Source organism: Natator depressus, chromosome 6, assembly GCF_965152275.1.
Source record: "Natator depressus isolate rNatDep1 chromosome 6, rNatDep2.hap1, whole genome shotgun sequence".
In the NCBI taxonomy this organism is placed as follows: Eukaryota; Metazoa; Chordata; order Testudines; family Cheloniidae; genus Natator; species Natator depressus.
The window spans coordinates 19,832,946-19,954,841 of record NC_134239.1 but is presented as its reverse complement, the minus strand read 5'-3'; the positions used below and the strand labels follow the sequence as shown (position 1 = coordinate 19,954,841).

Sequence of the window (121,896 nt, the reverse complement as noted above, 5' to 3'; positions counted from 1 at the left end):
TCTCAATCAGCTGAATCAAGGGAGAGCACCACTTCTTCAGCCCTAAACCCCATGGAGGAAGTATTTAGGCCCTTTGCTGGCACACCCATGCCACCAATGAGATTGCCCTGCGATGACACATTTAGGTTATTGGACAGTGGAAACATACAGGTGGAAGATGTCCTGGATGCCTTGGACCTTCCACTACTAGAATCAGAGATGCAGAGGCCTATGCCAGTAGCCAAGGGATCCTCAAAAGAACCCTCACCATCCCTTGCCCAAGAAGATGTCCCCCACTGTCCCTGCAATGCCCACTCTCAATAGGTGGGACAGTAAGCCGCTTAACTCATGATGCACCTTGGGTGGCTAGTGAAGAACCAATACACTTAGTTCACAGGCTTGTGGAAGCCATAGTGGGTTTCCTGAGGCCCTTTGGGGGAAACTAATGAATTTGGTATAATATCGAGTGTGATTTGTCAGGATGACAAATTCTTGGCTGAGGGGAGGATGTAAGCAGAGTTTGAATGAGCTCTCCCCTGACATCTAGTGGTGAGCTGTGTGGAAAAAGACTTCAGGAGCTGATCTTGTTTGCATGGACACACCCACCCTGCCTAGGTGCTCAGCATGATGCGATTGCTTGCCCAAATGATCACTTGTGGCTGATGTTGGATCCCCAGTCTCCTTGTTATATGGGCAGGAGTAATAAAGGGTTGTTAACCTTGTTGTGTGAACCGAGGGCAGCAGAACTGCACCTGGCATACCCCGCTGGAGGGATTCACCCTCAACTGAACGGCACTCGCTAGGCGGGGGACATGGGTTCCAAAGCCCAATGAGTTGAGAGAGGGTGGGGGACAGGTACTTGTGGTGTGGGCCCTGTTTAAGGGTTCTAGACACCATTTGACTATTTCTTTCTCCATGGTATAATAAAAGAGCTAATTTAGATTCAATTGAGAGTATTATTACATGCTGCAGAGCTACTTTGGGACAGTGTCTCTATTGCAAGAGATTATCCAGTGTGCACCAGCAGTGTGGCTCCCCCACTAACAGCTGAAATCACTGAGAGCTGTCTTAAGTGGGGGGCCCTGAAGACATCTTGGTGAGTGGGTGACTGGTGGAGAGGTGCAGCAAGTGGCCAGCAGGGCGGTTGGTGGTGAGGCGTGGCAAGCAGCCAGCAGGGTGGCTGGTGGTGTGGGCCAGAGCAGAGCCCTGCAGAGAGGCGTGGTAATCGGCCGTTGGGGTGATGACCGAGTGCCTGAGCAGTGGAGCGTGTAAGGTGCCGTCTTACTCCCCCTGCCCGTGCAGGGCCAGAAAGATTAATAAAGCCACAAAAGAAGGGTGTGGCAGAACTGGGAATTGAACCCAGGTTTCCTGAGTTCAGTACCTCCAGTTCAGTGCCTTAGTCATAAGACCATCCCTGTCCAGGGTATAATACTGTGTAATGCAGATATAGCCTGCATTCTAATTAGTGCCATTCTTAACCCCACTAATCATTCGGAAGAACAGAATTTATTTTACTGAAAAATGGCAGCAAATAGGCCTGCTGTAATTTAAGGAAATTAAACTGAACATTGCATAGCATAAAAAGAAACTCTATCAGGACAACATCTATATGAGGGAGACAGAGAGAGGAATTAAATAAAAGACATTCAAAGTTTTAAAAATAAATTATATGCAGGATCATGAATAAATGATTCAGGAAATACACTTAAATTAAATAGTATATTATAATGTCCTTTTAAACGTAATTTAAAGTTCAGAGCAGAGGGAGGGAACCTCTGTTATTTTTGTGAGGAGTGGACTTAACACAGCGTTTGTCATAGGAATACATTGTGTTTGGATATTTGTGTGGTTTTTGTGAAAATGAGGTTTCAGCATTTATTTGAAACACATGATATTCAACGTTAAATACCTAAATGTATTGAGAAGTCTGCTTAACTTGCTGAATAAGGAAAGTCTGCAGACAGGAAGAAAGACATTATAGTAACAGGTTTCAGAGTAGCAGCCGTGTTAGTCTGTATTCGCAAAAAGAAAAGGAGTACTTGTGGCACCTTAGAGACTAACAAATTTATTTGAGCATAAGCTTTCGTGAGCTACAGCTCACTTCATTGGATGCATTCAGTGGAATTTTCCACTGAATGCATCCGATGAAGTGAGCTGTAGCTCACAAAAGCTCATGCTCAAATAAATTGGTTAGTCTCTAAGGTGCCACAAGTACTTCTTTTCTTTTTATTATAGTAATAGAAATTGTCAGACCAGACCAAAGTTTCAACTAGTCTGGTACTTTTTCTCTGCAGTTGCCAACACTATAAGTTTCAGAAGAAAGTGTAAAATCCCCATGTTGTTGAAGCTTAATCATAATAAAGGTACAATACTATACCATGGAGGGAATGCCTTCATGTCCTCAGCCAATGATCAGTTTATGAAATTAAGTATTTAAGTATTAATTACTGTAGTTTTCATGTTACTAGTATAATTGCTGATATTTCAAAACTCTAAATATTTGCATATTTAAAATATTTGCATGATTTGATAAGACTAGTTTCCCCTCTGATTCGGTAATTTAAATGCTTTATGTCTAAATAAAATAGATTACATTCTGTTCTCAGATTCATCAGTGTAAATCCATTGAAGTCAGTGGAGTTACATTGATTCACGTGAGAGGAGAATTAGGCTCAATATCCAGTGTCTGTATATAGACTGATAAAGTATGGATTGGAACTCTACTGTACAATACTGCAGTGAAATATCCTATTAGTGCAGTGCAACTGGATATGATGCAAAAACAAGCATCCTGACAAAGTCTTTTTGAAGAATTTTTGCTTCTGAGGGTTTGTCTACATGGTGCAGCAATGCCCACTAACGGGGTGCGAATTTTAAAGAGCACCAACATGCTGTGTACTAACTGGCCTCTGTAGACCCTGGTAGCGCACACTAAATGCTCCCTAGTGCATGTTACTGTAGTGCTATGGAATCAGTAACTATGTTCACATGCAGTAGGAAACATTTAGTGCACACCAGCAGAGTCTTTGTGGGCCAGTTAGTGTGCAGCATGCAGTGTGCTTTAGAATTCACAACCCTCTAGCATGCATTATCAAGCTGTGTAGACAAACCCTGTGATAAATTAAGCTATTAAGATGTTAATTTCAAACACTGATTCTAGAAATTGCTCAAAATACAGAATGCTGTAGCATGTAAATTACCTATACGCAGTAGGAGCTATTGATTGTCATAAATAAGTTCTGAAGCATACACTACCTCTTATGTTTTATTTGCGTTTTTATACATATGGTTCACAACAAAGTTATATTAAATAAAAACAATGACATTTGAAATACCTGGAAAGAAGATTTAGGCTTCCATCTAGCAAAGCACTTAACTTGCTTAATTTTATTCATGTGAATAGTCCTTGTTGAAGGTGATGGGATTACCCAGGTGATTAAATTTAAGCCCGTATTTAAATGCTTTGCTGGACCAGGGACATAGTGGAAGAATACTATAAGAAATAGGAAAAAACAAATGAAATAAAAACACTGCTCTGTCATATCAAACTCCAGTATAGAGCAGTGTGGAAGTGTTTTTAGAACATTAGTATTTGTGATAACATATAAAACTTGGAAATAAATTGATTAAATATTTATTGTGTGAATAAAGATGGACCTAAGTGAGGATGCAAAAATGTGAACACCTTCAAAATACAGTTATCTGCAGGTAGACTGAATATTGACAGGTACAGTATATATAGACCCAAACCAAATATTCACAAAACTCCCACAAAAATGGGCAGTGAATGTTTAATCCCTTTTAAAGTAGTGAAGCTCTACTTATTATAATTGGAAGAGCAGGTGTGGGGATAGGGTCTAGAGAAAACTTTGAGGCCTTGATTTTCAGCTGCGCCTCCATCCAATCTCCATTTCTGCAGGTGTTTTTGGGCACCCGTAGTGAACTGCATATATAAATATCAATCATTCACATCTAACTACCAGATTTGAGGGAGCAAAATTGCAACTGCAAAAATGAAAGGCCATATCTAAAAATCTTGGGTTTAATATTTAATTTTTTCCCCAAACTGGAAAAGTAGAGAAAACACCAAAAGATGTATATTACAAGTTATAAAGTAGCTCTCTACTCTTCTGATTTTAATAAGTACTTTCATAGTACTAAAAGGGGCCTAATCCTAAAATAGGCCTCTTTTGGGGCTTAATCCTAAAATCATTGACTTCGATACCTTACTTAGGTAAACTCCCCTCAAAACCATGTAAATTATTTGGATTTCAATGGCAGTTTTGTTTGGGTAAAGATTTCAGAATCTGGCCCAAAGCAATGATGTTGTTTTATGCAAAATTCTTTAACATAAGTAAAATATTCTAGGTGACTCTGAAATGTTTTGGTCCTGATTCTGATCTCACTTAAACCCTGTAATTCAGAATCAACTGAGTTAAAGTCAATGGAGTTAAGTCAGTGTGAGATCAAAATCAGCCCACCGAGTAATAATAGTACTCAGAATACAGTGATGCGCAATAAAGTGAACACTCATTAGTTTTAGAATACATTGTACATTACTCAACTGTCAGCCCTTTGGACTTAAATTCTGAATGTAGAATTTGTGATAAGCATCTCCCAAACTCTTCCAAGATCATTTGTTCTGCTAGACAAAGAGAGTAAGCTTCTTTTTCTGCCTCTTCAGCTTGTGCCAGGAGACAAGCACACGTTGCTTCAACCACTTCCCAGGATATACATGTAGTAGGTTGCCTGTCAGGAAAAAAAACACAATATAAAATACTTGAATAGTAAACACTCAATATATGAAAGGCAAATTACACTCTACTAAACTTACTGAAACTGAAAATACATAGTGCTGAGTCACGGTAGTTGCATAGTTACTAGATAGCATATTCCTGTGGGACATCTTAGTCCTCTACTTGTAACAGCTCTAGAAGCCAACAAGCTGCTTCTGAATCCTCCTAATTAATCACATGTAAGATAGTTTTCAGAGTAGCAGCTGTGTTAGTCTGTATTCGCAAAAAGAAAAGGAGTACTTGTGGCACCTTAGAGACAAACAAATTTATTTGAGCATAAGCTTTTGTGAGCTACAGCTCACTTCATCGGATGCAAATGAGCTGTAGCTCACGAAAGCTTATGCTCAAATAAATTTGTTAGTCTCTAAGGTGCCACAAGTACTCCTTTTCTTTTTATGTAAGATAGTGTTCACACTAAGGGATAAGTGCATCCAAGTGCTGCATACATAGTACAAGTTGGGAAAGATGGTGCAATGAATTTCTTTCCTCTTTTGTAAGAAACAGTAAGATTCCCACCTTTACAGTCAAGGAACATGATCTACCATCTAAGAGGCCTAGTCAGGCACCATGGTATTTGTTGCAGGAAGCAACACACATTAGCTGGAAACATACTCTGCTCATTTTTAAGCAAAAAGCAGTGAGTGTCCTCTCCTGGCACTCAGAGCCATCTTGCTTCAAGTCAACAGGATGACTCTTGTAACCACCATATGGTTGCCATCATTCCACTCCCCCTGCAGCATGACTCAAGCAACTAATGGCAGGACTTAGTACTAACTAACTAATTAACCAACCTCACAAGTACATGCACAAACAGCAAGCCTACAAAAACTATTTAAATTAATCAAAATAAGTCACCAGTCAGTTTTTAAAACAGAATTAATAATATGATTTTTTTAAAATTATATATGAAGGTTAAAAATCAAAAAGCCGTGGTTGATGCAGTGAAAAATTCATCTTGCATAGAAGCTTCTGGGCCTGATGCAAGGTCCATTGAAGTCAATGGAGAGACTCCTATAGATTTCAATGGACTTTGGATCCTTATTAAGTTTTATTACGTTTATTAGGATGGTCCCTAGGGTCCACAAAAGAATGGGGTCCTGTTGGGCTGGGCACTGTTAAGAGTAGTAGACAGTCCCTGCCCCATATAGCTTACAATCTACATGGGCAAGACAGACAACAAGTAGAGGGGAAAGGGGTATAACATACAAGCAGGGTGAACAACGTGATCACCTGCAAACATTGTGTAAATGACATTTTAAAAAAATTCTTTGGCCACGATTTTGTTAAGAGGGGATTAGCTAAATCGAAAGACAAATGAAGGGAGAAGGGATGCTAAAAATGAGTGGGACGGGGAAGAGAGAAGAGTGGGGGAAGGATCAGGTCCTCAATCAGTAAAAAAGTAATTGCAGTTTGGTAAGTAGGTGTAATATTTATAAACCCTAAACGATGCACAGTGTATTCCTAACGGGTTTGTCTTAAATGACCTTTCTAAGCCTATAAATCCAAAATTATGTGTGGATCCACAGATATCTGTTATACAAATCATTAGTCAATATTAGTCACTATTTTTTAGATAACCCAGTGATGGGCACTTCAGAAAAATCTAAAATAACATGGACAGATAGATGGACTTCATTTTGTTAATGCCAAATATTCACCTGTCTCGTCTAGATTTTGATAACATATCAAATGTAGATGTTGAAACAAGGATGTTTCCTTCATTATTTCTAATCTCTGTGTAGTTTGGCATGTTCATTAGTGTTTTTCGATCTGGGCTTTCTTCATAATTTTTGCAACCAATGCATTTGCAAATAGAGGAACACATAATTTTTGCCTGGAAAAAACAAAATACTTTGATTTAAACAAACACTAAAATCATAAATTACTAAACATACATAAGAGTATCCATTGGAGCCGTGCTACCACAGACTCACCCTGACTGTTCCAGTCCTGGAGACTCCCAGAGGGAGACTAGAGAAAAGTCAACAGAGCAAGGGGCTATTATCAGCTTTTCCAAGTATTCTCTGTGGGGCCACAGAGGGGAATGATTGGGATGTGTATGCCTCGAACCCTGCACATGGCCCACCCACTCCTTCCCTCTAGCCTGCCTAGTCTCCTTCAGCTCCCCCAGCATGGACTCCAGACATCTGGAGGACTTTGCTGGATCAGATGGGAGGGCAATGACACAGAAGCAACTGAGCCACCCTTCCACACGGACAGGAAAAATCTGCACTTGGGGCCTGATCCAAAAGTCCAATGAAGCCAATGGGAAACTGTCCTCTGCCTTCAAATACTTTTGGATCGGGGTGGGGCAAGGCCCTTCAGGGACTACACAACAACTGAGAACTGGTGGAGCGTAGTTGTGCTTTGCTCCTCCCAACACAGCCTTTCCCCATCCCCTACACTGGAGCAAGGAGTGCAGTTGGCATAGGAGCTGGCTGAGAGCTCCTCCACCCCCATAGGGAAATCCTCAGCTGGTGACCCACAGCCAGATCAGGGAAAAGGATCTGTCCCCCTAAGTTGAATAAGATTTAGAACGAACAATCTGAGGGGGGAAAAGACAAATATTTATTTTTAGTGTCTAACATTATTTATGCAAAAACAGCTGGATCAGAACATATCCATTTTCATTAAGAACATGATTAATGCTAGGAAAGCTCACTTGACTAACCTCAAAGCACTCACAATAATTCTTAAGGCACCCTGAGCGCTTGCAATTACATCCTTTGTTGTGGCGAGGTTTAATATCCCCCAGTTTCCCTTTCCCAATCTTTGGTAGGAAAGCTTCTGGGTTTCTATCAAGACAAGCCTAGAACAAAAAGCATTGGCATGCGAGACATTCACAGAAATTTTCTTTATGTAAAATACAAGATCAACTGTGCTTATGAAAAAAAAAGTACTTGCCTGTAATTCTTATTCTCTGAGGTATGTGCAATAGACCCACACCTCTGAGTCTGGATATCTAGTGTAAAGTAAGTGGGAATTCCTATAACTCAAAATTCTGAGCTGACAGGGCTCAGCCAAGGGTACCATGTGCTGTCCCTCTTATGGTAAACTCTAGTGACTCCTACTCTCCAGCTCACTTAGGATTAGTCTGGTACATGGCACATTATTCTTAAATAATCTTAATATAATATGGCTCAATCACGAAATGCTACAGCTCACTCATTGTGCAAACTGAAGCCACTGTCACCAGAAATATAACATTCCATGTAAGAAACTTGAAGTCACTGGTATTTATCTGAGGAGGTTTCATCAGATTTATAAATATCATACTGAGGGTCTGATCTAAAGCCCTTTTGTTGAAGACAATGGGAGTCTTTCAGTTGACTTCAATAGGTTTTCAATCAGGCCTTAAGATTTCATGACACCAAGGACTTCTAAAAGGCAGGCTTTAAATGTAACAAGCCCCTCATGAATCGGAGGAAAAGGGACAGCAGAGAAACTGGTCTGCCTTCAGCATGGTGATACACACAACTGAAACAGGACCCAGAGGTGAAAGTAAGCCGGTACGCCCCGGTACGGCGTACCGGCAAGAGCTGGTGCGCCGTACCAGGGTGGATTGGCTTCCCTGGGTGCAATTTAAAGGGCCTGTGGCTCCCAGCAGCGGCTGGAGCCCCTGGCCCTTTAAATTGCTGCCAGAGCCCCGCTGCCGGAGCCGGGGCGGAGATTTAAAGGACCCGGGGCGGTAGCAGCGGCTGAGCCCTGGGCCCTTTAAATCGTCCCCGGAGCCCCACCGCCGCTTCCCCAGGGCTCTGGCAGGCTCTGGGGACGATTTAAAGGGCCCGGGGCAGCAGTGGCGGCTGGAGCCCCGTCCCTGGAGCCCTGCTACCGGAGCCCTGGGGAAGCGGAGGTGGGGCTCCAGAGACGATTTAAAGGGCCCAGGGCTCCAGCCGCCGCTACCACCCCGGGCCCTTTAAACCGCTGCCAGAGCCCCCGGCTGCCGCTGTTACCGCAGGGAGGGGGAAGGAGGCACTTGCCGGTACAGGGTGCGCTGGGGCTGGCTCTGACCCCCCTCAGCCCCGCCCCTTCTGGGAGCCAGAGCCGGCCCCAGCCCAGCCCCGTACCGGTAAGTCCCTAGACTTACTTTCATCCCTGCAGTAACCAAATATACTCTCCCAGATATACTCTCCACGATGCAATCTGAAGTAGCAAGGAGAACTTCAGGCACCTGCTTGGAGAGTCCAAACCTCTCCAGCTTTACCATCCAAAGAGCCATGCTGACACAGAAAGAAATCCAAGGGTATGATGCAATGAAGTGCCATGGTTTTGTGTGATCAGATGTGACAAAACTCTCAGTCTGATGAGATCAGCATCAGCTACTACCACTATTCACAGTGCTTAGAACTATATTGGGGAATTCCTGACAGTTGCACTCTAGGAGCACAGACCAAGTAATACAGAGTTATTACAACGCACCTACCTTTGGAAAATAGATTTCTTTTATGTTCAAATTTTACAAAAATTAGCTAGATAATATAATTCTGTCATAACAACCGAGATAGATATACTATATTGCTTCTTGCATAGCAATTAGCCCTCTATTTTTCACTCTTTTATTCCCCTCAAAGGTTAATCAAAGGCTCCAAATATGGAGGTAATCTTCCTTCCAAGACAGCAGGTTCAACATGGCTGCCATTGAAGAGCCTTTATATTACTGCATGAGTCATACAGAAAGAGTAACAAAAGGGCCCTGTGAAATGCCCATTCCTCTCATGTTGAGGTCTGTCAGACTGGATAGCAACTTGGATATCAGTTTCTTCTGTTTGATTTTGAGACATTACACATTTTTTCTTCCAAGTGAAAATCTTTTCTTAAATTAAATTCTGATATGCTCCACTTCCCTCCAATTTTTTCGAGGACATACCTCACAGTTCAGCTAAAATAATGCTGATTATGATCCAAAAGGGTCAAAAGTCCTATGAAGTGAATGAAAATTTTTAACTGCAATGACTTTTTTTTATTTAAAAACAATATACGGACTATACGCCACTTACTCTATCTAGGTTTTAAATCGGATTATTTTAAATTACAGAATTTTTGAAGCCGAACCAAAACCAACAAAAACACTTGTATATTTTTTCCTGTCTGAACTAGATACATATTATACTTTTATTACCTTAATAGCTTTAAACCGCTCAGTTTCATGAAGTGGATTGTTGTAACAATTATTACAGTTGCAGTTGTTGCAAAAATCACCATTGGCAAAGCAATCGCAATATCTGTGATTAACAAAGCAAATATATATACAAATTTAGAATTTTTCATCATTCTCCTTTTTCAAGAAAGAATTTCTGGTAACCAAACAAGAAACATATATGTCTCACACACACACTATATCTGATGCTTACTTCTCTCTCACACATTTTATAATCTATGCCAAAACCATAATGACATAATGAAATTCTATCAGCATCTGTATATCTCTCTCTCTATATATATATCATAGAATCATAGAATATCAGGGTTAGAAGGGACCTCAGGAGGTCATCTAATCCAACCCCCTGCTCAAAGCAGGACCAATCCCCAATTAAATCATCCCAGCCAGGGCTTTGTCAAGCCTGACCTTAAAAACTTCTAAGGCAGGAGATTCTACCACCTCCCTAGGTAACGCATTCCAGTGTTTCACCACCCTCCTAGTGAAAAAGTTTTTCCTAATATCCAACCTAAACCTCCCCCACTGCAACTTGAGACCATTACTCCTTGTCCTGTCATCTTCTACCACTGAGAATAGTCTAGAACCATCCTCTTTGGAACCACCTCTCAGGTAGTTGAAAGCAGCTATCAAATCCCCCCTTGTTCTTCTCTTCTGCAGACTAAACAATCCCAGTTCCCTCAGCCTCTCCTCATAAGTCATGTGTTCCAGACCCCTAATCATTTTTGTTGTCCTTCGCTGGATTCTCTCCAATTTTTCCACATCCTTCTTGTAGTGTGGGGCCCAAAACTGGACACAGTACTCCAGATGAGGCCTCACCAATTTCGAATAGAGGGGAACGATCACGTCCCTCGATCTGCTGGCTATGCCCCTACTTATACATCCCAAAATGCCATTGGCCTTCTTGGCAACAAGGGCACACTGTTGACTCATATCCAGCTTCTCGTCCACTGTCACCCCTAGGTCCTTTTCCGCAGAACTGCTGCCTAGCCATTCGGTCCCCAGTCTGTAGCGGTGCATTGGATTCTTCCGTCCTAAGTGCAGGACCCTGCACTTATCCTTGTTGAAGCTCATCAGATTTCTCTTGGCCCAATCCTCCAATTTGTCTAGGTCCCTCTGTATCCTATCCCTATCTGCCACCGTATCTACCACTCCTCCTAGTTTAGTATCATCCGCAAATTTGCTGAGAGTGCAATCCACACCATCCTCCAGATCATTTATGAAGATATTGAACAAAACCGGCCCCAGGACCGACCCTTGGGGCACTCCACTTGATACCGGCTGCCATCTAGACACGGAGCCATTGATCACTACCCTTTGAGCCCGACAATCTAGCCAACTTTCTATCCACCTTATAGTCCATTCATCCAGCCCATACTTCTTTAACTTGCTGGCACGAATACTGTGGGAGACAGTGTCAAAAGCTTTGCTAAAGTCAAGAAACAATACATCCACTGCTTTCCCTTCATCCACAGAAACAGTAATCTCATCATAGAAGGCGATTAGATTAGTCAGGCATGACCTTCCCTTGGTGAATCCATGCTGACTGTTCCTGATGTATATATATACATGGTGAGGAGTGAGCCTCAAGTATACAGAAGTTGATACAATTTCATAATGTTTTTGCCACATATTATAATCAATATTATTTAGTTTCAGGTTTTATTCTTCAAAATTCTGGACCATATGTAGTCATGTACACTTCTGGGCCAGATCCACGGGTGGTGTAAACAGGCCTAGCTACAATGACCACAATGGGGTTACACTAATTTACATCCACTAAGGATCTGACTCTCTCTGGTTTTAACCCAACATACTAATTGTATATTTTGGGACATAGATGCATTCTATTTCGTGTTTTCTAAGCTTTGCCTTTTCCAGAATAAACTTAGCTCATATTTCATAATAAATGCTAGTTTGTAAGTTACTTACAATTTCAAACACTGAGATTTGGTACAGTTACATGGTTTTTTAGATTTTGTATCCCATGAACTAAGAGGCAATCTATAAAGTTTAAAAAAGAAAAGAAATTAAATGATACTTGAATGTAAAAACTTATTAAAATAAATTATGATTCTTTTTCCCCCAAACCACAAATCCTGACTTTTTAGCATCAGGTATCAGTATTATTTAAAGATGATTTGCAAATACAGCATAATTAAGAAAGATTTATTAGCTATAGAATTATATGGTGAATTCCCCATAGTTAGATTTAGAGTCGTCAGCATATAAATTAACGTTTAAAACTGATATATTTTATTTTTTCAGGTCCCCAAAGTCCAAATCACTGACTCCAAGTGATGCCTAGCATGCGCTATGCTTGTAACATCACATCAACTATGGAGTCTGCCGGAACATACAGCAGGCAAATCGGACGGTTTAGGAGACGTCAGATAAACACAGATTTTTTTTAAAGCATATTATGTAGGTTCTCTCAATTTTTTTTAATGTAGCATGAAATAAAGGAATGTCAAATTCTTGAAATATTTCAGAGTTGAAAGAAAGGAAAGGACCCCAGATGTAACTGGGCCTATGGAAAGGTGATGGGGAGAGAGGAAAATCTGCTTTTTATTTGAAGTTTTCAGCTGGGGTTTTACTGAAGAGTTAGAGTATGGGATAAATCTGCAGCACTACAGAGAGTTTTGCAAAGAGTTTGGAGTGCAGAAGGGAGAAGATATATGTACTGATCCAAAAAATCCAAAACTAAAACAAGGTTTGTTTCATGGCTTTTCTCAAGGAAAATCATGCCTCACCAATTAGAATTCTTTGAAGGGGTCAACAACTATATGAACAAGGGTTCTCCAGTGGATATAGCGTACTTGGACTTTCAGAAAGCCTTTGACAAGGTCCCTCACAAAAGGCTCTTAAGTAAAGTAAGCCATTATGGGATAAGAGGGAAGGTCCTCTCATGGATCAGTAACTGGTTAAAAGACGGGAAACAAAGGGTAGGAATTAATGGTCAGTTTTAAGAATGGAGAAAGGTAAATAGTGGTCATCAAGGGATCTGTACTGGATCCAGTGCTGTTCAAACATATTCATCAATGATCTGGAAAAAGTGGTGTACAGTGAGGTGGCAAAATTTACAGATGATACAAAATTACTCAAGATACTTAAGTCCAAAGCAGACTGAGAAGAGTTACAAAGGGATATCATAAAACTGGATGACTGGACATCAAAATGGCAGATGAAATTCAATGTTATGAATGCAAAGTAATCCACATTAGAAAACATAAGCCCAACTATACATGCAAAATGATAAATTCTAAATTAGCTGTTACCACTCAAAAAAGAGATCTTGGAGTCTTTGTGGATAGTTCTCTCAAAACATCCGCTCAATGTGTAGCAGCAGTCAAAAAAGCGAACAGAATGTTGGGAATCAATGGGACCAATACAGCATGGAGAGTATGACAATCAGTTGTTGAAATTAAGTGCTCTAAGCAGAGCTGTACAGAGGAAGCCACCATTTGCAGGGTGCAACTGTGATGTCCTGGCCCTTTAAATGTTTGAGCATAACCCCCCACCCCCCAGTGCAAAGCCTCACTTTTGTGTTAGTTTCAGTTTTCCTGCTGAACAATAAAGCTACCATCACATCAGTCAGCTGTGCTTTTATCAGCTCCCATTGTGTCTATCTCCTTCTGTGTTGGGTTCTAATAGAACATATTAGTGATGAGGAATTTTTATCCCATGAGTGTCTAGTGCTCCCTTTGCCTGAAGAAGACAATCATTATCATCAACATCATCATCAAAAGGAAAAAAGTTCATCTAGACTCAGAGGCACAAGATGACAATCTGCTGCTTTTTGCTGCTGGGACTGTGAGAGCCAGCTAGCTAGAGAGGGAGAAGTAGGCAAATAAAACTGAACAAAAGATAAAGGGTTCTACAATTACTGCTGGAGTTGTGAAAACAAAGCAGTGAGGCAGAAGCAAGCAGAGAGGGAGCCCAAGTGCAACCACAGGAAGAATTCTGCATTCTGCAGTGTAGACACAGCCAGAAGAGGCAGATTAAGTGCAGCTAGTGCACAGTAAAAAGGAAAAAAAAGTTTCACGTGGGAAAGAAGACCTTCAGGAAATGTGAAGTCCAACAGGAGAGCAGAGAAATGGCAACTTTTCTGGGCAATGTTGGTGAGTTTGATGAAAACCAGAAATCATGGGTAGCATACCTTGAACGCTTTGAGGAATTTCTTGCTTGCAACTCCATTTCAGACATACAAAGAGTTTCAATCTTGCTGACAATGATGGGTTCAAAGGCATATGGACTGCTGTGTGACCTACTGTCTCCAACCGTGCCCTGAACTGCCACGTCTGCCACAATTCCTGCAACAATGCAGGAATATTTTTTCCTACCCCACTGATGAAGCAGAATAATATTGGTTCCATCAGTTACATCAGAGAAGTGGAGAGTCAGAAGTATAATTTATTGCTGCTCTCAGGATGTTGTCAGAACACTGTCAGTTCCAACAAACATTAAGTGATGCCCACATGACCAATCTGTCTCTGGATTATGCAATGACCAGATCTGGAAAAAGTTACTGACTGTATCAGCCCTTTCACATGCAAAAAGGCTGTTGAGATAGCAATTGTCATGGAGACCGCAGAGAAGGATTTGCTGAAATTTAATGTGAATCAAGAAGTTCCCCTCCTGCACTGGCGAGACAAAGGACCACGGGAACTTAAGGAACTTCTGTGTGGCTGTTATGCATAAACCACATGTGCTGAGAAGGAATGCTGGGCACGCCAGCTTATCTTCAAGAAGTGCAAAAAGAAAGGACACATTGCTGTGACCTGTCACACAGTTCAATGACCACCAACACAGAGTAGCCATACATCTAAGAAGACACCTATCGAGACTGAACCTAAGAAAGGATGGAAGTCGGGAATTCATCATATGGAAAAAGACAAGAGTTCTTGTGACACTGATCAAGACCTAGCACTACATCTGTTATCAGAAGCTGGAGTAAAAGATGCTATCTTGGTCACATTCTTGATCGAGGGAGCTCCTACAAGAATGCAGCTTGATACTGGAGCTGCCATCTCACTGAGTTCTGCATCTACCTATCACCAGATGTTGTCACAAGTTCCTCTGGAACAGTGGTTCTCAACCAGAGGTTTGGGGCCCCCTGGGGGGTCGTGAGCAGGTTTCAGGGGGTCTGCCAAAATTAACCAGAGAGCAGGGCTGGTGTTAGACTCACTGGGGTCTGCGGCTGAAGCATAAGCCTGAGCCCCACTACCCAGACTGAAGCCGAAGCCCAAGTAATTTAGCTTTGCAGGGCCCCTTGTGGTGTGGGGCCCCGGGCAATTGCCCTGCTTGCTACACCCTAATGCCGGACCTAGCTTTTAATCTACTGGATATGCAGAAAAACAACTGTTGTGGCACAGGTGCGCCATGGAGATTTTATAGCATGTAGGGGGGCCTCAGAAAGAAAAAGGCTGAGAACCCCTGCTCTGGAAGACACCTCCATGGTTTTGAAGACTTATACTGGAGAAAAGTTAGTCCCCAAAGGGATACTCCAGGTGAAAGTTCACCTTCATGGACAATCAGTTGTTTTACCCTTGTATGTGATTGAAGGAAAGTATCCACCATTCTCTGCCAGATCTTGAACTGAGAAGCTCAAGGTGAATTGGGTTAAGATCAAGGTGATAAGAAAAGCATCTTGAAATCAAGAAACACTGGGCAGAAACTCCAAAATTTTTGAAAAGGAAGTTGGACAGATGAGCAACAGGTCAGTGAAGCTCACTGTTAAGTCTTTAAGGTGTTTCATGTTAGCCACATAAATGATAATGTACATTCATTAGGGAAGTTTTTTAAAATAGGGTGGGGAAATGTGATGTCCTGTCCCTTTAAATGTTGGAGCACTCCTCCCTCCCCAGTGCAAAGCTTTGCTTTCCTGTTAGTTTCAGTTTTGCTGAAGAACAATAAAGCTACCACCACAGCAATCTGCTGTGTTTCTATTAGTTCCCTCTGTGTCAATCTCCTTCTCTGTTGTGTCCAACTGTCACTGCAACAACAACTTTTATTGGTCCCACAAAACTCAGGAACTATGTTACATATTTTTGAGCATCATCTTGAATCTAACAATTTACATATTTACAGACAAACAGCATTATTGTAACAGAAATGCTTTCTTTACTGGGAGAGAGAGGAAAAGACATATTAAGAACAACAGTATCAGTGCTTGAAGTGAACTCTCCAAAACGAGAAGAAATATTACAACTGTACAAAATAACTTGACACTGAAATTAGTAACAAATTAAAGGTTTTGTGTTTCTTACCCAACTAAAGTCATTTTTGTTGGCCCTTGAAGATTTACTTCTGATTGGAATGTGACACTGCTAGCTACTGATTGTAAGGATCCATTCTCAAGCTGTTCAAAATAATAAGCAAAAATTCTGTTTGTGCTAAGTTTTAATAAAGACAAATCATTTCTGTTACTATGAGAATGAGACAGAGAACAGTGGACTGGTTTAATCAGGTAGAAGTTACTAATAAAACTAACGGAGGCACAGATCTTGGGAAAATATGTAGTCACATTCTTTAGAAAGGTTCAATATGCCAGGACCCTTGTCCTCATTATTACAGAGAACTAGCGGTAAGTTTAATTTTTGCTGTTCAGCACTGGCACAATATTTTCATGCTGCTGTCTAGTCTGGGTCCAATCTCTTTTTAATTCCGGCAGTCAGTAGCCACTGGCCACTGCCACTGATGTTTTCCATTGAGTTTAAATGTAATAAACCCTTTGACTGGCCCCAGAGCATGTGAAATTTAAAGAGAGAACAACCATTAGGACCTTTTTTGGAGAGGATCAGAGAAAGAAAGGCTGGGGCTCTGTTGGGAGGTTATACAGATAGAAGGAGAAAACAGGGGACCGTTGGGAAGAAGAGGATGGGAAGGAATTTAGAAATAGAGGATACAGAAAGATATGGCAAACAAAACTGAAAATTTCTTTACACCACATTTCCAGTGTGTTTCACCCCTGACCTGCAGACACCATCTTTAGGGATAAGAGAAAACTTCAGGCGCCTTACTCCATTCAGCGCTTGGGGTTTCTCTTCTCTCTTCTTTGATATAGACACTTATCCACTAGGAATTCGACTGAGCCACAAATTCATCTGACACATTTCATGCAAATTAATATAATTCAAATCGCATGTCATCAGGTAATAACTCCCAGTCACTATTGATTTGAACTCTATTTGTACTGACAGGCTAGAAATCCAGGGCTTTCTATCTTCTTATCAGGCTTCTGTACCATTGTTTTATTTAAACTAACACACTGTTCTAACAACTACCCTAGTGATAATAAATAAATAACAAGGATAACAACCTGAATACTTATAAAGATTAATAACAATGAACATTTCAAGTCTTAAACCCTGGTGGGTAGAGGAGAGGGAAATCCTACTGAAGTACAACGGAGGATGCTTGCCAGAGTGCTTACAATGGCAGAAAAAATTAATGCCCAGCATATGTATTATGCATTGGGTTGTGATTGCTCCACTTCAAATTTTGACATTTTAAACAAACACTCATACATGCACACAGAAGGCAAAAGTGAATTTTAATTCCAAAACCATTTCATATTTTATATATGGTGGGAATTTCTTCCAGTTATGGCTCAATCCCCCAAGGTGCTGACCACCTTCAACTCTGACAGATTTGAATGGGAGTTGAAGGATAATTGGCACCTCACAAGTGTGACTTTTCAGACTACTATGCTTAGCTCATGTTCTCTTTTCAAAGCTTCTGGATGAAGTGTTTCCTCCTTTCCAGGCAAAAATCAGGAAGTTGTGATTTCATTTACAAACAGAAACAAGTCTCTAACTCCTTGTCTGTATGGTGACACAGTCTGGACTACAGGTGTGTGATTTGTAGAGCACACTAAACTGTTGATCTCTGACTACCCTGTGTAAACTCTGCTGACATGAACTAAAAGGTACCTAGTTCGCATTGATGTAGTCCTGTTTCAGACAGGACTATGTTAACTCAGAGTAGATAATTTTTAGATCATGCAAGCCAGAAGGGTCGTCACAGGGCAGTTAGAGTGGAACATTTCAAAAAGCTCTACAAATCACACACTCATAGTCCAGATTGTGGCACTGTGTAGACAAACCCTGAAACAGTTTCCAATCATAATAGCTCATATATGAACACCAAATTTAAGATCTTGATACTGTAATAATTACATTCTTTCTAAAAGGTATGTTCTTAATACTGGGTCCACCTTCATTCTTCCAAAAATGATATTGAAATCACAGGCCTCTATATATCTAACTTTATTGTACACTGGATGCAGACCTAGCCAAGCGTTATACAATAACATGTACATAACAGCTAGAAATTCTGATTTAAAGGGTCTTTCCCTAATTTACAATGTATTGCTTACTTCCCTAAGTCAAATAAATATCCCATTTTATGAATAAATGAGAAGCTTTAAGCGAAGGAATGACAGTATATTTACTTTTTTCTTCTTCTTCTTTTTTTTTTTTTAAAGGCTTCCTCACCTGTTGTTCATTGAGATCCACTTTACCTGGAATTGGTAAAAATTGTCCCAGCAGAGTTGTCATAGGGTTAGGCACATCTGATAAGAAAAAGTTTATATGAAGTTAATTGGATTGCTCATAGGTCATAAAGTTAAGCACACGCGCAAGTGTTTTCAGGATCAAAGCCTACACTTGTGGGAACAGGTGTGCCATTTAGCATCTTTAAACCTTTCTTTTATTAAAGAAAAAGACATTTCCTGAGTTTATCTTCCACCTCCACCTCTTTGTCACAGATTAGCTTGGAACCAAACCCATGCTTCCCCTACAATAAATATTGTTAATGGAGGGCCCAGAAGATAGCTCTCCAGAAACATTTCTTTTAACTTTGCAAAAGGGTTGCATTTTGGAATTAAATGCTAAACAATTGCACACAGCCACCAAAGGCCATCACCATTTTGTCAACAAGTAAGTTGACCATTGGAGGCCTTTACTCTTTGACATTAAATGCATCAGAATAGGTTTAAAAATACTCCAGATGCAAATTTTATAGCCTAAAATACCTTTACAAATAAGTAACTGACAGAAACTTCCATTGCATTTATTTTGGATTCTTATTTTACAACTTTCAAAGTCAAAAGAATGCACTTGGAGCAGAAGTATTTGCCTATGAACAAAAATTACTGCTAGAAAAATAAGGAGGAGGCCATAGCCCTAGAGAGAGTTTCTTTACATAGGTCCTAATTCAGCAATGCACTCAAGCACATGCTTAACTTGAAGTACGTGAACAGTCCCACTCACTTTAATTCATATTAATCCTCCACACCAGTTTGAAAAAAAAAAGGAATATTAGGCTATATGAGATTGGCAAGATGAATCTTGCTTTCTGAAATTAATTTACAGATGCCTTCTTGCAGATGTTGTAAGAAAAAATCGAGCTCAGAAAAAAGCTCAAATTGGAAATTTCTGGAGTCCATCACCCTGGGACTTTAATGGACTTAATTTCTGGTTTTTCTAATACTGGGCCTCCCATTGCCCTCTGTTCCATACTATGAAGGTGAATAAAATGGAAGAAAGTCTGGTCAAATGGGAGATAAAGACATATGGTTGTTCTCTGATATGGTTTCACCCTCCTCTCCTCTGGAGATACTGTGACTGTAATAGAATTTGGAATTTTAATATAAATATTTTCCTCATTTTGGATCTTTCAAATTTATCCTTGGTAAGGGCCTTGGTTTTTTTTACACTATATAAAATGTGTTGGGCATGTGCAGAATCTACTGAAGTCAATCAGGGTTGGAAATGCTCTGCATCTTGTGAAATTGAGCCTGTTAGTCATGTTTTTACAGTGCCTAACATAATGAGACCCTGATCTCAGACTGGTGCCCATTGGCACTACTGCAATACAAACAACAGATAATAATAAAAACAACATGGAAGGAGACAACGGTAAGATAGCTCTTAATGCTAAATCAGTGCCCCTTCATCTGCTTTTTATTTCTGGAGAAAGAGTAACATTTGGCGGCAAGCTTCTGCAAATGCAAGTTGGTGTCATCCTTGAGAATGCATATGGCTTGGAGAAAACTGCTTCCTACTGAATGTAATCTGTTTATTAACATCATATACCAATTCACTAATTTCAGCACATCTCTTGTAGCAATCTTGTGGTCTTTTTGTGAAGTACCTAGCAGACACTGTAAAATAATAATTAATAATAATTGGTGGTAGCCACATTAGTCCTGGCTCATCTCAGCACCACTGTTGCTTAGAAACACAAACACATAGTTACATGTTAATTATTTGTGGCATAATATCTGACACATTATTTAAAATTTTCATTTTCTTTGTACCTGACTGAAGATAATTATGTTGGTTTTCATACTGGGGAACCAGATGAACTGTTTTTAGTTCTCTTGTGCCAGAATTGTTTATACAGAGTATTTGAGTACCTCCTTTCAACTGGCAGATCACCTGAAATACATCATAAATTATTAGTTTTCATCTAAGAGATAGTCATTCTAGGCCAGGGGTTGGAAACCTTTCAGAAGTGGTGTGCCGAGTCTTCATTTATTCACTCTAATTTAAGGTTTCATGTGCCAGTGATACATTTTAATGTTTTTAGAAGGTTTCTCTCTCTAAGTCTATATTATGTAACTAAACTATTGTTGTATGTCAAGTAAACAAGGTTTTTAAAATGTTTAAGAAGCTTCATTTAAAATTAAAATGCAGATCTTATCAGTTTAGTGCAGTGGTTTTTAACCTGGGGTGCACACACCCCCTGGGGGTGCGAGATGCCCTTTCTGGGGGTGCGAGACATGCAAGATTTTTTTAGAAGGTAAATCATCGAAAACACAAATTAAGCACAGGCACATAAGTACAACTACTTTGTTTCATCAAACCTGTGTATTTATTAACATTATACATTTTTTAACGATTACTGTAATATACAAACAGAGTTTTTAAGTTTTTAAGCTAATTGTAGTGTAATTTTTGATAAGGGGTGAAAGAACATATTTTGAGAACTTCAGACCATCAGCGGGCTGAGCAGGGCCAGATGTAGTGTATTAAATTGCTCCCCATAGGAATGTGCTACTTACGGTTTATGGCTGCCAGTCCTGATGCTCTGAGCGGCATGGTAAGGGGACAGGAAACAGGGGTGGGTGGATAGGCATGGGAGTCCCGGGGGGCCTGTCACGGGTTATGGGTGTGGATAGGAGTCGGGGCAGTCAGGGGACAGGGAGCAGGGGGGCTTGGATCGGGGGGTGGGGTCCCGGAGGGGACAGATAGGGGTGGGGGGTCCCGGGAGGGGGCGGTCAGGAGACAAGGAGCAGGGGGGTTGGATGGGTGGAAGGTTCTGAGGGGGGCAGAGGGTCCTGAGAGGGGGTGGTCAGGGGACAAGGAATACGGGGGGTTGGATGGGTCAGAGGTTATGGGGGAGGGCAGTCAGGGGGCAGGAAGTGGGAGGAGGCGGATGGGGGCACACTGTTTGGAGATGCACAGCCTTCCCTACCCTGGTGTAGTGTATTAAATTTCTCCCTGTAGGAATGTGCTACTTACGGTGTAATACTTATGGCTGCCAGTCCTGGTGCTTCACAAGTAGCACATTCCTATGGGGAGAAACTTAATACACTGCACCAGCGGACAGAACCCCAGACCAGCGGCGGCCTGAGCGGCTTCGCCCGCCGCCAGTCTGGGGTTCCGTCCACCGGCCCTGCTCAGCCCGCTGCCAGCCTGGGGTTCCATTCACCCAGGCCGGCAGCGGGCTGAGTGGGGACGGCGTCTGGGACCCCAGCTAGCAGCAGCATGCCAGTAAAAATTGGCTCGTGTGTCGCCTTTGGCACGCGTGCCGCAGGTTGCCAACCCCTGTTCTAGGCAGATAGATACAAAGGTTTTCATAAGAATACCTATCTGTCTGATTGCAGAATGCCGTTGAATGGCTATGCTGCTGCTCCTCATCTCAAGCGGGAAGGATTCATAGCTTTCTAGATTCCCCAACCGTGGAACTCCCCAAGACACATTCCAATTACTAGTGCTGTGTTTAGGATTTGTCCCACAAGACAGAAATATGGCTCTGCAATGGTGTTTCATTTTGTTCACTCAACTATAACTATAGAGCAAGCATCTCTTTTTGGATGTAGCCAACGCCACAGCTTGCTTTGTTTCTAATGTTATATAGTAAATACAGACAAAATATAGTATAATTAAATATTGGCTCCTGGATCATTAGTTCTGTGGAACAGGGACTGCCTTCTCATTACTTGTCTGTGTAGCACCCGCATAGGGGTGCCCTGATTGGGACTTCTAGACTACTTTAATGCAAATAAATAAGCAAACAAACAAACATAATTTCCTTCAATGTGTACTGTTCCTGTCAGTTTCAGGCAGAAATTACCACTGGATTGGAATCTTTTCTGTGTGAACAGCTGGGGTCCTCCATTACGTTTTGTGTAGTCAGTAACTTGCAGCTGGTTTCTCCTGCATTTGAATTCTGAAAAACTGCTTCCTTTTGGTTATTAGCCATATTACTAACAATTGCCTCTCTTACTTCCGCCTGAAAAAAATAAATAGTTTCACATCTTAAAAAGAATACTTTAAATGCTACTTTAAATTGCAGTGCCAGTAGGACAGGAGATGAAAATTTATAGCTGCATAAATAATGCATTTTAAAGCAAAAACTGTATTCAAACCTAATTTGGAGACTAGCTAGTTCTAACTGTCACAGCTTAGGCTGAATGATTTTCATTTAATATTCAAATGAAAATACTGATGTAAGCAGAGTCAGAGTGAGCTCTACCCTGACATCTGGTGGTGAGCTGTGGAAGAGGACTTCAGAGGCTGATCTTGTTTGCATGAGCACACCCACCCTGCCTAAGACAATGGACTGCCTGCCCAAATGGTCACTTTGGCTTCTGTGGGATCCCAAGTCTCTTTGTTATTGGGGCAGGAGTAATAAAGCATTGTTATCCTGGTTATGTGAATCAAGGACCGTAGAACTGTACTTGGCATTTTATGATGGAGGGACTCGTCCTCAACCAAGCAGCACTCGCTAGGCAAGAGACATGGGTTCCAAAACCAGTGAATTGAGAGAGGTTGGGGACAGGTATGTGTACGTGGCAGTGTGGGCCCTAAACACCACTTTGATCCTTCCTCTCTCCACTGTGTATCACAGATCTAATTTTGACTCCATTAGGAGTCCTGTTACATGCTGCAGAGCTGAAATCACTGATAGCTAGGTCTAAGCATTGGACCTACTTTGGTCTCGTGGTGCACCAGGGCTAAGGCTCCCCTGCTACCAGCTAAACTCACTGAGAGCTGAAGTCACTGAAGAGCTGAAGTTACTAAGAGCTGAGATCACTGAGAGCTGTGTTAAGTGGGGGAGGGGCCTGAAGACAAGTTGGTGAGCGGCTAGCAGGACGGCTAGTGGAGGGGCACGGAGCAGATAGCAGGGCGGCTGGCGGAGCAGAGCAGACAGCAGGACAGCGAGCAGAGTGGATAGCAGGGTGGCTGGCGGAGTGGAGCAGACAGGACGGGGAGCGGAGCGGATAGCAGGGCAGCTGGTGGAGAGGCGCAGCTGGCGGTGAAGATTGCAGCAGAACCCCATGGAGAGGTGTGGCACTTGGCCGTCAACCCGAGCAGTGGAGCATGTAGGATGTCCCCCCTCCCATACCTCCCTCCACCTTCACCCAGGCTGGGAGGTAAACTCTGCAGATGAACCTCTGAACTCTGGGGCTGCACTGACCAAGGTCAGAAACTGTGGGTGGGGTGACTGTTGGGTTGCTTGTCTTAAGACCCTGAGGGGAAAAGGACACTGCCAAACTTCCTTGGGGGTGGGTCATTTGCTCATGGTTTGTGTTATGAATCCTGTTTGTGGTGTTTCCCTCCTTTATTAAAAGGCTTTTGCTACACTCAGACTCCGTGCTTGCGAGAGGGGAAGTATTATCTCTTAGAGGTGCTCAGGGGGGTGGTATGTAATTGTACCAGGTCACTGGGTGAGGGCTCAAGCCGGTTTTGCCTTGTGTTAGTAAAACGGAACCCCTAGATACTGAATCCGGCCCTTGTTGCTGCCAACTCTGACGGGCAGAAGGGTTATACTTCTAAAGAATAACAATGGGTAATGCACAAAGATATATTCTACAGTAACAAAGACGTTCCCTCCCTTCCTATACTGGCAATCATCAGCTCAGTTCCACACTGCACTGGAGAAGCTAAGAAACTGCTTTAGCAACTAATGTGAAACACATGAATTAGTCATAAAATACACAACTTGAGTCCTATGGACCCAAGGGATTTAATTTAATTAACAACTGAGCAATGACTTCAGGACTGGGGGGAGGGATAGCTCAGTGGTTTGAGCATTGGCCTGCTAAACCCAGGGTTGTGAGCTCAATCCTTGAGGGGGCCATTTAGGGATCTGGGGCAAAAATTGGGGATTGGTCCTGCTTTGAGCAGGAGGTTGGACTAGATGACCTCCTGAGGTCCCTTACAACCCTGATATTCTATGACTGGGACCTAACAGTTTAAGCAGCATTCCCATACTATGACATTTGTCACAGTGGTCAGTGACTAAACTTTGGTAGCACTCTTCTTCAAATGGGAATTGCCACACCTTTACTCATTGGCAACACTATCCACCATAAAGCATTTGTCAAGCTGGTACATGGAAGAACTGTAGTACCCACTGCAAAATGATCAAACCTCTGAATAAACCCCTGATTCATTCAATGCACACACTAAAGCACTCACCAGGAACCCTGGCACACCTTGTCCATGACAGTATTCTAGGGGTGTCTAGCAAAAAGTTCTCCAACCTGGAATTTCTTTGTTTTTATGGTTTGTTTTTTATAAACCTAGGAAATTACATTTAAAAAACCCAAACACAGTAAGAGAATGTTAGGGTTGCAAAGTGAAGCACTCCAACACTAGGAATTGCCAGTATTATAGTTGTACCCCAGTCTTAACTCTGCCCCTTTGTATGCACACAACATAATACAGGCTCAGATGCTAAGTGACAGCTGAGGGGTTTTTGGCATAGCTCAGGATGGGATATGTGCAAAGATAGCCACAAGCCACATTTGTATTCTCTGACTGTACAGGGATGACTGGCCACAATCCATGTGACTGCCTGAGGCAGAGGGGTAGCATAGAAGCTACTACACCATCCAAGATCCCCCTGGGCTGGGGAAATCCTTTGGGGGGCAGGCATGGCAGCTATAGTGCATTATATTATCAAATAAAATGCATCTGCAAGACTAGTGTCTCTTTCGGGCCCTGATTTAGCAAAGTACTTATGCATGTGCCCAGCCTCACTGGGTACATCCATGTTGCCTGCAGACTGCCCGCAGAAGCAAGTCTCCCAGCCCAGGATGAGACACTTGGGATTGGAGCTTGTGCTAGTGATCTAAAAAGAACTGTGTAGGCAGTGCTTTGAAGTTGAGGCTTGGGTTGGAACTCTGGCTCTGAAGCCTACCCCCTTCCTTAGGCTCCAGAGCCCGAGCTCCAGCCCAAACCATGATATCTACACAGCTACTTTCAATGCAGTAGTGCAAGCTCCACTAACCTGAGTCTGTCAACCCAGAAATACCCATTCTCTTCAATGACAGCTGCTGGTCCTCAGCACTTTTGAAAATCAGCCACTTACTTAGGTGCCTAGCAGCCTGATCCAAAACCCACTGAAGTCAATCAGAGTCTTTCCATTGACTTCAGTGGGTTTTAGATTAGCCCCTAAATGAGGATTTAGGAGCCTAACTTTACAGCCAAGATTTTCAAAAATGGATGTCTAATGTTCTCTTTTTTCTGCTGTATGTGGAATATGTAGGACTGCATTTGAAAAAACATTTTACCCTTTGGCAGTTTATGTGATTTCCATTTTCAATTTCTACAATATTTTGCCTGTAAGATCAAAAACAAAGAACAAAAACTTTCAGAAAAATAATAACAACATCCTAAATTCATACTTACAAGTTCATCACAGACAGGAGCACTAGTCTGAGGTAAAGTGCTGACCTCACTGCAAGGTTCTGTCACACAAAATGGAGGGTTTTTTTTTAACAAACAATGAGGACAATGGCAAACATTAGGAGATCTTTTATACTATAGGTCTGAGGAAAAAAAGATTTGGACATCACAGGATTGCGTAGGACACTGACAAAAATTAAAACAAGCACTCTGAAAGTGCAGCCCGGCTTGCATAAAAATATTGAATGTTCTCCTATAACAGATTTCCTGTCAGGAATGTTGGGAAAAGAGACCCCAATATTGAGCCAGCCTGATGTTTCTCAAAACAGCTGGGAAAAATTATACATTTCTCAGCGATGTTATGTTAATAAAGGCTAATGAATGTGCAACTTGCCACTGGAAGGATTCTAATACCTGATCACATGACAAATGGCTATGAGAAGAACCTCATACATTAGAAGAACCAACTGGAGAACATGCTTTGTGGTCTGGCACCCATATAAAGGCAGCTTTGACTTTTTGGCACTGGCTCATGCTACGACTGATGCAGAGCAGCATAATCGCAGGAGGAGCTCCAAAAGGCAACATTCTTCAAGGATGCACAATCCCTCTGTAGGGAGCACACCCCCGGCATCACTACTTAGGAAGATGCAGCATGATTCCTTCTGCATATCTGTCCAGCTCTGTATATCCGGCTTTACTCCTGTCTCTTCCTTCACCCCTTTGGCTAGTAAGCAAGGAATACTGTTGCACACAGGGAGTGCAACTGTGCACGGCCTCTATGCAATGGTGTAAGGCTCCTTTTGCCCATCCCCACCCCCTCTCCTTCCCTTGTACAACTGTGTATGGACAGGGCGCAAAGTGGCCATTACTGAGCTCCTGAGACGAGAGCTCATGCCTACCTACTTGAACCTGAGCAATATCTTTTCAAAGGACGAAGGAGAAAGCTATCCTTTAATTGAACTTTATATCTTTTCAAAATAACCAGTGAGCTACGATAATTTTTTCAAACACATACTCTATCAAACTTCTTCAGCTTCCTTATGGACATCAAAGTAAAAAGAGGTACATGGGTAGAAACAATACTGCCTAGAAATTAAAAACAATTTCCTTTCAACCTCCATGATGTAAAGCCCACATTATCACATAGCAAGATCAAAGGTCACAAAGCTAGCCTGCAATCAGAAATTAGAACACTGGGGAACAATTCAGAGGATTGGTCATGGTATATCATACTCCTTACCTTTCAGTAACTGGTTCAAATTTGGGGCTTGTGAGTAATGACAAAAAATCATTCCCATTTAATAGCTGTTCAGTGGCTTATATCAAATGAGCTTGTGATTGCAGTTTTATTTCTAATGTGTAAGCATCCACATTACAAATCTCCAATTACAAGTGGCACTCACTGCTGGCAGACTCAGCAGAGAGGTCAAGATCTAAAATAACCTGAAGATTGATAATCTCCCTAACTAAGACAGGTCATGGGCAATAAACAAAAATTCACGGAAGCCGTGACCCATCTGTGACTTTTGCTGCTGCGGCTCCATGGTTTCCCCTACCACCATGGTGGCTGGGAGCTGTTGGGTTCCTCCTCTGCCTGTGGCAGCTGGAAGCTACAGGGGAGCCCCCCTCCACCGATGGCGGCTGGGGGCTGCAGGGTGACCATATTTCCCAAAGAGAAAACTGGATGCCCTCAGCCACTTGCCAAAGGCACCCCCTACCCACCCTCCTGTGCGAGGCTGTCACCCATTGCTGGAACCCTGAGGAGGGCCCCCACAGGAGGCTGTCGCCTGTCACTGGAACCATGCAGGGGGCCCCTGGGGCTGAAGCAGAGAATGTTATGGAGGTTTCTGGAAGTCACGGATTCCGTGACTTCCATGACCTCTGTGACATAAACATAGCCTTATGCATGGATAAATAGAAGACTTCCATCTCCAATCCCATCACACTTTAATAAGTGCTAACAAAAAATTCACTTAGAGGAGAAAAACAAACTAGAAATCTGAATAGTCATGCACACACAGGCACAAAGAGAATCTTCTATATACAGGGACAGTCAATCACTTATACTGTCAGTTGTAGATGGAAGACCAAATTAAAAAAATCAAACTCACAGTAGGTGACTTCTCCAAACACTTACCATCGGAGCTATCTAGCAAGGCTTGTGACTGTACACAACTATTAAGCATTCCTTTGAATTGGTCGTAACAAATACAATTATTCGCACCAGTAACTGGATCTAGTAGCGGTCTGAATACCTAGAGAAAGAGAATAGTTTTCTTTCATTCCTTTCTTTAACTTCAACACATTTATATAAAAATGTAGCTATTTGATTTCAATTGTGAAAAATCATAGCCATTTAGTTCAAAGTTTAAGAGAAGGTTGCTCAGCTTGTGCAGTAACTGAGGTTCTTCGAGATGTGTGTCCCTGTGGGTGCTCCACTTCAGGTGTCGGTGCATCCCGGTGCCATCGATCGGAGATGTTCAGTAGCAGTGTCTGGTCAGGGTGCGCATGCGCAGTAGCAGTCTTGAGGTGCCACTGGTGCCTCATCTAGCATGCTCACGCCCCGACCCTTTCAGTTCCTTTCTCTACCGTGGAGTGTTTAGCTCGTACTCCGAAATAGAGGGGAGAAGGGTCGGTAGTGGAGCACTCACAGGGATTCACACAGCTCGAAGAACCTCAGTTACTGCACATGGTGAGTAACTGTCTCTTCTTCTTCAAGTGCTGTCCCTGCGGGTGCTCCACTTCAGGTGAATGTAGAGCAGAGCCCTCATGAGGATGGAAAGGACTTAGGAGTTCAGTTTGTTGCTGAGGCTAGTACAGTGAGGCCGAGTCTTGTGTCTGAGCTTGAACCAAGAGTAATTGCATAGTGGTTCGTGAATGTGTGTTAAGAGGCCCGACGCTCTGATGGAACCTTTAGAAACGGTGTGGCAAACACAGACATCAGATGTCTAGAATGGGCACATTGTGTAGGAATGCTATGGAGGTAGATGAGGCTCCTGTTGAGTGGGTTCTGATGCCCAGAGGGGCTTCAGTGTTGTATAGCACATATGGATACAGCTGGATATGAATTTAGATAATCCTTGTGTAGATATGGCAGAGCCCTCTGATCGTTCTGTTGTTGACACAAAAAGTCGAGGTGATTTCTGGAGGAGCTTCGTTCTGTCCAGATAAAATGCTAATCCAATGTGTACAGGACAGCCTCTTGAGTGTTAGTGAGTGGTTTTGGATGAAATGTAGGTAAGTGAATCAGTTGGTTGAGATGGAACAAGGACAATATTTTGGGCATAAACTAAGGATCCTCAAAGGCAGCGCATGTAGAGTCTGGTGTGTTTTACAAAGAAAGTGGTGGCAGCCATATGTCCCAAGAGTTGTAGGCAGGTGTGTGCAGACACCCATGGGAGATCATATGAGGGAGATCATTGCTGTGAATCCGGGCATTGGAGTGATGCTTTAGCCTCCACTGAGTCCAGGTGCACTCCTATGAAGTCCAATCATTGTACTGGAGTTAGGATAGATTTCTTTTCATTGATTTGTAGCACTAGGGAGTGAAAAAGAGAGATGGTGTGTCAAGTAATGCATAATGTTTCTGTCAGGGTAGGGCCTTTTAGCAGGCAATCATCTAAGTATGGGAATATCAATATTCCCTGTCTGCACAAATGAGCAGCTACCACCACTAGGATTTTGGAAAAGACACTTGGAGCTGTCAACACTCTGAATGGCAGTATTCTGTATTGGAAGTGATCTTGTCCCACTGTGAATTACAGGAATTCTCTGTGAGTGTGATGGATGGTAATGTGAAAATAAGCATCTTGCAGGTTCAAAGTTTAGAGCCAGTCACCCTCTTCCAGCACAGGGATGATAGAGTTCAGTATGACCATTTTGAATCTGTAGGTACAGACAAATTTGTTGAGTTTTCTGAGATCTAGTATGAGTTGCCAACCTCTGTTTTTTTTTAGAGTCTGAAAATAATGAGAATAAAATCCCTTCCCTCTGTGTTGTGTTGGAACTTGTTCCACGGCCTCTAGTTGTAGAAGGTGATGTACTTAAGAACATAAGAATGGCCATGCTGGGTCAGACCAAAGGTCCATCCAGCCCAGTATCCTGTCTACCGACAGTGGCCAATGCCAGGAGCCCCAGAGGGAGTAAACCTAACAGGTAATGGTCAAGTGATCTCTCTCCTGCCATCCATCTCCACCCTTTCTTATGTTCTTACTTCTTGTCTCAATAGATGCTTGTGAGAGGGTCCCTGAAGAGAAATGGGAAAGAGGGGGTGGGTAGGTGGGATGGTATAACCCATGTGAATGATCTCTCAAACCCAATGGTCCATGGTGATTGAGGCCCACGTATGGTAAAATGGTCGAAGCCGATGACCAAAGTTTTGGATTGTTTGTTCTATTGGCGCTGATGGTCGGGGGAGGTCGGTTAGACCCTCGACCAACATTTCAAAATTGTGTCTTGTTTGGTGGTGCTTGGGACGTCGCAGCCTGAGATTGGGTAAGGCAACATCTCTGTGGTCTGTGCGCTTGTCTTTGATTGTCGTATGGTCTCTGCTGGTGCTGAGACGCGCTGTCTCTGTTATGATTGTAAGGCTGGTATCTGCATCTCCTGTTAGGGTGTGTGTAGATCCTGAGGGTGCTCAGTGTGGCCTTCATGGAATGGAGGACCTCATTCATTTTAGCGGAGAAGAGCTTGTCCCTGTCGAGGGAAAGGTTCTCTACCTTGGTCTGGAGTTCCCTTGGGATATCAGATGAGTGGGATAACGTGGTTTTGGTAATTAAATATTCATAAATAGGCCCAATGGCCTGTGATGGGCTATTAAATGGGGTGAGATCTGAGTTACCCAGGAAAGAATTTTCTGTAGTATCTGGCTGATGAATCTTGCCCATATGCTCAGGGTTTAGCTGATCGCCATATTTGGGGTCGGGAAGGAATTTTCCTCCAGGGCAGATTGGAAGAGGCCCTGGAGGTTTTTCGCCTTCCTCTGTAGCATGGGGCATGGGTCACTTGCTGGAGCATTCTCCTCTCCTTGAAGTCTTTAAGCTACGATTTGAGGACTTCAATAGCACAGATATAGGTGTGAGGGTTTTTTTGTAGGAGTGGTGGGTGAAATTCTGTGGCCTGCGTTGTGCAGGAGGTCAGACTAGATGATCATAATAGTCTCTTCTGACCTAAATATCTATGAATCTATGAGTGCAACCAGGATGTTCTGTGCATGACAATAGCTGTCGCCGTCACGCATGCTGCTGTGTCCACCATGTCGAGGGATGTCTGGAGTGCTGTTCTAGCAATAAGTTGTTCCTCATTGACAATGGCATGGAATTGGTCTCTTTTTTCCTCTGGAATTTCCTGGATGAAATCGTTCAGTTTTATATAATTATCACAATCGTAGTTGGCGACTAATAGTGTGTAATTGGCTGTGTGGAATTGAAGAGTCGCAGAAGAGTAAACTTTTTGCCCCAAGAAGTCTAGTCTCTTCCAATCCTTGTCTTGTGGTGTGGATTTGAATTGAGGATATTTGCCCCACTGGTTGACCGCATCCACCACTAAGGAGTTAGGCTGTGTGTGTGAAAAAAGGAAGTCCATGACTTTACTTGGTACATAGTATTTCCTGTCCATATGCTTATTGGTTGGGGGGATGATGGCAGGTGTTTGCCACACTGTTTCTAAAGGTTCCATCAGAGCGTCGTTTATGGGCAAAGCTATTTTTGACATAGGTGAAGTGTGTAGGATCTTGAGGAGTTGGTGTTGCGTTTCTGGAACCTCCTCAAGAGGAATATTTTGGCTCTGTGCCACCCATGGCAATAACTCCTGAAAGTGTTTGAAGTCATCTGTAGTAGTGGGAGGCGGGAGCATAACTGCCTTGGCAGGGGAAGAAGAGGAGTTGTGATCAAGGGATGTTTCATATTCTGTGGTCTCATCCCTGTCTTCCTCCACCTCCTCTGTCCCCTCAGAGGGCTCGGGTACCAACGTCATCACAGAGTGTACGGGTTTCCTGTGGGAAGTGGGAGGTCTGTGAAATTGAGACCTGTAGGCTGCGCATGGGTCCCATTGTGGCCACTTAATGGGAAATGGAATGGGATGGCACATCCATGGATTAGTGAGCCATTGGGGAAAGTCCCTGGTGCTCTGTTCCCTGGATCTATAACGAGATTCCGTGCCTGCTGGGGAGGAGCGTCCAGATGAGAAAACTGCCTCCTCCATGTTGTCCTCCTCATCACTCGAAAAAGGTGGAGCATCGGGAGACTCTGGTTGGTCCAGTGCCGTCGGTACTGGCAAGCAGGCAGTGCCGAGCAGTGGAGATCTGGGAACAGAGAACACTTCCATATATGATGAGTGCATAAGGGGGATTGGTACCATTGTATGCGGTGCTGTATTCTTCTGCGCCGCCGCCCTAGGTGGAAGTGAGCCTGGTGCCGACCCTTTGTGTGTAGCCTTCTTCAGTGCTGATGAGCTTGGTGCCAGATGGGGAGCCATCACAGGTGGTTGAGGTTGCGATACCGTGCCCTTTGTAGGGGTAGTCGGTGCTGTGGAGCAGGAGGTTGCTTTGTGCCTGCTACTCGACTCCTTTCTCCTGCTGGCAGAGGTCATGGAGCGGACGGTGTTGGAGGTGCCCAGTGCATCAATGGTGCTCATTCTGGAGGAGGTCGGCATCGCGGGGAGGGATCTCGCCAGGGACCATTCTTTTTTAAAAGTTCTTGGCTTGGTGGAGACATGGCCTTTTCCTCGATTTTGTAGAGGAGTCGGCACTTAGTCTATCCATAGAGGATGCACCCGTGGAGTCCCTTGTTGTGGGTTGTCCAGGGCCCAAAGTAGAAGTGAGGGATTTCTCCATTAAAATAAGTTTAAGATAAAGATCCCTATCTCTCGTTGCTCTCGCTTTGAGATTGTTGCAGTGAGCGCACTTCTGCGGTACGTGTGACTCACCTAAGCATCAGACATATAAGGAGCGGCCATCAGAAATTGGTATTGCGTCCTTACATGAAGTACATCTTTTAAATCCTGGGGAGCCAGGCATATTTATGAAAAAGGGAGATGGGAAAATGAAAAGTTTTTTTATGGCTATCTAACAAAGTTTAACTAACGCTAACTAGAACTATATTAATTAAAGTAACAAATTACTAATAAATAAGGGTAATAACTAGATTAAGTTAGATAGAATAATGTTTTTGAAGGCTTTTAGTGACACTGCTACCGGACTCTGTCTTAAGCCGAGGATGGCTGAGAAGGAACTGCAGGGGTCGGGGTGTGCGCGAGCTAGATGAGGCACGAGTGGTGCCGTGAGACTGCTACTGCACAGGCGCATCCTGACCAGACACTGCTACTGAAAATCTCAGATTCACTGTGTGATGGGTTGGGCCACAGAAACTCCCTCAAGACTGTTACTAGATGTACTGGGATACCACTGAGAACAAACCCCCCTGCCAGAAAAGGTTGCCTCTATTTCCCTTACCCAAATTAAGCAAACAGAAAATAACAAACCAGTAACCACTTTGTTTGTTCTCCAGAAAGCACACTTAAACTCACTTAAAATCACTACCAGTATCTCAAAGCAATCAGCTGTGCACAGATCCTGCTCAACTACGCCACTGTGATGGGTTGGGTCACAGAAACTCCCTCAAGACTGTCACTAGATATGCTGGCATACCACTGAGAACAAACCCCCCTGCCAGAAAAGGTTTCCCTCCACTCCCGTCTTGCTGAGCTAGACACACCAGTTGGCTCCAGCACAGACCAAGAGGCTGGGCCACACCCCCTGCAGTTCACAGAAACGAAGATTCACTTAGTCCAGGGGCTTCTCAGTTAACAGGGACTTTCCCAGCACCCAATATTCAGTCTTTCTGGGAGCCTAAACCCCAAATAAATCCGTTTTACTCTGTATAAAGCTTATACAGGGTAAACCCATGAATTGTCCGCCCTCTGTAAAACACTGATAGGGAGATATGCACAGCTGTTTGCTCCCCCGGGTATTAATTACTCACTCTGGGTTAATTAATAAGCAAAAAGTGATTTTATTAAGTATAAAAAGTAGGATTTAAGTGGTTCCAAGTAATAACAGACAGAACAATGTAAGTTACCAAGTAAAACAAAACAAAACATGCAAGTCTAAGCCTAATACATTAAGAAACTGCATACAGGTAAATCTCACCCTTAGAGATGTTCCAATAAGCTTCTTTCACAGACTGGAATCCTTCCTAGTCTTGGTCCAGTAATCACTCACACCCCCGTAGTTACTGTCCTTTGTTCCAGTTTCTTTCAGGTATCTCTTGGGAGTGGAGAGGCCATCTCTTAAGCCAGCCGAAGACAAAATGGAAGGGTTTCCAAGGCCTTTTATATTCTTTCTCTTGTGGGCAGAAACCCCTTTGTTCTTCTGTGTAAAGTCACAGCAACAAGATGGAATTTGTAGCCACCAGGCAAGTCACATGTCCATGAATGATACAGCTTTTTGCAGGATGACGCCATAGTTTACATGTTAGTTTGAACATTCCCAAGAAAGGTCAGATGTAGATTGGCATCTCCCAAAGTCCATTGTCAGTTAAGTGTTTCTTGATAGGACTAGTTTCAGTAAATGCCCATTCTCAAGAAGCTGACCAAATGCTTCACTGAGGCTACTTGGAATCAAACACATTGAGATACAAGTACATAGCCAATAGTCATAACTTCCAATACAAAAATAATACACACACACAGACAGCATAATCATAACCAGCAAACTACAACCTTTCCATAGACACCCCACTTGACCTGCTCTGTACAAGACCTGGTGCCACCATAAGACCCTGGTTGCAACAATGATCTATGCGGTCACAGTTCATGTCAATAATGTCACAGATGGGACACACCGACACCTGAAGTGGAGCATCCACAGAGACAGCACTCGAAGAAGAAGATTTGGTTTTTCAAAAACTTGATTTACAATGACCGTGAAATTTAGGGGGGATATGGTGCACTGGTGCAATCGCTCCTGGAATATTATGTCCACTTGTGATGTCCAAAACTCCAAAAGGATACTGATTAAATTGGAGAGTGATCAATGGGACAGGAGAATGATTAAAGGATTGGAAAACATGCGTTACAGACAGAATGAGCTCAGTCTGTTAAGTTTAACCAAAAGAAAAAAAAGGCTAAAGGTGACTTGATCACATTCTATAAATACCTACATGGGGAACAACATTTTGATATAGGGCTCTTCAGTCTAACAGACTGAACAAGATCCAATGGCTGGAAATGGAAGCTAGACAATTTAAAACTGAAAATAAGGTAAAAAAATTAAGTGAATGTAATTAATCATTGGAACGTCTTACCAAGGGTTATGGTGAATTCTCCATCACTGACAATTTTAAATCAAGATAGGATTTTTTATAAAAGATATGCTTTAGTTCAAATACGAATTAATTCAAGGAAGTCCAGTGGTCTGGGTTATACAGGTCAGACTAGATGACTACAGTCTCTTCTGGCCTCACAGTCTATGATTCTATTATATTTATATGATCTAGAGATAGTCAGAGAGGTGTATAAAACTGTTTCAATCTATCTAGTACTAGTAGATACTAAAATAAAACCTTGTGAAAGAAAGCTGAACACAATACTACTGTTTTCTTGTTCATGAACATATCTTTGTATTTTAAATACAGTGCACTTGTAATTGCATCATCTGTAATACCTGATTTTTATTTTCAAATTTAAAAGTTATGAACAGAAATTACAACAAACACAGACCACCTAATCTGAAACTTCACAATCAGGTGATCAATTTAAGATAAACAATGGTCCCTTTGAATATGGTTAACTACTTATGATAAACAATCTGTTCCACATAACTTTGTTAGACACTACACACTTTGTTAGACACTACAAATCATGGTCTTAATAAAGACAAGGATTTATGGCTTATTACAACAATCTGTAACCCACTAACCTCCCTTTTTGTCATATGACTGCAGAGGTGCTAATGAGCCACCTCACGTTGAAAGGTCCCTTAGAAAGTGTGATAACTACTTATTGTAAACAATCCGTTCCACCTTGTATTTAGCTGTAACATTCTGAGTACCTTTCCCAGACTTGAAGAAGAGCACTGCTTAGCTTAAAAGCTTGTCTCTTTCACCAACAGATATTGGTCCAGTAAAAGATATTACCTCACCCACCTCCTAATCTCCTGGGACCAACACGGCTACAACACTGCAAACAACCATAGAAAAGGTTGGATATTTCACATATCTTGGCTGCACTGTAAGTACAACAGATGGAACAAAGACATTAAAGCGAGAATAGTGAAAGCCAGACATGCCTTTGTAACTCTAAAGCCCCTCTGTAGAAACAGAAATCTTGCCCTCCAAAGTAACTTTGAATATTTAACACAATTGTAGAGTCAGTTTTACTATATCATATTGAAACTTGGAGACTTATTAAGACCTTACTCTCTAAACTCCAAATTTTCATAAACAGCTAACAGCCTTAGACAAATCCTCAATATCAGCAGGCCAGAAAAGAGTCACTAAGGAAGCACTCTAGAGGAGAATGAAACAGAAACCAATAGAACAGGAAATTACAGGGGAAAAAAAATGAAGATGGCTAGGACATACATGGAGGAAAGACCCAAAGAGAATAACAAGATGGGCACTGGACTGGAACCTCTGGGGTAAGCAGCAACAAGACCAAGGATAACATGGAAATGCACAATACAAGCAGAATTGAAAGCTATCAGAATAGCATGGTGAACCTAAGACTGCAGACAGGGACTGGCAAAAATGGAACGCAGTGGTGAAGGTCCTATGTTCCGCATAAAAGAGAGATTTCAGAGTAACAGCCGTGTTAGTCTGTATTCGCAAAAAGAAAAGGAGTACTTGTGGCACCTTAGAGACTAACCAATTGATTTGAGCATAACTTTAAGAGAGAGAAATAGTAGCTAATACAACTTATATAGTAATAACTTTAAAGCATCTTATGCTTTCTCTTAATATGGGAACTGTGCTTATTCACACACTTAAATCAAGAAAAAAATATATAAACAGAAATCTGTTTTGTTGAATCTTACTGGTATCATTCTGACATTTTGATTGATTGTTCCTTCTGGAGGGCAGGTACTTAGTGACAAATCATTAGAATTTCTATGTTGCATCATTAAGGAAGACAGAAAATGGACATTGTATGAGTGCGACAGTGGACAAGGTGGATATGTATGTTTAGCTTCTTCTGAAGGATTTAGGTCTTGTAGCTTCTGACATTTTCCAAGGATTTCATTATCATGATTGTCTTCTACAAGTGGCTGTATTTTGACCTTGAGTATTGTATTTTGACTTTCAATAGTAAGAGGATATTTGAATTGATCCAGCAAAGTTTCTCCAACAGCCATAGTGGATAAATGACTGTCTTGACTGGAGTGAAACCCTTCTTCACCAGGTTTATTAATTATTGTATTTTCAAAGTTAAGGTTTTCAGAACTAAATGGCCTATTTTGACTAAATATTTCAGTAATAAATCCATCTTCTGTACTTGAAATTCCACCAAGCAGTATCTGATTTTCCATAGCCACAGTTGGAATCTCAGTTTGTTCACATCTGTTTTTCTCTTGGGGGATATCTAACTTTTCTAGATCAAAATTCTTCTTGGTAAGTCTTTCATCTATAAATAAATAGCATAATTTTAACAAAACAAAACACACACAATTAAAGGTTTCAGAGTAGCAGCCGTGTTAGTCTGTATTTGCAAAAAGAAAAGGCGTACTTGTGGCACCTTAGAGACTAACTCATTTATTTGAGCATAAGCTTTCGTGAGCTACAGCTCACTTCATCGGATGCATTCAGTGGAAAATACAGCAGGGAGATTTATATACATAGAGAACATGAAACAATGGGTGTTACCATACACACTGTAACGAGAGTGATCACTTAAGGTGAGCTATTAAGCAGGAGAGCCAGGGGGCGGGGGGGGGGGGGAGGAGAACTTTTTGTAGTGATAATCAAGGTGGGCCATTTCCAGCAGTTGACAAGAATGTCTGAGGAACAAGAACGTCCTCTCCAATGCATCATCAAGGATCTATAACCACACACCACACAACAGAACCACTAACCCAGGAACCTATCCTTGCAACAAAGCCCGTTGCCAACTGTGTCCACATATCTGTTCAGGGGACACCATCATAGGGCCTAATCACATCAGCCACACTATCGGAGGCTCGTTCACCTGCACATGTACCAATGTGATATGTGCCAGCAATGCCCCTCTGCCATGTACATTGGTCGAACTGGGCAGTCTCTATGTAAAAGAATAAATGGACACAAATCAGACGTCAAGAATTATAACATTCAAAAACCAAATCTCTTTGGTCACTCGATTACAGACCTAAAAGTGGCAATTCTTCAACAAAAAAACTTCAAAAACAGACCCCAACGAGAGACTGCTGAATTGGAATTAATTTGCAAACTGGATACAATTAATTTAGGCTTGAATAAAGACTGGGAGTGGATAGGTCATTACACAAAGTAAAACTATTTCCCCATGTTTATTTCCCCCACCCCCCACTGTTCCTCAGATGTTCTTGTCAACTGCTGGAAATGGTCCACCTTGATTATCACTACAAAAAGTTCTCCTCCCCCCCCCCCGCCCCCTGGCTCTCCTGCTTAATAGCTCACCTTAAGTGATCACTCTCGTTACAGTGTGTATGGTAACACCCATTGTTTCATGTTCTCTATGTATATAAATATCCCCGCTGTATTTTCCACTGAATGCATCCGATGAAGTGAGCTGTTGCTCACGAAAGCTTATGCTCAAATACATGTGTTAGCCTCTAAGGTGCCACAAGTACTCCTTTTCTTTTTACACAATTAAAGATGAGCCCAAACCAAAGTCTAATTCCAAACAAACCCACATGTTGGCAAAATTCATAACCAGAACTGAATATGCAGCCAAAATTTTAGCAAATTTTTAAAAAATGCAAATCCAACACTTTATATTCTATTATAGCAACTGTTAGTCACATTAGCTCCATATAAATATTATTTATATTACAGTAGTTCCTAGAGTCCAGGTCAATATTGTGCTATCCACTCGACAAATATATAACAAAGAGATATACCCTGAAAACTAGTTTACTATCATTCTCAATACTCAAGCAGGGGTGGGATGGATTGTCACACTCAACCCCAAGGGAGACAGGGAGTGTGGTGGGGAGACACCGGTACAATCCTCTAGCCCCAGGGGACAGAGGAGAGAAAACAGGGCAAGTGCAAAAAAAGGGTAAGGACAAGAGAAAAAGTTTTATTATTCCTATTGTGCCCAGGAGCCTGAGTGATAGATTTGCATCCAAAATCTGCAGGGATCTGGGGCAAGAAATAACTAGTGCCCAGGCTCCAGGATGGGGTGTGTGGAGGAACTGGTAGCTTGTGGTTTCTAAACACTGCTTGTGTTATCATTTGCAGAAGAAAGGGGAGACTGGGACCCCAGTGGGAACATGACCCTCAACCCTCTGTGTGTATGACTTGATTTTGAGCCTGCCCCACATGAGAGGGACATGGGTTTTAATCCCCAGTGGGGCACAAGGGAAGCTCAGGCTGGATTGTGACCCCCATCTCCCCCGGAGCACTGTGGGCTGCATTAGGGACAGCTCTCCCACGTGTGCATCACGACACTCCCTCTATCTGCAGGTATAATGTGCACTGGGACCCCCGGTCCCGGGATCAACCCCCGCCTGAGGGGGACCTGCACTGGGACCCCCTAGGCCGGGGCTGGATAGCCTGCCCCGCCCCGCGGGTGGGGCAACACGGTGTGCTCACTCCCCCCGGCGATCAGGCTGCAGCCTCCTTCACCTTCCCCTCGCCCCGCAGCGAGCTCCCGCCTTTCTCCCTCCATGCCCCGCCGGGCTCCGCGCTGGGCCTCGGAGGGGTCAGCGTGCCTAGTCCCGCCCGCGCGCGCCCGGGGACCGTTGGGGCCGAGCGAGAGGGGACGGGGGGGGGCCTGCGCGAGAGCCGCGCGGGGGAGGGAGCTTCTGTAGGGCCGGTGTAGTCACGTGGCGGGGGCCAAGGACGGGCCCCCGGCCACTTCAGGCCTCGCGCGGGCTGGCCACGGAGCGCTGTGTGCGCGGGACCGCAAAGGCGGGAGCCTCAGCCCCGGGGGACGCCGCCGCCACCGCCGCGCGCAGAAGCCGGGCTGCGTCCTCGGGCAGCGTCCGTCGCCCTGCCCGGCTCCCGCATGGCTGCCCCGGCCCGCCCCAGCAGCGCGTGGGAGGCGGGCGAGGCCCCAGAGAGCGCGCGCTGCACCACGCCGCCTCCGGCCCAGCCCGGGCACGGCCCTTGGGAGCGGGTCCCCCCGTGCCTCTCCTGGGGACAGGGCGCAGCAGCGGGTACTCGTGCTTCCGAAGAAGCGGGGCGTTAGGGTAAGGAAACAAGAGCTGGAGGCCTAAGGGGGAAGCCGCCGACCTGCCCTCTGAGCTCTCATGCCAGGAGGCCGTGGCTGTTCAGGGCCCTAGCCGTGGTGTTTGATCCATTGCACGGTGCCATGCTGCCCTCTGGTGCCCACCTTTCTATCCCTACGAGCGGGCCATTACCCGACTTCCAAGCGCTCCGCGTGAACCAGCTTTGTTAGGCCCGAGTCTTTGCTGTTTGAAAAATACGAAGGTAAAACGAGCGCTGGGCCACAGCTGTAGGCGCCGCGCCTCAAAACGTTTTAAATGTAGTTAAATGAACTCCTGCGTTCACTCCTTAAAGCGATTACGGTCTAATAGACATCAACAGCATATGGATTTACAGGTCCGTGGACCGTTATCACCTTTGAAGTGCAAAAAGCCTCCCCTCCCCTCGGCGAGCCCACAGCACCGCCAACGCCCAGGCACAAGGCAATTCCCCTACCTCCCTAAACAGCCACTTGCGGTCTCTGTAAAGATAAGACATACCGATAAGATTAACACTGGTCTCCACACTCTCCTGTGACACACACCTTCTCTCACACTTGGGCATACAGCAGGGCTGCCCGCTTTCCAAACGCACAAAACTTAATACCCTTGCCCTGCCCCCACTCACTGCATCCCCCCACCCTCGCTCACTTTAACTCGGCAGGGGGGTGTGGGAGGGGGTGAGGGCTCTGGCTGGGAGAGCAGGCTCTGGGGTAGGATCATGAGGAGTTCAGGATGCAGGAGGGGGCTCTGGGGTAGGGCAGAGGGGGTGGGTGTGTGTGTGTGTGTGTGTCGGGGGGGGGGCAGGGTATGGGCTCTGGCCAGGCAGCACTTACCTCAGACGGCTCCTGGAAGCAGCCGCCATGTCTGGCTCCTAGGTGGAGAAGCCAGGGTTCTCAGTGCGCTGCCCGTGCCCGCAGGCACCACCCCTGCAGCCAACTGGTTCCCGGTCAATGGGAGCTGTGGAGCTGGTACTCAGGGCAGGGACAGCGTGCGGCACCCCCATGACTGCCCCTGTGCCTAAGAGTGGGACATGCCGGCCACTTCTGGGAGTTGTGTGGAGCTGGGGAGCCTGCCATAGCCCTGTTGCACCGCCGACCGGATTTTTGTGGCCTGGTCAGCGGTGCTGACTGGAGCCGCCAGGGTTCATTTTTGACCGGGCGTTCTGGGATCAAAAACTAGATGCCTGACAACTCTAGCATACAGCTGCTGTATTTTCAACAGCTTTGATCTGTTATTCCTTAAACTGTGGAAGTGGGAACATTGCAGCATCTTTAGCTGGACACAAACCTTTAATATTAGATATCCCACTCTATTATGATAATTATGCAAATCTTTAGACCCACATAAAAATAATTGTGGTAGATTAAATTATTTTTCTGACAACTGGCAAATTCGTTTATTAAAACTAAACAAAAAACAGACAGGCCGCTCAAATACGGCAAGGTAGTAATCCTAGGTCCACGAGCAGAGATATGGGAGCAAAGAATAAGGAAGAAGACTCCAACAGAATGGGTGATAATCGTGAAACCCTTAATTTTTATTTTTCAGAGTCAGAAAGGCAGAACAAATATAATTAAAGAACAAACTAGTAGTATTAGATGTAAATAAATGATGAAAAAATAGTACAAGTGAAGTAAATGAGCACGATAAACCAGTATAAATTAGTAAATCCTATATAGGAAATCAATATGGTGCAAAGCATAATAAATCAGGAACTTTTTTAAACTTGTGGGGCTAAAGTCAGGCACCCTAATCCATATTCCCACCAAAAACAAAACAAAACTTTAAAAATAGTTAGGGCCATCAACCAGAGTAAGTGTTAACACCTAAATATTAAGTCTCCCAAATCACACCAAAAAGCTAAATATTAGAAATTCTGGAAATGCACAATTGAGTTGTCCAGCCAATTCCTCAATCGCATGTAATAACTGATTTACTATAATTCCTACCACATTCTATTACCCACTCAACCTTAGCTTTGTCCTCCTTAAATCACTGGTTGAGAACCAATCAAGAATTTTTCTAAATATATACATAATATTTTAACTTGGCAGTGCTTCTTAGTATTGTGTACCACACTTAAAAATTAGAGCTAAACTGTCACTTTCATACAACTTTGAAGCAAACAAAAGTGAGCAGTTTCACTGCGTATACATAATGTAGAGGATAGGAAGATTAAAAATTTTTTAATTAATGATAACCTACATTCACTGTGCATTTTTAAGATTTACATCCAAAAGAGCACATTTTTATTTACATGCAGTTGACATTCTAAGATAAATGAAATACAAACCATGTTTAGAAATTATCTGCTCCAAATAAAAAATACATAAGACTTACCCTTTTCAACATGTACAATAAAAACGAACTCTTCCTGTGCCAATTATATTTACACTCTCTTAAGGAATGTAAAATTGCATTGATAACTGCACTACCTACAATTACATATGTAACATTTAAAACCTGAGAGTCAAACCTAAACATTTTCTTAATAAAAAATTCTCCTACAAGCGAATCTGTCAATGTTAATTTAATACAGATTGGTCAGTGGTCATCGTAAATAGTGCATGATTTCTGCAGCTTCAAAAGGACAATTCACTGTGAAGTTGCTGCAGTAGTCTGATTAGATGCCATGCCTGCCAGTTGCAGTAAGGCTTATTTGATAATCTCCTTGCCTGCACACTGTATCTGACCCAATAAAAATTATCTGGCCCACTTCTGTCGCGTTCCTGCATTACAATATTTACATGACACTGCATCTGTGATCTTCAGCAGGGCCTCTTCCCAAACTTGTGTATCAAATTCATGTGAAACCCAGAGGGGAAAAAATTTACGTGGCAGAGTCAAAACAAGATTATGGTCAGAAAATATTCATATTCTCAATCTAAAGATAAATTAGACATTTTCCTTTACAGGGCTGTTAATGTTATAATAGCCCTGGAACAGCAGTCATTTTTGTACTGACCACCCATGTATATGTTACAAGATCCTTTTATATACAGTTGCTCTGTATATAAAGTACTTGCCACATTTTATGCTGCTTAGGCTTTGTGTGATATAAAGACTGACTAAAAGGAACACAACCTTGAATCCCAGGGAAGAGAGGTATCACAAAAACTACTTCATTTAATTTCATAGCAACCATGAACTGTGAAGGTTTCTTTACTCTGCTTTTAAAATTTCCATTATATACCTTTTTGAGTGGTACTGCTCAGTTTTTTTTTCCCCCTTTCTCCCTCCCCCCCCATATGCTTTCCTCATTAACTGTGTTAATTCTCCCTGGCCCTACCCAGACCCTCTCCAGGCAGAGACCAGGGAATGCTAGATTTCACCATTCTGGCATTACCATTTGGCAGTCTTAATCCTTTCCGCTTAAAGATGTTTGGAAATGTGGTGGGTGCTGCTCTAAGCATGAGGGTAGACAAGATGCAGTTCCTTAGCTGCGAGAGTCTTCTTCTATGGATTGCCCAACGGGCTTGTATGTGGCTCATGGCTATGTTCCCTGGAGTCCCAGAGAAAATGTACATGAAATGCAGCAGTTATCTTAGGTGACTTATTCAGCAAAATGGTGGGTTTTGGAAATGTGGTTCTGAAAAAAAGTGAATTCATTTGTCTCACCGGGACTGGTCTTTCATTAGCCAGACAAAGGGGCATTTCACATAGGGGCCCTCTGTCAAATTGCAATGTGTCAAAACATGAACTCTTATCCGATGTTGCACCTAAATAAATCACAACTTGAGAATTAAATTTACAATCCCATTCCCCTTGTTCAGCATAGAAAATGTATAGAAATAATTCAAAAAACAAGAACCCCACAGTGTAAGGTTTCCCTGTATTTGAGGCCTTTCATTTTTAAGGCACTGGCTCATACAACATGCAGGTATGTTCATATGGTAATAAAATTAAGATCCGGCAAACTATATGCTTATAAAACAGAGGAAAATAGGTGATACCTGCCATTCTTTTATGTAATGCAACTATTTTATCACCCACTGTAGCATATACTTATTTCCAAGAAGCACAGTATATTTTCCAGTTAGTGCACTATATTAAGTTATGTCAGGTTAAGAAATACCTTTAAAAAGTGACAACTTAGATGAATACCCACAAGTCTGGTCACTGTCAGACAGAAGTAGCAGATATACTAATTGATGTTTTGCTACTAGTACATAGGAAGTCAAATACTTTCTGCTGATTGAAGTTGACTTAATACATTTTATCCACTCATTTATGAAATACAAGTAGACCCAGAGTTTCAGTAAAAAGTTACCATATGTACACAAAATTGAGACAGGCCTACAGTACACATCTTTCACATGATGTTGCCTTATAGTATCCCTAGAATCACACAGGATGTCAAAAGTCATCTCTTATGGGAAGAAAACTCTTCTGAGCTATTGTGAAATGATGGGACATTTGAACCTCAGCCTAGGTGTTGAATCCTTATTCACAGGTGATCACTGGATGATTATGACCCAAATGCCCCTCTAACCGTTCCAGAGTACACCTTGCTTTCATTCACTGATCAGAAGAGTTCTCACCCCAATGGTAGGACACTGGCATTGATATTAAGGAATCACTTGGTAGAGTTCATACCAACGCCAAATAAAGTTATGGTGTCAACCATTGCTTGCTTGATGTTTTTTCCAAAACGATGAGAATCCTAAGAGAATAAAAAGATATAGTAAGAGTTGTAATGCAGTTGTAATGCCACCATTATCTTGTAGCCAAACTTATCTATTTCCTCCTTTCATTTTTTGTAATATTGAAATTTATGGAATGAAGCAGTCATCTATTCATAGTGAAGCAGGAGAATGAAAATCTGAATAAAATTTAATGCAGTATATAAAAGGGCTATCTCAGCATGGATCCTCCTCCATTTTCCATTTACTTCCCTGTAAATGGAATTTAGCTGTATTTTAGTTTGAAATTATATTGGTCTCTATTGTAGGTTAAATTGAAAAAATTTGTCCCTCAGGAACAGCACTGACTTTTGCAGATTACTATTTCAAATAGTGACTTTTTATTTTGTAAACAAGACTCAGCAGGAACTGATTTTCAGATGACACCAAAATATTAGGAAATATAGATGACCTGGGAGAAATCTTTTAACATGAAGTCTCTGGTAACAATTTTGACACACTACACCCCATATTCTTCATTGAAATGTTGTTATAATATGATTATAGCATATCTAAGATGTATTTTATGCAAGATGGGTTTTGTGAGATATCATTGGAAAGGTTATGACTTACTGAACATAATTATCCTATTTGTATGCATGTATGATTTTTGTATCTAAAGTTAGGAATATTGACTATACATCTGTTCTACAAAAGTGTTCGCACCTGAGGAATGCTCACCAGACAGAATGCAATCAGCTAATTTCCCACCTTCCTGGGATGCTACAAATGGCCTCTGACTCATGGCTGCTTTGACACTGCAGGGTCACGTGATCAAAGTCACATGGCATTGACTCCATAATAGAATACCAGTATTTTTCCACTGGGGGAGAGAGGGGGGAAGAGACCACGCTGGAAAACAAAGGATTCCTGCTATACATAAAACCTATTTAAGGCCGAGGAGTGACTTAATTAAGTTCATTCTTCACTGAATCCCCACCCAGGATGACTGCTGGAAACATCTAAAGGTATGTCTACACTGGCAAGTTTCTGCGCAACAAGTTATACCACTTTTATTAAAGCGCTGGAATTAAACTGCTGTTGCATGTCCACACTGTGCTCCTTGTGCCAGTGGAGCGCATCCACCTTAGCAGCTCTTGCAACAGCAAAGACAGCAGTGCATTGTGGTAGCTATCCCACTGTGCAACTGGCCGCAGGGTGCTTTGGGAAGGGTTTGCAATGGCTCTTGAGGCAGGCACAGCGTCACATGATGCAGGTTTCCCAATCCCATTGTTCCATGGGTATCCTACTACATTGCCAGTTGCTTTTCAACTGAAGTGGGGGGGCGGGCAGAGAGAGAGAGAGAGTGTGTGTGTGTGGCAGGAGGAGAGAGTGTGTGTTTTGGGGGACAGAGTGTGTCAGCATGCTGTCTTGTAAATTCAGACGGGGCAGGAAGCAACCAGTCCTGAGCCGGGTGGGGGGGGGGAACCCCGACATAAGCCCCCGCCTCCCTCCCTGGGCTCTCTGCACAGCAATCTCTCTCTCTCTTACACACACACGCCTGCCTCTGTGTTCAACAGCATGAGCAGTCCATATTAATGGTTTGCTTTGTGTCCCAGAGCAGATCAGCACATCATGCAATGGCTGTCAGAAACAGAGCTTTGAAAGGGGAGAGGCGCATATCTCCAGAGCAGCCACTTGAGGGATTATGGGACACTTCCGGAGGCCAATTGATTGCTTTCTGCACTGTAATGTGTTTACACTGCCAATACAGCGCTGGACACTCTGCGCTGTAAGGCTTACGACTCTCGAGGTGGTTTTTTTGCAACGCTGCAACTGAGGAGTTTCTGCGCACTAAGTGGCTTGGCAGTGTGTACACCACAGGAGTTAGACAGCAGAAAGCTGCTTTACTGCGCAGAATCTTGCCAGTGTAGACACGGCCTAAGAAACAAAGACAAAGTGGTGGGGAGAGGGACTGAGCCCAGGCTGGGAAGGTGTCTGGCCTGTGAAATAAATACCTGGAGTTTTAATCTGCAAGCAAGAGCAGCTTGCCTCCAAGAACCTCTGCAAATCTGCTTAAAACAACATTTAGGGTGAAAAATTACTACTTGTAACCAGTTTTTTTTAGTGTATTCAGCTTAGTTTGCGTGTTTATTTTATTTGCTCAGTAATCGGCTTTGATCTGTTTGCTATCCCTTATAATCACTTAAAATCTATCTTTTGTAGTTAATAAACTTGTTTTTGTTTTCTCTAAAACCAGTTTTCATAACTGGGACGCAAATAGCTGTGCATATCTTCCTCCACATTGAGGGAGGGAGCAATCTTCATGAGCTTATGCTGCACAGTTCTCTATGCAACGCAAGATGATACAAGTTTGGATTTGCACTCCAGAGAGTGGTGTGCACTCAACTGCTGCACAATTCCCTAGCTGAGTCTTCCCATGCAGAGCTGATTTCAGTGTCTGTGTCTTTCTGCAGCTGGGTGTGTCCCTACTTGTGTGTGTGCTGGAGTAGGCTTGAGGGCCTGGCTCAGCAGGACAGTGTAAGGGAGCCCCGGCTGTTGGAACAGGCAGGCTCAGTGGTACCCCAGTATATCAGGTGGCACGGGGGGGGGGGGGGAGAGGGGGAACCTGTTACAAATACATTTTGTACTTGAGGTTGTGTTGGGATCTCTTATCTTTCTGGCACCAGAGGGTTATGAAAACTATAGTAAATAATTGTACAACAATACTCTAGTCTATTAATAATAAACTCTGAACCCGACCAGTTTTCCTTCTTGTAAGTTAAAGATCAATAATGAAAGGAAGGAATTAAGATTAAAAATAGGACCAAACAGTTATAACACTGAACAGAGTGCACACTGGGTGTAGAAACAGTACTGAAGTCAAGGTCACAAATAAAAAGTGCTTCCTTCTTGGCGTGGAACTCTGACTTCACTGATGAGTAAGGCAAAAAAATCAAGGCAACTAAAGGATGAATAATTAAGGGCATCTATAATCCAATAAAAAACAATTTCCATGATGCAAGGACAAAAATGTATGTCCTCATCCATTTATGAATAGGTGGTAGTAGCACTGGAAGCGTCGTTAAGATATCTTAAATTACCTATGAGATCAGTCCCAACAAGACGATGAGATCACCTATGTGGCTAAAATTCAGCAGGTTTATAGAAACACAGTAAAAAAATAAAGTGAATGACTAAGGCTCGCCCTGTATCACAGGATATTCCCACCTGATCCTAATGGATGACCCTCACTAAAAGCTTCAGAATATATTACACATTTATTAAATACTGATCAACACAATAACTGGACAAACTTCACAAACTATTGTTTAGATGAGGAGAGACTTTTTTCAGAAAGAGGTGGCATACATTCTGCACTGTCTGAAAGCTCCAATGCTTCCAACTAGTGGAAGGCCTGAAGAAAGATGTGCAGTATTAAAAAGTGAGAATCCACCAGTGGTGTTTGCTGGATGGATATGGACTATCTTACATGCGTGACATGGCACTGCATGTGTGAGAAAAAGATCAGGCCATATATTTTCATGGTGTATGAAAGTCTGGATGAACTTGAATGGGGGCAACTTCCATTGTTTATAAAGATATTCAACTCACACAATTTCAGAAAAACAGATTCACAGCAAATCTAAAAAAGTCAGCAGGAGTAACCACAGAGAAGCCATATACTACAGATTCAGATATGTTTTTAAAAATATGACTTAAGGGGCATTTCACAAATGAATCCGCAAATGTAATCACTACTGAGCTGTGTAGGAAAGGTTAATAGAATTGTAATTTTACTTCACACTTACTGTCTCAGGACAAGAGAATTTGCTGGACACATGGAAATGGATGAGGTGTTCACCCACAAGAATGTAAGACACACCATAACCATCATCAGCAACCTGTGGAAAAAGTATTTAGCAATAGGTTTAATACACTCATATATAAACAGCACAATTCCTGTTCTATAACCAGGTATTAAAATAACTTCAAGTTTTCTCTAAAGCAGGGATTCTTGACCTTTTCTGAACCATGCCTCACCTTAGCATTTATTTATTTATTTATTTAAAATTTGGAGCCCTTCCGCCCCCTTCCCCCGCATGTCAGGTCGCAACTTGCAGCCAGGCCAAATTTGGCCCCTCACTTTTACTATAATTACTGTTAGAAGGCTTGCAGTGGCTCTCTAAAAAGTTTGATATAACCCCCGGTTGACCACCTCTGCTGTAATGGAAAAATAAATTTTAATGTATGTTTAATGATGCTTCAGCTCAAAGAATTACTGCTATTTAGGGGAACACAGAACAGTTTAAATGGTCTGCCTTCAATGTTATCAGCACATGACCATCCAAGTGTCAAAATGCAGCTCCATGGGATAGACCTATAATACACATAGGAAGGACTGTCCAGCTGTGCACCTCCTACTTATTAAATGTAATGCATCCTCCCTGCACGTGGGGGCATCTCCCATTCTTGCTGAGCAGTCTGATACCCTAGTATTCTCTCTTTATACTACAGGGTCATGTTCTGTAGAGCTTTAAAAGAAGAGCAGAGAAACTAGGGAGTAATGAAGTAATGAGTCCTTGGGCTGCCACTGTCACAATGGAAAAGCTCCTCTATCAGTTTTTGGAGGGATGCTAGAGGTATCACAAGCGGAGCCCATTTGGAAGTGAAGAGAACATTCAGGGGCAAGACAAAAGAAATAATAAAAAGAAACAGGAAGAGAGAATTTGATGAGTGAGACAATGGAACATAAGTAAGAGCAAAAATGATGGGACAAAAAAGAATGGACTGAAATCCCTATGGCTGAAACACATTTCTCTGTTGGCAAAAGTGTCCTCTTTTGGATACTAATTACTGGCTATATATAATCTGGATGTTGTGGTTCATGAAACGTTTCTCAAGTCAAACTACCCCATAGAAAGGATTTCAGAGGTTCAAATGCTGCTGGGGAAAGTTTCACTTAGTCTTGTTGAGTAAGTAAAAGTCTTACTTGGAAAAAAAATCATATCTATTTAGAAGCCTCCTAATTTGAACACCCCTTTGGGGAGCACTCTTATTTTATGGCATTGCAATTTTAAAAAAATGTATCTCAATGTACTAGAGAAAAGATAAAGATCATACCAAGGATGTGATTTAAAGGTATTTTCAGGCTCATTAGCTGGTCAGAGAGTACAGTATCACAAAGCATATATACTGCAATCCCCACCTTTGACTGGAGGGAATCTAACAAAAATAGGTACAGTACACATGAGCCTTCATCAGCAGCTACTCTGTGTCCTCAGTGGTTGTTCAGCAGAAAATAGAAATGTGTCATAATGAACACAAATACCACAAGTAAGAGGTGAAGTAAGCCCCCATCCACCAGCTTTCATGGTATAGTTATGTCTGCCTAGCACACCTGGATTCCTCTGCAAGACCCACCCAATTTCCCTAGTCTGAAAGAAAAGAACAAAGCCAAGACAACAGATGCTCCTCAGCACATACATACAAAAGGAAAACATTAACACACATACTTTCAGAATCCCCCAACTCGTCTTCAGTCTTCATATTACTGAGATGAAAGTTTCAAGTTAAGCGCATGCAAATTAAGCCCATGTTTAAGAAGTATGCATTATAAAATATGTTTAAAAAACCCCCAAACTTACAGGTCCAAAGCCTCCGCCACTGGATACAAACTCGGGGTTCTTCTCCAGATCAATGTGCTGCTGTGGTGTCTGACTTGTTGACAACCTCCAAGGCTCTGACAAAACCTTTAGAGCATATGAAGTCCAGAGTAATGTGCATATGGACAGTTTGCGTGTTGCAGTTAAGTATTTGTGATCAAGCTAAGCTACAAGACTTTGCTTAATAAAGCACTACTACTAAATATGAACTCCAATAAACATTCCCAAAGGAATGAACAGGTTAAAATGAATGATCTATATTTCAGGACAAGCTATGTTAAAAAAAGAGCAGCACATAAGGTCTTGACATTGATCCCATACAGAAAACAGATTAAGTTCCTGTTAGTAGCATGTTTGGAAAAGGCTTGCTGAAATAAGCGTGATCACTAGGGATCTGATCCAATGCCCACTAAAGTCAGTGGAAAGATTCCCACTAAATTCAATGGGCTTTGGGTCAGGCCCTTGATTTGCCCAGTAAAGTATTAAGAAACTGTAACCCTTACAAAAAAGTAAGAGTTCTGTGTAATCTCTAGTTATAGCACACCAGTTTCAAGACAGGACTAAGGAAAACTGCAAAAAGTTGTTTTCCTCCTCAGCCTGATCATTACATTCATTAATCTCTGTGACCCAGACAATGATCCCATATGTGATTAATCTTTTATGGAATGAAGCAGCAAAGTATTTTTGTCATCTATGAGAAAAAGTGCAATACTGCACCATTTTTGCATGTCTAGACCTTACAAACCCAAACTATATAATGAAATTAAAGAACTTTATTAACCAAGATCCATGGTTCTCAACCTATATTTATAATTGTGGGCCGTGTTACGTGGGCCGCAGGTTGAGAACCACAGCGCCCACCCCACTATCCCCCCCACCAGACCTCTCTGTCCAGCGCTCCCCGCCCAGAGACTCCTCCACAGAGTGGGGCCAAGAGCGCCACGCGCAGGGTGGGGCAGCTGGAGCCAGGACCTGGACCCCGCCACATGTGGGGCCAGGCAGCTGTGGTTATTTTATTTATTTATTGTAATTAAAGCACATAGCTGGGCCGCAGCTGTTTGCTAGCTGGACCCTGGGTTGAGAACCACTGATCAAGATAATATTCTGTTCGTGCGATAATCCGTAACATATATACGGTTTCCTAAGCAAACTAACTTCAAAGGGTGATATTTTACAGTGACTTCACCTTACATGTAAGTAATGTAATCTAGAGGAAAATTAAAAGCCTAACTCCACTGCCTTGATCACTATCAATCATTCTTTTTGTAATACCTGTCACATCTCTTTGAACCACTGCTGATACCTACTACTCTACAAAAATAGTTTTCTGCAAGTTGTGTCTTTGTATCTTATCGAGTCTCCTATAAAGCTGAATACTACTACGGGAAGATCTACACTACAAATTTGCAGCTGTGCCACTGTAGTGCTTCTGGTGAAGACTTAACACTTAACTCCACCTCTGCAAGAGGCAGTAGCTATGTCGGCAGGAGAATCTCTTCCGCTGACATAGCGCTGTCTACACCAGTACTTAGATCAGTATAACTACGTCGCTCAGGGGTATGGATTATTCACACCCCTGAGCAACATAATTATAGGGAAGTTATTTTGTTGTGTAGACCAGGGCTAAATTAGCATCATTAATGTATTTCAAAATGTCAGCGTAACCAATTCAATCTCACATTTTCCTTAGAACGACACATTTTAACATAAAATTATAGTAAACTCATATCAGAAAAAGCTAATTACTGATAACTAATCTTTTGTTTACTTGATGAAGCTGCACAACTGGATAGCAACCAAGAAAGGTTACTTACTTCCTTAAGGAAAGGAGACTCAACACCAAGGTATTTGGACACCACATAAAGGCAGAACAGATGGCGGTCAATGCCTGCACCAGTCATGGCAAGGCGATACAAGTGCTGGTGTTTATCAGCAGCAATCCTGAGTAGTTTACACCTCTTTTCATTCTAAAGAATAATAAAAAAAAACACACCAAGGAAACAGACAGAAGGTATTCAAATTGGGAAATCAAAATCAAAACCTGCAGCACTAAAAGCCAAGTACAACACAAAGTATGCAACAAAAACCAGCTATGAGGAACTACCACCAACAGCAAGAAAGGAAGTTTGAAGTAATTTGGGATGGATTTTTTTAAAAATCCAACTTTTCTAGTTTTAACATATATTTCAATTTCTGGAGTTATATGTCAATAGTTTCTGGTAGAACTGTAGTGAAGGTACATTTAGTTCTAGAACTGAGAGATATAACTCACTGAATCAGGTACAGCATGAGATATGATTACAACACTAGCCCTATGAAGTTTGCCTCTTCATTGTGCATCTTTTCAAATCAAGCTTCATGAGAGATTATAGTTCAAAAAGAATCTAATCTTACTCTGTTTTTGTATTAGCTCTGCTTAAACAGGTACAAAAAGCAGGTCTGATCGAACTGATGAAAGAACTGGGAGCTTAACAGCTATTTTAGGAGGCTGATAGATAGTGCCGTCAATAGCAATAGAAGATTTTAGTTCCTAAATAAAACGGTCATTTTCTAGATAGTCAAGCACATTCTGTCAGATTATTTCATACACCCAGTGTGCTATCTCACAGCATGATAAATTGTCACTTCTTCCCGAGCCCTCTCCCATCACAGCATGGTGTACTATCCCTACAGGGTCTTAGACAGTCTACTTGGTTTGGCATAAGAAGTTGGTAATACTTCTCCTGTTAGTTATTTGAGATAATGATAGCATCCAATAGAAGAAGCCACTGGGGAAGAGTGGCAAAGAGGGATAGAAGAACAAGGGTGGGTGGAAAGGTGCACAGGGGAATGCAGGAGGAAAAAACAGAAAAAAGGAGAAGTAGCAGAGATCAGGAAAAATGGGGGAGGAAAAAATCAGATGTAGAAATAAAGAAAGGAAAAAAGTATTCTAGTAGAAACAGCATCCTATCAGAGGCTGAAGTACTGCCTTCAGAGAAGCCCATTCAGGACTTGGAGATGTCAAGTGATTGAGATGGTTGAATCATCTGACCTACTGTAATAAAAAAACCTTGGCCATAACCTTTACCTTTAAAATGTTTGGCCAAATATTAGGACACTGTCACAGAACTTTCTGAAATGAGCCCAGGCCCAGATTTTCAAATCTAGGCACCTAAAGAAAGATCTTCATAGATGCTGCGCACCCACAGTTTCCAGTGACTTTCTGCCATGGCATTCAGTAAGTTTACAGGGTGAAAAGCACTTTTTATACTGCATAAATAAAAACAATTCTAAAACTTAAGTTTGAATTCTCGGCCTGATTTTCAATATTGCTAGCACTCCAACTGAAGTTCACAGGAGCTGTGGGTGCTCAGCACGTCTGAAAAATCAGGTAAGTAATTTCCAAGCTCAAAGGCAACAGTGATCTTGTGAAATGTGACATATTGTAGTACTTTACACTATCAGTCTGAGAGCACCAAGTTAAGAGATCATAGGGTAAAATAACCATTTCAACTGTGAATTTTGGTTTAAAACTACATAATATCAGGAAGTTGCAAAGATGATATTTAACTTGATGTTAATTGGACACACACACTCAATGGTGGCGTCACAAAGGTGTCTTCAGCAATATGCCTACTTGTAGCTGTAAACTCAAAAGTGACAATTTCAACAGACATAATTCAGCCTGTACATGTGTCCTCACTTTGACCTTTCACATTGTTGGACTGAGCAGTATGTGGGCAATACTTGCGTAAAATGAACATGTTTTCTGTTATCTTAATACAGTATGTTCACAAGACATTGACTTGCACTGCACAGCTGTAAAACAGGACTTTACCCTACCAACTGTACAGTAGCAGAACTATCTGCTTCACTTAAAGAGACATTCACAGTCAAGAAAACTTTTACTTAGAACATATTCCATTTACCTCTTAACTGTTTAGGTTTTCCCATGACATTTACTTATTAAACATCTGTGTAAAAAAGCCACACAACCTTTCCCCCTCCCAGCAAGTTTTTACCCATAACAAGGCCCGGAGTTCTCTTGCTCAGTCTCACAGTGAGGCCATAATGCTACATTATGGCTACTACAGCAAAAAGGATTAACATGGCTTCTGTTTCTAATCAAGAAATTCTGGGTAAATAAGAACCAACACAAAACTGAGCCATAAAATGTTAACATGTTCAAACATTTAAAGAAAAGAAAGTTCTGCTAGCTTTTTTTTTAAAAATAACTAGCAGCATTCTATATTAGTAACCACTGTGTTTAATATATAATCAGAGTGGAGATGAACAGCAGCTGCATAATTCATGATAAAAACTAGGAGAAGAGCCACACTGCAGTTCAATATTTTCTTCTATGTCTATGTAAGGTAGAGTGTTTTATTGGTATTATCAGAGGATGCCATCCAGAAATGTTTGTGTTCCCTTGTCAGCATTCGTACTATTACAACCACTATCAAATATTTATTTCTTAAAAGTAAAACACAAACAGCTAGCACAGTAGTTTGCATTACAGAAAATTACCTTGCAATAGCATTCATTTGCTCAGTTTCTCCTTCTAAGAAACCATTTTTAAGCAAAAAATGTGAAGAGATTTATATTTGTGAAAATTATGAGTTGCAAAGAAAAGGGTCACTTTTTGTTTTTTAGTTACTGCGATTCTCTTTTTATGTAACAATTCTGAAATCCTGCTGCAATGATACAGAAGTACAGATTATCACCACTAGTCTGCATTTAAGCCTTGTCTATACGACAAATGCTTTGCTGGTGTAGCTATACAGGCACAGTCCTCTAGTGTTTATGCAGTATATGCCAACAGAAGGAGTTTTTCTGTTGACATAACACCACTACATCCCCAAACCTTAACTATGTTGACAGAAGCACTCTTTCAGCATAGCTGTGTCTACACTGGGAGTTTTACTGCCATAGCTATGTCAGATAGAGGGTATTGTTTTTTCAACCCCCTGACTGACATAGCTATGCATACAAAACTTTGCAGTGTAGATCCAAACTTAGACATTTATTCCTCATTAAGGAAGAAAGATATAGTAGTTCCTAAGCATTTAAAACCTATTATGGGGTTTATTTGTACAGCTAATGTTATTTCTGGGTTGGTAGACAATGTAGTAAATGCATCTAGTGTACTGTCACAGGAAGTCTGTGTTTTATTACCAGATGCCTATATATGTACACAAAATTGATGGGAATTTATCATGAATTGCTGCAATGAACTTACACTTTGGGTTGGATCTTCCATGGCTTGAACGTAATTGCACGATTCAGTAGTACATGAGCGCACTGTTTCTGTCCTGCCTTCTCTGAACAGGCGGGTCATAGAGGCTTCATATGTCAAACAAAATTTTCCCATGTCCTTGGAGACAAAAACAAAGATTGAAAAATCTACTCAGACTAAAATCTGGTGTTATAAAGCAGCAGATCAAGGAAAGCGCATAGAAACCAATTTAAAAAAAAATCACACCATAAATTAAACTGACCAAACTAAAGTATTTATCCTTTCATCCTAAAACCTGAAACACAGTCTGTATCCTAAAGTCTTTGAAAACAAAACTGGCTCAACAACTATTTCCCAAAATTTCTGATGAAAGCAACCAAAAGCTTAACACAAACTATCCCGCACAATTTTTCCCTTCACAATCCTCTATAGCTTGACAGGGCCTGATCCAAAACCCATTTGAACAGTCAATGGAAAGGTTCCTATATATTACTGTACTTGGGCATATTACATCCCATGCACTACTTTTAAAATTTACCAAGGAAGTTACACATCACCAATTAATATGCATCAGCAACTTTCTGGTTAAAATACAAGTCAGGACAAGTGTGCAAGCCAGTTACTCCTTCTAATGAAGACTGCAAGTAACAATGACATGAACTATTGCTCAGGGTGGTGGCCTGATAAAGCGCATTCATGGATACTTTCAGAATTCAGGATGAGAAAATTGGCTGCAGTAGTGAGAAAGTCTAAATTTCTATGATCATGTTAAAAAGAGATTCCATCTACAACAGCATCAGAAAAATGGAGTGAAAATACCTTAAACTGAGAAAAGCTACCAAGCAAAGTCAACAACAGGAATGGGGACTCGTTCTGACACACAGAGATGCGTCTAAAATCATACTACTGACAGAGGATTAACCAAAGAGGAAAGAAACCACAGTCTAAATATCTAGGAACACTACTGAAGTAACCAAACATATATGATTAAATTTGTATGGTTTAGGATAACAGATATTACAAATGAAAAAATACCTACTAGATAATCAAATCCATTTCCTTTAAGTGCAGGACTTCTGTAAATAGATTACTAATTAAGCAGCAAACAATCTCTGTGTGTGTCATAGAAATGACCTTTGGAATCTTGAATTTCTAGCTAGCAGACCATTTAGAGCCTGATCCAACTCCCACTGAAGTCAAAGGGAGTGTCTCCACTGACTTAAACAGAAGTTGGATTGAAGCCTATGCATATAAGATGTCTGTATATTTTTAGCCATGGTACAGCTTTATTATATCCATTTTTATGACATTCTGTAGCTTCTTACCCGATAGTGAGCAAGCTGAAGGGAAAGTTGCACAAAGGCATCAGGGCTTATTTTGGCTTTCTTGATCAACCCTTTCCCAAAAGCATCAAAGGGAAAACAACAGAAGTCCACATCATCGGCGAGAGATTTTGCAGTGCACAGGGACCTCTCAATCACTTCTTGGCACTAAGAACAGCAACAAATTTTTTTAAATACATACATAATGGCACTGTTTCTTTAAGAAAATGATAAAAAGCTCATTCATATATAAATAGCTAAAAAAAAATCTGACCAGAAAGCTATTTAAACTCTCATATGCTAAAAAAATGGAAAAAAATCAGGGAAGTCAATATGCTTCCAGGAATACAGCAAAATTGTTATGATTTTCTATTTTGAGATGTTTTCTAAGTCACTAGAGCTTAAATAGTATTATATGATGACATTTATAAAGGATTCTGGTTCCTCGGGCCCCACATAAAATACAGGAAAGGAAAGAAGGGAAAATGCTCCATTTTCTGCAGACATCCCCACTCAACTGACTTATATTCACCGTTTTATGTATTAGTGAGTAATTAAAAATGCAAGGTTAGTGTATAACAACATGTATTTTAGGTAAGCTATAAATGAACAATTGCTTATATTACATAGCAAACAAGTGCTCTGCAGCATAAATTGAATGAAATACTGAAATCTTAGTGACACTAGAGTGCTGCTGTTAAATCTTTGAAAAATTATGGATGGCCATTTTTCAGTGCTGCTATGCACAAATTACCGAGTGCAACCTAGTTAAGGTCCTACTAATAATCTGAGCAGAAAATTGAACAGTTTTGAAGGAAAGCCTTTAATAAAAGTCCTCTCAGTTTAAGAAACCCAACTGCTGTGGTTGTCTCTTATCCCAAGGCTCCTCATGTGAAACACATATAATTGAACCTCCGAAAAGGCTCAAATGAACTGACGCATAGTGGTGCAAGTTATCTTCTCCGTAAGGTAACTACTGACAAACAGAGAAATAAAATGAACTTAGGAACTTGGCTGTGGTTTTGGACTTACTTCTTCAGGGATTTCCCACTGTAGTCTAGTGGGGAAAGGAATATTTTGATTGATGTCTCCCTTGCAATGACCATCTTCTGTATAGCCCAGTTGAAGGCAATCAGAAGACATAACATTCTGCAAAGAACAAGACATATGTAACTACATGTATTATACAATAAAGAGTTCCAGGTTACAGAGTTCAAATGCATTTCATTTTGGAGTTAGGCTAACAATTCCAGTTTTGACCTACAGAAATATTAATTACTAGATTCAGAACGCAAAACAATATCTGCACACATGTTCATTAATGCACTGAACATTCAGTTTCTCTCTCTGGTATTTAGAGCAAGCGTGCAGCTCTGGTGCAGGAGTTTTCTTAAAGTGCCACTACAATGGATTTGTTTGTTTTAAACCACAGCCTTGTATTAACAAAAGCAGAGACTGAGCTAGTTGGATATTAGCCTGATTCTAGATAAGAGCTGCCTCTTGATTTAGAAAATAAAGGCTTGTAAAAATATCTAGATAAACACAAATGCTGTCTCTTTTGCTTTTTTGTTTATTGTAAGCACTTTTTATAGACTGCTAGTATTCATGGTAGAAATATTTGATTTCGTAAATGAACAGAAACAGTTTTCCTGTAAAAATGGGAGTTCCACAGTATGTTTTACCACAAATGCAATAAAGACCTTTTCCATAAATTTGTGGAGGTCTCAGCAGCAGCATTACAGTAAACTAGACTAGAGAACGAAGTGACTGTTCCACGGATGTCTACATACTCCTTCTCAATGTGAGTCCCAGTTGATATTTGAATCTGCTCAACACAGTGGTAGCACACAAACTGAGTACAGAACAGGGCATTTTTGTAGCAAACCTGTTATTCCATACATACTTTCAACCTTTTGCTTCTTATTGAATTTCTCCACTTGACAGACACAACATGCCAACTACCTGGTACACAACTGGTTCTTAGAATCTAATCATTAAAATTTACTATATCTTTAGGTATAATCAGCTAGCAGAAGTTAATCCTTTAGAAAATTAAACCAAATTCAATTTATTCTTAGGCTTCTAAGATGCTAGCAAGAAGTTGTTTCCCCACCCTAAAAGCACCTATATTAAGGAAAGGAGATAAACAAATAATAGTCAGTGCTTCCCTAAAACAAAGAATTAGAAGAATTTTTCCCCTCTAGTGATTGAATAGAAAAGCTAGTCAGAATTAGACTCTTTGGGGCAATCTCAGTCCCAGAATCCCTTTGCAATTTCTAATTAGGGATGAGAGAAAGACTACTAGGCTTTTAGATGTGGATATTCCTTGCTGAAATATTAAAAACTACTAGCTAATACCAAAAATGTATGAAAAAAGACAAAACACTTTGGACAAACGTATAACACATAAAGTTGAAATGGTCTCCAAAGCAACAGATTTACCCTTTTTGTACTGGTTTTGAGAGCTGAGAGAGTCAATAAGGGTGGATATATGCTTAAACTCCAAAAGGTGAAAAAACAAGGTTTTGGGGCAATGAGCTGTGCTGACAATGAAATAAAATAGGAGGGCCAGGAGACAGAGAAACAGATGAGCATTTAAAAAAAAGGGGCGGACACTTCTTCACTCCACTCACTGAAAGTATATATCAGAATGAACAACTTGAACATGTAAATCTGTAGCCCTGTAAAAGAATTGTTTAAAAAAAAAAAAAGAGTGTTCACCCTTGAGAGTATGCTTCCTCAAATTCTTCACAATCACAATTTCATAAAAAGCACAAAAAGTAAGAACTTCAGAAATATGCACACAGGTTAAATGAAATGCATGTCACAGACAGATTATAAACCAAATAAATCTGTGTGCACAACTACATGTGCAAATTAAAGATAAAGGAAAGTTATCTACCTTTGTAACTTGAGTTCTTCAAGGTGTGTGGTCCCTATCTGTATTCCACTGTAGGTAAGCACACTGAGACCTGAAAATTCTTGCAAGCAGTGTCTGCTGGTCCACGCCAGCGCCCTGATCTCCTCTTACTCTGCACAGAGGGTATGTTCTAGGTTTGATGCCATCCACATAACAAGCTGTGAGATGAAGTGCATCCAGGTTTGGATATTTGACTGCCATTCTCCTGAGTCAAGGGATCTGAGAGGACCGAATGCTGACAGGTGGATGGGACCGCTTTTGCAGTAGATGTGGAAAACAGAATTCTCCAGGCCACTTGGGCTCATTGAGGATGACTTATGCCCTGTCCAGTCGAATCATCTGTAAAACCTGAGTTAGTAGTGGAATGGGAGGGAAGAGAATAGCTGAAGTGATCTGTCCAAAGCAGTAGGAGAATATCACCTCTGGAGTGCTTTCCCCGAGCTCCCCTGAAGTAATGTGTTGCATTTCCTATTTGCCTTAGAAGCGAACAGGTCCCAAGTGGGGTTTCCCCACTGAGTGAAGATGCTGTTCACTAGTGAATTGTGTAGCTCTCACTTTGATATACCAGTTCCATAAGGTGACTGCTTCTATACCCAGGGGAATGGATCTCGCTCCTCCCTGGTTGCTTATGTAGAATATGATTGTTATATTTTCTGACACTATGATTAAATGGTGAGACTGGATGAATGGTAGAAATGCTTTGCAAGCCTCGCAGACTGCCTGGAGTTCCAGGAGATTTATATGCATTCTGATTTCTCGGGGCGTCCAAGTGTCCGGCACCACGTTACTGTCCACATAGGCTCCCCAGCCTAGCAGAGAGGCATCCAGAATTATCATCTTGTTGGGTGTAAGGGATAGGAAAGGAACACCCACACAGACTTGTCCAGGATTTTTGCATCAAGTTAGCGAGGCCCTCACTCTGATGTTCACATTGTGCTTGCTTGGTTTATATACTCCATTTGGAGCCAAGCCCGCAGGCAACGTAGGTGGAGTCTGACAAATGGCATGGCAGAAGAACACGACGCTATACATCCCAAGAGAAAAAGGGAAATCTGAACCAATGTTCAAGGGTTGTGCATGATCTGAGCTATCAAATTGTTATGGGTGTGAGATAAGCCCTTGCTCTGATTGAGTCTAGACTTGTTCCTATAAATTCTATAATCTGCTTTTGTGTCAGGATAGACTTTTCCATGTTTACATAGACTCCTAGAGATAACAGATGAAGCAGCAATGAGGTTGATGCAAGGGCTTCTAAGCACGCCCTTCCCGCAAAAAGCCAGTTGTCTAAATATGGGAAAATGGCAAAGCCACTACGTCTGAACTGTGCTACTACTACTAGAAATAGAAACCCTTTCCTTGATGTTGAAGAGGCACCTACTCTACCACTCCCCATTGCAGAAGGGATTCTGTGCCCTGGAGGAGGATCACCTCGTGAGAATGGTCCCTGAAGAGGTATACGGAAGGAGATTTTGGAGAGAAATTTGATGATATAGCTGGAATGGAAGATATTCAGCACCCTCTTATCTGTTATTACACTCCAGCTGTGGGGAAAAGAGTGCTAGATGACCAAGTATATGCAAGGATTGGGTGAAAATAGCATCAGTAGTGGTTCACAACTCCCAATCATCCCATCAAAAATATCTATTGGCGGGGTGGGGGGAGGTTGAGTTGATGTGGAAGGTCCAGGATACTGTGACTTTTGCATCCTCTGTCATGCTCCTTGCTGACTCTGGATGATGTACAGGAGAAAGGGGGAGTTCTGATTGGGTCCAAATAACCTTTTCCATGAGCCACTTTTTAAGGTGGAATTGGAATACCTGTCAGGTTCTGCTAGGGATGGAGTGACAGATATTGTACCTGGTGCAGATATGTGCTTCACTAAGGTAGCATAGGCAGTGCTGGTGGTCATTTCTGACCAAGAAAGAATGAGGGCAGGAGACACAGTTTTGATGCCCAGTGCTCTGGGCATAATCTAATTTCTGTACCAGGAGGCAACAGGTTCCCGGGGAGGGGGGGGAAATCTAACTAACTAAATTAATAAAACTAAACACCATCACTAAAGACAAAACTTTGAGATATTTATATGTTTGAAGTCTGGAAAAAAGGAGACACTCCAGACCCTGGGAGATTCTGACACAGACCATATGGCAGTAAGAAGGAACTGGAGAGGCAGTAGGGCCACCCTGCACCTTATACTCGTGGTGCAAAGCATGAGGAGAGCAGAGATGCAGGTGCAAATCAACAGACACTGCTTGCAAGAATTTTCTGGTCTCAGGCACATGGAGCACATGCGTACCCACAGTGGAATACACATATGGACCAGCAGTCAAAGCAGAAGCAGTGACCTTTCAGTTTTCCATTAAGACTTCAAAGCTTATCACATGAAATACTATGAACTCACAATATCAGACACAACTTTCTTAGTAAGCGTAGCTTGAAACAAACTTTAGCCTCAGGATTCACAAAACAGAAGTAACCAAGATGAGATAATCCCTTCCATTACCTTACTTTGTCAGCTATATAAACACTCACCTCCCAAAGGTGTCCAACAATAGGAGCATCTGCCCAAGAATGCTCTGTATTCAGGCCCATTTTGCCATTCTTGAACACTACAAGAGTGAATGTTTTGTCAAACCACCTAAAAAAAAAAAAATGGAGATTTTTTTTTTGGTATGTTTAAAAGTTTTCATTCGAAGTGACACTTTGTTGAATCTCTCTCATTCAATTAGATACACCAGCACATACAATTCCAGGTGACAACAGAATAGAAAAGATTTTAAAACATGCTACAGAAATAACCAGCCTATAAATTCACTGGGCCAAATGCACTAGAAGCAAAAACAGGTGCAACTCCACCAAAGTGAACAGAGTTAAAAAGCTGATGCCTTCTGTGAATTTTGCCTATCAAGTGAATCTGGCAATGCAAGGTTATGATTTACAACTGTGTATTAGGATTTGTATTTAAAAACTATATCATAATAAATAAAGGTTTCTAAGCGATGGTCACATAAACACCACCCTATACTGGAAACCTACTGACCGCTATGCCTACCTTCATGCCTCCAGCTTTCATCCAGACCACACCACACGATCCATTGTCTATAGCCAAGCTCTACGATATAACCACATTTGCTCCAACCCCTCAGACAGAGACAAACACCTACAAGATCTCTATCAAGCGTTCTTACAACTACAATACCCACCTGCTGAAGTGAAGAAACAGATTGACAGAGCCAGAAGAGTACCCAGAAGTTACCTACTACAGGACAGGCCCAACAAAGAAAATAACAGAACGCCACTAGCCATCACCTTCAGCCCCAACTAAAACCTCTCCAACACATCATCAAGGATCTACAACCTTCCTGAAGGACGACCCATCACTCTCACAGATCTTGGGAGACAGGCCAGTCCTTGCTTACAGACAGTCCCCCAACCTGAAGCAAATACTCCCCAGCAACCACACACCACACAACAGAACCACTAACCCAGGAACCTATCCTTGCAACAAAGCCCGTTGACAACTGTGTCCACATATCTATTCAGGGGACACCATCGTAGGGCCTAATCACATCAGCCACAGTATCAGAGGCTTGTTCACCTGCACATCTACCAATGTGATATATGCCATCATGTGCCAGCAATGCCCCTCTGCCATGTACATTGGTCAAACGGGACAGTCTCTACGTAAAAGAATAAATGGACACAAATCAGACGTCAAGAATTATAACATTCAAAAACCAGTCGGAGAACACTTCAATCTCTTTGGTCACTCGATTACAGACCTAAAAGTGGCAATTCTTCAACAAAAAACTTCAAAAACAGACTCCAACGAGAGACTGCTGAATTGGAATTAATTTGCAAACTGGATACAATTAATTTAGGCTTGAATAAATACTGGGAGTGGATGGGTCATTACACAAAGTAAAACTATTTCCCCATGTTTATTCCCCTCCGCCCCCGCTGTTCCTCAGATGTTCTTGTCAACTCCTGGAAATGGCCCACCTTGATCATCACTACAAAAGGTTTTCCCGCCCCCCCCCCCCCACTCTCCTGCCGGTAATAGCTCACCTTACCTGATCACTCTCGTTACAGTGTGTATGGTAACACCCATTGTTTCATTTTCTCTGTGTATATAAATCTCCCCACTGTATTTTCCACTGAATGCATCCAATGAAGTGAGCTGTAGCTCACGAAAGCTTATGCTCATATAAATTTGTTAGTCTCTAAGGTGCCACAAGTACTCCTTTTCTTTTTATAATAAAGGCACTTAACCATTTTACTTTTGTTTGAAAAACCCAGATATTGAAAATTTTTAAGTTTTCAAATAGACAAGTGCATTTATTTTTAACCAAAAGAAAATCTGAAATTTTAAAGTTTTCTTGGGGGCCAAACATCATCACAAACTTGAATGTTGCTTGTAGTGGTTACTCACCAACTTCAGCATGAATATGACACTATAACTGGTTATGAATTATGAAATGCAAGACATAGGTACATATGATGCTTAAGAAACATAGAAAAAAGTGACTGATTTAGGTAGCAGATTGAACAAAAACACCAACTCTGGTAAAATAATAAGCGATGAGTTGATTGCCAGAAGACCAAAATCCACAAGCATATGCAGTGCAAATTATAGGATAGACACAAAAGGTAAACACCACACTACGTTACACATGAACCAGAATCCTCTTCAGTAAAGTAATGTGATTAAGTGGCACTGTTCCCACCTAAGAACATAAGAACGGTCATACTGGGTCAGATCAAAGGTCCATCTAGCCCAGTATCCTGTCTTCCAACAGTGGCCAGTGTCAGGTACCCTTGATGGAATGAACAGAACAGGTGATCATCAAGTGATCCGTCGCCCATTCCCAGCTTCTGGCAAACAAAGGATAGGGACACCATCCCTGCCTATCCTGGCTAATAGCCACCTGCTCATTGTGACTAAGTGGCACTGTTCCCACCTGCTCATTGCTGTACCTGTCATAACAACTGCCATGCAGCAGAGATTTTGCATATGTGTCCATTGAAGTCATTGGATCCTCTTCTCTGTATCCCTGCTCAGTTTCATCCAAAGTCACAAAGAAAGCTGCTTTTTCCACAGCATCCAAGGACTGCTTGTTCTTTCCGCGTCCAAAATAGGCCTGACGAGCCTTAGCCCAGGGTACTCTGCAGCAAGAATTTCAATTTATGGTGATATTATGTAAATTGGTCAGTGTTTTACTACCTTTAAGAGCACAGTATGATTCTATAGGGCAATCTTACTTTTAACAGATTTAAATGTCCTTCGGCTTTCACCCTGTGCCTAATGAATTTATACTAGCAGTAACAGGTGAGGATATTGCTACAGATATTCTTGAATCAGAGTCCTGGGATGAAAAAGGAATTACTACCATCTGCGGCCAACTCAAGTAGTAGTACACAGGCAGGAAATTTGGTTTTCAGGAATTAAACATGTCTCTGGTACACAAAATGCATACTACACATCTTGTACATTTACAGCCTAACAAAGCACAACTTCTTGATGTACCTCTGTGGAAAGTCACACAGACACTGGAAATTAGATATAAAAGGTCACAAAACCAATCCACAGATACTCAAATACTATGACAAAGGAGACCAATGTAAGAACCTGGATAGATCCACATATTCAGCTTAAAACAACTATGCTAATGAAATGGTTATGTCTGAAATTTTAACTTATAAAGGTCTGAATATCTGAAGTGTGAGTCCAAGAACTGTAACTCACTTCTCTTGTATGCAGATGGCTAGATTTTTGGAGTCAAACATGTACAATCGCTCATATATATTTGTGTAAGTGTGTGTGTGTGTGTGTGTATCTGTATAATTTATATAATGTAGATACCTAAAATGAGTGTTATTATATAAATAAGACTGTACTCTCCAAAATAAAGTTTTTTATATACTATGCTACTGAATTGTACATTTAACATACATTACATTTTTCCATTAAGATGTGCATTTGAAACCAAAAACCTGAAAAAGGAAGTGAACTGTGTAAAAATAAGGAACTATTGAGCTTTCATGCATTCGTTTTCCAAACCTTCCAGAAACAAGGGGACAAACTGATCTCTGGTGTAAGGCTACTGAATTCAGTGAAGTTGTAACAGGGATAAATTCAGTCAGGTCAGTCAGATTCTACTTTTTCAATTAGATATGCATAAATTAGGTTGGAGTAACACCACTGAAGTCAAGGGAGATATTCTGGATTTATACTAGTGTAACAGCAGAATCTGACAAAGTATCTTGATTTCAAAATTTGGTATTTTTAGTAGGTATGCTAATGCCCCAGAAAAGAGATTTATACAAATGTTCATAAGTCATCAAATATTGTTCAATTAAACAATTCACTTGTGTTTCATAATCAAAGCAAGCTTCTCAAACTACAAATAGGCAGAAGGTGTGCCTGAAGGTGACTGGTCACTGCCAAGTTACTTCTAACTCAAACCAGAAAGGGTTCAACAATTGTTTCACATTCCAGTGATATGCAACAACACAGATTATGGAATAATCAACTAACCGCAGACAGTAAGGTTCAGAAGCTGGCACTGAGCCTGGCATCTTTAAACAACGGTCTTAAAATATTAGAAAAGTTACTGTTTAAAAAAATTCATACCTATCTCCTGCAGTAAGAGCTGCTAACTTCTCTTCTCCAGCCTGAGGTTCTGAACGGTCTTCTAGAATTCTTTGCATCTGCTGTTCAATTTCCCGAGGCTTCAACAGTCTACCATCATGATATAGCCAGACTTTGAAATAACGGCCCTTATGATAAACCACAATGTGTCTGCTGTCCTTCATGTGCTGGATAGTATCTAAAATCGGAATCAAAGGTTTGAAAGTAACCTTAGGTCATGTGATGTTAGGATGGAAACAATCAGATACCAAATGTTTAACTCTAAAGGGCATATGTTTACCATAAAATACCATTGTGTCTAAGCATACTTGTTTACAAAATATTAAATCCCACATTTCATTTGATTTATAAACACTGGCGACCCACTATATTATCTGAAATTTAGCAAGAAAATACTGCTATACAAAATAGCCAAAAAAACCCTAAATTTTATAATAATTTCTCATATACATAAAGCAAACACTTTCTAACTTGGGTGCCAATGTTAAGCAACTAAGAAAGTGACCTGTTTTCCAGTTCTGTGATATGGCCAGGAAGTCAGTGCAGGAAGCGTGGGTGTAAAAGTGGCTTTACATCACCCAGGCTCTTCAGCTAGTTGGCACTGGGCACAAGTTAAAGCAATCTCAGGGCTGCCTTAATTTATGCCTGTGGCCCACATTCACATCTGTTCTGGCAGCTGGGAATAGGTTGAGTGCAGCAATGCTACTGCCACATACCTCAGATGGGGGCTATGAAAAGGGCAGTTATGTAAGGAACACACTGACACTCGGGGATTCAACCCTATATTCGGGGATTCTTATCTGGCCACAATTCACTAGTTTTATGGCCCTTTTGTGCCTTTACAAAGGGACCACACCTCTTGACTGAGAACGAGGAACCCAGTTTTCCAGTGGTTCCAACTACCCCCAGCTTCCACTATTTCAATAAGCATTTCAGGTGCTCCACACTTCTCATGATGAGACCACTTATTTAGGTTCCTAAATATAGATTTAGGTGCCTAACAAAGTATGAAAAGATTAGCATATTACATAAATAACTTTCCATAAACATTTGTTCTATTACTAGAAGAAAAATGTTATTTCTGTACATCTGTAAATGTTTGAAGAAAATTGCATGGGTTTCCTATGGTGGGGGGATGGACTGGCCAGATGATCTTCCACCTCTGAGGTCTAACAAACAGTTTACTGTTGTCATAATATATTATGTTTAGTTGTAAGAGAAAAATTTAAAATAAGAACTGTTTAATGGATACTGTATTAAGATAATTAAGGTTTCATCACTGGCAATGTGGAAGTGAAATACATATTTTTAAAACATAAAATTCCTATAGTTTAAGGCTGTTATAGAAATAATTTAAGATACCATTCCAGTCATTATTGAAAATAAAAAGTAATCCCTTCAAGATGCAGAAAAACTGATTTCAGTAAACATTGTGCAAAATGAGAACAAAGCCAACACATGACATGCATTATTCATAGAAAAACTGAAATAATTTATTTTTAATAGAAAAATGAAAAACATGCTGAAACTGAAAAGAGCAAACAGGACATGAAACAATGATTAAGGGAAATTATTTTATGAAGATGACAGAAGATTTTCATATAAAATACTTTAAGTTTGCTGCCTGGAGCAGCAGAAAAATTAGGGTGCAACTGTAGTGGTTTTCAAATGTACAGAATTTACTTTAACTATAATTTGTTGCAGTTACAGTATGGCAATTTTATATAATATTTCTGCAAAGCTCAATGCACAGAAAGTATATGAACCAGTTACACATAGGCCTTGATACTGAAGGTGTAGGAACGCTATTTCTTTTCAGAGTATTCCAAGTAATTATAGTACATACACTGAACTTGCCTACAGGTCAGAGCCTATTCCTCCAAGCCTCTCTATGCCCAGACCACTCTTCAGTCCAGTGAGAGGGATATAAAGGGGGGAGCAGTGCCATAGTCTTGCTTTCTTCCTTGCTCATTTTGGAGCAACACGTACCCCAGAAGCAGACAAAAAAGAGCAGTCTCTGTGGTCCCTGGACCTTTTGCAGGTCCTTCCCCTTGGAAGGCTTCTTTTTCCTTTCCCTTCCTTCTATGCCTTAGTCAGGGACATCCTGGCTCCAAGTGAGAACTAACAACTACTGGTGTGAAATGTAATTCCATTGGTTCTGAGAAGATTCAACGGAGTCCTCACTGTTCTGACTGAGGATATTTGATGGCTTAAACACTAACAAATTGCTCCACAGAGGAGAATAGGCCTGTTTTTGTTAAGACTTTTGTTTTTAAACAAAAAGCTATCTGCTTCTGAATCCAGTTTCTTTGGTTTTGTCCTGAACAGAAGTCATTGTTTTATTCTGCAGTGAATCATGACCTTATGTTTATGACACCACAAACCATCACCACAGAAGTTTATATCACACTCACCACTGGGACTTCATTGCAGGATTAAGTAACAGAAGATGGACTGCAGGATATAATTTTAAGAAATGGCAAGAAACATTATTTTTAAAAATTCCAAAGTGTGTAAAATGTATGTACCCTTGTATGTGCTCTAGGATGCTCTCTTTTGTAACAATTTATAATTGCTGGTGGAAGATCCGATTAACAACCTTAGCAGTTCAACTTTCACCTGAAGACACTTTAAGGGATAAGAACATAGCTCTAGTTTCCAAGCCTACTTAATCCACAGTTTCCCAGATTAACAAGGGTACCAACTGCAAGAGTGTTTTTTGTGATATGGTCACATACCATCAACCCATTTCATATAGCCCAGTGGTTTGTACTAGTGATGAAAGGTTTCAGATCCCTTTGCTAGTCCCCAGAACTACCAGTATGTATAAATCTCTTATGAATGCAGATCTGGAATACAATATACACAATTTAAATAAAATAGTGCCTTACTTTGTAGCCACCCCCCTTTCTCTCTTTCTAAAGATTTTAACTATACCTATCTACTATGTCCTATTTCTATCGCTCTATCGTTAGAGTGACTTAGGTTTGAAGACCGCCCAAACCTTTTACAATTATTTAAACCTCACGATTTCTGTATGGTAGGTGAATACATTTTTTTCCTACAGGTAAACTAAGCACAGGAAAGTAAAGGGAACTGCCTAGTGTCACAGAGTAAGTGGCAGACACAGAACGGAATGCAGGAGTGGACTCCCCCCACCATTCTAACTAGTAGACACTCCCTTTATTATATTGATAAGCCTTCACAACACTATGGAAGTAGTTCATAACTTTGAAGAATTGAGCTCTTAATTATTATAAAAAGCAATGTAATTATCTTAAAGCATGTTATGGAGAAGTCACAGTTTGGATAAAAAGTGTCATTACTATAGGTGATTTCAACTGTGACATCTCTTACTATGCACAAAGAAGGTTAAGGGGCTAAAAACATTGACAGGACTAAAACTGTACCTGTCTCTATGCCTGGTATACGACTAGTGTTGAACGTACGTTCATACTGAGAAGAACACATTGGGATGATATTTTGAATCATAAGCTGAAAGGAAAAAAGGAAAGTCAAAAACAAAATAAAAAGATTTCAAATGATTGTGAAATCTCACAGAGAATGGAACTTTCATGGAGGTAAAAACGTAATAAAAAACAAGAGGACCTTAAGGAACAGAACAGAGAAAAAGTAAATATGAAATAACAAGGTAGCAAACAGTTTCCAAGGGCCAGCTTATAAATAAAGGAAAGGAACAGCCAAAAACCATTAATCTGTCAGAATACTACCGTACTAATTGAAGTCAGTCAAAAAGGAGAAATGTCTATGAAACTATTATGCTAATTTGCTAATCGCTGAGAAATGGTCATGGCACACATTCAGTTTAACATAAGAGCATTTTTTACTCCTTTTTCAGGTTTTGCTCTTTGAAAGTATAGGTCTAGCAGCTTATGGCTATATTAAGAGGACACCCTTCGGAAATATTCCACAGACTGTTTGGATTCCCTGGCGTTCCTTGTCCTTGGCTGGCCCCACTTACCTGTTTCCTCTCCTGGGATACGGGAGGTATTAAACATTCGCTCCCACTGAGCTGAGCAGAGTGGAACAGTGGATCCCATCAGAAGAATCTATGCCGCAAATGTAGGTTACAATTGTGTTTTTATACATACAATTAGCAAATTGAGAGAAAAAACACACATGCTGGTTAGAAAGAGAGACTGTAGGACAACATGAGGATTTTAACACATCAAAGACCTTTTTTTTTTCTTCTTTCTTTCTAGTTGTCCCCTGACCTACCCATGTTAGGGTCCATAGTTTTTCCACTAGTCATATGTACACTGCCCAGCTACTATGAGCTTCCCCTTTAAAAGCAGATGATCAAAGCTGTGGATTTAACAGATTCAAGGCTTTCTCAGTGCCAATCACTGATGCAGAACTTCATATCATCCATTGGGAGTTGCCTCTTCACAGCCTCTGATTCCTCACAGTTAAATGGCATATTAGTGAACATATTTTATATATGTATATATGCAAGAGAACAGATTCTTATTAGACTGCAGTTTCTTAAAACAACCATGTGACCCTAGGTCTCAAGCTAAAACAGTCATGTGATCTTGATTCCCTCCATTAGCAGCATTTATTCATTAAAATAAATGGCCACGAAACTGAGTAGAAATTAACTACAAACTGAAGGCATAGAAGAAAGGGGAAGCCCTTCGTATGAATAACAGAAAAGCCATTGGCATGGTATTACCTGTACTTTACTCCATAAAAAAAAAAATCTAGTTATCCTCCTGAGACTCATTCAATGACTGTTTTTAAAACAAACAGTGATACCACCAAAATGAACAGGGGAGATAACATTTCTAAATATGAATTTCTTCTAAAGCAGGGGAGGCCAACCTGTGGCTCCGGAGCCGCATGCGGCTCTTCAGAGGTTAATATGCGGCTCCTTGCATAATATGCGGCTCCTTGCGACTCCGAGGCTGGAGCTACAGATGCTAACTTTCCAGTGTGCTGTGGGGTGCTCACTGGTCAACCCCCTGCTCTGCCCCAGGTCCTGCCACCACTCCACCTCTTCCCCCAAAGCTCCTGGCCCTTCCCCCCAAGCCTACCATGTCCTCACTCCTCCTCCCTCGCCATCAGAGCCTCCTGCGCACTGCAAAACAGCTGACTGCGGCTGGTGGGAGGCGTGGGGAGCGAGGGGGAGGTGCTGATTGGTGGGGCTGCCAGTGGGCAGGAGGTGCTCGGACCTGGAGGGGGGTAGTGGATGGGGGGGGGGCTGCTGACATATTACTGTGGCTCTTTGGCAATGTTCATTGGTAAATTTTGGCTCCTTCTCAGGCTCAGGTTGGCCACCCCTGTTCTAAAGTTTTCAAACACCATTTAAATAGTGATTAAGATTTTTCTAGCCTTATTTTTTAATTTTTATAGGATGCAGAGAAATGGATTAAAGCCATAAGGCCCATAACAGGATCTGAACTTCCCCAAAGTTTGGAACTATTCAGATGCTGGGTTTTGGTTTGCATCTGTCTCTAGTATGATTTCCTGGACACATTCTTCAACTGCTCCAGTTGCAACGTAACAGTAGAAGTCACTTCGCTGAGATGCCTGCTTTAAAAAGAAGATTGTCTGGGAATCAATTTTGTCCAGTAGGTTCCTACAGTCCTATGTGATGCATTATTGGTATGCAGTATCCATTTCAATGGCATGCACAGAAAGGCTTTTCTAGCTCTACACAAGTTTTAAACTACTTTTTGGTTTGAAAATGCCTCTAGTCTCCTAACTTGTTTAGCACTTGATGTCTACTCAAAGAGCAGTGAAATGATCTGATCTTACCCAGGTATTAAAAAACGCTGATTTCCTGGTGCTTTTTATTACTCTCCTCAAGGCTTCACTTTTTGACAAGGTTACTGAATTTTTACATTTAGTTTTCAGGATTTTAAAAGTTTGAAGCTTTTCAAAATTTAGCACAATTTTACTTATTTTAGAACTGAAGTACAGTAAGGATAGACTGGAAATGTAGTTAGATGGATTTCTGCCACTGAGATTTATGGCAGTTGCCACATTTCAATTTCCACATCAATATGCCCATTAAATAGGTTCCTCCATTTTGCCAGGTTTATTTGCCTAGGTGTAAGGAGTTAAGATTGGCCCTGTTTGTCCTTCGTGTGCACGTGCATGCACATAAACGCTGCTCTCTGTATTCTTAAAATACAGCATGAAGGTAAACATAGAATACAAACTATTCTGGCATGACATTTCTGCTGCTCCTGGAAGATGTCATTTTCACTATCATCTGCCTTTTGTTCATTAAAATCCTATTGCACAAACCTTGAAACTTGCCTTCAAAAAAACCATAATTGCATCTTCCTACAGGGTTCTGCGTTTGAATATATTATCATACTAACTAACATGTATGTGTATCATTGCCTTCTACTAGACAGAATACTCAAGTGTAATGTGACTATTTTGCCCTCCAGTGGAGTGCAGCCCAGAGCAAAGTTCAATTCAAACACTACTGTAGCAAAAGGAAGTTTTCCTTTAACTTCCATGGCAGAGGTCTACATCTTTTTAAACAGAAGGTCCAACATGAGTGGAGTTTAACTAGCAACCACAATGGGTTTGCGGCCACACGTTAGCTACAGTTACATACACTGTACCTTAACATAAGGCACTACTTCTCTCCCCTGTTACTTTTCAAAATGGAGGCTGATTTGTTAAAAAGTAAATTTGAAGAAATTAGAAACTACTGAAATGGATTTACATACTGGCTTGATTTCCTGTCTGTCCAGTTTTTTCCTGTAGAGCAGGGTGGCATGGATAACATTACCTGCTCTAGCTGCCTGCAGGGAAGTGGGAACAACATACAGAAAGTCCTGAAGATAGAAGAAAGGTAAGTTAATATAGATACTATAATTGCCAAACTCCATTCAGCAAACGGAGTTCATTAATCATGCATTAGTCAAAACGCAATTTTCCCCATAATTAATTCTAGTGTCATTACAGAAAAGGCTTTCATTTAGGGAAACTGGCCAAGTCACTAGCCAGAGTGCACTTAACAACTTCCTACTTTAAATATGCTCAAATAAATTTGTTAGTCTCTAAGGTGCCACAAGTACTCCTTTTCTACTTTAAAAATGTTTTCTTAAAAAGTCACAAAATAATAGCAGTACCTGCTCCTTAAATGGCATCAGATTGAAGACTTGTTGACTGAAATCTAGTGTATCGAACAGCTTACTTAGGCTAGGTCTACAGTACACGCACTACTGCAGCACAGCTGTAGCTACGCCACTGTCAGCACTGTAGTGTAGATACCTGCTGCAGCAACAGACCGGGGTTTTTCCAGGGCTGTAGTAAACCCACCCCCTCTAGAGGTGGAAGCTAGGCTGATGGAAGAATTCTTCCATTGACTTAGCAGTGTCTATACTAGGGCTTAGGTCAATATAACTGCATCTCTCAGGGGTGTGAATTTTTCACATTCCTGAGCAACACAGCTAGGCCAGCCTCCATTTTAGGTGTAGACCAGGCATCACACTTGCAACAGAAGAGCAATACTAAAAACCTTAATTCATATCAAATCAGGGAGATAGTGAAGCCTGGTGGCAGCTAGTGCTTGTTTTCTGATAACAGAAGTTCATATATTTTTATTTCCAGCATGTACGTATTCAAGAATTTAAAGCAGCATCCAGTATAACAACATGCTTGTGGATTAAGTAGTATATGGAGCTGTGATGAATTGGGGCTATGTCTGTACAACTTACAAATTCCGATTGACATTGTGAAGTTGTATTATGAAAAACTGCTGTCATCAGTGCCTGTGGCTTGATCTACACCTAAAATCTGACACCATTAAGAGACACAGTTAAGCTGAACTAAGCCTCAGTGTAGACTAGGGGTGCGCAAACTACGGCCCACGGGATTACCACCCCTGTGGTGACACGGACCCCGCACCACTCCTGGAAGCGGCCAGCGCCACGTCCCTGCAGCCCTGGGGGGAGGGGGATGAACTGGGGGGCAGAGGGCTCCGTGCGCTGCCCTCGCTTGCAGGCACCGCCCCCTGCAGCTCCCACTGGCCGGGAATGACGGCCAACGGGAGCTGTGGGAGGGTGGTGCCTGCAGGCGAGGGCAGTTTGTGGAGCCCTCTGCCCGCCCTTCCCCAGGGGCCGTGCTGCCAGCCGCTTCTGGGAGCGGTACGGCACGGGGCCAGGGCATGCAGGGACCTGCCTAAGCCCCACTGTGCGCCGCTGCCACCCCGGAGCCGCTCAAGTAAGTGGCGCCGGTCCAGAGCCCTCACCCTGAACCCCTCCTGCAACCCAACCCCCTGCCCTGAGCCCCCTCGTAAACCCCACACCCCTCCTGCACCCCAACCCCTTGCCCTGAACCTCTTCCTGCACACCGCACCCCCTCCCACACTCTGCACTCCCTCCCGCACCCCAACCCCCTGCCCCAGCCCTACATTCATGGCCCTGCATGCAATTTCCCCACCCAGATGTGGCCCTCAGGCCAAAAAGTTTGCCCACCCCTGGTGTAGACAGTGCTAGTTCAATGGAAGAATGCTTCAGCTGACCTAGCTACTTCCTCTTAGAGAGGTGGATTTACTACAGTGACCAGAAGAACGGCTTCCCTTGCTATCAGAAGTGTCGAAGCTTAACACACCCCCAGGGATCCAGAGCACAGAGACTTGGATTCCCCCTCACAGAAATCCTAGTGGGTGGGCAACAAGGAACGCTCATTAGAATCAGTCATAGCCATTTATGAGCCAAGAGGCAATGCTTGTCACAGTAAATAATTAGTAGACTCTACAGGAAGTAATAATACTCTTTGAACTTTTAAATCTGAAGTAGAGTCCTATCTAATAAAGCAGGGCTAAAGACAGAGGAACTGAATTTATTATGAACATTTCCATATTAAAAGACATCAGTGCTTTTGTAATATATTATGTGAAGACTATGCCAGCAGGAAGAAAGCACAGATTATATCAGCACAGTAATGGAGTTCAGAAACGAAGTATTAAACAAAAGATAACAGGAATCCTAAGGAGGAATGTTTCTATAAAAAGGTTTAGAAGATTTACTTACCATTGCATAGTAATTACTATTAACCATAATTGGCCCACGTCCTCTTAGATAGATATATTCTTCCCACCAGTCGCTAACCTACAGAATGAAGAGAACAAAATTTAGCATAAACTTGTTAGCCTGTACCTCTGCTCTCAATGGCTTCTGGTCCTCTACTGTAGTGGCTCCATAACACTGGGTAATATTACACACCAGGCAGAAGGAAATGCTTTTTTTTTTTTTTTTTAATTAATTCTGAATGCTGAAGTATCACTGTTTGGGGGAAAGAGAACCACAAGGACCCAGGAAACTAAGGTCAGAAATTCAGCCTTAACTCTCAGGTAAGCAATTTTTGAAGCAATCTCCCATCTCCTCTTCAGACAGTATTTCTAAAGTGTCCTTATAATATGCATCATAATAAAGCTTCTGAAATATTATTCATCCTATGGTAGGGTTGCTCTAGGGACTGTGTAAGCTTGTTCAAGCTACCATGTATAGCTAAGATTTAGATAACAGGCCAGTAAGGTGTGTGCCTACTTTCTCTCCGCACCCCACCTGCACACACCCCCCACACCCACCCATCCTGGTGGCTACAGCTTTGTTTTCCTCTCTAACATGTACACATAATTGGACAGATTCACATCTGCATTAAGTTCATACTCAGTGCAGCTGAGGACAGCGGGAGGAAAAGGTGGCTCTAAACCACACTGCCTTTCCACTCCCTGGATCCCAGACCGGCCAGGTGGAGAAGTTGCAAGTTAATTTAATAAGCAAATATAGCAGTGAGTAGGTTTTGAGTCCTGTTCAATGACAGACAGGAAGCCTGGTCTAGAGTAATAAGACAGGAATTCTTAAGTTCTACTTTTCGCTCTGCCACTTGGTTAAATAACTTACTCACTGTGCCACACTGAGCAAGTTATTTAACCATTGTCTCAATTTCTGCACTTAGAAAATGGGGAATTCAATACAGGAGAACCTCAGAGTTACGAACACCTCGGGAATGGAGGTTGTTCGTTAACTGAAATGTTTTTAACTCTGAACAAAATGTTATGGTTCTTTCAAAGTTTACAACTGAACATTGACTTAATACAGCTTTGAAACTTTACTATGCAGAAGACAAATGCTGCTTTCCCTTTTTTTTTTTTAGTACTTTACATTTAACACAGTACTGTATTGCATTTGCACTTTTTTTGGGGGGGGGGGGTGTCTCTGCTGCTGCCTGATTGCGTACTTCCAGTTCCAAATGAGGTGTGTGGTGGACTGGTCAGTTCGTAACTCTGGTGTTCATCTGTACATATACTCACCTACTACACAGAAGCACTGTAAGAATTAATGGATATGAAAGACATTAAAGATGTAAGTGCAGGGCATTTTTAGTAATTTTGGTTTTGGACTTCCTTTAAAATTACAGAAGATTGAAAATTGAAAAAGCATGTATTAAAATCAGGAAAAAATGCAAGAGGGGAGAGAGAGTTAAACTATGTGATTTCATAAGAGCCGTTGTGTCATCTGCTTACATAGTTTGTGGCCCACCAGGATTTCAGTTTCAAATACCACTGTAGTTTTGGTCCAAGATTAAATGCAAAATTTTTGGCAAGACCCTCCATTCTTTTGAACTGTTCATCATTCATAAGTGGCTGAACTGAATCCAGATACTAGAATAAACACAAAAAAAATTCATGTCAGTGCCACAGCTTTCACCAGAGCTTATTGTCATTTATTCACAAAGAGCTTAATAAACAAAGGGAAGTATTCTAAAGTTGGTTTACAGGGTTTCAGCTGTAACAGGTGTTAGTAAAAAATAATTGAGAACATACATCTTGAAAGATATGAGCTCATTTTCTATTACTATATCTATTTCCCCCCTTCAAATATGGTACTCTCTTCCCACCCCTACCCCGTCTACTCACTACTTGCTTCCAAATCATAAATGAAAGCACATCTATTAGCATAGAATTTTTGGAAAAGTGATTTTCCTTTTAGTAGGTGAGATATTTTATATTATGAATTAAGTATTTCCTTAATTTTGAGCCATTTTAGATATATTTTTTAGTTACAGGGGATAGACTTAACTGCTATCACTATTTTTGTTGCCTATTAATTTTCATATATAGTTAGTTTGCCTAAGGCCAGAGTTTGCCACTCTTTACCTGCAAGAATCAAAATAAACCTAAAACTAGTTGGAGTCTTGCCTAAAAGAATTCCTAATACAAAGCCTATTATAACAGGAGCACTATACTTAAGTAACATCAAGAATACATAACATGGATAATGAAAGAAGGGATATCAAGGGCTCTATCCCAGTAAATCACACTCCATTGTGTGCTGCTGTACCAACTGACAAGGCATGTAATATCATGCATTTATCCACTGAGAGCCTGGGCCCAAAGATAAAGATTAAAGGAAAAAGGGTCAGTCTTTAACTCTGAATTACCCTTGGTCTGTCATAGTCTTTATTTTAATTGATACATTAACTGTTAATCTGATACTAAAACTGGAGGGATTGGAATGTTAATAGCATTAACCACTTCAGTACATTTATCATATAAAAGACACTGAAAACCATCACGACAATCAAATTGTGAAAAAGTTAATTCAGCTCCTCCAGCAACACACCCGGTTGACAGTGTTTTCTACAGCTGGGACCGGCAGTCGTGGCAGAGATGTCTGAAAGCTGTACAACATTGGTTTACAACCAGAGAAAAGCTTTACCAGCCTCTGAAATAAAAAAAACAAACAAACAATCTATTACATTCAAAATGACTGCAAAGTATGTGTGAGATGAAAATTAATAATACCCTGGCTTTTCATCAGTAGATCTTAAAACACTTTATAAAGAGGTAAACAACATTATTCCCTTAGTGCACTTTGGAACTCAGGAGACCTGGGTCCCCAGCATAGCCACCAGCCTGATGAGTGACCTTGAGAAAGTCACTTTACCTTTGTGTCTCAGTTTTCCAATCTAGTGTTCTAGCCACTAGGACACACTGCCTCTGTTGAATGGTAAAGGCCTTGTAAATGCCTCTGTTCCCAACCTAAAGGCCTTTGACAGGGAAAATGTCTATGATGTAGACCATAAAAGTTCCCTGTAAAGTGTTCTTCTGAATATGTTTACATCTTTGAAGACTAGAGGATTGGCAAGACTGAAAATCAAACTTGTATCTACATGGTGTCTCAGAACCTATTCCATCACTGGGTTAAGGCCCATGGTAGAATAAGAACACTAGTTAGCTACAACCATGTTTTAAAAAATTAAATATTGTAACTATGTTTGAGAACCATTTTCCTACACAGTTTTAGCCTGATATAAAAAAATCTAACTTAGACAGTGTTTTTCCCCCCAAAAAATACATTCCTAACAGAAACCACTGGCCCAGCAAGTCCATAGCACAGTTTCTAAGCATGCAATGAAAACAAGTATGAGGATGCCAGTGTTAATAGCCAAGTCTTAGTGTATGTAGGGCTTTCAAGTGCCTCGAGAAAGTCACCAATTACAGTAAGAAGGCAACACACTTTGCATCTCATCATTAAGACTGAGCATTTCTTTCCCACCTTCTTCTTCGGAACCCTTCCACCTTTTGCAAGTCCTGAGCACTGATCACATACACGGGATCTACACTACTATAAAACAAAAGGACAGATCATGCCACCTCTTATATTCACACATGGAGGAGTCCCACTTGATATGGATCATGCCACTTCCAACATAAAAGGGAAACTCAGTCTTAGCTCTGTTCTCCCTGCACCCATACCCAAGAACCCAGTGGAGCCTTCTCTGTGCGGTTCACCATCCTCGATGGTGGGGGCAACTACTCGGTGGGCACAGGAGGGCAATTCAATTAATTCCCTCTCTGACCCTACAGAACTTATAGAGAAAAATCAGTTTTTTCCATGATCAGAGATACTACCCTTTGGCCTGGTCTACACTAGGGGGTGGGATTGATCTAAGATATGCAACTTCAGCTACAAGAATAGCGTAGCTGAAGTCGACGTACCTTAAATCGACTTAGAATCACTTACTTCGCATCCTCGCGGCGCGGGATCAATGGCCGCCGCTCCCCCGTGGACTCCGCTTCTGCCTCTCGCCCTGGTGGAGTTCCGGAGTCGACGGCAGAGCGATCGGGGATCGATTTATTGCGTCTAGACGCGATAAATCGATCCCCAATAGATCGATCACTACCTGCCGATTCGGCCTTTCAGTGTCACCCCACCCTGCACCCTTGAGGGCCTCCACAGGTGGCATGACTGCTAGAAAAGATCCAGGAAGGTCATCTGGAGCACAGGATCTCTACATGGTTCGCCCTGTCCTCTCAGGGATCTGTAAGATTTGTGGGGAAGCCCCACCGTTTTCACAGGGGGGATGGCGATGGTCATGGAGATTTTCACCAGAAGGTTGGTTTCTGCTCCTTTCACGGGGGGGGGGGGCGGCGACGACACAATTTGGCTTCAGAATATTTGAACCATACCAGGTGCAAATTCTCCCATGACAAGGAGGATACTTGCTCACCTGATGGCAATAACAATATTCACTTCTATGTAGCTCTTTTTTTCCTTACAGTAAGCTTGTTAACAGTTAAGACATTCCAGGGCAATTTGGATACTTCTCAAATGATTTGTCAAAAAGAATGTAAGTGATTTATTCTACACAGTTAACTTCTCTTATTTCACATCCAGATATAGCAATGATCACATCCAGATATAGCAATTCTAATGGGTTTTGCCTTCACAACAGACACAAAATTTCTCCTTTCTGTCTATGGAATAAATATTAAACTACAACTACAAAGTTTACTTCCTAGTACTGCTACACGAATTAAAAATAATAAATTTCCTTAAAAAAAACTCTAAGCACAAGTGTTACAAGTTTCCAGTCCCTTGCAAAGCAGTCTGGACTATGGGTGAACAGACAGTTCAGTTTTCCAATCAGGTGACTATTTCTGAACAGAGATCAGTAAATTCCTACTAGCCACACCTCTGAATGCTCTTAATCAAGGGAACAGCTGAGAAATAAAATGGGAAACAGGTCCAAAAAAAAAAAAAATCATGGAATACCAAAGAGAGATAATAAAGACGTAAAAAGCTATGAAGGTCAGAAATGTTTATGAGGGAAGTAATACCATCACCACCACTGGAAATTAGTAAACCAGCTATGTTAGGTATCAGAAAAAACTTCTGAGGGACTTTGTAGTTCCAAAAGAGAATACCAACTAACTAGTTCTGATTTGTCAGTCTTGAGAGGCAACACTGGGTTCACTCCTTTATAGAGAGAGAGAGACTTTTAAAACCATGAAGAGAAACAGCTTTCCAACAGTACCCAGAAATATAATGCAAGCAGCAAGACGTGATAATTAGCATTACAGTTCACACTGCTCAAGCTTAGCATTATAAGGGAAGATTAACAGCTTAAAATATCCATTTAGTAGGACATGCTGAAAACTCCGCCAGTGAGAATGACAAGCAATTTTGACAGAGTGCACTGTGCCTTACCATTCAGCACCTGCACTGTACAAATTCATATCAGGAGGCTCTCAATACCATATCTGGGGGAACTATAAAAAAATTCATTTAAAACAGATACATATTCACCTTAGAACTATTTTAGCATATCATTCTACAGGCCTACTGAACATCCTCCATAACACAGCCACTACATGTTAATCCCACACTGTAGTAAACTTGGAGGATGCGGTGAATAAGGGGTATCATCACGTGTATTTTAATCGGACTCTTACACTTTTTTTTTTTAATACAACCAAGCGCAAAACAAGATAAGTATTTTTGTTGACATAACTGAGTGTGATTAACAGCAAATCCCCTCCCCAAAAAGTATTCACCTGCATGCAACCAGATCTCTCTAAACACATCATTTGAGGCATATGACAGCTTCTTAAATAGATTCTTTTCCATAGAGTCATGATCAGCACTGGGAGACAGAACTCAGATCTTATCTTGGGTTTGACACTGGGCTTCTTTTGCTATCTTGGGTGAATCATTAGGTGTCTCTGCCTCAGTTCCCCCATATCTGTAAAATGGGTAAAAAACCACCTAACCTCAGAAAGCATTTTGTGCTTTTGTGTTTTCAACATGCTTTGAACATAAAAGTGCTAAATACTTTGAAAAGATGATGTTTTATTTCAATGCAAAATAAAGTTCAAAACAAACACATATTTACTGTAGACCAAAATAGCTATAGAAAACTGTACGTTTACCATAAAATGGCTAACGTCCCATACGTTCAACTATCTGGAAATCAATTTGAGAGAAAAGTAAATGAAATGAAACCAAACATCAATAAAAAGGTGGATCATAGGGGAACAGTAAAAGGGAGCTTTATTGTTTTAGACTGCTTAACAGGTTTTACCTTCTGTGTTGCTCTTCCTTAGCAACTCTTTCTCTATTCATCAGGCACAACCATGGTCTTTCAAACGTTGCAGTTGTTTTGGGTCAAGAGCATCCAAGTTCTACCCAGCTGAAAGACCATGTTGCCAGGAACCAGAGCGCTGTAACTATTTTACTTTAAATGGAGTAGATTACAGTGCTTCTCAACTATAACAGAGATGTCACATTGCAGGGACTACAATCCCCAAAATTCGGTGCTCCATCCTGCACTAAGCAATTAGCTCAGATCATTCTGTAGAAGATGCAGCATTGCATGCTGGGACCTGTAATCTCCGAGTTGTACTTCCCTACTAAAGAAGAGGTGTCTGTAGGCAATATATTTGATCCTCCACTTTGGGTGAATTAGCAAATTATACAAGTGCTCTTCCTTCTCCAAGGACTACCTGAACAGTTTCACCAACAACCCGGGTGCCAAGTGGATGACAGCAACCAAAGACACTGGGAGAGAAAATAGCACTGTACAAGGACATTCCAATGCATACCAAACATTATGAATGAATGAGACAAAGAAAACTGAAAAATAACTAAAGAGCTGGCTTCTAAGAGCTTAATGACACAAAAAAAAATCAAATGATATTTAAGATATCTTATCAGTGCCACAATTAAAACAGAAACAGACAAAATTTCCTTACCATCCAAATCTTGGTTGCTGTGGAAAGTTTGCCATGTTCAGCAAAAATCCATCCATGATAGGAAAGCAGCATCTTCAGTGAGTATCGCATTGTCATAATAAGGGCTACCCACAGCCCAGTGCCAAAAAGCATCCCACTCACAATGTTCTGCGTTTGGTTGGACATATAACCACTATTTAAAATAAAAGTCAGTTTATGTCAATTAATGTCAGAAGAGGTAAAACAATGTATAAGAACAACGAAAGTGATAACATGAGCCCTGCTTGTTCCCAGTGACTAGCTACATCAAGCTCTATATAGAGGTCCTATAGCTAACCTTTCACCAACAAATTTCTGGGAGAATTAGAGGGTTCTTTGATCGATTAAAGTCATTCTCCATTGTGTGGCGGTGAATTCCTCTGGCACAGGCAAACTGTATTGGGATAGTTCTGCCACCTCCTTTGCCAACAACCCCACATAAGAGCAGTTGTGTGCACACATGTAAGGGGTATTCTGGAGGCAGGGGATGATTAGGATGGGGAGGAATAAGGTTTGTGCGCAGAAGCTCCAATATGCCTAATTCCTCACTGGTGTAAGTCCTAGGCTTCATCATAGGGTTGACCTTGAGCAACAGAAACTGGGGTAAAAGATGTTAACCTGCATTTACACAAAGGAAACTACTGTGGTTAGATCTTTTACTAATCTAGGCAAACTCAAAGAGGAGAGTGGCTGAATGGCAAAGGGAAGTTTCTCACTCCATACAAGTGATCCTTCCTGCTCAGAAGTGAGACACACTGGAGGGTGCTGTGATGCAACTTGTACTTCCGCTGTCAATGCAGTACCTAGAGTGTGGATAAACTGACTTCACCTTTTGAGGCCATTGCCAAGCTAGTCTCTTTCCACATGTTAAGTCCACTTTTTTCAATTGAGAGAGATAAAAAGTATGGATCAAAATTTTCTCTGGGGCATCAATTTCTCCAAACAAAATCATAAATCCTTAAAAATGACTATTAAAAAGGGAGCTTAAATATTAAAATATTAGTAGCATCTTTTCCCACACACTTCCTCTCATCCTGCTGTAGGAATAGAGAAGAGAAGAGGATAAATTCTAGTCTCATTCACCCTGGATTTACAGTTGTAAATCACTAGAAAGGTCCAACATGATTTAACATAATTCACCCAGATTCCTCAGTGATTGCATACACAAAATATGCAGAAAAGTGTGTTAAAATGGTAGTAACTGACAGAAAGGTAGCACTAAATGATTTGACCCTATTAGCCTTATAACTCTATAAGAGAACAAATTCCTTCCTTCAGTCACAAGAACAAAAGAGTTTGTGGTTTCATCCTTGCTCATTTGTGCACATCAGAAAACTACCACATACTCTGCCACTACTAAGAAAGGCCCAGAGCTGGAAGAGAAGTATGTTGCAAGTCAGGATTGTGTGGGTCCCATCCTGCACAAGACTAACTTAGCAGAAGACGCTGTAGAAAGCTTGCCTCATGTCTACCAGTGCTTTGCTTGGCTGTGGTCTGTACTATTCCTCCTCTGACAAGGAACGTTGGGGGTGAAAAATACCATAGAAAAGACTTTAGTGTTTATATCTTGTGTGTGTTGAATATATGTCGAATTCATAAAACAATATGCCCATCCAAGCTTGGCACGATAAGAATTCTTTTCTTTAAATATATAGTGTCAAAAGTGCAGTTTATCATACACATACTCCCAACCACATTTGAAACACTTGGTGGTCTTCTGAAAATACGAACTGAAGTTATATCTCCAATCCAGCTAGTGACATACACGCAATAGCTTTCTAAAGCAATAAAGGATAAGAGGCCTAAACTCATGCTCAAAAGCTTCTGCATGACGTTGGAGGACTGAGCTTACAGTATTTACTGATGCTTCCAAATAGCTCTGGCTACCAGTAGCCTAATACTTACATAGCTGAACAAGCCAAAGAAGGTTTAAATCAATTTCTACAGTATAAACAGAATCATGGCAACATTTTGTAGTCAACTGTACTTCACACCTAAACAGAGACATAGATATAGTGTCCTGATACACAGGTCAGTCTGCAGGTGAAACATCCCATTGAGAAATCTTCACTTATTTTTTTATTTTCTTAAAATTGTGAATGAACCTAGCACTCAGAGGTACGTTGCCTAAGCCAGGCACACTGTAGGGCAGGGTTGTACAAGATTCCTCTTTACAGGTTCTGTTAATGTACTTCAGTCCTGTCCACAACACCTATGCTGTCTGTTCTCGTCGGATGAAATGCTGTCAGTTGTACTCCTCAGATAATACTCATGCTAATAAAATGAGTGGTAATACCAAATGGTGACTTGCACATTATGATAATTTAGTTCTTCAACTTAAAACTCGGTATGTGAAAGTCTATTAGATTATACATCTGTCTGAGAAGAGAAATGCTGGTTTGCATAAAAAACCTGATTCACTCAGAGGAAACAGGTACTAGTTTACTTACGTTGTATCCAGGGTCCGGTTGATTTTAGCTATTATTCCTAAAGAAGGATCAATTCTGGCATACATTGTTGACATCACCCCCACTACTACAATAAACCAACTGGATGGGCTAGCAGGATACACGCCTGTGATAATTCCATTCTGGAAAAACAGAATCCCTTACTTAGCCTTCCCATATGAAAGTCATTTATTTCACAATACAAAAAAAAAATTCTTAATTATACAAACAGCTTTTAAGAGGACACTAACATTAGTATCCACTATTTTTCTTTCAAATACACATCTAACTCAGAACAAGAAGATGGACACAGATAAGATGACTAGATTGGGAGGAAGAAGAAATTGCGATTCAGAAGCTGTTATATCAAGATGATGCATGAAATGAGCTTAGAGATTCTCAGTTATATATCAAATATATATATATTTGCCCACCCAAACTGCAAGCCTTGTGCAAGCGTGAAGTGGTGCCAGCAGGGGCCGCGCTTTGCACTGGGGAAGACTGCTAAAGAGAGGCTGAAATGAATGGACCTCTTTAGCAGAAGTAACTCTTTAATGGAAAATCCACTACATCTGAAACTGGCCTCTCTAAAACAAATGCTCAGTGTGGCAGCAATAGTTTATCAATTTGGATTCTAAAAACACAGCTAAGTTTTTTATATAATTAAAACCATTCTCTTCACACAGTTGTATAAGAATCCCAAGTATACTTCTATATTTATAATAAAACTATTTTAAAAAGTAATTTCAATATTTCACATACAGTTAACTCAGACTACAGTCTGTCAACACTAATAGTAATAATGCATAAATAAGCATAATGTAAAAACAGACATTTGGAAAAAAGCTCACTGAATTCACAGCAATCTAGACCCCAATATTTAGAATTTAATGTAAAACCCAGATTTGACTTAAGTGTTCCATGCATCGGAGAGCCACTATCTATTTCTTAGTTTAATTTATTAGAGCACATTTATGTAACATCAGAATCTTCAAAAAGTCACCATGTTTTCATGAATATTTGTTTTGATGACTTGGAAACTTACTTTTAACAGAAAGTATGCACAATCAGGGTTTTACTGTAAATTCTTATGTATGTGAATAATTTAGACAGGGGAATAATTCAGTGAGACTTCTCTGTAAGTAATGAGAAGCATACATGTTTGGAAGACTGGGGCCTAGAAGAGCCAAAATTTTGTTTAACCAAGAGTGACAAACTTTTCTCAATCTGAAATGATTACCTACTCTAATTTAGACACTATGTTAGTTCACTCCTGGTCTTCTCATTAACAATATGATCACCAAATGTGACAACCCATGTAATGCTACTTCTGGGTTTTGGGATTTGGACTATTGTTAACTGAAGAGCGAAGGAAGAACCCTACCATCAGATTTATTTAATTTTACTCCTGGATTCCCAGCACATCCTGAAGGAAGGAGGCATCGTCCAGGAAACTCTGTACAAGCCTGGGACTCAACATCAGGCTGTTTCTCTCTCTGGATCCCTGGGCGGTACAAGGGGGTGGGTGTCTGGGCTGCTGGGGGGCGGGGGGGGGCAATCATGGAGCTCTGCTCTGGAGGGTACAGGTGTCTGGGCTGGGGTATGCCATGCAGCTGGGCTCTGGGAAGTAGAGGGTGTGGGTGTCTGAGACCAGAGGGGCAGAGTTAACCCCCAAGATGTGCCCAGTTGGCACACATGACACACCCAGACTGAGGTGCCCAACAAAAGCATAACAGAGAAACAGGAACTGGGTTGTCGTAGGGTTTCATTAACTCTACCCCTGAGGGAATCTCTTTTGTCATCTGTATTGGTACAGACATACTTGCTGACAGGTATTTGAAATAAATTACCAAAATAATTGAAACTCGTGTGATTATGTAGTGTTATATAGACAAATAAAATACACAGAATTTTAAATTTTTGGCACGGAATTCCCTTAGGAGTAAAATTTAGAACAGCACCTGGGCCTCATATATAAAAGGGCAATAAAAATGCCTCAATGTTAGCCCTCACATAGCTATTTTACTGTTTCCACAAAATATCACTCAGTGCTAAATTCTTCAGCGTAACTCAATGTTTGCACTTACAACTGAGAACAAAATCAGCCTGTTAGAATAAAAAGACTGATTAAATCAGGATGAATGATGATCATTTTCCATAGCTACATCAATATTTAGTTCTACTCATGCAAAATCCAAGCAAGTTTTAAAAATACCAAATAGATTTTGATTATGCATTCAAATCTACAGGAACTCAATACCTTGAATCTGATGAACTTCTTTTTCCAGGAATGGAGACCAGAAAGATAGATCTGTCTGAGAGCCTCATGGCTCATTCGCAGGTCGATCCCATCTGGAGTTACTGTAAATTGAAATGCTACTGCTTGATGGGCTTCTGCCATTTTCAGAAAGTGTTCTGCCAAAAGAAAAAAGTTAAAACAAATCTGATTTTACTATCGCAGAGGAACTATTGGTCCAGAAGCTACTCCATTTCCAGTGAAACATCCCTGGCTTGCTCAGTTTCCCAATATTTTTGGGAGATATCATGAAGTGGGCTGCAATTATGTGCAGTACTACCCAATTCCATATGGCCTATTTCAGACAGATGGCCTGTGCAATAGAGGAAATCTCAGTAGATGATCTAATGTTCCCTTTCTGGCCTTAATTTATGAGCTTATAAATAGGAGTCTTATCTTCTCCCAATTATATTAGGTTTTTCCACTGGTAAAATGAACCAAATGGTGTGTATATCTGCAGAATGGAGGTAGCGTATGTTTGCACTGCAATTAAAAACAGGTGGCTGGCCCGTGCCAGCTGACTCAGGGTCACAGGACTTGTGCTAAGGGGCTGTTTAATTGCAGTGTACATGTTTGGTGCCAGGTGCTAGGACCCTGAGAGATGGGAGAGTCCCAGAGCTTGGGCTGCAGCCCAAGCCTGAACATCTACACTGCAGTTAAACAGTCCATTAGCCTGATTCCCACGACCCCAAGTCAGCTGGCTCGTGCCAACTGCAGGTGTCTAATTGCAGTGTAGACATACCCTTAGAATACAGGTGGAACAGCATAATGGGTTAATCAAATTATATTCAGAAAATAGTATAGAGCAAGCAGTAAGTAAACTTTTCTCTGTTTAACTATATACAGAGATACAGTGTTAGCTCTTTCAGGTGCTTAGAACAAAAAGGTACTTAGAACATTCACCTCAACTGGCAGAACCCTCCACACAGATCTGACTTTATGGAGAAAACAAATTTGCAGCCAAATCATAAACTAAAAACCCTCTCCCCCATTTTTTTTCTATATCCTACTAAACTCATTATTGAGAACTCCAGAAACTAGAATATTTTAACATTCGGGGTCATATTTTCAGCAGGAGTTAGTCATGTGAATTCATCAGCACATTAATGAGTGCAATGCGGTTAAACCTATCTGAGCAACCCTTATTTCTTATTCTAAAGAAGACTCCTTGAGCATTACAAGATAGAAGGTAGAAATCGTTAGACTAAAAAGAGTAGAAGGTATGGGCTGATTTATGGTTGAACAGGTTGAGGACCACTAGGCTAGTGCATGAGAATCTCAAAGTGAAATCAACTATGCTTTTTCCATTATCTAAGCTAAGAGATTTACAACCAGTAAATCAAATAGCATCAACACTGAAAGATATATTCATTTTAAAAGATTTTAGTTTTAATATAAAGGGATTAGGTAATAAACATTTTTAATCTGAATGTCTCAAATACACAGACACATTAGCTCCCATGGAAAAAATAACCTAGCCTCTCCAAAAGCTCAGATTTAAGAAAAAAAGTGATGCAATGAGAATCACCTCATCAGTATGAGCCCTGAAAACAAGGAGTGTCTGTTCCTTAGATTACTACACCCCTAGAGACCTGGAAAATCTCATGGCAATAGTTTTCCTTCACCAACAGCATTTTCCCCAGGAATTGAAAAAGGGGAGGGGGGGCGCGTTTGAATATGTGGGGCGGGGGGGAAGAGGGTGATAGCTGACATGGGGTGCGACCATAGGGCGAAAGTGGGCTGTATGGCACGATAATAAAAACTGAAAAATATTTTGTTAGGATATAGATATTCAGGCCTGTCTGTAAAGGTCTGTACTTTAAGAATTTAGGGGTATTCTTATCACTTCGCTAGTTCTAGAAGTATAAAAGAAAGAATCAAAATCACTGTCTGCTGGTGTAAGGGCCTTCTCTTACTGTGACAGTCTGAGGCCCTGTGCTTAGGCTAAGGCCTTTGGCTAAGCAGCAGAGGCAACCATAAGCTAGGAAGCGACAGGTCACATCCTCACATTCCAAACTAGTCACATTGAAAGAAGGTGCTATTGGGCTGTTAGGAATACAATCCTGTCCTGATAATGCCTATCACCTCCAGAGAAAGGGAAGTGCCTAGAAAATGTAAAAAGGAAACAGCATCCTGTCTGGCAAGAACTCACTTATCAATACTGGGATGTGAAATCCTCACTTCTGTATTGTTTTGTCATTATAGTTCCCACTTTGCTATTGTTTGTCTGTATAATCTCTGTCTGGTTCTGTGATTGTTCCTGTCTGCTGTATAATTAATTTTGCTGGGTGTAAACTAATTAAGGTGGTGGGATATAATTGGTTACATAATCATGTTACAATATGTTAGGATTGGTTAGTTAAATTTCAGGAAAATGATTGGTTAAGGTATAGCTAAGCCGAACTCAAATTTTACTATATAATCTGTAGTCAATGAGGAAGTGAGTGGGCGTGGGTGGGTGTTTGTGGGGGAGATGGGAACAGGGAATGGGGGTAAGGAAATTGGAACCATGTTTTGCTAAAGGGGGAAATGGGAACAGGGAATGGGAGTAAGGAAATTGGAATAATGTTTGGCTAAGGGCAGGAATGGGAACAGGGACACAGGTGTAAGGCTCTGTGGTGTCAGAGCTGGGAAGGAGGATACTAAGGAAGGAAACTGGAATCATGCTTGCTGGAAGTTCACCCCAATAAACATCGAATTGTTTGCACCTTTGGACTTCGGGTATTGTTGCTCTCTGTTCATGCGAGAAGGACCAGGGAAGTGAGTGGGTGAAGGAATAAGCCCCCTAACATATTTCACGACCATTTTATTAGATTTAACTCATGTTTCAAAATCATCACACAAATTAAAGTTAGCTACTCAAGCCTACTATGAAGCACTACATCTACATCCTTGTTGGTTTCTTGTTGTAATCTGAACTTCTCAAATGCAGAGAGTTCATCTTTGGTGGCTTCTCATGCGTCTGGTATTTCGGTCCTTCATGATATGCTCATGATTAGGCAGAAGATGTCTCTTTTCAGAGCACAAAATTCTACTCAATGAGGAAAAAGAATGCTCAACTATAGCTGTTGTGACTGGGAGTAGCAAGAGATGAATTCCTACTTCTTTCATCACAGGAAACAAAGCAAAAAGATTGGGTCGAACCACTAGTGATGATAAAGAAGAAGTTGAAATCAAATCTTCATTCATTTGTTATTGTTGTTGATATTCCACTCTGTGTTCAAATTCTTTGTTCTGTCCTGATCACATAGCAGCCCCATTGGTGGTACTGCCTCACTCCACTCAACTGTTGGTGTTTTATAAGACAGGCATCTGTAAAAGCTAGATAGAGATTTAGTAGAATCCAGAAGTTGCTGTTGTAGATTTGTAAGAATCAAGTCTGTGTACTTCTTCAGCTGGCTTAACAAACACTTCTTGTCCTCTTTACTGAAGTAGACAATATAAATGCCTTAGGTCAGTCAACTTCTGAACTGCGGTCTTTGCTTCTTACAGTATGTTTTCAATTACTCTCTCTCCGATTTATATAAGTGTAGCTTCTATTGCTGGACAAAGATCTACTACTGTTGCACCATATGCCTGGATGGCCTTATTTAATAACTCAAGTGCTTTCAACAGTAGACTTATGAGAGAGAATGGCAATAGCCTTCTCTGAACTTAGTAACAAAAGTAGTTAACCAGCCTCACTACTTCGATCCGTCCCATCTTGGTAGATGCTTTCCGAAGTCAATAATAATGGTTGCAGTAATTTTAAGACAACAGCCAAAGATTGCTCATGAGAAAGCCAGCAGGTTCTCTCAGGTTGGACTCATTCGAACTTCAGTCCTAGTGTATCTTCTATTTTTCCCCAAGACATTCAGTCCTTCTGGACTCTTGCTGAAAAAAAAAAAAAAAACACGTATAACACATTAAATGTATGGCTTTTTTTAAATGGCTTTTGAAGATTCTGCATCTTGACTAGTGTTAGTTGGAATAGATGGCCTCTGCTGTGTGTACAGGAGAGATTAGGATTACACTTTTCTCTGAGCAAAGCTTGTACTCCACTATGTCTTCCAGAGAAATTTGCAGCTCCATCAAATGCACAAGCAGCAATCTGTTTGGGGTTCAGTTTACAAGCATTTAACTCTTCTAAGATGTGGGTTGTCACAGATACAGCCGATATGCCTTCTATAACCTGAACATTTAGAAATGCATCTACTGGCCTACCACTGACATCAAGATAAGGTACGCAATGACTTAATACTTAACGCCCATTTGCATCAGTGCATTCATCGGCCGTGTATGCACATTTTCTGAATGTGGTGAGAGAGTTCTTCACCTTTTCAACTGCTGAGTCTTTCACTGTTGCACCACATGCTTCTAATCAGCCAGTTAAGTTTCTTGAAGAAAGATAGCGAGCATTTGCTGGTGTTGGTCAGAATCAATGTCCAACTTCAGAATTAACAAGTGACGATGCACTTAACATTGGTCCCCAGTTTGTAGTGTGTGGTATCTCTTGCTTAAATAGAAAGTATGATGAGACAGCCATGTTTGTTTGCATAAACCGTGTTGTCTCTCCAGCATTCTTAACAGCCTCATTAAGTACTTCTAAATTGGCTTTGACAGTGACTGGTTTATAAGGTTTTCTGCATGTCTATGAAGTCCAGAGGCTTGGTATTTTGCAGCCTTTTCACATAGGTTGTCAGCATTGGTTTGCTGATCAGTCTGGCAAACCAAGCTCCTCCACTTTTACTATATAAATCCATGGTATGCCAACATCTTGAATACTGCGTCCAGTTCTGGTCGCCCCATTTCAAAATAGACGTATTAGAGTTGGAAAAGGCACAGATAAAGGCAACTAAAATGACTAGGGATATGGAACAGCTTCCACATGAGGAGAGATTAATAAGATTGGGACTTTTCAGCTTGGAAAAGAGACAACCAAGAGGGGATATGATAGAGGTCAATAAAATCTTGACTGATGAGAAAGTGAGTAAGGAAATGTTATTTGCTACTTCACATAACTCAAGAACTAGGGGTCACCCAATGAAATTAATAGGCAGCAGGTTTAAAACAAACAAAAGGAAGTATTTCTTCATACAGCACACAGTCAACCCGTGGAACTTTTTGCCAGGGGATGTTGTGAAGGCCAAAACTATAACAGAGTTCAAAAAAAGAACTAGATACGTTCATGGAGGATAGGTCCATCAAAGGCTATTAGCAGGATGGGTAGGGATGCAACACCATGCTCTGAGTGTCCCTAGCCTCTGTTCTCCAGAAGCTGGGAGTGGAACACAGGGGATGGATCACTTGATAATTGCTCTATTCTTTTCATTCCCTTTGAAGCACTTAGCATTGGCCAATGTCAAAAGACAGGATACTGGGCCAATGGTCTGACCCAGTATGGTCGTTCTTATGTAAAAAGTAATTATAATATAATAAAAATGTTTTGTACAGAAACTCCCCAAGATAATGGCCTCTCGAGATAGCGACAATGTGAGATAATGACCTTGACAAATAATGCATTTTAAAAATCTTGGCCTACTAGAAAATGTATATTTATATAAGTTTCCCTAGTCACAAATCTAGCATTCTGGAGCAAAAGTCACTAAAACATAGTCCAACAAACAAATGTTCCTTTAACGTACCCCTCCCTACTCCCTCCACTGCACCTCACTCATAGTTGTTGTCCTTGCAGATCCAGAGTTCAGAGATGCTTTTGCATCAGTTCATCTAGCACCTACAGGTGGGCGAGAGAGAGAAGGCACCTTGCTCATTCCTCCAGCTGCTTGCCACTCACTCCAGCTCTTGTTGTCCATCATGCCACTGTTCATGCCACCACTCCTGTGCCGTCATCTCCTCCTGCCACCATGACCTCTATGAGTCGGTCTCTTCAGGTTCCGCCCAGCTTTCAGTGATTTCAGCTCTCAGTGGGGGAACCTCACTGCTAGTGCAGACTGGGCAAGGTCTTCCACAGAAATGCAGCAGGTCTAAGCACTTAGACCAGGGATGGGCAAACTTTTTGGCCTGAGGGCCACATCTGGGTATGGAAATTGCATGGTGGCCCATGATAATTGCTCACAAAATTAGGGGTTGGGGTGCGGGAGGGTGCTCTGGGCTGGAACCGACAGGTTCAGAGGGCAGGAGAGGGAACAGGGCTGGGGCAGGGGGTCGGGGCATGGGAGGGGGTCAAAGGTGCAGGCTCCAGGTGGTGCTTACCTCAAGCAGCTTCCAGAAGCAGCAGCATGTCCATCCCCGTCCCCATCCCCCCGGCTCCTGCGCGGAGGCATGGCCAGGCCCCTCTGCATGCTGCCCTTTCTGCAGGCGCTACCCCCTGCAGCTCCCATTGGTTGCGGTTCCCAGCCAATGGGAGCTGCGGGAGCAGCACTTGGGGTGGGGGCAGAGCCCCCAAGCTGCCCCTACGCATGGGAGCTGGAGGAGGGACATGCCGCTGCTTCTGGGAGCCACGCAGAGTGGGGCAAGCCCCTGACCCCGCTCATCATTAGCGGTTGGGGAGAGCTCATTCAGACCTTGCTTACAAATCATAATTTGAAATTATTAGGTTGGGCAATATCACCGAAATGAATGCACTGACATTGTCAGGAAAAACAACAGCTGGGTGAGGAAGCTAGTCTGTGTTCATAATTTTTGTACCTGAAAAAGCATAATAGGTTTAAGTATTTTATCATACACTGTAAATGCTTTTAAAGTGTGTATTAATGTTTCAATTTCCATTCAAATTTCCAACCAATGACTAAACTGGGATACTGCATGTAACTAGTTGACCACTGGGGAGGTACTGGGGAAATTCGGGAGGAAGGGAGCGGTGGGGAGTGGGAGGGTGTAGGGAAATCCCCGTTCAGCAGTCCTTCTTCACAAAGAGAGGAACTGCAGCTTCCCAAACAAAAACTACTACTTTTTTTTTAAACGCACTTTCACAATGAATATTGGTTGTGTAGCAAAAAAAAGAAAAAAAAAAGTTTCCTTGAAGCCCTTTCCTTTAGGGAAATTCTCTTCTGCTTCTCCGAAGCCAATTTAATAATCTGCTCCATGCATTCCCCTCTTCCACATTTCTGAGGCAGTCACATGTTTGTCAGTAAAGTAGGTAGAAGGGCACAGCTCAACTGAGCATGCGTTTTATTCATCAACTCGATTTGCCAACGTTTAGTAACACAGACGCCACACCACTCGTTCAGACCAAGAGGAAAACAATCATTCATTTTAGCTGCAGGCAAACTAGTAGTCAGCAAAATGTTTCCGTACAGTACATGCTAATAAGCCTCACCCCAAACAGTGAATCACAAAGCTAGGGTGTTTGTGACTTTCTTAGGACTCAGCAAAATCTTAGAATATTAAAAAGTTGACTGTGATTTTCTAAAAATGTCATTTTGAAACAGAACTTCATTTCCGTAAGTGTTCTTTAAAAATACATTCACATCCATACAAGCGTAAAGAAATCTTACAGTGTCCTTCCAGGAGAGAAAGATTTGCCTGTTCCACACACTCTCCTGCTTTCTATCTCACTGAAACCAGCTGTAACATCAACCAAGTTAGACCACCAGTTCAAAACAAGGTAGTTTAAAAAAAAAAAAACAACCCACACTACACGCAACCACAGTTCAGCATGCTTTTTCTCTGTTTAACAAAACAGTGAATACCAGCCCAGCTGATTTTCCCAAACAAATAATATTGCTGACCTCCCCAGCCACATCTACCTGTTAATGCTGCCCACTATGCTATCTTTGTGACTCTTTAGGACATTTATACTGCCTCGACTAAGGGTCAACTTTTAACCAGACATGCCCCTGACCCATATTCCCCTATGATTTCAGGGTACAACTGTTACACAGCCTTTCACCTTTGATGTATGCAGTGTAGTTGTAGCCATCTGGGTCCCAGGATACAAGGTGGGTGAGATACCTTTTATTCGACCATCTTCTGTTGGTGAGAGAGATAAGCTTCCAAGCCCTGAAAAAGAGCTCTTTTTGGCTTGAAAGTTTCTCTCTCTCTCACCAACAGAAGCTGGTCCAATAAAATATACTACCTCACCCACTTTCTCTCTCTGTATCACCTTTTATGTCAGCGAACACGAAGTAAAATGTCGTGTTTAAAAAAAAAATCAGGATCTCAGATCTGAAAAACAAATTATCATAAACCCACAAAGAAGGCAGTTACAGGACCCATTCATTTAATCACGTGTATAAAAAAGGCACTTGGAGTTAGGAAGTGGACATCTGAAAAATGCTATTGCACAAAAATGCTAGTGAACAAGCTCCTAGAACACAGCAGAATAACCACTATATATATATGAATATGAAACAGCATCAGGTTCATTGTGAAAAGATTTAGTCTAACTAAAATTGTTACATACAAAGGGTGCATTTAGCATCAGGCTCTTCTGTAGCAGAGATTTTGGGGGGAATGTTATTGGCAGAAGGAGCCCCCTCTTCATTCATAGATCTAATGACTGTGTAGTGTGGGGGAATACAAAGGCTGCTGAAGATCACCTCCCCTGCCCGCCCCCACCCCCCCAGCTCCCTTGCCCTTAATGAGATATCCAGGCACTCCCCACCCCTGCACTCATTTTAGCCACTTGCTTCCCACCCATTTTATGACCCATCTGCTACAGAAACAGAAAACTCTATGCTTTCCCTTGCTGTAGCAAAGGCCTGCCACTTCCCCGTAGTCAAGAGGCCAAACCTTTCTGAGTCACAGTACATTTTACAACATGTAAATAGAAGAAGCCAGACATTTTAAGTTATAATAATAGCAGTAATAAGATCACAGAAGATGCAAATTAGTAAATGCAAAGCAACTGAATAAAACAGAAGTGCAGATTTCTAAGGCTACAGGGTTCAGCCATATCTCAATATCTGGTGAGTATTTCCACCACCATCACCTTCAAACCAACTTAACAATTTATGAAGTGGTCTTCATAGTATTTTAATAATATTTACACATTATTATGAAATGTGTGCTCTGTACTTATAAATGCTAATTAAATGCCTGAGGACAAACTAAGTACACAAAATGAAAAAAGGCTCTTCTACTATTCTCTTTTCAAGATCAAAGGTTAATGATTCCTTGGAGAAACAGTAAGTAGAGAATGCAGTCTCATCTCAAGCAGCGAATCCAGAGAATATCAGAGAGACCTAAAAATACACTTGCAACTGTGATCCATTAGGTGAGCACTTATGTGGCAAACAGCAAGAGTGGAGATAGAGAGGAGAGAAAGTGATACTGACAGGTTACAGTTACATTGTTTAAAGAGTTGGGGAGAGGGGTATCACTGGAAAGTACATTAAATCCAATTCTAGTTAGAAGTCGACTGCACACTCAGTTTCACTGAGCCACATTAAACTTTCAGTTTAAAACTGGAATCTAAGGCCTTGGGAAACTTTGTGCAATTGGCTCAGAGTCTTTGCCTGTTCTGAAGCAGTTATATTTCAAAAGAAAAACCATAAGAGTGAAGCCTTCATCTCTATAAGCACGCACAGAAATAAGAGTTACTTCACAAGCAGATGTTATCAGAAGAAGCTATACATGGTAGGACATATGTTTTAAGAGGAGTCTCAGTTTTCTGAGCAGATTCCAACCATGGGAATTGTTAAACTTTAGGCTCTTCAGAAACAATGAGCCAATCATTTTCTTCCTCATCCCTTTCTTCAAAGTAGTTAGAAAGGTTATTTAAATTATCTTATGGGTCAGACAAACCCAGATATTGGAAGGAGAAAAGACAAACCCAGAAGTAAGATAATTTCTTGTTTGCCTCTGCTTTGACGGTCAACTGGCATATCATTTGGCTGGACCTAGTTAAAACTCAACAGCACACTCTAGGGTTGCCACAGTTTGGCATTTAGAATAGGGCATGGTAAAGTCCAAGGTTTTTAGAGTAAACCTAGTGAAATCCAAGGCTGTAGCAAGATTCAGAAGTGCTTCAGTTATATCTATGTTACAGGATCAAAAGATGATGTTGGGCACTTCAGTGTTATAACCAAGGCCCATAGCACTGCAGTTAAGGCAGGTAGCTACTGAAACAATAGTACTGAAAGAAGTTTGAGCTTCCTGCAATCACCTTAACTTTGTATTAAACAGAAGAGAATATTTTCCACTGTTGATTACACTAGAAACAGCCAACTAATTTGCTTAATTAGTGCAGCTAATCATACCTCTAACACAACATGTATGTACAGTGCTTTAAAAGGTCTACAGCACTTACTAATTAAGATTGATAACATCCTTTCGGGGTGGTGGCACTACTCTCAACACATGGGAAAACGCAAAAGAAAAGGAGTACTTGTGGCACCTTAGAGACTAACAAATTTATCTGAGCATAAGCTTATGCTCAAATAAATTGGTTAGTCTCTAAGGTGCCACAAGTACTCCTTTTCTTTTTGCAACTACAGACTAACACGGCTGCTACTCTGAAAGATGGGAAAACTTAATCTTTGTACTTTACTTCTGAATATGACTTTTTTCCATGTGAATATTTAACTATCTTAAAAAACTAGTGAGAAAAGACGGTTATATTGCTAGAAACTAAGAAACATTGTGCCTGTGTGATTTGTGAAACTTTGTGGTTTCTACTTGTTCTATCTGCAGCAACGGCAGGTTAGAAAGCCAAACATTTTTTCAGTGACCTTTTTGTGTATTGACATATGATATAAAAATAAAGAATAAATCCAAGTAGATTATAAATAAAAATCTCAACAAAAATTTTACAGATTGGAGGCAGATAGAAGAATCCTCAGAATATGCCAAAATTCTCTTCAGATACCTGTTGTTGTGGCTCATAAGTGTATTAGTCAAGACTTTTTATGCCATCTAAAGTATACAAACCATGTCATCCTGTGACAACTGACTGAAGATAGACATTCCAACTGGCAGTAAAACTGCAGTAGGTAAAGCACAACACAGTCACTGCCAACGTTTCAAAATTACTTACTATTATGCAAGATTACTTCCACTTTGCCATCAGTTTCAGAGTTTAATGATAAGCAACTATTCTGCACGGCCATGCCAGCAGGGTGGATTTGATTTAAATCAATTTGATTTAAATCATGATTTAAATCACTAGTCAGGAAGACTCGATTTAATCATGGTTTTCGACATAAAAGTGCATTCTTGTTGGTTGTTATAACCTTAGTATATATTCCTCACAACTCAGAGATAGATGTAAGTTTCATTTTTAGAAGATACAGTAACACCTTGCTTAACGTTGTAGTTATGTTCCTGAAAAATGCGACTTTAAGCGAAACGATATTAAGCTAATCCAATTTCCCCATAAGAATGAATGTAAATGGGGTGAGGGGTTAGGTTCTAGGGAAATCTTTTTCACCAAACAAAAAACTATACACACACACACAGTATAAGTTTTAAACAAACAATTTAATACAGTACACAGCAATGATGATTGTGAAACTTTGGTTGAGGTGGAGGAGTCAAAGGGTGGGGTATTTCCCAGAGAATGCCTTACTGCTAAATGATGAACTAGCATTCAGCGGAGCCCTCAAGGGTTAATACAATTGTTGCTAATGTAACCTCACACTCTACAAGGCAGCACGAATGGAGGGAGGGGAGACAGCATGGCAGACAGAGACACACACCCTGTGGGTGGAGGAGAGAGAGATGTGCATTACCCCTTTAAGTATGCTGCCCCACTCTTAGTACACTGCCTTTTTAAGTATATCAGGAAGATGAGACAGCAACTGCCACCAGCAAGCTCTCTCCGTCCTGAGCCCTGTTGTGCTGCCACCCTGCTCTATATGGAGAAGGGGTAAGTGGGGGCAGGAGCAGGGGGGAAGAGAACACCCTGACATTAGCCCCCCCTCTTCCCGCACCGCAAGCAGGAGGCTCCCGGGAGCAGCTCCAAGGCAGAGGGCAGGAGCAGCACATGGCAGTGGGGGGAGGGACAGCTGAACTGCTGGCAACTGATAGCCTGCTGGCTGGCTGCCGCACAGCGAGCTTAGGGGAGTTGATGGGGTGGCTGCCGGTCCACCCTGGTTCCAAGCCCCACCGGCTAGCTCCAATGGGCTGCTCTACCTGCAAGCAGTGGACAAAGCAGGCGGCTGCCAAACAACATTATAAGGGAACATTGCACAACTTTAAGTGAGCATGTTCCCTAATTGATCAGCAACGTAACAACGAAGCAATGTTAACCAGGACAACTTTAAGTGAGGAGTTACTGTACACACTATACATTTTTAAACAGTGATTTAGTTTGAAAACTTTTTCTGATATAGCTGTAAAACTAATCTGAAATGAATGATTCGTTGGTTATTTCATTTACCAAATGTAACTGAAGCAGATATTTATGAAGTCATTGGGAGGTGAACTATCTCCAAATCAACAGGTTAATCATTAATATTTGGAGGATTTTCTTGTCATGCTGTATTAGGAGAAGAACATCACCAGACAGACATTTAAATTGTTTTATTTAATTAAAACAACAACGTTAAGTATTCTGGATTTTTTTCTTCAACAGCAAGCATATAATATTTTAACAAAAAAGCATATGTCGCTCACTTCTCACATTTATCTCCAGACTTCTTCTCCTTGTCCAAATCTATTCCGCCCCCAACAATCTTCTATTCATTGAACTTTTTGAAACTTTGCACTTTTAGAGAGAGGAAAGGGATTGACTCTGTGTACACAAATTTTCAGAGGGACAATAGAGTTGAGGTCTGTTATTTCTCACTTCTATACATTATTTATTTAAAAACAGTTTTGCTGTTAACAAGCATGCTACCTCTGGAGACACAAATCCACAGTTTGAGACCTGCAAAACTAAGCATCTCTGATGGTATTTTCTAGACTGAGCACTGAGTCCCACTGGGTAGATAGAAAGATTAACCTAAATAATCTATACAGAAGCCCCTGGCACCCCATAAGATTGGGTCCCTAATCCATGAACTATTGGAACTCATTTATAAAACTTTTCTTAAACATTACACAAATATTTTGTCCCATACTATAGAATTAGAATTTATAATCCTGATTCCATAATGACATATCTTTGAGCTATAATGTATCTTAATTAAAACTGTCTTTAGATAAAATGCTTTTTGAGGAAAAAACTTTAAAAAATCCAATTTAAATAAAAAAAATTGGATTTTTTAAAAAAAAAACATTGATTTTTATCCACCCTGCATGCCAGCAATCTCCTTTCCATTATAACCAACAAATGAACTGCAAAAAAATACTGCAAGATCCCGCACAGCAGTAATCATTAGCCTTAATCAAAATATCTTCATCTGGATGTAGGTTTGATAAAGGTCATATGCCAAAGAAGAGCACAAAGGTGCAAACACTGCTGTTTGCCTTATTTTTCCCTTATCTCAGGAATTTACCATAGTTTCTACTTCCAGCTAAGTACAGCTGGGTGGAAACAAAAGCATAATCATCATCGAGGGGAAAACATGAGAGTCATTCACCAGGCAGGTCAGAGATGAGGTTGTGGAACAGCCTGTTTTGCTGCCTCTTCAGATCTCCAACAGAGTCGCAGTAACCGCCAAAAGAAAAAGTTAGTAAAAAAATTAATCTAATTCTCTAACATTCCTGTCTTTTCGTATGCAAATTAATTCTCAGAAACCAGCTCCTATTCCTTATGAATAAGGTCCACAGTTCTAACAGCCATCTCACTCTCACTGGTTATTCACGCGATCTCATAGCAAAGTGACCACCTCATTATGTCAAAAATACAGCACTTGATTCACACAAAGTAAAATGCTGGATTTTTATAGTTCTGTAATAATTTTCTTAATATATAACTATGATTACACATACATCAAGCTGAACTCCCTTGTATGTCTATCCCAGTTTGGATACTGCAGAAGAATTGAAGTCTATCAACTCATCTTGTTTGATGTTTCTGTGAAACACAACCTGTGAAGCACAATCAGGCTCCACTGCTCCCTCCGTCTGCTACCATTGCTGTTAAATGCACTATTGGGCTGCATCTACACTTGCAAAAATAATAATTATAATCACTAAATTCACTGTTAGTGCAGTTCACAAGCTATTTGTGTGCATGTGTGTCTGCAAAAACAGACTTATCTCTGCCCCATTGCCCTGCCAGCTCTCCACCCTTGCCAGCCGCATAGATACTGCAGTCAAAAGTGCAAAGTAAACAGAAAAAAATGAAATACATTTTTTCTTGTGTCTTTCCATTTTAAAAGTTGTGGGTATTATTTTTAATAGCAAGAACAAGATTTTCAGGTAAAAATGTGATTTTCAAGTTGGTGCCTTTTACAATGTGGTCTACTATAGTTTAAAATGTTTGTAAACTCATCAACTTGAAAATAGGTAAAATATGCTTCAAAAAACAAAAGTCAGATGACAGGTTTCAGAGTGGTAGCCGTGTTAGTCTGTATCAGCAAAAACAACGAGGAGTCCTTGTGGCACCTTAGAGACTAACAATTTTATTTAAGCATAAGCTTTCATGGGCTAGAACCAACTTCATCAGATGCATGGAGTGGAAAATACAGGAGCAGGTATAAATACATGAAAAGATGGGAGTTGCGTTACCAAGTGTGAGGCCAGTCTAATGAGACAATTCAATTAACAGTAGGATACCAAGGGAGGAAAAATAACTTTTGTAGTGGTAATGAGAGTGGCCCATTTCAAACAGCTGACAAGAAGGTGTGAGTAACAGTAACTCACATCTTCTTGTCAACTGTTTGAAATGGGCCACTCTACCTCCCAGAGAGACAGCAGTATGTCGACAGAAGAAGCCCTCCCATCTACCCAATGCTGTCTACACCAGGAGTTTGCTGTGGATTTACTGTGGATTTTCCACACCCCTGAGCAACAGTTATACTGACATAAGTTTGCAGTGGAGACCAGGGCTCAATGAAACAGTAGTTAAAATTGCGATGTCTGATTGAAACCTATCTACACTAATGCTCCCGCTGATGCTCAACCAATGATAGTGGCAGGATATTTTAAGATAACAGTCCTAATGAAGACTAAGCTCTAAAATTGAAGACTCTGCTCTACAGGGGTTAATGCTCTGCACACCTAGAAGGAAGGTAACTGACTCCACTACTGCCCAACCAAGCCAACATGAGAGATGAGTAGTAAAAACTAGTGATCTCTATAACTTATATTTCAGAGTTTTCCCTATTCAAGTAATAGTTTGTTCTATACAGCTCATACTAGAGAATTCTGTTAATTAGAGTATCAGTTTGGTAATTTAGGGTCACATTCAGGCTTGTTATGAATACAACTCCATTAATTTCTGGGGTACTTTATCCACCTTCATCATGGCAGAATTTGGCCTTCAGGGTAGCTGACTACTCATGCTTAAAGATGCCAAAAAACTCTTCATTGGTGTGAATCTGGTGCTCACATAAGGCAGTATTTGAACAACGACCTCATAACATGGAGCTAATCAAGAACATACAATTTAGTAGAATTCCAAAGATACCTTAGACTGGGGATCAGGTTTTTCTAGAATATTACATACTCATGTATAGCTATTAGGATGCGTAATTGAACACTTCTTGGTATGCCACTCAAAGAATGCTAGAACTCATGTCCTCAGAAAATTGTGTGAAGAAGCACTTGGTTCTGAAGCACTTAAATTGCGACCCAGATAGAAAGAGGATTCTGACTATTGGCTATTTATATTAGTCATTCATGACAGGAAAGTAGTAGTATTAATAGCTTTCCAAGTTTAAAAAAAAGTGGTAAGACAGCAGAAGCTCAGAATCAGGGTAGCTATCTCATTTCCGTACCTCGTGACACCCCTGCAAAAGCTAATGTCTAAATTTGCCTGTGAAAGCCCTCCAAGGACTGTTATTCACTTAAGTATTTCCATTTCAAAGCAGTGCCCTATTTTCCTCCAATTCTACTCATCCTTACTGATATCTAATCATGCTATTCCACCTTAACAGGTAAACAACCCAAGACACACACAGAAACTCACTGCACTTAAATCTTATCAATGCAACTGATAGTACAGTGACTATGACAAAGTTGTATGAATAGTCTTAAAATACATCAGACTTGCAACACTGTTTAGAGAAATTCGCAAAGCAAAAGTGAAAACAAATATTCACTGCACAGAAATGGCTTGAGACTTGCATGGGCCAAAATGTTCTGCCTGACAGCTGAATCTGATGGCTATAGCATAAGGATGGAGCAAAAGGAATAAAGACAGTAATATCAGAGACAGACAGAATGATATTTCAGATGTACATAGCCCTCTTAAACCTGAATTAAAGAAATATTCAGTTTAACCACTATTTAACTTGGATGAAAACAAAATTAAGCTGACTGACTCTAGCAAACATTTAACTGGGGTCATAGTACCACTACAGTTAAGACTGGCACTAGCTTACTGTTTAACAGCCAAATTTTGAAAAGTACTCTAAAATCTGCATGCTGACCGATTTGTTGTGAAAACTTCTGTGCCTTGGGGGGTCCAGGGTATAGAGTTAGTAGTTCAAATGTTAGGTTGTTTGAGCAAGGGGTTCCTAAGATGCAGCCCCCACCCTCCCACCCCAAAAAGTCACAACGTCAAAATTTAACAGTTTTAAATTTTTTAACACACTTGGGGCTCGAACCATGGCTCTCATCCTCTTGAAACTCATACCACCTATCCAGGATTGATCTGAACTAGTGTCTGACAACCACTGTCCGTTTGGGAAAGTAATATTTAAAAAGTTATTCAGGGTTACAGTTGCATCTACAGTGAGGAGCCAAAGTCCTTCACATACGTGCAGCAACACTGGGGATGTGTTGCAAGCCAGAATGTTTACAGGCAGCCTGATGTCTGAGTCTTTGGGTGGCTTGCTGGGGCCAATGTCAAAGACCAAGCTGCACCTATGTATTGTGAGCTTGACTATTATCTACACTGCAATACAAATCCTGTGACACCAAGTTTCAGAGACCAGGTAAACTGACTTGGGCTCATGGGGCTTTGGCTGCAGGGCTAAAAATAGCAGTGCAGCTGTTCAAGTCTGGTCTGAAGCCCGGGCTTGGAGACCTACCCCTCCCCCATGGGGCTCTCAGCAGTGTCGCTGTTCAGGTTTGAGCTGGAGTCCAGACTTTGAGACCCCATAAGGAAGGGAGGGTCTCCAAGTCTTGGCCCCAGCCCAAGCCTGAACATCTCCACTGCTATTTTATAACCCGCAAGCTCATGTCAGCTGAGGCCACGCCGTAAGTCTTTTTATTGTAATGTAAGCAAATCCCTTGATTCCCGTGGTCAGCCTGGGGCAGCTTTCTGAGAATGTTTGTTGTTCACATTAGCTGCTCTTGACCTGCATTCTACAGCAGATCCTTTAATTCTGCCACTTACCCCCTTTCCCCTCCTAAATTTGGGCAATGCTTGGGGGGAGGAGGGGAAGAAGAAACAAAAACTAGTGACGCTGACCTGCATGTAGACCTGACCAACAAAACCCACTGAGGCCCAAACAGAACCATAATGGGGGAATCTGGTTACAAAGTTCCATTTTGTAGTATAAAAATGGCTTCAGAGTTTCCAAACCATGCTAATAACTTGCATGGTCCAAGTTCTTACTATGGTTTGGGAATATCATTAAAGACCCACCTACCCTATTAAATAGAATTGTGTTGTAACCAAGTCACTCAACATAGCTCTATTTTGTGAGTTCCGGGGCCCCCTTGAGAGCCATGAACTGGTTTCAGGGGGTCCGCCAAAATAAACCATAGAGCAGGGCCAGCATTAGACTTGCTGGGGTCCAGGGCAGAAAGTCGAAGCCGAGCCCCACCACCCGGGGCTAAAGCAACTTAGCTATGCATGGGGCCCCATGCAATTGCCCTGCTTGCTAACACCGGCCCTGACTTTTAATCTACTGGATACGCAGAAAAACAACTGTTGTGACACAGGTGGTCTGTGTAGGTTTTATAGCATAAGAGGGGGGTTAGAAAGAAAAAGGTCAAGAACCCCGGCACAGAGAACACCTTATTCCCAAACCAGCTGGGGCTGATATCCTTGTAGAATTGACACAGAACTTTCAGCTGAGGTGGGAGAAGAAAATATTGGACTAAATAGGACTTCTATTAACTGATACAGTTATAAAGAATCATTATAGCTCCACACTGGAGAAGTCATGAAGACACATACACATATAAAAAAAAGCTTTGACTTTGAACCACTCCAGTCTCCTGCGTTTCATAAACTGACTGCTACTCCCAGTACACTGGAACTAGGTCAGAGGTGAGGAGTGGGAAGGGTTTCAGGAAACTTAGTGCCAAACAAGGGAGTCACAAATACAAGCTTCAAAGCCATATTTACTACCCTTTCACACAAATACACACCATGCCCTCAGGTGCAGATATTAAACAGTCCTGTTTCTCCTGCTGAACCGTCTTTAGTCAGCAGTTCAGAGCTGATCATGAGTGGAGAGCGTTGAAAGTAATAACTCTGTGCCCCCAGCAAGGATTCTAAGGAATCAAACCAGTTTAGCTAACATATAGAGTAAAATGATGCTGGGGGCCAAATGACAAGTGAAGGCACAGATATTCCCTTTGCACGTATCGTTTCTCCAGGCTGTTCTGCCTACTATGCTTGGTTTCCCCGTCTGGTTCCCTTCGTTTGATCCTTTGACCACACTCCTGTCCCTGTTATTTCATTAGCTGTCCCCCGTACTCATTTGGTGTCCAGGTCCTGTGGATCCCCCTCTTAGGCTGGGGGTGGGGGGAGGGATCCTTTAGCAGTGGTCGGGTGCCCGGATCCCAATAGGATCATGTTAACAACTATAAAACCCTTCCCCTTCAGGCAATGCTCGAGAGAAAAGAAAACCATCTCCTGGGGGGCATGGCAGAGCGGGACAAATGATTATTATCTCTCTCTGTATCTCAATGGAGTTCAATAAAAATTCTGCTTTTCTTCTAGAAGTAGTGTGCTGCTGTGATCGTCCAGTTTTAATTATTTATTTTTTTAAGGCACTGATCTAAACTGAATGCTGTGTTTCATGCTTCCCTATTATAGGGGAACTGACTGGTAAATGGTTACAGCAATGGTTCCCAAACATTTCGGCATCACGTCCTCTTTTTAATTTCCAAGAAACCCTCACCCCCCCACCTCTCCTTTACCATCATCCAACCCGCCCCCCCATCCTTGTCCCCTGACCATCCCCCTCAGGACACCACTCCCTATCCAACCCACCCTGCTCCTTGTCCCCTGATCTCCCGGGACCCCACCCCCTTTCCAACCCCCCTGCTCCTTGTCCTGACCGCCCCCTCCCGGGACCCTCGGAACCCCACCCCCTATCCAAACCCCCTGCTCCCTGTCTCCTGACTGCCTCCCCACCCTGGGATCTCCTGCCCCTTATCCAACCCCCCCACCCCCTGCTCTCCACCCCTTACCAGGCCACTCAGAGCGGCAGGACTGGCTTACTGGAAAGCCTGGGAGGTGGGTGGGCACAAGCTGCACTGCCCACACAGCGGCACAGCTGCGGGGGAGGGTGGACAGGAGGGGAGGGGCCAGGGGCTAGCCTCCCTGGCCGGGAGCTCAAGGGCCAGGCAACTTCACGCCCCCCTGGGAATTTCTTCATGCCCCCCCAGGGGGGCACACCCCCCAGTTTGGGAACCAATGGGTTACAGTGTTTTCCACATCTAAGTCACCAATCCAAAACCAGTTCTGACTAATAGTAACCAAGTCATGTAACATTTACCTGTTTGGAGGCCTATGCAAAATGAGCTGGTGGCAACCTCAGGGCTGCTCTACACTTAAAAATGAGGCAGCAGCACAGCTTCAGCGAAGAGGCTACCTACACCAACAGGAGGGCTTCTCCCAGAGGCGTAGGTGCTCCACCTCCCCGAAAGCCGGTAGCTAGGTCGATGGGAGATGCTCTCCCATCAACATAGCGCTGTCTACACTGGGAGTTAGGTCAGTATAACTGTGTCGCTCAGGAGTGTGGATCTTTCACACCCCTGAGCGAAGAAGTTATATCATCATAAGTTGCTAATATAAACCAAACCTAAGTATGCTTAGAAGGATTAGATTTTTATCCATAAATGAAATATATTTCAGATAGGCAAACTAAGAAAAGTGCTACTTAAGCACTTATTATATTTCAATTTAAGGATATTTGCTTTGTTATTAGAACCTCAGAGTTACAAACACCAGAGTTACGAACTGACCCGTCAACCACACACCTCTCTTGGAACTGGAAATATGCAATCAGGTAGCCGCAGCAGCGACAAAAAAAACAAAACAAACAAAAAACAAATACAGTACAGTGTTAAACGTAAACTACTTAAAAAAGGGAAAGTTAAAAAAAAGATTTGACAAGGTAAGAAAACTGTTTCTGTACTTGTTTCATTTAAATTAAGATGGTTAAAAGCAGCATTATTCTTTTGCATAGTAAAGTTTCAAAGCTGTATTAAGTCAATGTTCAGCTGCAAACTTTTGAAAGAAGAACTGTAACATTTTATTCAGAGTTAAGAACAACCTCCGTTCCCGAGGTGTTCATAACTCTGAGGTTCTACTGTATAGTTTGACAGCTGATATTGACAATTTGCGTTTTAACTGTAATAAAGCTTTAACTTTTTGAATCTCAGCATCTACTGTCTTTAAATAATTGCCCCCCCCTAATATTTTCCCACAACTGTGAAAATTTTAATCAACAGAAATCCAGAAAAAAATGTTTAAAACTCCTAATTTTGCACAACTGTGAAATTTTGAACAGGTAAATTAAAAAAAAAAGCTTAAAAATAAACAATGTTACTCATCAAAATTATAAAAGAATAATCGAATTCTACCAAGTCTAAGAATAAACTATTTTGTCAATAGTAGAGGCACATGGGCAAATAAGGATGGGGGAACCTGACTGCAGCAGCCTGAGCTGTACTTACTGCATAAATACTAGAGGACTTCACTCTAAAACTGCCACTCCAGCACACTTCCACAGCAGCATGCTACAGGTAGAGGAAAGGCCCTTTAATGTACAGGCTAAAAACTCAGACAGCTCACACAGCTCAACTCAGTTCAAAGGCAAAATTGCTACAGCTCTGACATTCACTTATCAGGAAAATACTAGTAGAAAGATATTTTCCTTATTCTCTGCCCATATATGTTCTTTTCTATACAGTACCAAGCCTAGAAAAAGGCATTACTTCAGGCCTGTACTGCAATGCATGTTATTCCGTACATCCACGCAAAAGCCACCTTTTATGACATTCTGGAAGTTTAAAGTACATCCTGCTACATAAAAGCCAGATACGTAAAACCAAAACACCATATAGCTATTTTGCTATGCAGCAAGGAAAGGGCTGACGACTGGTGGGTTGTTTTTTGTTGGGGGTTTTTTTGGAGGGAGGGGGGATTGGTTTTGCTGTTGTGAAAGATACACCTAAGCATTTACATTACCGGAATAATGGCATTCCACTAATTACCTTCTGTAATATTCCTGCGGTAACACAGAATTGCAATGCTTACCCTCTGTACATTAACCTAGATAACTGGAGTGACAGGCTTTTTATTGGCTAAGCATACATTCTCCAGTGGCTCAAAACAGCTATCAGTATGACTGCTAAGCAGGGCCAACGAGGCAAAAAAAGTGGGGTCATCTCAGGCAGCAGATTATGTGATTTACAGTGCAAGTGGGTAAGGCGGGCATGGGGGGAGGGTTCAAGAGGTAGACTTTTCATTTGCCCTAGGGACTAAAAAGAACAAAAAACCAAACCAAAAAGAGTCAAACACTGGTGTCATCATTTAAATAGACCCCACAAAAAAAAGCTGATTTGAACATGCAGGGAGGACTGCTTTACAATTGTTTATATGCATATTTTCCTAAAAATCTGGAGTTTAGGAATACTTCACAGTATACTGCAAGTCCTAGAGGACTGTACTGAATTACGATACCCAACTTAGTTGCATGCCAATTAAAAAAAAAAAAAAGCTTCCATTTAAGTTGCTTTTTATACAGGAAAGCTCTCCAAGGTTGGGCTTATAATCATACATTTTTTAAAGCAGCAAGAAGTTAGACCCACCAGTCCCATTATCTCTGCATATTGTAAAGGTTAACCATTTTTCCTGACAAGAAAACATTTGAATTAGACAGTCTTAGGCATTTTTGTTCTCTCTTTTTTTACCCCTACCCTCCCACCAAATAATTGAGAATACATTCGGATCTGCAGTTTAGTTTTACGACGCTCTGATGTGTCATTTGAAGGGCACTTCCACTGCGCAACCCAACCGGTATTGCTTTTCTTGAAACCGCACTCCTCCTCCACAGCACTAGAAAGTCACATGACTGCTGCAGAAAAGTAGGTGAAAGGTTATGCTGCTGCAGAATGGGCTACTGAACAACAAAAGCTCAATTTGTCTTTTACACTCCGGACTACAGATCCTGTTTCACTGCCAGGGGTCTAACAAAATGGGAAGCGCGGCTGCTAACAAGAAAGGAGAGTTTAAGTGCAGACTTTAAATGCATTCCCTCTTTAAAAAAAAAAAAAGAGAGAGGGAATAAAGCTGAGTCTTAAAGTAGAAAAAAGATACAGCCCAACACAGAACTAAGAATTTGATACTAAAAAAAGGTATTTTGCCCAAAGTAAAACTGAAAGACTTTTTTCTCTAATTGTTTTCAGTAGTAATAGCCTTTATAGCAGGTAAAAAAAATGTTCAGTCTGATTTCCAAGGGTTTTTCTAAACATAATTGTTCATTTAAGGAAAAGGTCCATAAGTGAAAGCTGTAGCTCCCCAACATTTTATGAGTTAGAAAGCTCAGGCACTAGTAGTTAGCTTTCAAGCTACGCCAAGCCTGTTGCAGAGCTTGGAACTTGTAACAGGACTGGAGTCTGCTCCTCTCGGTTCCGGGTCTCTCTTTCCTCCCCAGACTGTCCCATTCCCAAGCTAATGCATCTGATTCTCTCTCCAACTACAGATGTAAGGCACTAGTATGAAGTTTAATACTTTAATAAACAGCTTACAAATGTACTCTCTGGATCTCTGTTGACATTCTGTATTTATGCTAGTCACATGTTTGTAGTAGTGGTTTTAAGTTGCATTATCTCAATCAATCATTTTCAGTATCCACAGAGACAGAAACATCAGTCTGAGGACTGGTAGCTACGAAACCTCAGTACAGTACAATGCTGTACAGTACTGACATCAGTGAGAGCAGTTTCTCTCCATTATTATTTATAGGCTGTATAATAAGGTGTATAATAAACTGATTAAAGTAAATATACTTTTAGATCTGGAAAGACAAGTAATCAGACACTTAGGGAAGAGAATAGTGTAATAAAAGGAATTTAAAGATATTCCCCATTCTTAGACCTAGCACTCTTAAAGACACCATGATGCAAAGTGTAATCTTTCCTGTTAAAATTTACTCCAAAATCTAGCCTTTCAAATAAGCAAAACAAAATTATATATTACATTTCACATACACATACATACACACACACACACACACACACACACACACACACTGACCATGTAAAGTACAAGTCAGCTGCAAGGTAGAAAAAGCATTTGAGTTATAAGACTTGAAATCTCTTGCACTTGGCTATACTTACACTTGCCTTTCGGGGAAAATTTCCTCTGGTGCAGCAGATTCACCAGAGGCCATACAGCAGTGTACAGACTGCATTGAGAAGGGTTTTAAGTATCTTGAGTAGTATTTTATATGAACTTCCCTGATGAAATCAGTAGACATGCCTCACTTCCAGGTGTTTTCTATATTCAGATGTTAGCTAAGAATACTGACAGGTATGAAATAGTGTTAAGTCTTAGTCACTCAACTACCACTTCGAATATGTTATAGTTCCAGCATAATTAGCTTGCTTACTGGGTGACAGCAACCCAACATGCTGACCATCCCGAACACAGGAAAGAGTGCCATGGCAGAGCATGAAAAGTTAATGAAAATTTGGAAAGCAGCTCGTGATAGCTGATTGTGAAGGTTTTTTTTTTTAGCCAACATCCACTCTCACTATCCCACTTTCCTAGAGCTACAAATTACACTGGGGGACATTCTAACCACGAATTACATATTATTTACCTTCAAACAGCCTTCTCCATCCCACCATCACCCCTCTCCCTATATTTATAGCTTCACTGTTCTAAAATGAAGTCAAGACAAATACAGTCAACGGATGCAAAAAGTCACATTTTTGTGATGTACCCGCCCTTTCTTGTACCATACAGAGAAGGAGAGAGAAGATGCTACAGAATATCGTTTACTTTGTGTATTTGATCACAGAAACTGGGTGTTTTGTAGCACAACAAATGAAAGGTTTCCACAACTTTCAGGGCCTGACTATTTTAACTTTCATGTATAGATATTTCCTTGTACAATGGCTCTGCAGCACAGTTACTGTTTTGCATTTGGCCTCATTTTAGACTGTGGCATTTTTAACCAGAGTGAGCTCAGTCAGAGAATGAACACTGGTTCAGACGAGGTGGACGCTGGCCCCGGTGGGTCCGAGCCGTGGGGTGCCTGCAAAGTAATACTGACAGAGAATCAGCTGGATACCCTTTCCCTTGAAGGCGCTCTGGGTGGGTGAGGCAAAATGACTGACGTTTCATTCATTCCTCAGTGCGGGAGCCCGTGCCGGGAGCCAACCGTCAGAACCACCCCTGCGGGAGCGCCGCGCAGCGAGCACGGCGGAGTGCCCGGGAGACTTGCGCGGGTAGGGGGGTCGCTTCCAGGATCCCCAGAGGCCGGACTCCCCCCAGCCAGGAGAAGGGGGCGGGGAGGGAACCACGTTGTTGACTGCAGGGAAAAGCTGCACATGCCGCTCTGGAAGTCACTCAAGCTGAGGGCAACGTACAGGGCACCCCCCCACACACACACACACACCCTGCCCCTCTGCTATGCGGGGACCCTGGTTGCTCACCCACCCCCAGCCCCGCCTGGGGAGCCCCCAACCCATCGCCCCGCGCCACCACGCCCAACCTAAACCCTTCGCTAATGGGGACCCCACTACTAAGGCGGGATTCAACCCCACCGCAGCCCCTCCCTCTCCCAGGGGGCCCCTGCTATGGGGCGCAGCTCTACCACCCGGCCGCTGCCGTGTCCCTGCGCAGAGGGGTGTCCCTTACCGGGGCTCGCGGCGACGATGAGGAGACAGACAGCTACAGGGCGCGCGCGCGCGCGCGCCGGCCGGCCGGTCACTCACTCACTCACACACACACACACGCGCGCACACCCAGCCAAGGCACTGAAGGAGCGGCGCGAGCGCCGCGGCTACCGGCTGCGCCTCGATTGGTTGAGACCCCGCAAGCAGCCGGACTGGGGGCGGGGCGCTGGCCAGAAGCTCGCGGCGCCAGAAAGGGGCGGGGCCTCGAGGGGCAGGGAAGAGGCGCGCGGGGAGGGAGGAAGCCCCCGCCTCCTCTGCGCTGAGTGCTCGCCCCTGAAGGGGGTCGACGTTGTGACGTGGGGCGGGGCTAAAGGAGGAAGCGTGGAGGGGGGGCCAACGTGGGGGGAAGGGTCCGCTCAGGGGAGGGAGAATGGGGGCTGTTGGAAAGGTGGGGGTGTGCAAGTCTCTGGTGAAAAGGGACTGATGTGAGGCAGAGGCGGGGACAGGCTCTGTAGTAGTCAGGGAATAGCTGGGCTCATGCTAAGGCCCCTTACCAAGTCACGTTGCTTTTCATATAGGAATCCTCCTATGGATATTTGCTTATTGCTGAACAGTACCTAAGTGGGAGGGTAACCATCATCCTGTGTGAAATTCATACAGGGGCCATCGCTCCTGCCTCTAAAGCCAAGATATAAGGAATAGAGGTTTCTTTATAGTGAAGGAGAAAAAGTAATAGTCCCGAGAAAAGCTAGGCAGGATCATTTTAGAGAATAGGAGAAGATGATAAGGAATGAAGCAGAAACACTGGATCTAACTGTCCCCTCACATAACTAGGTGTAACTTCCACTGAAGTCAATGTGGGTTGTATCTACTCAGACCATTGCTGAATTAGACCCTCATTACATAATGCTGAACCTGTTTGGTTACATTGTTTAGTGTTAAAGCATTGACAGAATTAATAACAAGGAGAGAAATAATAGCTTCTGGCCCATACAATAAAATGCAAAAGATAAGTACAGTCAGTCTCACTGAAGGACAATAGCTTCTTTGAAACAAACATTTGTCATTGTGGACACCTTGGAAAGAGTGAAAAACATGACATTGGAAAACACAGGTGAAAGATACGTAGAACCTTGCTGGTAACATAGCCCTGAAATCCAATACCATTCACCCAAAGAACTGCAAAAAAGAACCATTGGATTTTAAGACAATATGCAGATATCACACTTCCTGGAAAAAGACTTCATGTTCTTTACATAATTCCAAATAATAAAAGTACTACAAAAAAAGTGGATCTACATTTTGTCACAAGATAAAGCAAAATAAATTTCAGATATTTTCTCATTTAAAAGTACTGAAAGTTTAAGTTTGAACTCTTAACTTTTTCAGTTTGAATAAGGGTGATATTGTTTGATTAGAATTTTATAACAGCTGGATGGCCATTCTTTTTTGTGGTAAGGGAAGTAATTCTATCAATATGAATTCATGTATTAAGGTTTTTCTTCTGATTTTTTTTTAAACCTTTGAAATATCAAATACATCAAGTCTGGTCTTCTCGTTTTGTTGGAGGACTTCCTAGATGTCTCAGGTCATAATCAGCATGTTTTCCTATACCATCCATAAGTGGAAGGGAACAAACTTTCAAAGCATGTCATCTGGAAGAAAATGCTGGGGTTATTTATCATCTCTGCCAAATAACTATGCCAGCTGTTCCAAATCAGAGAGCACCAGGCTAGAGAGTTTGCTTTGTCACAACTCTGATCCTACTTCAGCTAGAACTGATAAACATGAAGTAGTCCCTGAGAAGGTTTGCATTATATGGGCTCAGAAAAGTCATAGACGCAAACCTAACTTGACTTTCCCCACCTGACTAACACTACAGCCACTCCTGCCCTGGATTACTGGAGCTGCTGCCTCTCATAACTTGGCCATGTTGCATTTCCCAGTAACTCAATCAGACATGAGACAGATGCTAAACTGCTTGAAGTGAAACCCTTTGTAGTAGAGCCTGGCCTGGGCCATCTCCCAGCATGACAGAGGGTGTTACTGGAGGTGTTCCCCCTCAAAGATTGGCCATGAGTTGTTATCTCCAGTTAAGAGTATGCTGTGATGCTGCCTTTCATATCTGGGATATGGCCCATGTCCTGGCATGCAGTATGGCCTTAAGGAGTCCTGTGCTGCTAGAAGTGCCTTTCATTTCCCAATGAAGACATTTCAGATTTCTTTTCTATAGCTGCCATATTTCTCATTTCTAAAGATGTGAGGAACACAATCAGCAGAAATATGATGTGACCGGCTCCATAGGACTTTTCCATCTGACCTTCGCAAGCTAATGAGATCTGAATGATCAGCGAAAGGTCTAAATTACTGCACTTAGCAGTAGGTGGTTTGAAACAACTTGTTGGTGTATTTCAACACATTTGGCGCTCCTAAAATTAATCACATCCAACAAGCTTCCCCTGCCTTTCCAAGACTCCCTTGGCTGCTGTATGTGCAGTTAGGGTTGCTAACTTTCTTGATTGCAGAAAACAGAACACCCTTGCCCCACCACCTACCCTGAAGACCTGCCCCTTCTCCCCAGCCCCACCCCCACTCACTCCATCCCCCCTTGCTCCATTGCTCGTTCTCCCCCACCCTCGCTCACTCACTCATTTTCATCGGGCTGGGGCAGGGATTGGGGTGCTGGAGAGGGTGAGGGCTCTGGCTGGGGGTGTGGGCTCTGGGCAGGGACGTCCCTACCTATGGTGGTGCCCTACGCAGCCCGAGCACCTGCACCCCCCCTGGAGGGGGGCTGGCCCCTCCGTGGACGGGCGGGGGGCACTCTCAAAGGCTGCAGGGCCGCAGGGGCATGAGCTGTCGGGGGCAGCAGCAGGGCAGGGAGGCCCAGGGCAGCACAAGGGATTAATGGGGGGCCTGGAGGCTTGGGGGAGGGGGCTTGGAGGAAGGGGTCAGGCCCACCCCTACACTCAGCAGTGGTGGTGGGGGGAAGCAGAAAGCAGTGGTGGTGGGGGGAAGCAGAACAATGCCGCTGGGAGCTGGCAGAGCGGAGTGGGCTGGAGCCGAGTCTCTCTGCTTCCCGCCGCTGGTGAGTGCGGGGGCGGGCCTGACCCTTTCTGCTGTCTCCAGTACCCCCGCTAATCCCGTAGGCCCATCGCTTGAGGAGAGGGTTTGGGGGAAGGGGTGGAATCAGGGCGGGGGTCAGGCGGAGCAGGGACGGGAAGAGGTGGGGCAGGGCGGGAGCTTGGGGGAAGGGGTCGAATGGGGGCAGGGCAGGGGCCGAGCAGGGGGGATGGCTGGGGGATGGGCATGGCCACTGGAGCCAGCGCCGCATACGCAGCATGCAGCTGCCTAGGGCACTATGAAATTTGGCACCTGAGGTAGAAGTAAAACTCAAACAGCTTAATGGGACTAAATCGGGGGGCCCAGATAATCTTCATCCAAGAATATTAAAGGAATTGGCACATGAAATTGCAAGCCCATTAGCAAGAATTTTTAATGAATCTGTAAACTCAGGGGTTGTACCGTATGACTGGAGAATTGCTAACATAGTTCCTATTTTTAAGAAAGGAAAAAAAAGTGATCCGGGTAACTACAGGCCTGTTAGTTTGACATCTGTAGTATGCAAGGTCTTGGAAAAAATTTTGAAGGAGAAAGCAGTTAAGGACATTGAGGTCAATGGTAAGTGGGACAAAATACAACATGGTTTTACAAAAGGTAGATCGTGCCAAACCAACCTGATCTCCTTCTTTGAGAAAGTAACAGAATTTTTAGACAAAAGAAACGCAGTGGATCTAATTTACCTAGATTTCAAAAAGGCGTTTGATACAGTGCCACATGGGGAATTATTAGTTAAATTGGAAAAGATGGGGATCAATATGGAAATTGAAAGGTGGATAAGGAATTGGCTAAAGAGGAGACTACTGAAAGGGGTCCTACTGAAAGGTGAACTGTCAGGCTGGAGGGAGGTTACCAGTGGAGTTCCTCAGGGATTGGTTTTGGGACCAATCTTATTTCATCTTTTTATTACTGACCTCTGCACAAAAAGTGGGAGTGTGCTAATAAAATTTGCGGATGATACAAAGCTGGGAGGTATTGCCAATTTAGAGAAGGACTGGGATATCATACAGGAGGATCTGGATGACTTTGTAAACTGGAGTAATAGTAATAGGATGAAATTTAATAGTGAGAAGTGTAAGGTCATGCATTTAGGAATTAATAACAAGAATTTTAGTTATAAGTTGGGGACACATCAATTAGAAGTAATGGAGGAGGAGAAGGACCTTGGAGTATTGGTTGACCACAGGATGACTCTGAGCCGCCAATGTGATATGGCCGTGAAAAAAGCTAATGCAGTCTTGGGATGTATCAGGCGAGGTATTTCCAGTAGAGATAAGGAGGTGTTAGTACCATTATACAAGGCACTGGTAAGACCTCATCTGGAATACTGTGTGCAGTTCTGGTCTCCCATGTTTAAGAAGGATGAATTCAAACTGGAACAGGTACAGAGAAGGCTACTAGGATGATCCAAGGAATGGAAAATCTGTCTTATGAAAGGAGACTCAAGGAGCTTGGCTTGTTTAGCCTAACCAAAAGAAGGCTGAGGGGAGATACGATTGCTCTCTATAAATATATCAGAGGGATAAATACCAGGGAGGGAGAGGAATTATTTAAGCTCAGTACCAATGTGGACACAAGAACAAATGGATATAAACTGGCCATTGGGAAGTTTAGACTTGAAATTAGATGAAGGTTTCTAACCATCAGAGGAGTGAAGTTCTGGAAAAGACTTCCAAGGGAAGCAGTGGGGGCAAAAGACCTATCTGGCTTCAAGACTAAGCTTGATAAGTTTATGGAGGGGATGGTATGATGGGATAGCCTAATTTTGGCAATTAATTGATCTTTGACTATTCATGGTAAATAGGCCCAATGGCCTGTGATGGGATGTTAGATGGGGTGGGATCTGAGTTACTACAGAGAATTCTTTCCTGGGTATCTGGCTGGTGAATCTTGCCCACATGCTCAGGGTTCAGCTGTTTGCCATATTTGGGGTTGGGAAGGAATTTTCCTCCAGGGCAGATTGGAAGAGGCCCTGGGGGGTTTTCACCTTCCTCTGTAGCATGGGGCCTGGGTCACTTGCTGGAGGATTCTCTGCACTTTGAAGTCTTTAAACCATGATTTGAGGACTTCAATAGCTCTGACATAGGTGAGAGGTTTATTGCAGGAGTGGGTGGGTGAGATTCGGAGGCCTGCGTTGTGCAGGAGGTCAGACTAGATGATCATAATGGTCCCTTCTGACCTTAATATCTATGAGTCTATCAGTATGCCTAAGGACTGCCCTGGCTCTGGGCTGCGGCTGGGGATAAGGGGTTCAGAGTGTGGGAGTGGGCTCCAGGCTGGGGCAGGGAGCTGGGGTATGGGAGGGGGTGTGTGCTCTGGGCTGGGGCCAAGGATGAGGGATTTGGGGTCCAGGAGGGGTCTCCAAGTTGGGGCAAGGGGGTGGGACACAGGGGGGGTTCGGGGTGTGGGATCCAGGCTGCGCTTACCTCAGGCAGCTCCCGGGAAGCAGCCGGCATGTACCTCTGGCTCCTAGTCTGCAGGTGCTGCCCCCGCAGCTCCCATTGGCCTCGGTTCCTGGCTGATGGGAGCTGTGGAGCCGGTGCTTGGGGCGGTGCCTGCACCTTGGGCAGGGGCAGCGTATGGAGCTCTCCTGGCTGCCCCTGTGCCTAGGAGCTAGAGAGACATGCCGGCCGCTTCCAGGAGCCGCGCAGAGCCAGCCACTGCGGCCAACTGGACTTTCAGCTGACGGGAGCCACCAGGGTCCCTTTTTGACCAGGCATTCCGATCGAAAACCAGACACCTGGCAACCCTATGTGCAGTATGGCTTCCCTGTTCTAAATTTTCTTACACTGTTTCTGTATCTGGAAGACCTCCATTATATTTACTTGTGTCTACTCTGGACAAAATAGCATTTAGGCCATGTCCACACTGGTAAGCTTACAGAGGCACAGGTGTACCGATGCAGCTGTGCTGCTGTAAGGTTGCTTGTGTAGCCGCTCTATGCCGGCAGCAGAGAGCTCTCATCAACATAATAAAACCACCTCCATGAGTGGTGGTCCACACCAGCACTTCTGTCTGTGTAACTTATGTCACTCGGTGGGGTGTTTTTTCAGACCCCTTAGCAACATAAGTTATACTAACAAAAGTGGTAGTGTAGACATGGCCTGAGACACTGGTAAAAACTGTCAGCATGCATCTTATCTGGAAATCTGAACATTCCAGGTAGGAACCACATAAAATTAGCCATTGATGTGTTTCCTTGAGTTAACCTCATTGCTCAGTTTTTCAGAAGTCAAGCATGAACAAACACTCCACTTTGAGTAACCTGAGACTGAATTACATGAGACTTTATGGCATCTAGAGAATTACATCGTTAGGTTCAATGTCAGTTTTATGAACAGATGTTTTCCAGTTTGCTAGCTGGCCAAAATAGCAGTGTGATTTCCTTATAAACAAAACTAAGAGCATTTTGTTCTTCTTCACATTTCTTTCTCTTCTATGTTGCAACAGAGGATTCCAGTTCATAGTTAGGACGTTACCATTGGCAACTCTGTGTCCCATAGCAACTTTCCCGCCAATAATACGCTGGGGAAATGGATTGGTAATAACTGAACTGGAACACTTGTTCAAGAATGTGGGACAGAGGCATTGAAATTGTTCTGTTTAAATCGTTCTGTATAGGTTGTTAGGCTACTTGTGTTAATGCCTTTTCATATACATATACAAAATGGCCACGCATGTCTTTGTGTACAGTGACAGGGGCAGAACCGTGACATCAGGAAAGTTCTAAACACAAGATTTTGGGTCAAAAGGACAACATTTGATTTATTCACAAAACAGCAAACTGTGCATACTACTAACTACAAGAACTACTCAAAAGTGACTTATAGCAGCCAAGATTTACACATACCAGCGACAAAGGCCAGAGGCTTGTTCGGAGTGGCTCTTGTGCCATACTCTGGTCTGCAATACTGGAGAAAGCAGAAAGCCCTGTATTTATAGATCCCAGGCCCCCTTCTCTCCCAGGTCTCTTCAACCCAGAATGGTAATGAGTCAGCCATTTTAGCCACTGTCATTCGTATTTATAAGAGTGTAACCAAATCTACCACCTTACCAATACTTGGCAGGGGGGAGGAGTTCTACTTGACTTGACACCTCCCTAAAACCTTAAATATATGGTAGAATAAGGAGATAATGCTGACTCGCCCAAAACTTAGAAGGGTAGAATTTGTCTCTTTTAACTCCTGCTTCTTTCACCTGATAAAAGGAGCACCACTGCTAATCTGGTCTGTTATACAGTCAACCTTTCCTGATGACTGCCAGATCTAGCAGGGAAACTTGCTAGTCAGTTTTTGATGTGCATCCCTGAGTGCAGTAGGGAGAGGGAAAGAGGAGCCAGCTCTTAGTGTGCCATAATTCTCTCCACTTCTTAAAGTTTTTTTTAGAAATCTATTTATTTAGATTTTCTTTTAATGACTTATTTTTCTGAAGTGGGCAATCCATTTAAGTTATCGTGGACATGAATTACAAAGATCACTCAGAGCATGTGACTGGTATTATTTGTAGTTTATAAATCTAAATAAAATAAATACACCTCTCCAGTGTTCCAAGTGCTTAGGCATATTAAGTTTAGAATGCATAAAAACCTCTGATTGATCAAATGGCTACAATTAACCACCCTTCCAATCTCCTCATCCCAATACCTCCTCATCACTCTATCCATCCTCTGAAAGAAAGCTTTCAAACCATGTGGCAAAGCCTAACAAATTTAAGTTCTGCTGAACCAGCAGGGGAGTTAGTTCTAGAGTTCATAGATAAGGCCAGAATGGACCATTGTGATCACTTAGTCTGACCTCGTGTATAACACAGGCTATAGGACTTCCATGAGTCAAGAGCCAGATCTTCTGCTCGTATAAAGCCACATAACTCCATTGATTTCAATGGAACTATGCCAGTTTACAGCAGCTGAGGATCTGACCCAAGGATTCTTCACTGTGAACATCCTACTCCCAGTACCCGGGTATTTACCTTTGAGAGTTGCTAGCTTGAGCACCCCACCTGATCTCATCTGTTGTATAATTACCTGGAGAGAACAGCCAGACACATGGTATTGATTACTGTTTGTGTTCTAATACCTCAGACTGTGCCAAGACATGTATTGTAAGCACATGCAGGCTCTGGAGCACAGGTACAATATGTTCCCTGCAAACAAGTCCACAAAGGAAGTTGGCAGACACATTTGGCAGTAGGGGGCAGTGATTAAAGATGCAGATAGGTGCTTAGTGGGATTTTCAAAAGTGCCTGAGCAATTTTGGCACCTGAGTCCCATTGAAATGAAATGTTAACTGCATAATGGAGACACTACTGCCGCCATTGACTCACTGTCTCCCCTACTTGCCTCCCATACACATTGCCCTTCCTGTTTAGAGACAATTGTGACTTCCCTACATGAAAAAGTTTTTGTACAAGACAAGAACATCCAGCACTACATGAATCCTTCCATACAGAAAAGAGGAAAGCCAGCCCAAAGCCACTCTATTTCTACCAGAGCCTGCAGGCATATCAACATCATCTTTTGGCAGTGGCATCAAAAGCACCCTATAGATCTAAGACAATCAGCACGATCACTTGATCTTTTCCCTTGTCAGCAAGAAATCACTGACTGAGGTGACTGCAGTTCCTGTTCCATTCCAAGGCCTAAAGCTAGATTGTAGGTGGTTAAGGAAGTCTAAAGAGTCCAAATTTTCATAGCTTGTATTTCTCTCCTTAATTGCTTTGTTTCTCAGCTGTTTATTCTTTCCTAGTGCCCTCTCCCTTCCCTCAAATGTTTATCTCCAATGCCCCTGCTGTTCACAGTCACATCCACTCAGGTAGCACCTTTAGCAGCACAGGGCCCCTAATGTCACACTGGATTCTGGGATATGAGCCATGTCCTGAGTGTGAAGGACAGCACCTTCCACAGCACAGCATGTGCCTAAGGTCATTTAGCAGAATGGAGGATGACCAGACTTTAAGAGGAAGGTCTGCAGCCGAAGGCTTTCTAAGGTAAGGGAACAAATAAAAACTACAGTCCTGCCCCTGCATATTAGCAACAGCTACAGCTAAGCTTGGAAGAATTAGATTTTTAAATCAGTTAATGTTGGTGAATGTCTATTTCACCGCACACACATATCCCAGTGAAAAAAATATTTCCATCTATAATAGAAATGTACTGTGATGTTGCACTCTATATGATTTTATGAAAATATGCTAATGAGTGTGAATAGAATATAATATAACTGGAATATGTTTCATGCAAAAGGTCTCTTGTAAGGTATCATTACAAAGCTTATAATCTACTGAGTGCGGTCATCCTATTTGTATGTATGTATCATTCCTGTGTCTGAAACTAGAAATATGAAATATAACTCTGAGGACCTATTGTA

General features: G+C 41.9%; 2 protein-coding genes across 4 annotated transcripts; both read right to left on the bottom strand.

Annotated features, from left to right (window-relative positions):
* Positions 1-4,535: 4,535 nt before the first annotated feature.
* TESMIN (testis expressed metallothionein like protein) lies at positions 4,536-39,707 on the bottom strand. Its single transcript, XM_074956896.1, has 13 exons — positions 39,665-39,707; positions 36,895-37,481; positions 28,000-28,117; positions 25,863-25,921; positions 22,297-22,455; positions 20,255-20,375; positions 18,429-18,505; positions 16,200-16,291; positions 11,863-11,934; positions 9,895-9,997; positions 7,447-7,584; positions 6,434-6,609; positions 4,536-4,728 (listed from the first exon to the last, which is right to left on the bottom strand). Exons 1-13 carry the CDS (start codon positions 39,705-39,707, stop codon positions 4,536-4,538), a joined length of 1,938 nt encoding a protein of 645 aa, XP_074812997.1.
* A 3,793-nt stretch (positions 39,708-43,500) lies between these two features.
* Positions 43,501-112,570, bottom strand: CPT1A (carnitine palmitoyltransferase 1A). Of its 3 annotated transcripts, none has more exons than XM_074954711.1 (20): positions 112,437-112,554; positions 90,148-91,312; positions 87,404-87,558; positions 85,147-85,286; positions 82,679-82,850; positions 78,264-78,365; positions 77,165-77,302; positions 75,669-75,746; positions 73,359-73,466; positions 70,056-70,140; positions 66,628-66,823; positions 64,971-65,159; positions 62,526-62,631; positions 58,106-58,222; positions 57,077-57,241; positions 55,755-55,889; positions 52,351-52,503; positions 50,519-50,623; positions 48,683-48,775; positions 43,501-44,911 (listed from the first exon to the last, which is right to left on the bottom strand). In XM_074954711.1, exons 2-20 carry the CDS (start codon positions 90,242-90,244, stop codon positions 44,825-44,827), a joined length of 2,421 nt encoding a protein of 806 aa, XP_074810812.1. In that variant the 5' UTR covers positions 90,245-91,312; positions 112,437-112,554; the 3' UTR covers positions 43,501-44,824. The 3 variants fall into 3 exon arrangements, with proteins under 3 accessions (XP_074810812.1, XP_074810814.1, XP_074810813.1); XM_074954713.1 differs by lacking the exon at positions 70,056-70,140 and adding an exon at positions 70,628-70,715 and having other exon boundaries at positions 90,309-91,312; XM_074954712.1 differs by lacking the exons at positions 70,056-70,140; positions 90,148-91,312 and adding an exon at positions 70,628-70,715 and having other exon boundaries at positions 112,437-112,570.
* Between the last annotated feature and the right edge of the window lie 9,326 nt (positions 112,571-121,896).

Coding starts and splice junctions, on each gene's coding strand:
- TESMIN (XM_074956896.1), bottom strand. CDS start 39,707: ATGGAGGGAGAAAGGCGGGAGCTCGCTGCGGGGCGAGGGGAAG. Junction 11,935..16,199: donor ACAAAAATGACTTTAGTTGG/GTAAGAAACACA, acceptor TAAACTTTATAG/ATTGCCTCTTAGTTCATGGG. Junction 9,998..11,862: donor AAATCTCAGTGTTTGAAATT/GTAAGTAACTTA, acceptor TGTTAATCACAG/ATATTGCGATTGCTTTGCCA.
- CPT1A (XM_074954711.1), bottom strand. CDS start 90,244: ATGGTCGTGAAATATGTTAGGGGGCTTATTCCTTCACCCACTCACTTC. Junction 52,504..55,754: donor TGGAAGATCCAACCCAAAGT/GTAAGTTCATTG, acceptor ATTATTCTTTAG/AATGAAAAGAGGTGTAAACT. Junction 50,624..52,350: donor AGTCTCCTTTCCTTAAGGAA/GTAAGTAACCTT, acceptor TATGCTCTAAAG/GTTTTGTCAGAGCCTTGGAG.